Source organism: Procambarus clarkii, chromosome 35 (genome assembly GCF_040958095.1).
Source record: "Procambarus clarkii isolate CNS0578487 chromosome 35, FALCON_Pclarkii_2.0, whole genome shotgun sequence".
Lineage (NCBI taxonomy): Eukaryota > Metazoa > Arthropoda > Malacostraca > Decapoda > Cambaridae > Procambarus > Procambarus clarkii.
The window spans coordinates 20,208,871-20,353,049 of record NC_091184.1 but is presented as its reverse complement, the minus strand read 5'-3'; the positions used below and the strand labels follow the sequence as shown (position 1 = coordinate 20,353,049).

At 45.3% G+C, this 144,179-nt stretch overlaps 1 protein-coding gene and 1 non-coding gene across 2 annotated transcripts; both read right to left on the bottom strand.

The window, feature by feature from the left end:
* Window positions 1-21,380: 21,380 nt before the first annotated feature.
* Window positions 21,381-21,454, bottom strand: TRNAY-GUA (transfer RNA tyrosine (anticodon GUA)). The gene has a single exon. It is a non-coding gene; the product is annotated as a tRNA-Tyr (tRNA).
* Window positions 21,455-45,276: 23,822 nt separating this feature from the next.
* Window positions 45,277-117,508, bottom strand: LOC138371381 (tripartite motif-containing protein 59-like). The gene is made up of 6 exons (XM_069336162.1): window positions 117,239-117,508; window positions 103,718-103,788; window positions 60,758-61,429; window positions 60,169-60,315; window positions 46,913-47,092; window positions 45,277-46,796 (listed from the first exon to the last, which is right to left on the bottom strand). The coding sequence occupies exons 2-6, from the start codon at window positions 103,721-103,723 to the stop codon at window positions 46,284-46,286; spliced, it is 1,518 nt and encodes a 505-aa protein (XP_069192263.1). The 5' UTR covers window positions 103,724-103,788; window positions 117,239-117,508; the 3' UTR covers window positions 45,277-46,283.
* Between the last annotated feature and the right edge of the window lie 26,671 nt (window positions 117,509-144,179).

The following is a 144,179-nucleotide window of genomic DNA, read 5'->3' as shown; positions in this document are numbered from 1 at the left end:
CTCTCCTTGTGGTCATGTTGTTTGCTCGCGCTCTTCTTCTACTTTCGAGATGCTGGAGTCTGTTGCCCAGTACATTGCTGCTGGGAAACCAGTCTCTTTGAGTCAGAAGCGGAAACCTGGCTCCTCTCCTTCCTCCTTCCCGGTAGGTAAGAAGGCTTCACTTTCTTCTCAACCCCCTATCTCTGATTCTTTCGTTCCTTCCCCTCCCGCTTCGGTGGTGGAGCTCCCTGTTCCTACTGTGGGGGTTTGTTTAGCCCCCGGTTCTGTCTCGGATACTGCCCTTGCTGAGGTGCGTTCCCCTCTTTCTGCCCCTCCTCCTCCTCCTCCTCTTCCTTTTCCTCCTCCAGACCCTGTTCGTCCACCTCTGGTCTGTCCTCCCACTTCTTTCCCTCCTTCTTTACTCAGTTTACCCATGCCTCCTAACCCTGACTTCGCTGATCCTGACCCTGTGCTTCTTTCACGTGCTGTATTCTCTTTTCACCTTTGTTTCTTCTTTGATCTCTGTTGCAATCCTTTCTCTTTTTGCCAATGCCTATTCTTCCGTGGAACATCCGTGGATAATACACCAATTTCCTTGACCTCCAACTTCTAATTTCACAGTTTTCGCCCCTTTGTGTCTGTCTCCAGGAGCCGATGTTTGGTGCTCGTCCTGGTCGCTTCCGTGGCTATTCTCTTCTCTCACCCCCCCCCCCACCAGCTGTTGCTGGGGCCCATAACTCTTCTGCTCTCTTGATTCACTCAGATGTTCCCTTCGTCCCCTTACTTTTTTCCTCGCCTCTCCTTTGTTCTGCTGCGTGTGTCTTTGTGCGTAAATGGTACGTGGTTTGTTCCATTTATCTCCTCCCCACTGTCCCACTTTCTCTTCCCGATCTTAAACACCTCCTAGACACCTTGCCAGAACCTGTGCTCCTGCTGGGTGATTTCAATTGTCGTCATGCCCTTTGGGGTGATGTGCTGACAAACACCCAGGGTCGCCTCCTTTCCTCTCTTCTTCCCTGTCCCCTCTTAATTCTGGTGAGCCCACTCATTTGGACTCTCGGACTTGCTCCCTTTCCTGTCTCGATCTTTCTCTGTGCTCGTCATCCCTTTCTTTAGATTTTGGGTGGAGGGTCGTTGATGGCTTCCATGGCAGTGACCATTTTCCTGTCCTTGTTAGTTTTTTGTCTTTTCACCCTCCTCTCTCCTTCCCTAGTAGCGGTTTGCAGAGGGTGACTGGTGCCTCTTTACTCTCCATGTTACTATTTCCGACCTCTCCATTCTGCCTCTCCCTCATGCCCTCCTTCTTTTTCATGACACTGTCTTTGATGCTGCCCTCCACTCTATTCCTTGCTCTTCCTCTTGGGGAATGCGGAAGTGCGTTTCCTGGTGGAATGTGGACTGTACTCGGGCTGTCTGCTGTAAGCGTGCAGCCTGGAAGAGACATCGCCGCCGGCAGAAAGTTGAGTCTTTTCTTTTGTTTCGAAAGGCGAGTGTGGTGGCCCGTAGGACCATCTGTTCATCTAAACGTGCTTGCTGGATGTCTTATGTCTCCACCGTTATGTCCAAAACTCCTCTACCACTGGTCTGGAAGCGTATTCGCAAGATTACGAACTTACCCGCGTAAGTTCCCGATGTCTCGCTGGTCCTTTGCCTCCGTGGTGTTTTTGTGGCGGACCCATTGCAGGTCGTTACCGAACTGGGTTCCCACTTTTCATGTTAGTTCTGGTTCTCATCTTCCCCAATCCTTCCTTCTTCGTAAGCCTATTCTTGAATCTCGTCCTTTAAATTTCTGTACTCATCTTCGCCTTCCCTATAATGATCCCTTCTCTCTCTCTGAGCTTCAGTCTGCCCTAGTCCTCTGTGGTTCTACAGCAGTGGGCTCCGATGGCATTCATTATGAAATGCTTTGCCATCTCTCTCTGTGCACGTCTCAGTATTTACTGAGTCTGTAAAATCGGAAGAAGAACCAAGAACTGGCATGCTTAAAAGTAATTAGAACTAGAGACTGCTGTGGGGAGTATATCTTCGCCAGTTTCAGTCAAGGGTGCTGAGTCTGTCCTGACTGTTGGAGCAGTCTATAGAATTCCTAACACTGATGTGTCCGAATTCAACTCTAACCTTAGAAATCTAATACAAGGTAACAGACTGAACCAAAGCTATCTAATTATCGCAGGGGGACTTTAATATTGACCTCTGCGAGCCTGAAAACCCTACTGCTGCCAGCTTCCTCAACTGTATGAATTCCTGCTTCCTCATACCCTTAATCACTAGACCTACTAGAATCACTGATAGTACTGCCACGGCTCTTGATCACATCTGCACCAACATAACCTCTCCGCTTACTTCAGGGATAATCACCGATAACACTACAGACCATTACCCCACATTTCTCTTAACTAACATTAACAAACCACCTCTAGAGACAAGGGAGATAAGCTTTAGGCTGTACAATGAAACTGCAATAGGCAATTTTATAGCTGCTGCTGCTAATGTCAACTAAGAGACCGAATTAGGTAACATATGGGACATCAACCTAGCAGTGCAATCTTTTCTTCAAAAAACTCTCAGCCTTTATAACACCCACTGTCCTATGCTAACGAAACAAGTCACAACTAAAAGGCTAAACAATCCCTGGCTTACAAAGGGAATACCTAAATTCATTAATAAAAAACATGACCTTGAGAAGAAGTATAGGTTAGGAATCGTCTCCAAAGAATTTTCAAAGAATTACTCATCATTGCTATCTAAAATAATTAGAAGAGCCAAAATTAAATACTACGAAGATAAATTTACCCACACAAAGGGCAATATTAAGAAAACATGGAGCACAATTTCACAAATAATGGGATCAAAGAAGATTTTAAATAACAAACCAATACTCCTGTCCAATAATGATGGTCTGCTTTCAGCCTCTGACACTGCTCTTTAGTTCAATAGGTTCTTCTCTTCCATTGGGTCATCCCTTGCAAATGATATTCCATCTTCCAGTACTAATGTTATACTCAAATTGTATGACGGTTGAAACATAACCAATCACAGGCGAGTAGGCCTCTGACGTCATCCCAGACAGAGAGTCACCAGCCGTGCTCCCAGCAGGCCGCAGTATTCTCACAGACCCAGAGTAGGTAGGACCTCGGCTGGCCAGTTATACACCTTGTTGCCTCACTCAATAAAACTACTGAAGTGTCTGCTGTGTATAACTACAACCAACATTCAACCAAAGACGGCAACGAATACTGGTAGCAGCAGTGGGATCCAGAATTATTTTTCTGGAAACGAAATTCCAAGTACCCACACCGCCTTGTGTTCCAGCTGTCGCCATAAGCCGCTATCCTGCCACCCACGCATCAATTATTGTGCCAGTCCGGGGTCCTGCTATCAGCCACTACTCTAGGTCGACGATTTCAAAAGTAAGGCGCAGCATTTACAAGTGAGAACGAAATTTCATCAGCGAGGGAAGAGTAATTCGCCGCCAGCGATTTTTTAATTTCCCGCGCCATCTTGGGACCTGCATCACCCACCACCACCTTCACCAACGCCGACAGCATCAAGTCTTGTGAGTGTTTCAAGCTACTGCAATCGTCGTCAGTCATCGTCGCAAGTATCAACTGATCATTGTGTGTGTTGTACTGTTATTTAAGAGGAATTGGTGTAAAAAAAGACTTCAACCGTCAAACAATTTGAGTATAACACTAATATTCAGGACTATCTTACAGGTAACTATCCACAGTCTCTGTACCTAATGCCTACTAATTCCATTGATGTTACTGACATAATCCTTTCCCTTAAAACCAAGTCTAGTGCCCTTGAGGAGATACCAACTCTTATTTACAAAAAAGCCTCCAGATTTTTAGCTCCTGCCATTGCATTGCTCTTCAACAAGTCATTGAACTCCAAACCTTTCCAGATATTCTAAAAAATGCGAGAGTAACCCCTGTCCACAAATGTGGGGATCCCACTGATGTTAACAACTTCAGACCTATATCAATTCTGCCAAACTTGTCAAAAATATTTGAAAAACTAATCTATAAGCAGCTTTACTCTTATCTAGCCAAACACAATATACTTAGCTCTTGTCAATATGGCTTCAGACCCCAAAAAAGCACTAACGCTGCACTTATTAGTATGATTAACTTGATACATACAGCTCTTGATAAAAATGAGTTCCCTGTTGGGTTATTTGTGGACCTGCATAAGGCTTTTGACACTGTTAACGACCAAAACCTTCTTCTTAAATTACAACATTATGGAGTCAGAGGTCACTCCCTGCAGTACATTAAGTCTTACCTTACTGACAGGCTCCAGTATGTTTCTGTGAATAATTCAATTTCTCCCACCCTACCCATCAACATTGGTGTTCCCCAGGGCAGCATACTTGGCCCTCTCCTCTTTCTCATCTACATTAATGACCTTCCAAATGCCTCCCAACATCTCAAACCAATTCTTTTTGCTGACGACACGACCTTCATTTACTCCAGTCCTGACCCCCTTGCTCTAAATGTCACAGTGAATACTGAGCTAAATAAAGTCCATCACTGGCTAACTGCCAACAAATTCACCCTCAATATTGACAAAACTTTCTATATTTTGTTTGGCAATAAATCCTCAAATCAAATAAATCTCAGGATTAACAATACCCAAATTTGTAACAAAGTAGATGACAAATTCCTTGGCGTTCTCATTGACCGCAAGCTGAATTTCCAGGGACACATTCTACATATATCAAAAAAAGTTTCAAAAACTGTTGGCATTCTTTCTAAGATCAGATATTATGTACCCCGCCCTGCCCTGGAGACGCTCTATTACTCCCTCATCTATCCTTATCTCAACTATGGTATTTGTGCTTGGGGTTCTACTACCCAAAATCATTTACGTCCTCTAATTACTCAACACAAAGCTGCTATTAAGACAATATCCAACTCTGGCCCCAGACATCACTCGGTACCCCTACTCAAATCTCCCATTATGTTAGATATTAAGTTCCTGCACATCCTCTCATGTGTATTTTATATATATAAAACGCTGAACTAATGTCAATCCTGTCCTTAAAAGCTACCTAGAAGGTTGTAACAGATCCCATGAGCACCACACCAGAAACAAATACCTATTTGATATTCCAAGAGGAAGCAATACACAGGAAGCATTACTTTGGTTTTGGAAAAGTTGTTCAATGTCAACCAATACCAACAAACTCACCAACAAACTGCCAACAAACTGCCAACAAACTCACCCTTAACATTGACATAACTTTCTATATTATGTTTGGCAATAAATCCTCTAATCAAATAAATCTCAAAATAAACAATACCCAAATTTGTAACAAATTAGATGGCAAATTCCTTGGCATTCTCATTGACCACAAGCTGAATTTCCAGGGACACATTCTAAACATATCAAAAAAAGTTTCAAAAACTGTGGGCATTCTTTCTAAGATCAGATATTATGTACCACGCCCTGCCCTGGTGACTCTCTATTACTCCCTTATCTATCCATATCTCAACTATGGTATTTGTGCTTGGGGCTCTACTACCCAAAATCACTTACGTCCTCTAATTACTCAACACAAAGCTGCTATAAGGACAATATCCAATTCTGGCCCCAGACATCACTCGGTACCCCTACTCAAATCTCTGAATATGTTAGACATTAAGTCACTGCACATTCTCTCATGTGTATTATACATATATAAAACGCTAAACTATAATGCCAATCCTGATCTCAAAAGCTTCATAGAAGGTTGTAACAGAACCCATGAGCACCACACTAGAAATAAATACAGTTTTGATATTCCTAGAGTACGACTTAATCAAACCAGAAATGCTCTACAAATCAAGGGGCCCAGAATGTGGAATGACCTTCCCAACCATGTTAAAGACTGTACCTCTCTCAACCAGTTTAAGTTAAAAACGAAACTATACCTAATAAATTCCCTGTAACCTACCTTACCCCTCTGTTGTCAACCCATTTATGTTTTTTTTTTTTTTTTTTGTCTTTCAATTCAAAGCTGTTTGAATGTAATTTTCTTTAATAATTTGTAATTGTATTTGTGCTGCTTTTTCAACAATGTTCCCCCCTCTTTTACTTCTATTTTTATTTGTACTCAACACATTTTATTCTTTTTACCCATTAGTTTTAAGCTTGAGTCATTAGTGTTTTTTCCTGCCCGAAACGCTTTGCGTAATAGTGGCTTTGCGCATTGTATGTACTAGCTCTATCTATAAAGCCAACAAACTTTGTAAAATCTCTTTATGTATGTACCTTTACCTAAATAAAAATTATTATTATTATTATTATTATTATTATTATTATTATTATTATTATTATTATTATTATTAATATTTTTTCACTAGTTGTGTATGAAGAGCGCGGCAATTGTTCCAAGTTTCAGTACTGCAGCGTAAATAGCAAGGGAGAATTTTTTTTTTTTCAACGAATTTTACACATTTTTAAGTTTGAATAAAACAACACACCTTTCAGATATAATCATTCTATGGCACTTTTCTGATACATTAGCATATAATAAAGGTTCGTAACTTATGGAGTTTCCAAAACATCTTTAGTTTTCTTAATACAAATATTCAAAGTTCCCCCAAAAAATTATGCAAATATGTCATGTTTATTGCTATTATAAAATCAATAAATGAACTTAGGAACAAACCATAAGTTGGGAGTTTAGATACATACACTTTACATATAAGGTGTAAGTTTCATGTAATTTGAATAAAAATGTAGAAGGTATTCAAACGCTTATGTCAGTTGAAAATACATAAGAAAATAATAAAGTCTTTGACTCTTTGCTATCACAATAGCATACATTAAAAAAATATTATAATTAGTTTTATTAGAAAAACATTTAAGTTATTTTTTTTTCAATTTTTTTTTTAATTTTTTTTTATCGGACGATTTGCATGAAACTTATACACCTGACTGCACATAAGCCTATCTGTAAGGGTGCCAATTTTGGAGAAAACTTATTAATGTCAACCTAAGACACAGATGGCAGCACCTTAAACAATGCTGTTTGTTGACCAAATTGTATTTTTGTTTTTTTTTCTGCCATGTTTTACCCCCCCCCCACCCTCCTTTTTTCCATTTTTTCTTATTTTTCTCAACACAATTTATACTTTAATCTCAATTAGTATTAAGTTTGGTTTAGTGTTTTTCCTGCCCGAAACGCTTTGCGTAATAGTGGCTTTAGGCATTGTATGTACAAGCTCTATCTATAAATCCATCAACGTTGTATCTCACCTTGTATGTATGTACTGTACCTGAATAAATATTTGTATTTGTATTTTGTATTTGTATACGCAACCTATGGTCCACTTTAAGGATAAGACACATTACGCAACCAATTGTCCAGTGTCGTGGACAGTACACAATACGCCAGCAATTGTCCAGTGTCGTGGACAGTACACAATACGCCACCTATTGTCCAGTGTCGTGGACAGTACACAATACGCCAGCAATTGTCCAGTGTCGTGGACAGTACACAATACGCCACCTATTGTCCAGTGTCGTGGACAGTACACAATACGCCACCTATTGTCCAGTGTCGTGGACAGTACACAATACGCCAGCAATTGTCCAGTGTCGTGGACAGTACACAATACGCCACCAATTGTCCAGTGTCGTGGACAGTACACAATACGCCACCTATTGTCCAGTGTCGTGGACAGTACACAATACGCCACCTATTGTCCAGTGTCGTGGACAGTACACAATACGCCACCTATTGTCCACCTTCAGGATAAGACACAATACGCCACCAATTGTCCAGTGTCGTGGACAGTACACAATACGCCACCTATTGTCCACCTTAAGGATAAGACACAATACGCCACCAATTGTCCAGTGTCGTGGACAGTACACAATACGCCACCTATTGTCCACCTTAAGGATAAGACACAATACGCCACCAATTGTCCAGTGTCGTGGACAGTACACAATACGCCACCTATTGTCTACCTTAAGGATAAGACACAATACGCCACCAATTGTCCAGTGTCGTGGACAGTACACAATACGCCACCTATTGTCCAGTGTCGTGGACAGTACACAATACGCCAGCAATTGACCAGTGTCGTGGACAGTACACAATACGCCACCTATTCTCCAGTGTCGTGCACAGTACAAAATACGCCACCAATTGTCCAGTGTCGTGGACAGTACACAATACGCCAGCAATTGTCCAGTGTCGTGGACAGTACACAATACGCCACCTATTGTCCAGTGTCGTGGACAGTACACAATACACCACCTATTGTCCAGTGTCGTGGACAGTACACAATACGCCAGCAATTGTCCAGTGTCGTGGACAGTACACAATACGCCACCTATTGTCCAGTGTCGTGGACAGTACACAATACACCACCTATTGTCCAGTGTCGTGGACAGTACACAATACGCCACCTATTGTCCAGTGTCGTGGACAGTACACAATACGCCACCAATTGTCCAGTGTCGTGGACAGTACACAATACGCCACCTATTGTCCAGTGTCGTGGACAGTACACAATACGCCACCTATTGTCCAGTGTCGTGGACAGTACACAATACGCCACCTATTGTCCACCTTCAGGATAAGACACAATACGCCACCAATTGTCCAGTGTCGTGGACAGTACACAATACGCCACCTATTGTCCACCTTAAGGATAAGACACAATACGCCACCAATTGTCCAGTGTCGTGGACAGTACACAATACGCCACCTATTGTCCACCTTAAGGATAAGACACAATACGCCACCAATTGTCCAGTGTCGTGGACAGTACACAATACGCCACCTATTGTCTACCTTAAGGATAAGACACAATACGCCACCAATTGTCCAGTGTCGTGGACAGTACACAATACGCCACCTATTCTCCAGTGTCGTGGACAGTACACAATACGCCACCTATTGTCCAGTGTCGTGGACAGTACACAATACGCCAGCAATTGACCAGTGTCGTGGACAGTACACAATACGCCACCTATTCTCCAGTGTCGTGCACAGTACAAAATACGCCACCAATTGTCCAGTGTCGTGGACAGTACAAAATACGCCAGCAATTGTCCAGTGTCGTGGACAGTACACAATACGCCACCTATTGTCCAGTGTCGTGGACAGTACACAATACACCACCTATTGTCCAGTGTCGTGGACAGTACACAATACGCCAGCAATTGTCCAGTGTCGTGGACAGTACACAATACGCCACCTATTGTCCAGTGTCGTGGACAGTACACAATACACCACCTATTGTCCAGTGTCGTGGACAGTACACAATACGCCACCTATTGTCCAGTGTCGTGGACAGTACACAATACGCCACCAATTGTCCAGTGTCGTGGACAGTACACAATACGCCACCAATTGTCCAGTGTCGTGGACAGTACACAATACGCCACCTATTGTCCAGTGTCGTGGACAGTACACAATACGCCAGCAATTGTCCAGTGTCGTGGACAGTACACAATACGCCACCTATTGTCCAGTGTCGTGGACAGTACACAATACGCCACCTATTGTCCAGTGTCGTGGACAGTACACAATACGCCACCTATTGTCCACCTTAAGAATAAGACACAATACGCCACCAATTGTCCAGTGTCGTGGACAGTACACAATACGCCACCTATTGTCCACCTTAAGGATAAGACACAATACGCCACCTATTGTCCAGTGTCGTGGACAGTACACAATACGCCACCTATTGTCCACCTTAAGGATAAGACACAATACGCTACCAATTGTCCAGTGTCGTGGACAGTACACAATACGCCACCTATTATCCACCTTAAGGATAAGACACAATACGCCACCTATTATCCTGGGTCGTGGGGCTCAGCATCCCTGCGGCCCGGTCCTCGACCAGGCCTCCTTTTTTGTTACACATCCCCAGGAAGCAGCAGTGTACCTCCTTTGTAATCAAACTTTAATCTTCAGTAATCCTCCTTGGTAAATTTGTAATCACCTTTGTAAATCTTCTTCACAATCACTTGTTAAATGTTTGTAATTCAAAAACTATGTATGGAACACAACCAAAACCTTCCCCTGTTATAGTGTAAATACTCTAATATATCTATCTAGAAAAGAATCTTTTTCCATAATATCGTGTCGTTGTCTACTAGGAAATTTTGTCAGATAAAAAGAAAGTCGAAAATTTCAGTTAGGCAGCAGGATGTTGCTGCTGGAAACTTTCCTTATTAAGACTTCTTAATAGCCCAGTTGGTAGAGGTTGTCCTCACACATGTGGGGTCCATGGTTCGAGTCTCCTAGAGCCCAGGTGAATGGACTGCTGTCAAAAATCACACTGACCTCTTTATCAATAGTACTGAGCACACACACCTTATCTACTGTGACAGATCAGTAGATGATCGTGGGAGAGTTGGAACAGCCTTAAGGGAAGGGAACTACCACTTAGAAGGGGTCAGGACAAGATATTTGCGATGGAACGGAGGTGGGTGGGGATTAGATTAGTGCCCAACCGTTTTGACGATCGGGGATTGAACGCAGGCATGCATGAAGAGACCGTCGCTCTTCCGTCCAGCCCAAGTGGTTGGGCGGAGTAGCCTTTAAGACAACGAAGTTACAATTGTTCTTATAAGTGGTGCAATTAGTCTGGGTTAGAGTCGTGAAGAGTGATGATTGGAGGGTAGAGCGACAGTCTGGCTTCATACAGGTCCACGTTCAATCCCCGACCGTCCAAGTGATTAGGCACCATTCCTTCCCTCCGTTCCATCACTAATCCTTATCCTGACCCCCTTCCCAGCAGTTGGGCACCATTCCTTCCCCCCGTCCCATCCCTAATCCTGACCCCTTCCTAGTGCTATATAGTCGTAATGGCTTGGTGCTTTCCCGATGATAGCTCCCATGGAACTGTTCACTTTTGTTCTTCGAGAAGTAATTGGGTACCAGGATTGGGAGATAGTGTTCTAAGGAGAACAAGAAGACAAGACTTATCATGAACAATGGGAAGGAAGAGCTGTCAGCCTTGCTAACAGGAGTCACAAGTCCTCTTCACCTGTACCACCAAGTATAAATAAGATCAGTTGGAGGTGGAAGACAATTAATTAGAGATCATTACAGCAAGTTACAACCTCTTGTTTACAAAGGATCAGAACCATACCACCGACATTGATCAGTAATGTTGGCGAGTAACACTTCACTAAACCATCCCACCGACATTGATCAGTAATGTTGGCGAGTAACACTTCACTAAACCATCCCACCGACATTGATCAGTAATGTTGGTGAGTAACACTTCACAAAACCATACCACCGACATTGATCAGTAATGTTGGCGAGTAACACTTCACTAAACCATACCACCGACATTGATCAGTAATGTTGGTGAGTAACACTTCACTAAACCATACCACCGACATTGATCAGTAATGTTGGCGAGTAACACTTCACTAAACCATACCACCGACATTGATCAGTAATGTTGGTGAGTAACACTTCACTAAACCATACCACCGACATTGATCAGTAATGTTGGTGAGTAACACTTCACTAAACCATCCCACCGACATTGATCAGTAATGTTGGTGAGTAACACTTCACTAAACCATACCACCGACATTGATCAGTAATGTTGGCGAGTAACACTTCACTAAACCATACCACCGACATTGATCAGTAATGTTGGTGAGTAACACTTCACTAAACCATACCACCGACATTGATCAGTAATGTTGGTGAGTAACACTTCACTAAACCATCCCACCGACATTGATCAGTAATGTTGGTGAGTAACACTTCACTAAACCATACCACCGACATTGATCAGTAATGTTGGCGAGTAACACTTCACTAAACCATACCACCGACATTGATCAGTAATGTTGGTGAGTAACACTTCACTAAACCATACCACCGACATTGATCAGTAATGTTGGTGAGTAACACTTCACTAAACCATACCACCGGCATTGATCAGTAATGTTGGTGAGTAACACTTCACTAAACCATACCACCGACATTGATCAGTAATGTTGGCGAGTAACACTTCACTAAACCATACCACCGACATTGATCAGTAATGTTGGCGAGTAACACTTCACTAAACCACACCACCGACATTGATCAGTAATGTTGGCTAGTAACACTTCACTAAACCATACCACCGACATTGATCAGTAATGTTGGCGAGTAACACTTCACTAAACCATACCACCGACATTGATCAGTAATGTTGGTGAGTAACACTTCACTAAACCATACCACCGACATTGATCAGTAATGTTGGTGAGTAACACTTCACTAAACCATCCCACCGACATTGATCAGTAATGTTGGTGAGTAACACTTCACTAAACCATACCACCGACATTGATCAGTAATGTTGGCGAGTAACACTTCACTAAACCATACCACCGACATTGATCAGTAATGTTGGCGAGTAACACTTCACTAAACCACACCACCGACATTGATCAGTAATGTTGGTGAGTAACACTTCACTAAACCACACCACCGACATTGATCAGTAATGTTGGTGAGTAACACTTCACTAAACATGGAAGACAATATTAACTTCTTAGGAATATTTTCCCACTCAGACATAGAGACCTTTTAGACACACACACTGGCTATGGTGGTTATCTTGAGATGACGTTATCTTGAGGTTATCATAAGGTTATCTTATGTCATCCCCAGGAAGCAACCCGTAGCAGCTGTCTAACTACCAGGTACCTATTTACTGCTAGGTGAACAGGTGCATCAGGGCGAAAGACACTCTGCCCATTTGTTTTCGCCTCCCTCGGGGATCGAACCCTGAACCTTATGTCTACGAATCCCGAGCCCTGTCCACTCAGCTATTCGGGCCCGTAATAGTGAATTACTTTGCTAAATTTCATTCATATATTAACAATAATACATTTTACAACTATTTGATCCCTTACGAAGGACCCAAAAATGTTATAATGGAATATAAATACTAAATTAAGAATATCATGATCTTATTTAGACCGACTGCTTTTTTTCCGTTAACTTTGTTATATAAGACAATAACATAAATATCACTAATATAAAATATATTTAAAGACGTAAACTTTATTTCTTTTTTGTAATCATCTTAAGAGTTATTATTATATTTAACATTATTATTATACATTTTGGTTTGGAAAATGACTTGTTACTTAGATTGATGTCAATACTTACGAGATGATTGGAAGGCTCCAGCGACTGTTTTAGTTGCCAACTTGTTACAATAACTATTATATAATTTGTCGTATGTTAGACAAAACGAGCATTAAGAGTTGTTGGTGTGTGTAAAGAGAACATGTGTCTGGTAGAGAAGCTTAGTGTGAGGCAAGTGGTTTGTGGGACAATATAAGAGCATAAGAATTGTATTTTTGACAGTTCCTTTATCATTAACAGCAGAGGTTCCGAACCTGGGGTCCACAAGCTAGGTTCCCAACCTGGGGTCCACAAGCTAGGTTCCCAACCTGGGGTCCACAAGCTAGGTTCCCAACCTGGGGTCCACAAGCTAGGTTCCCAACCTGGGGTCCACAAGCTAGGTTCCCAACCTGGGGTCCACAAGCTAGGTTCCCAACCTGGGGTCTACAAGCTAGGTTCCCAACCTGGGGTCCACAAGCCAGGTTCCCAACCTGGGGTCCACAAGCTAGGTTCCCAACCTGGGGTCCACAAGCTAGGTTCCCAACCTGGGGTCCACAAGCCAGGTTCCGAACCTGGGGTCCACAAGCCAGGTTCCGAACCTGGGGTCCACAAGCTAGGTTCCGAACCTGGGGTCCACAAGCTAGGTTCTGAACCTGGGGTCCACAAGCTAGGTTCCCAACCTGGGGTCCACAAGCTAGGTTCCCAACCTGGGGTCCACAAGCTAGGTTCCCAACCTGGGGTCCACAAGCTAGGTTCCCAACCTGGGGTCCACAAGCTAGGTTCCCAACCTGGGGTCCACAAGCTAGGTTCCCAATTGTGGGGAAAACTCACATTTATTTATTTATTTATTTATTTATGCATATACAAGAATGTACATAAGGAATGTGAGGATACAAATATGGTAATTACAGTCTTGTAAAGCCACTAGCACGCGCAGCGTTTCGAGCAGGTCCTTAATCTAAGAAAATTTTAAGGAGGTAAATACTTGCAAAATTTATAGACAAAAAAATGATAACAGATTACATGAAATGAAAAAAAAAAGATGAGAGAAAATTGTAGGTACAGTATATTAAAGCACATAGGTAGCTAAGAATGATTGCAATGACAGCTTGAATGGTAGTTGACAAAAAATTGGTAGGCACAATACAGCAGAAACAATATAAGATTGATTGCAATGACAGCTTGAATCGTAGTTGACAAAAATTGGTAGTCACAATACAGCATATGGCTAGCACATAAAAGAAGACAGCAATGAACACAATGATAAGGTTGTTTGATATTACATAAAAATTAGGAGATTGGGTAACACTAGGTACAGAGCAAATTTAAAGCTCAGTGTAGGAAACTAAGAAGATGAAGTTAGGTACTTTTTGGTTTTGCTTTTAAATAAGGCAAAAGTTTTACAGTTTTCAATTCACTAGGGAGTGAGTTCCATAGACTAGGTCCCTTAATTTGCATAGAGTGTTTACACAGATTAAGTTTGACCCTGGGGATATCAAAGAGATATTTATTTCTGGTGTGGTGATAATGGGTCCTATTACATCTCTCCAGGGAGAGTTTCAGAGCATGGTTTGCATTTAAGAACAGGGTTTTGTAAATGTAGTTGACACAAGAGAATGTGTGGAGGGAGTTAATATTTAGCAAGTTTAGGGATTTAAACAAGGGAGCTGAGTGTTGTCTGAAAGCAGAGTTAGTTATTATTCTGATAGCAGATTTTTGCTGTGTGATGATGGGCTTAAGGTGGTTTGCAGTGGTAGACCCCCATGCACAGATACCATAATTAAGATAGGGGTAGATTAGTGCATAATATAGTGAGAGGAGAGCAGAGTTAGGAACATAATATCTGATTTTGGAGAGTATACCAACTGTCTTAGAGACTTTCTTAGTTATGTGTTGAATGTGGGTGCTGAAGTTGAGTCTCTTGTCTAGGAATAGGCCAAGAAACTTGCCATCATTTTTATTACTGATGTTAATGTTGTCTATCTGTAGCTGAATTGCATTTGATGATTTACTTCCAAATAAGATGTAGTAAGTCTTTTCGATGTTTAATGTTAGTTTGTTCGTTGACATCCATAAGTGGACTTTTTTTAATTCATTATTCACAACATTATTTAGTGTATGTGGGTTGAGGTTTGAATAGATAATGGTAGTATCATCAGCAAACAATATAGGTTTGAGAATATTAGAGACATTAGGCAGATCGTTTATATATATATAAGAAATAGAAGAGGTCCTAAGATGCTGCCCTGTGGCACTCCAACGGTAATTGGTAGAGTGGAAGAAGTTGTATCATTGATGGTTACATATTGGTATCTGTCACTAAGATAGGATCGGATGTAGTCAAGGGCAAGGGATGTAGCCTCGGATTCCATAATGCTGGAGTTTAAGTAAGAGGTAGTTGTGATTAACAGTATCAAAGGCTTTTCTTAGGTCAATGAAGAGTCCAATCGGAAACTCATTTTTGTCAAGGGCTGAGTAGTTAACGTCAAGGAGACTAATGATTGCATCGTTGGTGCTCTTTTGGGACCGGAAGCCAAACTGGCAGGGGCTGAGTATGTCGAATTTTACGAGGTAGGAATAGAGCTGTTTGTAAATAATTTTTTCAAATATTTTTGATAGAATGGGTAGATTTGATATTGGTCTATAATTGTTTATGTCCGCCGGATTGCCTTCTTTATGGACTGGCGTTACTCCTGCTTTTTTGAGGATATCACGGAAGGTGTGACACTCTATAGATTTGTTGAACAGTAGTGCTATGGGTGGGGCAAGAGCATGGGAGGCGCTCTTGTACACAATGGACGGAATTTCACTGGTGTTGCCTGCCTTGGTTTTTAGAGAGTGTATGATGGACACAACATCTTCCGGGCTGATTGGTGAAAGGAGAAGAGAGTTTGGATAGCTGCCTCAGAGATATGTGTTAATATGTGTCTGAGTCTGTGGGATTTTACTGGCAAGATTAGCACCAACCGATGAAAAGAAACTATTAAATTCATTTGCCATTTCTAAATCAGTTGACGGTATATCCCCATCCTTGTAGAGTTTTATTTGGTTATGTGAGTGTTGTTTAGTTCCTAGGATACTAGAGATTGTTTTCCAAGTGCTTTTCATGTTGCCTTTTGCTTCATTGAATCTATTCACATAATATGCAAGTTTTGCCTTTCTTATGATACTGGTAAGCATTGATGAGTACCTTTTAGCTACTTCCTTTGAAACTAGGCCAATCCTAAGTTTCTTTTCATATTCATGTTTCTTGTTGACTGAGTTGAGAATGCCACTTGTGAGCCATGGATTGTTTAATCTTTTGTCAGTTACTTGCTTGGTAAGAAGGGGACAATGAAGGTTGTAGAGGCTTAGAGTTTTGGAGAGGAAGAGATTAGCTAATGAATTTATATCATGGGTATTATTGAATTCAGAATATCCATATCTCAACTATGGTATTTGTGCTTGGGGTTCTACTACCCAAAATCATTTACGTCCTCTAATTACTCAACACAAAGCTGCTATTAGGACAATATCCAACTCTGGCCCCAGACATCACTCGGTACCCCTACTCAAATCTCTGAATATGTTAGACATTAAGTCACTGCACATTCTTTCATGTGTATTATACATATATAAAATGCTAAACTGTAATGCCAATCCTGACCTCAAAAGCTTCATAGAAGGTTGTAACAGAACCCATGAGCACCACACCAGAAATAAATACAGTTTTGATATTCCTAGAGTACGACTTAATCAAACTAGAAATGCTCTACAAATCAAGGGACCCAGATTGTGGAATGACCTTCCCAACCATGTTAAAGACTGTACCTCTCTCAATCAGTTTAAGATTAAAACGAAGCTATACCTAATAAAATCCCTATAACCTTCCTTACCCCTCTAATGTCATCCAATGTCTGTTTTTTTTTTTTTTTTTAAAGAGCGCTGTTTGTCGACAGAATTGTATTTGTGCTGCTTTTTCAGCTATGTTTTCTTTCCATGTTTTCATTTTACTCTTTATGCTCTATTAGTATTAAGCTTTAGTCATTTAAGTTTTTTATGCCCGAAACGCTTTGCGTAATAGTGGCTTTAGGCATTGTATGTACTAGCCCTAACTATAAATCCACCACTCTTTGTAAAATCTCTTTTATGTATGTACCTTACCTAAATAAACATTTTGATTTTGATTTTGATTTGAATCCCAGTTAATATTGTGAAATGCATCTGTAAGATTGCCTAAAGCTGATTCACTGTGTAGCCTAAATGAAAGTTTCTTGTTTTTTGGTGGTGTTATGTCCATGTTCGCTATGAGAAAGGTAGGATAGTGGTCAGTTGTTCTGTCGTAGATTATACCAGATACAAGGGGAGCTGTTATGTTTGTCCATATGTGATCCAAGGTAGTGGCTGATGTTTGAGTGACTCGGGTAGGTTTGGTGATTGTGGGGATTAGCATACAGGAGTTCATGCTGTTAAGGAAATAGTCAACTTGATGGTCAAGTCAAGTCAAGTCAACTTTAACATGGTTGGGAAGGTCATTCCACAATCTGGGTCCCTTGATTTATTGAGCATTTCTAGTTTGATTAAGTCGCACTCTAGGAATATCAAAACTGTATTTATTTCTGGTGTGGTGCTCATGGGTTCTGTTACAACCTTCTATGAAGCTTTTGAGGTCAGGATTGGCATTACAGTTTAGTGTTTTATATATGTATAATACACATGAGAGAATGTGCAGTGACTTAATGTCTAACATATTCAGAGATTTGAGTAGGGGTACCGAGTGATGTCTGGGGCCAGAGTTGGATATTGTCCTAATAGCAGCTTTGTGTTGAGTAATTAGAGGACGTAAATGATTTTGGGTAGTAGAGCCCCAAGCACAAATACCATAGTTGAGATAAGGATAGATGAGGGAGTAATAGAGAGTCACCAGGGCATGGCGGGGTACATAATATCTGATCTTAGAAAGAATGCCAACAGTTTTCTAAACTTTTTTTGATATATTTAGAATGTATCCCTGGAAATTCAGCTTGTGGTCAATGAGAATGCCAAGGAATTTGCCATCTAATTTGTTACAAATTTGGGTATTGTTTATTTTGAGATTTATTTGATTTGAGGATTTATTGCCAAACAGAATATAGAAAGTTTTGTCAATGTTAAGGGTGAGTTTGTTGGCAGTTAACCAAAGATGGACTTTATTTAGCTCAGTATTTACTGTGGCATTTAGAGCAAGGGGGTCAGGACTGGAGTAAATGAAGGTTGCGTCGTCAGCAAATAGAATTGGTTTGAGGTGTTGGGAGGCATTTGGAAGGTCATTAATGTAGATGAGAAAGAGGAGAGGGTCAAGTATGCTGCCCTGAGGAACACCAATGTTGATGGGTAGGGTGTGAGAAATTGAATTATTCACAGAAACATACTGGAGCCTGTCAGTAAGGTAGGATTTGAGGTATTGTAGGGAGTGTCCTCTGACTCCATAATGATGTAATTTAAGAAGAAGGTTTTGGTGGTTGACAGTGTCAAAAGCCTTACGCAGGTCCACAAATAACCCAACAGGGAACTCATTTTTATCAAGAGCTGTATGAATCGAGTTAAGCATACTAATAAGTGCATTGTTAGTGCTTTTTTTTGGGTCTGAAGCCATATTGGCAAGGGCTAAGTATATTGTGTTTGGCTAGATAAGAGTAAAGCTGCTTATAGATTAGTTTTTCAAATTTTTTTGACAAGTTTGGCAGTGTTACGGACCCGAGTCCAGCGTCCGAGCACGGAGCGGTGATGACAATGCCATCTGTGGGTCTGCTCCCGAAACCCTCTCCATATGGACGATGCCATCTTGTGAGGACGGGATATACCGGCCACAGGGGCTGGATTCCCATCTTAATCAGCTCGTAACATAGCCGCTGCTGACCTCTGGTGAGGTGGCGCTTAGACAGCAACGCCATCTATGGAGTGGATAGGTGGACGTTTGTGTCTAAGCCTGTAAGTGAGGTGCCCTAGAGTGTCCCCAACACTAATGACGTGTCTGATTACAGAGTCGACCTGGGACTGCTGTATTGGACGATGGATCAGTCTACCCAAGGCAGCCATAGTCTCTCCATGTGTTTCCTGAAGAAGCTGTGAGTTGCCCCCGGACGAACACTGCTGAGAGTGTTAGTCTGCCTGTGACGTGGAAGGGTTGAGGAATCGTCGTACCCGGGGGTTGGCTGGTGGAAGAGACTAGCCACTGTGGTGCTTAGTGAGGAGAGTGATCTTAATAACTTATTTATGATAAGGAATCTTATCATACATAACATCTGAACAAAAATCACATCATTCTAGGTGATTTCAAACAACACTGTTTGTCGACCTAATTGTATTTGTGCTGCTTTTTCAGCCAAGTTTCCCCCTTTTTTATTTTTAATTGTTCTCAACACATTTTATACTTTAATCTCAATTAGTATTAAGTTTTAGTCTTTAATGTTTTTCCAGCCCAAAACGTTTGCGTAATAGTGGCTTTAGGCATTGTATGTACTAGCTCTATCTATAAATCTATCGATTTTTGTATGACCTCTTGTATGTATGTACCTTACCTGAATAAACATTTATTTATTTATTTATAACCTAGGGTTATCCCAAGGAATTGTCTAACCGGCGAAGTCGCTAAATACCAAGACATTACTTCAGTTCAAAATCCAAACAGAAAAAATCCTCATTTACCATGGGGGGAGGAGGGGGGGATCTTTGACAAGCCGATGGCTTCTACTATCCGACGAGGACACTAGGGACAGGTAAATTCAGGTACAAATCTCCCACATTCGTTATTGTGCCTTTATTTTTAACATATAGCTAGCTCAACCTATACTTTGTAATTACTTATATTGAAGGGGGTAGCAAGACACTGCTATACCTACATTTGTAATGGAAAAACATTATTAAAACATTAAAACAACTTCGTAGCAGAGCGTAGTTACGATCTACGGACCTCTGGGTTATGGGCCCAGCACGCTTCCACTGCGCCACTCTGCTGCTGGTGTTATTTGGATGATACATTTTATACATCTTTTATAATATTATAATTGGTATTATTTTCTTCATAAATAAAAGTATCATTGTTTCTGCGCAGTAACGCACCAGTACGTACTGATCTTGCGCATGGGATGCGCACATCATGGCTACTGTGCACAGCCAGCTGCGTATGACATACATCATAGCATGGGTATGTGATCAGTGCTGCACACGATGGGTATGGGTTCACTACCACTCATGAACAGGACATGTATTGGAGGCACTAACGCTCACAGGATAGGTATACATGGGGTCTACAGGATAAGTATGGGATCCACTCAGCCCTGGAGGCTGATCTGTCGTGTTTGTTGAGGTCTATAGCAACTCTTCTTGCATGTAAACATTCCAAGCATAAGAATTATATTTAGTGTCTGGACCGAGATTCATCAGTCAGTTACGCAAGTACTTACGAACATGTTATCTCAGTCTTTGGCGACTTTATACATATTAAACAGTTTATGAGCTCCAAAGGACTGGGAGGCTGTTTATAATTATATATTATTTTCTAAATTGTTGTGTTATGCCGCCAAAACTCGGTATGTAGATGTTCAACCCGTCCTCCTAATAGAACGGCGCCTTTTGACGAATACTCTTCCCAAGACCAACAATTGTCGTACTAGAAAATGGTAGCGGCTCGTGAAACTGCAGCCCCATCCTCTTGTGTTGGTAGTACTTATAGTAACGATGAGGACCACAGTAAATATATCAACGTACAACGCAATTAGAAAGAAGAAATCTTAACTATTGAATTTAGACAAACCGGAAAAGGTTTTGAATTTATATTACAAAGACAACCTTAACCAACTGAACCTTCCTAGGCCTAATACGCGCAATCTGAGGCCTAATATCGTACATATATGTGTGCTATACTAGACCTAGGAATATATGTTTTTTTTAGCTTTATTTTTTCAGACTATAAAGTGATTAGTGCTATATACTTCACTTCCGACTATAAAGAGTCTATAATTAAGACTATAATTAAGAATTCAGACTATAAAGTGATCAGTAAGTTCTATTATGTAATGACTTAGTACGTCAACGTTTGTACTATGGAGCATATACAACAACTACTGTGTAAACAGGAGGATGGGTCGCGACGTTGACATACTGTGCCGTTCTCTGTTGTGTTAGGATAAGGTCACTTACGCGCGAGAGTTTGTTGACGTTGGGAGACTTGAGGAGGACGGGCTGGATCACGGGGCCAAGTGTGACATCGCTGTCAAGTGTGTTATGTCGGTCTTGTCTGAGGTCAACCCCTAGAGTTGGCCTAAATAATCGCCCCCGGGTGGGCTCGAACCACCAACCTTTCGGTTTACAGCCGAACGCGCTAACCAATTGTGCCACGGAGGCTCGAGGAACGTACTAAACAAATTTGTAATAAGGCGGAACTACTTAGATATCGAAGTGTAATAATTATCTGAGTTTGAGAGCTACTAATAGTGGCCTCGATGAGGACAGGAGGCCGGCGGCTTGTCGACGGTCCCCCATTTGCTTTGATGATATTTTCCTGATGATGATAATTCCTATAGTGTCCTAATGCCTAAGTAACCTTATGTCTAGTGGTCACGACGGAGACGGGAAGCCGGCAGCTTGTCAATGGCTCCCCCATTTTTCCTAAGTTTCCTCCTTTTCTTTCTTCCCTAATTTTCCTCCTTTCCCCCCACAAAAAAGAGTAACAACAACAAAAAAGACTCTGGGGTTGGAGTCCCTGTGCCTTCTTGTACCAACTTCGAGGTTAACTCCGGAGCTGGAGCCCCCTGGAGGCAGTTCCTTGTTGCCTTCAACCTCGTTCTAACAGTTCCTGCGACGGCGCTGGAACCAATCTTATTGGCGTTTGCCTTTCCAATGGAGACGTTCTGTGCTGTGGAGAGGGGAACCTGCTGCATGGGTGACAGCTTCTCCCCCGTATCAACCTACCCTGGCTCTGCGCCCTGAAGAGGCCACTCCAGACCGACAACCAGAGCGCAACTCCATAGTCTCCTGAGACAGATGGACGCCTACTACTTGGATGGTCCACCAGTTTTTACATTCTTGTAAAGCCACTAGCAAGTATTGCGTCTCGGGCAGGTCCTGTATCCTAATACGGCTAAGTCCTAAGATTAATATTAATTTTAATTATTAACTCCGGAATACGACCCGTCAAATAATTTCACTGCTGGGTGAAGAGAGGAGTAAAGTTAAGGATTGGAACCCAGTCAATCCTCCCCGGCCAGGATACGAACTCAGACTAAATTGTTCGCGAAGTGCGGGGACTATTGTTTCACCACTGCTCCACGGGGACTGCATGCACGGGGACCAGTCATTGAAAGTTGCACAACAATTGGGAACTCTAATAAGAAAGTCAACTTTATTTTCAAGGAAAATAAAGTTATTGAACTGTAAACATCTCTGGTGCGGCCACATTTGGACTGCTGTATCAAGCATAGAGGCCTCAGCTTCAGAACATATCTGCTGTGGAGAAAGTACAACACAGAGCGACAAAAAGCATCTCAGAACTAAATCGGCTCCCATACCAGGAACGGTTGAGGGCCCCAGGACTAACACAACAAGCCAGACGTGGCATGGTGGCTCCCATACCAGGAACGGTTGAGGGCCCCAGGACTAACACAGCAAGCCAGACGGGGCATGGTGGCTCCCATACCAGGAACGGTTGAGGGCCCCAGGACTAACACAGCAAGCCAGACGTGGCATGGTGGCTCCCATACCAGGAACGGTTGAGGGCCCCAGGACTAACACAGCAAGCCAGACGGGGCATGGTGGCTCCCATACCAGGAACGGTTGAGGGCCCCAGGACTAACACAGCAAGCCAGACGGGGCATGGTGGCTCCCATACCAGGAACGGTTGAGGGCCCCAGGACTAACACAACAAGCCAGACGGGGCATGGTGGCTCCCATACCAGGAACGGTTGAGGGCCCCAGGACTAACACAGCAAGCCAGACGGGGCATGGTGGCTCCCATACCAGGAACGGTTGAGGGCCCCAGGACTAACACAGCAAGCCAGACGTGGCATGGTGGCTCCCATACCAGGAACGGTTGAGGGCCCCAGGACTAACACAGCAAGCCAGACGTGGCATGGTGGCTCCCATACCAGGAACGGTTGGGGGCCCCAGGACTAACACAGCAAGCCAGACGGGGCATGGTGGCTCCCATACCAGGAACGGTTGAGGGCCCCAGGACTAACACAGCAAGCCAGACGGGGCATGGTGGCTCCCATACCAGGAACGGTTGAGGGCCCCAGGACTAACACAGCAAGCCAGACGTGGCATGGTGGCTCCCATACCAGGAACGGTTGAGGGCCCCAGGACTAACACAGCAAGCCAGACGTGGCATGGTGGCTCCCATACCAGGAACGGTTGGGGGCCCCAGGACTAACACAGCAAGCCAAACGGGGCATGGTGGCTCCCATACCAGGAACGGTTGAGGGCCCCAGGACTAACACAACAAGCCAGACGTGGCATGGTGGCTCCCATACCAGGAACGGTTGAGGGCCCCAGGACTAACACAGCAAGCCAGACGGGGCATGGTGGCTCCCATACCAGGAACGGTTGAGGGCCCCAGGACTAACACAGCAAGCTAGACGGGGCATGGCGGCTCCCATACCAGGAACGGTTAAGGGCCCCAGGACTAACACAGCAAGCCAGACGTGGCATGGTGGCTCCCATACCAGGAACGGTTGAGGGCCCCAGGACTAACACAGCAAGCCAGACGGGGCATGGCGGCTCCCATACCAGGAACGGTTGAGGGCCCCAGGACTAACACAGCAAGCCAGACGGGGCATGGTGGCTCCCATACCAGGAACGGTTGAGGGCCACAGGACTAACACAGCAAGCCAGACGGGGCATGGTGGCTCCCATACCAGGAACGGTTGAGGGCCCCAGGACTAACACAGCAAGCCAGACGTGGCATGGTGGCTCCCATACCAGGAACGGTTGAGGGCCCCAGGACTAACACTGCAAGCCAGACGTGGCATGGTGGCTCCCATACCAGGAACGGTTGAGGGTCCCAGGACTAACACAGCAAGCCAGACGTGGCATGGTGGCTCCCATACCAGGAACGGTTGAGGGCCCCAGGACTAACACAGCAAGCCAGACGTGGCATGGTGGCTCCCATACCAGGAACGGTTGAGGGCCACAGGACTAACACAGCAAACCACAGTATACAGAACAGCGTACAATATACAGAACAGCATACAGTATACAGAACCCCGTACAGTATACAGAAGAGTGTACTGTATACAGAAGAGTATACAGTACCTGGGCTCCACAATCTCTGACTCCCTCTCTCTTGATACGGAGCTAAACAAACGCATCGGTAAGGCATCTACTACCATGTCCAAACTGACAAAGAGAGTGTGGGCCAACAATAGGCTAACTGAGTATACTAAGATTCAGGTTTACAGATCCTGTGTCCTGAGCACTCTCCTTTATGGCAGTGAGTCTTGGACACTCCGCGCCCGTCAGGAAAGACGGCTGAGTGCCTACCACATGCGCTGCCTTAGACACATCTTGGACATCACCTGGCAGGACAAGGTGACAAACAACAACGTCTTGGGGAGAGCAAGAATCACCAGCATGTACACAATGCTGAAACAGAGACGAATGCGCTGGCTCGGGCACGTTGTGCGAATGGGCGACGGCAGGATCCCCAAGGATCTCCTGTATGGAGAGCTGAGGCAGGGAAAGCGTCCAGTAGGCAAGCCCCAGCTACGGTACAAAGACGTATGCAAAAGGGACCTGAAAGCCATGGACGTCGATCTCGCTATATGGGAGACACTGGCTGCAGACCGTTCAGCCTGGAGGCAGTCTGTTCAACGAGGTCTCTCCAAGTTCGAGGAGTCACTTGCCAAGGAATCGGAGGCAAAGAGACAGAGAAGGAAAGCCGGTAGCCAGGAAGACAGACCAGAATCGGACTTCGTTTGTGCTCGGTGTGGGATGGACTGCCACTCTCGGATTGGCCTCATCAGTCACACCAGACGCTGCACCAGGATTGACAACTAGGGCGCAACTCCATAGTCTCCCGAGACTGAAGGATGCCTACTACTACTATACAGAAGAGTGTACAGTATACAGAACAGTGTACAGTATGCAGAACACGTGTACAGTATACAGAACACCGTACAGTATACAGAACAGCATACAGTATACAGAAGAGTGTTCAGTATACAGAAGAGTCTACAGTATACAGAAGTGTACAGTATACAGTATGCAGAACCCTGTACAGTATACAGAAACCCGTACGTTATACAGAACAGTGGATAGTATACAAAACAGTGTACAGTATACAGAACAGCATACAGTATGCTGAACGGCGTACAGTATACAGAACAGCATACAGTATACAGAGAAGTGTACAGTATACAGAACCCTGTACAGTATACAGAACCCTGTGGAGTATACAGAGCAGTGTACAGTATACAGAACCTTGTACAGTATACAGAACCTCGTACAGTATACAGAACACTGTACCAATAATCCTGTCCATTAACGATGGTCTGCTTTCAGCCACTGATACTGCTATTGAATTCAATAGGTTCTTCTCATCCATTGGGTCATCCCTTGCTAATGATATTCCATCTTCCAGTACTAATGTTTAGGACTATCTTACAGGTAACTACCCATAGTCTATATACCTAACGCCCGCTAATTCCACTGATGTAAATGAGGTAATCCTTTCCCTTAAGACCAAGTCTAGTGCCCTTTCGGAGATACCAATTCTAATCCTTCCTAACTTGTCTAAAATATTTGAAAAACTAATCTACAAGCATGCTTTACTCCTATCTAGCCAAACACAATATACTTAGCTCATGTTAATATGGCTTTAGACCCCCAAAAAAGCATTAACGATGCACTTATTAGTACGATTAACTTGATACATGCAGCTCTTGATAAAAATGAGTTCCCTGTTGGGTTATTTGTGGACCTGCGTAAGGCTTTTGACACTGTCAACCACCAAAACCTTCTTTTTAAATTACATCATTATGGAGTCAGAGGTCACTCCTTGCAGTACCTTCAATCTTACCTTACTTACAAGCTCTAGTATGTTTCTGTGAATAATTCAATTTCTTCCACCCTACCTATCAACATTGATGTTCCTTAGGGCAGCATACTTGGCCCTCTCCTCTTTCTCATCTACATTAATGACCTTCCAAATGCCTCTCAACACCTCAAACCAATTCTATTTGCTGACGACACAACCTTCATCTTCTCCAGTCCTGACCCTCTTGCTTTAATTGTCACAGTGAATACTGAACTAAATAAAGTCCGTCTCTGGCTAACTGCCAACAAACTCACCCTCAACATTGACAAAACTTTCTATATTTTGTTTGGCAATAAATCCTCAAATCAAATTAATCTAAGGATAAACAATATTCAAATTTGTAACAAAGTAGATGGCAAATTCTCATGGTGTTCTCATAGACACCAAGCTGAATTTCCAGGGACACATTCTAAATATATCAAAAAAAGTTTCAAAAACTGTTGGCATTCTTTCTAAGATCAGATATTATGTACCTCGCCCTGCCCTGGTGATGCTCTATTACTCTCTCATCTATCCTTATCTCAATTATGGTATTTGTGCTTGGGGTTCTATTACACAAAATCATTTATGCCCTCTAATTATTAAACACAAAGCTGCTATTAGAACAATATCTAACTCTGGCCCCAGACAGCACTCGGTACCTCTTACTCAAATCATTAAATATGTTAGATATTAAGTCACTGCACATCCTCTCATGTGTACTCAATATATTTAAAACTCTGAACTGCAATGTCAATCCTGAACTTAGAAGCTTCCTAGAAGGTTGTAACAGAACTCATGGGCATCGCACCAGAAAGAAATACCTATATGATATTCCAAGAGTGCGACTTAACCAAACTAGAAATCCTCTACAAATCAAGGGTCCCGGAATGTGGAATGACCTCCCCTATCATGTCAAAGACTGTACCTCCCTCAACCAGTTTAAGAGTAAAACCAAGTACTACTTAATTAACTCCATGTAGCCTACCTTACCCCCTAAATGTCAACCCATGTCTTGCTAATTTTTTTTTAACAATACTGTTTGTTCACCAACTTGTACAATTGTTGATTTCTGCCATGTTACCCCACCCCCACCTATTTTTATTTTTTTCCTTTTCTCAACATAATTTATAACTAATCCCAATTACAATTAAGTTTTAGTCTTATTCCCTGCCCCTCCCCCCCCCAAACCTTGCCCGAAATGCTATGCGTACTAGTGGCTTTATGTATTGTATGTACTAGCTCCATTTATAAATTCAACATTATGTTTGTAAATCAACTATGTATGTACTTTCCTGAATAAAATTTACTTTTCTTTACTTTACTAACTTTACCAGTAACAGAAGACAAACGACCCTGCCAATGGGCAAGGATTGAGGAATGAATAACTGGGTAGAAGTTGCAATAGAGGATACCTTTACGGGAGATGGCACAAGTGTGGAGAGCCTCCTTAGCGGCAGCGTCACCATGCTCATTTAAGGACACATCAATATGGCTGGGAACCCAGCAAAACTACACTGTCTTCACTCTACTAGAGATAAGAAACAGCCAATGTTGAGTTTCGACTACTACAGGATGGACTGGATTAAAGCACTCCAGAGCCATGAGGGCACTGTGAGTGTCAACTACAACAACAAAGGAGAGTTGACAGCGAGAAAGCAGTGACGAAGGACATACAAAACAGCATAAAGTTCCACCATGAAGATGCTAGTCTCCGGAGGCAGGCGACACATATAGGTGTTGTCAGGAAAAACAACAGAGTAGCCTACACCGTCGGCAGACTTAGACCCTTCTGTACTTAGATTTAGACCCAGACTTTACTCCTCTTACTTCCCCCCCCCCCCTGTAGGAGGGGTAAAGCTTTAGTCACGTGAGTCAAAGTTTTACAAAACTGAGGAAAAGGGACCCTTCAAAGGGGCAAGGACGGAACGACATGAAGAGAAATATTGGAAACACGAACCGAAAGAGAATCTTGTATGCGAGACAATCGTACAGAAAGAGGTAAGTGGTGAAAGGGAACAGGGGACCACAGGAGGAGTATAGGTCAAAGTACGACATTAACGAGAGTAAGAGACCGTGCAAGGTAGAGAAGACAGTAGCGATCATGTTGGTCCTGTAGAGACAGGACGCCAGTTTCGGCGTTAGCGATCACAGGCTTAAGGTAGGAGTCGAAAGAAAGGCACCAGATCTGAGAAGCAACCCAGCATGGTGCAGAGCATCCAAACGGTGAAGAGTAGAAAGAGAAGTAGACGAATAAACAGAGCAACCATAATCCAGTTTAGACAGTAAGAGAGATGAATATAGAAAGAGGAGCATGCGCCTATCTGCTCCCCAAGAAGTATGAGACAAGACCTTATATCAGTCAGGGGCCTTAGAGCGTTCAACTCGGAGGTAAGAGATATAGGTTGACCAAGACAAACAAGTGTCAAAGATTATCAGAATCTTTGTCCACAAGGGGATGACAATAAAGCGACAACGAGGGATGAAGAACGACCTGCTTCTAAATAAAAGTCATAGCACAAGTTTTAGTTGTAAAGAACTTGAAGCCATGATTGGTGGCCCAAGACGACACGGCATCAATCATAAATTAAAACCGTCGTTGATGGAAAGGCGAGTCATCACCTCGACAGCCAGGTGATGTCGAGGTAAATAGGTACTCCCATAGGTACCTATTTACTGCTAGGTGAACAGACGCATCAGGGTAAAAGAAACTCTGCCCATTTGTGTCCGCCTCCACTTGGGATCGAACCCGAAATCTCAGGACTTCGAATGCTGAGCGCTGTCCTCTCAGCTGTCAGGCCCCAAAAGTTCAAAGTTTAAATAAACATGTCCAACGTTCCAGTACTTTGTCCAGTTCAAAGTGAACGTATCAACCTGGAGGACAGAATGGCCTTAGGCTGCAAGGATATGTTTAATATCCTCGTGGCAGTCTTTCAGGTCCCTAACACCAACCGCAACATAGTGCGGGTGGTTAACAGTGCCAATACTGACATTTATCCAGGCATTTTTGGAGATCCTAACAGGGGTCTCCCCAATGCTGGACAATATGGCTAAGTGGGCAGCTGCTTCCTGAGAAGGAGCAGCAATGACACATGAACCAGTACGGGTGAGGTTAAAAGAAACAGAGGTATCCACTGAATCAGCGGGGTGTTTATGGAGGAAGAAATCATCAGGCCGTGTAGAATCCAGATGGTTAAGATTTAAGTATTTAGTCAACGTAGCAGGTCCAAACAAGGTGTGTAACATATTAGCACTGGTAGGAATCATGCGAGTGCAGCTGTGGGGGGTTGGGGGGGTTGGAATGAAGCACCCCCCCCCCCAGTAAGTGTTGGGGGGGGGGGGTAAAAGGTGATGAGGTGCCCAACCCTGGGGTCGTGGAGCTCAACCCTACCACAGAGGTGGGAGGGGACCGGAGGGGGTTAGTCGATGGAGTCAAAGGAGTAGCTTGGTCTGGGCCCAATGTAGCGGGGGCTAAAGAGCCCAATCTTCCAACACAGTCCGCCTCGGGGGCTTGGTCGCCCACGCCACGAGCCTGGGTAAGTTATAAGAGGATCATTCAGTGGCATTGGAATGAGCAGGTAATAATTTAATTTACGAATAAACCCCCATACCCACCATGGAACCACAATTAGAAGATAGAACACCTGGCAAGATGCCCCCCCCCCCCCACCCCAGGGGATGAGTATCATGAGTATACTCCCCGCAATCATCACCTTAAGAACCGTCAGTCCGTCGAAATCAGGTTCAGCAATGAAGGCGAGGATCGACAATAAAAGCGTCCCCTCCCTCGCAACGTCGGGTACCACAGTTCTACGGGTGAAAGTGTGCCTCCCCAAACATCCGGGCTTCAAAACAGAAGATGTTCGAAAGAATAATGAAGCCATGCAAAAGATCGGCGGGAAATGACAATTAGAAAGAAAAAGATGGGGAAGGGAAAACAAAACATAAGGAAGAGGAAATAGCAACCAGCATGATTCGTAGAGACGGCAGAGGACTGTTCCATGGATCATCACACCCCGGCTGCTGCCCACTAAGCCTCTCTCACGAAAGGACAATGGAGTATGTCTTTTAGAAGCATAAGGCTACTAAAGGACAGAGGAAATGCTGTCCCATGGAGCATCACACTCTGACAGCAGCCCACCAAGCCTCCTCACGTCAACAACGGGCAGGAATGTGAAGGGGTGACGGTAGGAGACCAACTCCATCGTCACCCGGCGTTAAACCCTAAACTACTGCAGCAGACAACGACTGTCAAGTGGAAGGCAGTACAGGGGCTATGCTGACCCAAACCAACACTGCTGCAACCCTGCCAACAGCCATGTTAACTCTGCCTCAGGGGAAAAGGTAACTACTAGTCAGGGGCTGTTTTATGAGGGTTCCCAGAAAAACTTTGTCACACAGAGGGCGGCAGAACAAATGGAATTCAAACCTCAACCCACATACACTAAATAATGTTGTGAATAATGAATTAAAAAAAGTCCACTTATGGATGTCAACGAACAAACTAACATTAAACATCGAAAAGACTTACTACATCTTATTTGGAAGCAAATCATCAAATGCAATTCAGCTACAGATAGACAACATTAACATCAGTAATAAAAATGATGGCAAGTTTCTTGGCCTATTCCTAGACAAGAGACTCAACTTCAGCACCCACATTCAACACATAACTAAGAAAGTCTCTAAGACAGTTGGTATACTCTCCAAAATCAGATATTATGTTCCTAACTCTGCTCTCCTCTCACTATATTATGCACTAATCTACCCCTATCTTAATTATGGTATCTGTGCATGGGGGTCTACCACTGCAAACCACCTTAAGCCCATCATCACACAGCAAAAATCTGCTATCAGAATTATAACTAACTCTGCTTTCAGACAACACTCAGCTCCCTTGTTTAAATCCCTAAACTTGCTAAATATTAACTCCCTCCACACATTCTCTTGTGTCAACTACATTTACAAAACCCTGTTCTTAAATGCAAACCATGCTCTGAAACTCTCCCTGGACAAATGTAATAGGACCCATTATCACCACACCAGAAATAAATATCTCTTTGATATCCCCAGGGTCAAACTTAATCTGTGTAAACACTCTATGCAAATTAAGGGACCTAGTTTATGGAACTCACTCCCTAGTGAATTGAAAAACTGTAAAACTTTTGCCTTATTTAAAAGCAAAACCAAAAAGTACCTAACTTCATCTTCTTAGTTTCCTACACTGAGCTTTAAATTTGCTCTGGACCTAGTGTTACCCAATCTCCTAATTTTTATGTAATATCAAACAACCTTATCATTGTGTTCATTGCTGTCTTCTTTTATGTGCTAGCCATATGCTGTATTGTGACTACCAATTTTTGTCAACTACCATTCAAGCTGTCATTGCAATCAATCTTATATTGTTTCTGCTGTATTGTGCCTACCAATTTGTTGTCAACTACCATTTTAAGCTGTCATTGCAATCAATCTTAGCTACCTATGTGCTTTAATATACTGTACCTACAATTTTCTCTCATCTTTTTTTTTTTTTTTTTTTTTTTTTTTTTTTTTTTTTTTTTTTTTTTTTTATCATTTCATGTAATCTGTTATCATTTTTTTGTCTATAAATTTTGCAAGTATTTACCTCCTTAAAATTTTCTTAAATTAAGGACCTGCCCGAAACGCTGCGCGTGCTAGTGGCTTTACAAGACTGTAATTACCATATTTGTATCCTCACATTCCTTATGTACATTCTTGTATATGCATAAATAAATAAATAAATAAATAACCAGTGATGCAGGTCACCCTGAATATACTTGGGTTTTTATCCAACAGTGGACCTAAACGTAGTCAAACCCTACATTCCCTTGGGTGGTTACCTCAGACCTGTATTCTCTATAGTCGTGGACACAATCCCATCTGACCTACATGTACCAGGTCTAGGGATCACAATTAAACATTTAAAACAGCAGCGAGTCAAATTAGCTTACTCATAAATCAAATCTAAACGTATCAAAGATATAGGAGTGTTAATTGGGTCAGATTATTGTAAATTCATCTCTGGTAAACACCATTTACACGGGATGATCGTACTGAACTCTGCAGGTGGAAAGTCCCATTGTGTGAAGAGAACTAGTATGGTGGAGATGTGATTATAAACTAGTGAAGATATTGACTCTTATACGTTTCACCTTTTTTAAGCCGGGTCTTTCCCTCTACCCCCGTCCACTCCCACAGCAGTACACAGGTGCACATAGTTACACAGCAGTACACAGGTGCACATAGTTACACAGCAGTACACAGGTGCACATAGTTACACAGCAGTACACAGGTGCACATAGTTACACAGCAGTACACAGGTGCACATAGTTACACAGCAGTACACAGGTGCACATAGTTACACAGCAGTACACAGGTGCACATAGTTACACAGCAGTACACAGGTGCACATAGTTACACAGCAGTACACAGGTGCACATAGTTACACAGCAGTACACAGGTGCACATAGTTACACATCAGTACACAGGTGCACATAGTTACACAGCAGTACACAGGTGCACATAGTTACACAGCAGTACACAGGTGCACATAGTTACACAGCAGTACACAGGTGCACATAGTTACACAGCAGTACACAGGTGCACATAGTTACACATCAGTACACAGGTGCACATAGTTACACAGCAGTACACAGGTGCACATAGTTACACAGCAGTACACAGGTGCACATAGTTACACAGCAGTACACAGGTGCACACAGTTACAAAAGCAGTGTGTAAACAAGAGGCTGGGTTGATATATTTGGAGGAGAGTGTGAAGCCCAGACTGTTACTGGGTCTCAGCCAGCAAGGGAGGCGCCACGCTGCCAGATGCATCAGTGTAAACATTGTCCCAACATCCCAGTGGAGTGTTTAAGGCACTCAACAACGGGTCGTTAGCAGTGTCTCTGTTACGACCCTGGGTTCTTCAGTGGAAACCAGAGGTCAAAATTTAGTTATTAAACTTTCTTATAGTACAGTTGAGTGCATCACGAGTGGCAATTGTTTGTATCTTCCCTGCCAGACGTAAGACTATTCTTGTTTCTCAAAGAGCATTTAAAGACTGAGCTGGGGGTTGATTATTAAATAATAACATAGGCACCAACTATGCTTACTAATACTTTCTAATCATTTGTAAAGTAAACCTGAGTAAACTTGGTATAGGGCTGCAGTACGATTATTTGAGCAGTCTGCCGGCAGCAGCCAGCTGGGGGGATGGAGAGAGAGACTCCATCTTTTTCTGAGCTGGCGTGGTGTGGACAGGAACCTCCTACCCTTCCTCTTCGTTTCCTTATTTCTGTGTCTTGTTTAAGATAAGTACATTATTCCATGTCTGGCATACTCATGTTCTATGTGTAGAGTAGTATATTTTGTGTGTAGTAGGTGTGTTTAGAGTTTATATTACTAGTTATTCTAAAGGGGGTACCATTGGAACCACGTGGTCCCCTACCCTAAGCTGACTCTAACTTCAAGTTATTCAGTAGTAGAGCTTTACCCTAGCTTGTGTTCAGTGTAAAACCTTGTATCCTGCTTATGTGGACCAAGGCTTTTAACGTAAGGTAGTGTGGTAAAGTTATTATTATTATTGTTATTGGTGTGAATGTATTTGGGGGGGCTGTTAAGGGGTTAATAAATAAGTAAATTAGAACAGAGTATCCCTTCTTCCTGTGTGGGAGTGCATTGATCAACCCTTAGACTGACATATATGGTCTAGTAGCAAGTTATTATTACGGTGGATAGTTTATTTTGGGGGCCGGGCCTTTTAGCTCTCCCATATTTGATAACTCTGTCTTCTAACTACCCTCACCCCTTAATAGAACCAGTTCCCCCATAGCAAGACCACCATTTTTTTTTATAATAGTCTCCTATGACCAACTGCTCATACCTTTCCATGCATGTAATGTTCTTTTGTCTTGGTGTCGAGAATGACTGATCTTAATTACCTCAGGGAATGTTATTGATGAACAATCGTCAAGGGACTTACCAATATTAGACATATATGTGCAAGTTAGTGTACCCATTTATTGTTGTCCATTATGTGGAGTGTTTGACCATATGTTGATTTATTGGTAACTACTTTTGGCCAGGAAGTGAAGGTTATGTGGTGAAGATATTGAACACATGAGCACATTAGATATATGTACAGTTTTGACCAAAGGTTCACCTCAGTTACAGAGGAGACAGTCACGTGTGATATAAGACAATTAACAACATGTTTGTAACATGGTGTAACGGGAGTGTTGAGGAGAGTTCAAGAAGAGTACACTGAGGGGTTGTGGGTCCAGCCTCAGTTAATATCAATATTTGCCATGGTCATTTATTTGTATTGAATGTTCTATTTTTTGACTTAGGAGTTTATTTCCTACCTCTGCAGGTGTGGAAGTGAACCAAGAGTAATTAAAGCCCATCACTATTTCTCGAATACATATTGTTACTAATCAGGATGGGAATAATTAAATTAGTGAGAAAATCCTTAGGAGCCGTGATGAGGATTCGAACCATTGTGGTGGGTATTTTCATGCTCATGCCCCAGACAATCAGGCCATGACATATCAAAGAACTGCAATCTGGAGTTCTGCAGAACACACGAGGGTTTTCTGAGGCTTCCACTGAAGCCGGACCAGGATTTTCACACAATCCCCCCCCCATGCACTCTGACAAAGTGCATGAGGGTAATCACATGTTAGTGTCATTACTCTGTGTATTAAAAGAGGAGCATCAGAGGTAGAACATTCCTAAATGACAGCGAGAGTGCATGGGGAAATTTGTTTGAAAATCCTGGTCAGGCTTCAGTGGAGATCAATGAAAAACATAGACTTGCCAAATATCAATAAGTGTCTAGGGGAGTGAAAGGCTAACAAAAAATATACCAGTTTACTGGGCATTAACATAAATGAACATAACTTGAAAAAGAATACAATCTATAAACTCACACTCAATGATTTATCCAGCTTCTCAAAGCTGGGCATGATCATCAACAGGTCTCAAAACTGCATACAATCAGCACTAACTGACGCCAGGCTCTATCGTGGCGCAGTGGGACACTAGCGCCTATTATGCTGCTAATACCAATACAGGGTGGTGGTGGTGGTGTCACAACCATTAACAAATGAGGTATGAGGAATCAATATCATATACAGCACAATGGCATCACTTAAGATCCTCAGGTACCCACCTCACTAAGATATATAACAGCACCTATCACCTGGTATAAAGGATGCACAATGGTAGAACTGATCCATGGTATACATTACTGCAACGTGACAAATATCCTAGCAGTCAAATGACACAAATAAGGTCACAAAACCCGGACCGTAGCGGCAACACATGCGCTCGACTGAGAAAATCAAAGAGTGACCGCCCAGAGCCATGCTGGCCGGGAGCGACATTGTATCCACCTCTGAGTCAGCTGACTCCTCTCTTTCAAATATCTCAAGCTCATATACAGACATATCTCGATCAAGAACTTCTAATTCATATATCAACAAAAAAAAAGACTATAATACACAACCTTACATAATAATACATATCAATAATTCAGGACATTAAAGATTATATCATGATATAAAAATATGTGAACAAAGAATTCATATTGGCAAGACATGGTAACACTGGCGGGAGAGGGGAGGAGGGGTTAAGGGAGGATTTCAAGACGTCTGCCAGCCAGCCATTATGCATAAGTATACATGATTACAATATTAAGTATATATATGCAACATGTGAATCAAAACCATATCTATGTGGTATACATCTCACAGTGCCAAAATCTAATTTAATTTTAGAGGACAATGCAATGAATAATAATGAAAGGGAAATTATACAGTATACATGACAGTAATACATCTGAGACCTAAATTTATACATTCTCCATCATAGTTCACATAATATTTCCTATACAGCATTATGTAGCATTCCATAATATAAGCATATACAGATGTTTTTCAAGCTACATTACATTAGGCTACTGCTATTCACTAGACTTCTAATATATATCCACAAATACATGGCAAGGATTTATGGTACAGATATATAATATACATAGATATATATGTGGAATACATTGGCAATACACATTTAATACTAGTGTGTTGTCGAAAAAAGAATAACTACATAAATTCATATTCGCGATATTAGGCTAATCAGCCAAGACATCACTATACAGTTTGAGCACATCATACACCAGCTACAGTATGATCATACTGGTGCATGTGTGGTCATAACACCACCTCACACCCATATGGTAATATCACAACACACCATGGTCCAATATGATAATATCACAACCGACCATGGTCCAGTATGGTAATATCACAACACACCATGGACCAGTATGGTAATATCACAACACACCATGGTCCAGTATGGTAATATCACAACACACCATGGTCCAGTATGGTAATATCACAACACACCATGGACCAGTATGGTAATATCACAACACACAATGGACCAGTATGGTAATATCACAACACACCATGGACCAGTATGGTAATATCACAACACACCATGGTCCAGTATGGTAATATCACAACATACCATGGTCCAGTATGGTAATATCACAACCGACCATGGTCCAGTATGGTAATATCACAACACAACATGGACCAGTATGGTAATATCACAACACACCATGGTCCAGTATGGTAATATCACAACACACTATGGTCCAGTATGGTAATATCACAACACACCATGGTCCAGTATGGTAATATCACAACACACCATGGACCAGTATGGTAATATCTGAATACACCATGGACCAGTATGGTAATATCACAACACACCATGGTCCAGTATGGTAATATCTGAACACACCATGGACCAGTATGGCAATATCACAACCGACCATGGTCCAGTATGGTAATATCACAACACACCATGGACCAGTATGGTAATGTCACAACACACCATGGTCCAGTATGGTAATATCACAACACATTATGGTCTAGTATGGTAATATCACAACAAACCATGGTCCAGTATGGTAATATCACAACACACCATGGACCAGTATGGTAATATCACAACACACCATGGACCAGTATGGTAATATCACAACACACCATGGACCAGTATGGTAATATCACAACACACTATGGTCCAGTATGGTAATATCACAACACACCATGGACCAGTATGGTAATATCACAACACACCATGGACCAGTATGGTAATATCACAACACGCCATGGACCAGTATGGTAATATCACAACACACCATGGTCCAGTAAGGTAATATCACAACACACTATGGTCCAGTATGGTAATATCTGAACACACCATGGTCCAGTATGGTAAGTAAGTAAGTAAGTAATTATCAAAAGAAGGCACCAAACCGGGAAGGCTATGTAGCACCATCAAATACGCAAAATAATCAGAGGGCGCTAAATATCACCAAGGATGCCAATACGAGAACAAAAACGCATAAGGCGAACGATATCAAAAGTATCCGAGTCACCAAGAATTCTATCGAGGGACAGGTGACCGCGAGGGGCGGTCGGAAAGCAAGACACACGCTCGTCCTGGAAGTCAGGACATTCAAGAAGGACATGCACGACCGTAAGAGGGACAATGCAACTAGGACAATAAGGAGCAGGGCGGCGCTCCATCAAGTGACCATGGGTTAAGCGAGTATGGCCAATACGCAACCTCGCTAGAGCTGTTTCCCACCGCCGGTTACGGTGGAAGGAGGACGGCCACGAGGAAACACAACATTTAAGAGTACGTAGCTTGTTACCAGTAACAGACAACCAAGAAGCCTGCCAACGGGTAAGGACTGAGGAATGGATAACCGGGTAAAAGTCGGAATACGGAATGCCTTTACGAGAGATGGGACAAGAGCGGACAGCTTCCTTAGCGGCAGCATCCGCACGCTCATTTAAAGACACGCCAATATGGCTGGGAACCCAACAAAACTCAACCGACTTAAATTTACTGTGAACGAGAAACAGCCAATGCTGGATCTCGACAACTACCGGATGAACTGGATTAAAGCACCCGAGAGCCATGAGGGCACTACGAGAGTCAACAACAACCACAAAGGAAGACTGACAACGAGAAAGCAGGAGACGAAGAGCATAGAGAATAGCATAAAGTTCCGCTGTAAAGATGCTAGTCTCCGGAGGCAAGCGACACATAAGGTGCGATCAGGAAAAACAACAGAGTAGCCAACACCGTCCGCTGACTTAGACCCATCGGTGAAGACAGAAACGGAGCGGGAGTGAGAAGAAAAGTGCTCGAGGAAAAGGCGTTTTAGAACTGTAGGAGGGGTAAAAGCTTTAGTGATACGAGTCAAGGATGTACAAAACCGTGGAAGAGGGACCCTCCACGGGGGCAAAGAAGGAACAACACGAGGAGAAACATCAGAAATACGAACGGAAAGAGAATCCCGCAGGCGAGATAACCGGACAGAAAGAGGGAGGTGGTGAAGAGGAACAGGAACCGCAGGAGGGGTAAAAGTTAAAGCACGACAGAGACGAGAGGAAGGATGTTGCAAGGACCGCGCAAGATAGCGAAGACAGTAGCGATCACGGCGGTCCTGGAGAGACAGGAAGCCAGTGTCAACATACAAGCTAAGGACGGGAGTCGAACGAAAGGCACCAGAACTGAGGCGCAACCCAGTATGGTGCAAAGCATCAAGACGGCGAAGAGTAGAAGGAGAAGCAGACGAGTAAGCAGGGCAACCATAATCGAGCTTAGACAGGACGAGAGAGGAATGTAAAGCAAGGAGAGTGCGCCTATCTGCCCCCCAAGAAGTATGGGACAAGACCCGAAGGAGGGTAAGGGACTTAGAGCACTCAACACGGAGGTAAGAGATATGGGGAGACCAAGACAAACGAGTGTCAAGGAATAACCCCAAAAGCTTCGCGGAATCTTTGTATTCAAGGGGATGACCATAAAGTGACAAAGAGGGACGAAGAACAACCCGTTTCCGCGTAAAAGTCATGGCACAAGTCTTAGAAGTAGAGAACTTGAAGCCATGACCTGTGGCCCAAGACGACACGGCATCAATCGCAAGTTGAAGCCGGCATTGAAGGAGAGGCGAATCATCACCCTGACAACAAAGGGTAAGATCATCGACATAGAGAGCGGAGAAGACACCAGAAGGAAGAGAGGAAAGAAGACCATTGAGGGCAACCAGAAAAAGAGTAGTGCTCAGAACACTACCCTGGGGCACACCTTCGTATTGCTGAAAAGAGGGAGAGAGAGCGGTACCAAGGCGCACCCGAAAGGAACGACGAGAGAGGAAGCTGCGGAGAAAGAGAGGGAGATGACCACGAAGGCCAAAAGAATGAAGTTGAGATAGGATATGATAACGCCAAGTGGTGTCGTAAGCCTTTTCTAGGTCAAAAAGGACGGCAACAACGGAGGTCTTCGCAGCAAAAGCAGTACGTATATAGACCTCCAAGTTCACCAGGACATCTGTCGTGCTGCGGCACTTGCGGAAACCAAATTGAGAAGGGGAGAGGAGGTGATGGTGTTCCAGGAACCACATCAGACGAACGTTAACCATACGTTCAAAGAGTTTGCAGACACAACTTGTGAGAGCAATAGGGCGAAAGTCCTTAGGGGAAGTACCCAGAGACCCCGGTTTGCGAACAGGGAGGACAACGGCATCGAGCCAGTCCTCAGGGACTGACGACGACTCCCAGATCCGATTATACAGACTCAGTAAATACTGAGACGTGCTCGGAGGGAGATGGCGAAGCATCTCATAATGAATACCATCGGAGCCCGCCGCCGTAGAACCGCAGAGGGCCAGGGCAGAACGAAGTTCAGAGAGAGAGAAGGGATCATTATAGGGAAGCTGAAGATGAGTGCAGAAATCTAAAGGACGAGACTCAAGGACAGGTTTACGAAGAAGGAAAGATTGGGGAAGATGAAGACCAGAGCTAACAGAAGAAAAGTGGGAACCCAGTTCGGAAGCGACCTGCAACGGGTCCGCCACAAGAGTATCATGGAGGTGAAGGACCGGTGAAACATCGGGAACGAACTTACCCGCTATCTTGCGGATACGCTTCCAGATCTGGGCCAGAGGGGTTTCGGACGTAATTGTCGAGACATAAGATGCCCAACATTCACGTTTAGCCATACGGATGGCCCTACGGGCCACCGCACTCGCTTTCCGAAAGAAAAGAAAAGAATCGGTCGTCTGCCTACGGCGGTGCTTCTTCCAGGCTGCACGCTTACAGCGGACAGCCCGAGCACAGTCCGCATTCCACCAGGGAACGCACTTCCGTGGACCCCGAGAGGAAGAGCGAGGAATAGAGCGGAGGGCAGCGTCGAAGACAGTGTCATGAAAAAGGAGGAGAGCGCGAGAGAGGGGCAGAAGGGAGAGGTCAGAGAGAGTAGCACTGAGGGAAAATAGGGTCCAGTCCGCCTTAGCAAACTGCCACCTAGGGAAAGAGAGGGAAGGGCGAAAAGAGAAAAAGGAAACAAGGATGGGGAAATGATCACTTCCATGGAGGTCATCAAGAACCTGCCATGTGAAATCTAAGTAAAGAGAAGAAGAGCAGAGAGAAAGATCAAGACAAGAAAGGGTGCGAGTTCGAGAGTCCAAATGAGTGGGCTCACCAGAATTCAGAAGAGACAGGGAAGAAGAGAGGAGAAACGGCTCAAGGAGGCGACCCCGGGTATTTGTCAGAACGTCACCCCAAAGAGAATGACGACAATTGAAGTCACCCAGCAGGAGCACAGGCTCCGGCAAGGAGTCTAGGAGGTGTTTCAAATCAGGTAGAGATAGCGGGACACTCGGGGGGAGATAAATGGAACAAACTGTGTACCATTTCCCCACAAAGATACGAGCAGCAGAACAATGGAGAGGCGAAGGAAAAAGTAAAGGAACAAAGGGAACATCAGCCCGAATCAAGAGAGCAGAAGAATTAGAAGCCCCAGCAATGGCTGGGGGGGGGGGAGAGAAAGGAATAGCCACGAAAACGACCAGGACGAGCACCAAGCATCGGCTCCTGGAGACAGACACAAAGGGGCGAAAACCGCGAAACCAGAAGTTGGAGTTCGAGGAAATTGGCGTAATAACCTCGAACGTTCCATTGAAGAATGGACCACGACGAGAAGAGAAAGGACAAAAACAGAGAACAAGGAAGAAACAAAGGCGAAAGACCAACAGAGCACGTTAAAGAATATCAGGGTCGGGATCAGGGTCAGCAAAGTCAGGGTTAGGGGGCATGGGTAAACTGAGCAAAGACGGAGGGAAGGAAACGGGAGAACAGATCAGAGGTGGGCGGGCAGGGTCCGGAGGAGGAGGAGGAGGAGGAGGAGGAGGAGGAGGAGACAACGGAGAGGAGCAGTCAAGGACAGCAGCAGGAAGAGGGGGAGTAGAAAGAGAGGAGCGCACCCCAGCAAGAGCAGCAACCGAAAGGGAAGCAGGGGCCAAAGAAACCTCCATAGCAGGAACAGGGGGCGCAAGCACTGAAACGGGAGTGGAAGGAGCAACAGAGCCAGAAGGAGGAGCTGAGGAAGAAAGCGAAGCCTTCTTACCCGCCGGGGAAGAGGAAAGAGAGGAGCCAGGCTTACGCTTCTGACTTAAAGAGACCGGTGTCCCAGCAACTACGTACCGGGCAACGGATTCCAGTGTCTCAACAGGAGAAGCCGAACGAGAGCACACACGACGGCCGTTAGGAGAGCGATGGACATCCGCCCGCACCGACAGGCGGCGGGGAGAGCCGATAGATGGAGGAAGAGGATGGGAAGGAGGATCGGAGGGGGACGAGGAAGGAGACACAGAAGACACGACAGACCGGGTAGAAGGAAGGGGAACCCCAGACAGAGGACCAGGAGGAGGATCCTTCGGGAGAGAACCCAAAGGGACAGAGGAGGGGGCAGTGGGCGCATCAGGGTCCAAGGCCTGGAAACGGTTGTGAGTCTGAGGAAGGCGGGAAGGACGAGGAGAGGAAGAGCGCAACACGCGAGCATAAGAGATATTAGCATAAGGCGGGAGCCGGCGAACCTGGCGCCTCGCCTCAGGAAAAGATAAACGCTCCCGGTGCTTCAAGTTGATGACGGCTGCCTCAAGCTTGTAATGGACACACGCACGGGAGAAGGTAGGATGGGCCTCACCGCAGTTGAGGCAACGAGCCTGGGGAGAAGCGCACTCCGACTTAGAGTGACCTTCGCCACCACACAAAAGACAGAGAGAGACAGTCCCGGAGCAGCGGAGGGCACCATGCCCAAACCTCCAGCACTTGTTGCAGAGCCGAGGAGAAGGAATGTACTCCTGGACAGAGCACCTGGCACCAGCAAGAATGACAGAGGGTGGAAGGGTCCTACCATCAAAGGTAATCTTCACAACCCGGAGGGGTTGACGGCGACTACCACGAGGGGGACGAGTAAACGTGTCCACCTGGAGAATAGAATGGCCCTGGGCAGCGAGGATATGTCGAATATCGTCGTGGCAGTCGCGTAGGTCCCGAACACCGGTCGCAACATGGGGCGGGAGCAAAATAGTGCCAACACTGGCATTCAACTGAACGTTCTTCGAGACCCGAACGGGGGTCTCGCCAAGGCAGGATAAGGCAGCCAAGCGGGAAGCAGCATCCTGAGAAGGAGCAGCAACGACACGCGTACCGAGACGAGTGGGGTTAAAAGTAATGGAGGCATCCACGGAATCAATGAGATGTCGATGAAGGGAGAAATCGTCAGGAGGCGCAGAATCAAGAGGGAGGAGATCAAAATATTTGGCCCACGAAGCGGGACCAAACAAGGCTTGATAGGTAGCAGAACTGGAAGGAATCGAGCGAGGGCGGCCGTGACGAGAACGGCGGTGAGAACCCCCAGAGAGAGAGGGGTTAAAAGGCGCAGTAGTTACAACTAGAGAAGGAGCCGCACCAGGGGACGAGGTAGTCACCACTGGGGGCTTGGGGCTCGACCCAACCACAGAGGAGGGAGGGGAGCCAGGGGAAGGAGTCAGAGAGGCCAAAGGAGGAGCAAGGTCGGGGCCCAATGCAGCGGAGGCTACAGAGCCCGGTCTTCCAATACGGACCGACTCGGGGGCTTGGTCGCCCACCCCACGAGCCTGAAAAGGTAAGCCAGAAGCAGCCGAAACAGGGGTTATCATCTTGACGAAATTACGAATTCACTCACGAATGTGCCCCCACACCCACCATGGAGCCACAATTAGAGGCAGGACACCCAACAAGAAGCTATCGCCGATCTTGTCGGGGCCTCCTAGGGGTGCGTCGTGAGTATACGCCCCACAAACGCCACCTTAAGAAACCGACAGTCCGTCGAGATCGGGTTCAGTGACGAAGTGGGGATTGACAATAAAAGGTTCCCCTCGCTCTCGACGTCGGGTACTGCAGTTCTACGGGTGCAAGAGTTTGCCTCCTCAAGCACCCGGGCGTCAAAGTAGAAGAAGTCCAAGGGAAGAACCAGAACGAGCGAAAGGTCGGCAGGAAACGGCAAGCAGATAGGAGAAGAGGGGGGAGAAAAACGAAACAGAAGGAAAAGGAAAAGATGCCCAGCAGAATTGGAGAGGACGGCAGCAGGAGCACAAGGCTAGAAAAGGACAGAGGACTGTCCCAAGGAGCATCACACTCCGGCAGCCGCCCACTAAGCCCCCAGACGGCGACAACGAGCTGAGCGGGGAGGGGGGTCCAGTATGGTAATATCACAACACACCATGGACCAGTATGGTAATGTCACAACACACCATGGTCCAGTATGGTAATATCACAACACACTATGGTCCAGTATGGTAATATCTGAACACACCATGGACCAGTATGGTAATATCACAACACACCATGGTCCAGCATGGTAATATCACAACACACCATGGACCAGTATGGTAATATCACAACACACCATGGTCCAGTATGGTAATATCAACACACTATGGTCCAGTATGGTAATATCACAACACACCATGGACCAGTATGGTAATATTACAACACACTATGGTCCAGTATGGTAATATCACAACACACCATGGTCCAGTATGGTAATATCACAACACACCATGGACCAGTATGGTAATATCACAACCGACCATGGTCCAGTATGGTAATATCACAACACACCATGGACCAGTATGGTAATATCACAACACACTATGGTCCAGTATGGTAATATCACAACACACTATGGACCAGTATGGTAATATCACAACACACCATGGTTCAGTATGGTAATATCACAACACACCATGGTCCAGTATGTTAATATCACAACACACCATGGTCCAGTATGGTAATATCACAACACACCATGGTCCAGTATGGTAATATCACAACACACCATGGACCAGTATGGTAATATCACAACACACCATGGACCAGTATGGTAATATCACAACACACTATGGACCAGTATGGTAATATCACAACACACCATGGTCCAGTATTGTAATATCACAACACACCATGGACCAGTATGGTAATATCACAACACACCATGGACCAGTATGGTAATATCACAACACACTATGGACCAGTATGGTAATATCACAACACACCATGGTCCAGTATGGTAATATCACAACACACTATGGACCAGTATGGTAATATCACAACACACCATGGTCCAGTATGGTAATATCACAACACACTATGGCCCAGTATGGTAATATCACAACACACCATGGTCTAGTATCGTAATATCACAACACACCATGGACCAGTATGGTAATATCACAACACACTATGGACCAGTATGGTAATATCACAACACACCATGGTCCAGTATGGTAATATCACAACACACCATGGACCAGTATGGTAATATCACAACACACTATGGTCCAGTATGGTAATATCACAACACACCATGGACCAGTATGGTAATATCACAACACACTATGGTCCAGTATGGTAATATCACAACACACCTGAGTGATTGTGAGGTGATGGTGATATAGCAGTGATAGTAATATAATAGTGATACTGAGGTGGTCATATGACAGTGATAGTGAGGTGATGGTAATATAGCTGTGATAGTATAGCGGTGATATAGCAGTGATAGTATAGCGGTGATATAGCAGTGATGGTATAGTGGTGATATAGCAGTGATAGTGAGGTGATGGTGATATAGCAGTGATAGTATAGTGGTGATATAGCAGTGATAGTATAGTGGTGATATAGCAGTGATAGTATAGTGGTGATATAGCAGTGATAGTATAGTGGTGATATAGCAGTGATAGTATAGTGGTGATATAGCAGTGATAGTATAGTGGTGATATAGCAGTGATAGTGAGGTGATGGTGATATAGCAGTGATGGTGCAGTAGTGATGCTGTAGCAGTGATAGTGATATATCAGTAAATGTAAGGAGGAAATATCAGTGTGAGGTGATAATGCAGAGAAAGTGAAATGATGTTGGTGTAGCAGTGACAGTGTTATGTGATAGTGAGCTATTGGTGATATAACAGTGACAACAGCTGTCATATAGTGACACCAACAATTTGTTACTCAACATGGTCAGTATATCACCCTAAGTGTGGGCCCTGAGGTGATGGTGATATATAGAGGTGATAGTGAAGCTATAGTGATACAACATTGATAGGATACAGTACTGAGAAGATATAGCATTGATGGTGATACAGTCGTGATTGTCAGGCATATGATACCAAAGTATATATACCAAAGATAGTGAAGTTATGATGATATAGTGATAAAAGTCTGTCCTTAAATTACATTGGCATCAAAACAGGCAGTCCATGGTGATGCAAGAGTGATGGTGGTGGTACAGTGAACTAGAGTGGTAGCACAACACCACAGTAGTGATGGCGGTGGTACTGTGAACTAGAGTGGCAGCACAACACCACAGTAGTGATGGTGGTGGTACAGTGAACTAGAGTGGCAGCACAACACCACAGTAGTGATGGTGGTGGTACTGTGAACTAGAGTGGCAGCACAACACCACAGTAGTGATGGTGGTGGTACAGTGAACTAGAGTGGCAGCACAACACCACAGTAGTGATGGTACAGTGAACTAGAGTGGCAGCACAACACCACAGTAGTGATGGTGGTGGTACAGTGAACTAGAGTGGCAGCACAACACCACAGTAGTGATGGTGGTGGTACAGTGAACTAGAGTGGCAGCACAACACCACAGTAGTGATGGTAGTGGTACAGTGAACTAGAGTGGCAGCACAACACCACAGTAGTGATGGTGATGGTACAGTGAACTAGAGTGGCAGCACAACACCACAGTCCACCACAGTCACCTCCCTAATGTCACTGTGGTTGACTGCTGCCCTCACCACATCCAGGCCGCTCACCACGTCACCGAAGACATTTCGCAACTGGCGACCATCCTGGTGGTCCCAGGTGGTGATGGCGAACTGGGCACTCCAGGGACCCCCCAGCTCACCCCAGGCCAACACAGCTCCTGCCTGGGCTGACTCCCGGTACTGCCCCTGGAGGTCAGGCAGCAGTGGGGCTCCTCCGCAACCATCATTACTCTCGTAGTCTCCGCCCACCACACACTCCCACGGCTGACCCTTGTTCCACACACGCAACAGTTTAGTGTTGCGGTAGGTGTGGCCCCGCTGGCCCGTACACAACAACACAAACTGTCTGGCCAGCGGAGTGTCAGGGGTCAGCCGGATGGTGACCCGCCCTCTTGTTGACCCCGCCCACCCGAGGTCAAGGAACGCCAGGGTGCAGGAAGGGTCCAGCACGCCCACAACCTCACTCTCCTGCAGAAAATGAAATAAATCATGCTTATAACTGTATAACAAAATGTTATCATATTAGTTATCATAACTCAGTAAGTCAGTAATGTCAGTAAGACTAGTGGGTGTAATAAAGTAACCTGGAGGGTGTGGGCGTGGGCGGGCGTGGGCTGACGCGGGAGTGGGTGGAGGTACAGCTGTCCGTCTTGTAGAGTTAACCTGGCGGAGCGGTGGCAATCTTGGTCTTCCTGGACGGCCAACACCCGGCCAGCCTCCACCAGCCTCTTGACGGGCTCCCTCATCCTGCGGAGGTCCTCAACCTGTGGACAGTGTCAGCCCCATTATCACCTGTGGTCAGTGTCAGCCCCTATATCACCTGTGGTCAGTGACAGCCCCATTATCACCAGTGGGCAGAGTCAGCCCCATTATCACCTGTGGTCAGTGTCAGCCCCATTATCACCTGTGGTCAGTGTCAGCCCCATTATCACCAGTGGGCAGTGTCAGCCGCATTATCACCTGTGGTCAGTGTCAGCCCCATTATCACCTGTGGGCAGAGTTAGCCCCATTATCACTTGTGGTCAGTGTCAGCCCCATCATCACCAGTGGGCAGTGTCAGCCCCATTATCACCTGTGGTCAGTGTCAGCCCCATTATCACCTGTGGTCAGTGTCAGCCCCATTATCACCAGTGGGCAGAGTTAGCCCCATTATCACTTGTGGTCAGTGTCAGCCCCATTATCACCTGTGGTCAGTGTCAGCCCCATTATCACCTGTGGTCAGTGTCAGCCCCATTATCACCAGTGGGCAGAGTTAGCCCCATTATCACCTGTGGTCAGTGTCAGCCCCATTATCACCTGTGGTCAGTGTCAGCCCCATTATCACCAGTGGGCAGTGTCAGCCGCATTATCACCTGTGGTCAGTGTCAGCCCCATTATCACCTGTGGTCAGTGTCAGCCCCATTATCACCTGTGGACAGTGTCAGCCCCATTATCACCAGTAGGCAGAGTCAGCCCCATTATCACCTGTGGTCAGTGTCAGCCCCATTATCACCTGTGGTCAGTGTCAGCCCCATTATCACCAGTGGGCAGAGTTAGCCACATTATCACTTGTGGTCAGTGTCAGCCCCATTATCACCTGTGGTCAGTGTCAGCCCCATTATCACCTGTGGTCAATGACAGCCCCATTATGCTGGACATGTAGCTCCAGCTCGCCCCCCCCCCCCCACTCTACTGACAGGGGGTTGGTGCTGGACCTGTAGCACCAGCCCCCCCTTTACTGGCAGGGGGTTGGTGCTGGACCTGTAGCTCCAGCCCCCCTCTACTGGCAGGGGGATGGTGCTGGACCTGTAGCTCCAGCCCCCTCTACTGTCAAGGGGATGGTGCTGCACCAAGAGTTCCAGCCCCCTCTACTCTCAGGGCATTTATGCTAGACCTGTAGCTCCAGCCCCCTCCCTACTGGCTGGGGGTTGGTGCCTGTAGCTCCAGCACCCCCTCTACTGGCAGGGAGTTGGTGCTGGATTTGTAGCTCCAGCCCCCTCTACTGACAGGAGGTTGATGCTGGACCTGCAGCTCCAGCCCCCCTCTACTGACAGGAGGTTGATGCTGGACCTGCAGCTCCAGCCCCCCTCTACTGTCAGGGGGTTGGTGTTGGATCTGTAGCTCCAGCCCCCCTCTACTGGCAGCGGGTGGGTGCTGGACCAGTAGCTCCAGCTCCCCCCTCTACTGGCAGAGGTTGGTGCTGGACCTGTAGCTCCAGCTCCCCCCTCTACTGGCAGAGGTTGGTGCTGGACCTGTAGCTCCAATACCCCTCGATTGGCAAGGGGTTGGTGCTGGACCAATAGCTCCAGCCCGCTCTACTGTCAGGGGGTTGCCCCTCTACTGTCAGGGCGTTGGTGCTGGACTTATAGCTCCAGCCCCCTCTACTGGAACGGGGGTTGGAGCTGGACCTGTAGCTCCAGCCTCCCTCTACTGGCAGGGGTTGGTGCTGGACCAGTAGCTCCAGCCCCCCCTCTACTGGCAGGGGGTTGGTGCTGGACCTGTGGCTCCAGCCTCCCTCTACTGGCAGGGGTTGGTGCTGGACCTGTAGCTCCAGCCTCCCTCTACTGGCAGGGGGTTGGTGTTGGATCTGTAGCTCCAACCCCCCTCTACTAGCAGGGGGTTGGTGCTGGACCTGTAGCTGCAACATCTCTTACTGGCATGGGGCTGGTGCTGGACCAATAGCTCCAGCCTCCCTCTACTGGCAGGGGTTGGTGTTGGACCTGTAGCGCCAGCCCCCCTCTACTGGCAGGGGGTTGGTGCTAGACCTGTAGCTCCAGCCCCCATCTACTGGCAGGGGGTTGGTCCTGGACCTGTAGCTCCGCCCCCCATCTACTGGCAGGGGGTTGGTGTTGGACCTGTAGCTCCAGCCCCCCTCTACTGGCAGGGGGTTGGTGCTGATTCTGTAGCTCCAGCCCCCCTCTACTGGCAGGGGGTTGGTGCTGGACTTGTAGCTCCAGCCCCCCCTCTACTGGCAGGGGGTTGGTGCTGGATTTGTAGCTCCAATCCCCCCTGTACTGACAGGAGGTTGATGCTGGACCTGTAGCTCCAGCCCCCCCGCTTACTGGCAGGGAATTAGTGCTGAACCTGTAGCTCCAGACCCCCTCTACTGGCAGGGGGGTGGTGCTGGACCTGTAGCTCCAGCCCCCCTCTACTGGCAGAAGGTTGGTGCTGGACCTGTAGCTCCAGCCCCCTCTCTACTGGCAGGGGGTTGGTCCTGGACCTGTAGCTCCAGCCCCCCCTCTCCTGGCAGAGGGTTGATGCTGGACCTGTAGCTCTGGCCCCCCTGCACTCGCAGGGGATTGATGATAGACCTGTAGCTCCAGCCCCTTCTACTGGCATGGGGTTGGTCCTGGACCTGTAGCTCCAGCCCCCCCCCCCTCTACTGGCAGGGGGGTTGGTGTTGGACCTGTAGCTCCAGCCCCCCTCTACTAGCAGGTGGTTGCTGCTGGACCTGTAGCTTCAGCCCCCCTCTACTGGCAAGGGGGGTTGTTGCTAGACCTATAGCTCAAACCCCCCCTTTACTGGCTGGGGGTTGGTGCTTGACCTGTAGCTCTAGCCCCCCCTCTACTGGCAGGAGGTTGGTGCTGGACCTGTAGCTCCAGCCTTCCTCTACTGGCAGGGGGTTGGTGCTGGACTTGTAGCTCCAGCCCCCATCTACTGGCAGGAGGTTGGTGCTGTAGCTTTAGCTCCAGCCCTCCTCTACTGGCAGGGGGGGGTGGTCCTGCACCTGTAACTCAAGCACTCCTCTACTGGCAGGGGGTTGGCCCTGAATCTGTAGCTCTAGCCCCCTCTAGTGGCAGGGGGTTGTTGCTGAACCTATAGCTCAAGCCCCTTCTCTGCTGGCAGGGGGTTGTTGCTGGACCAGTAGCTCCAACCCCCTTCTACTGGCAGGGGGTTGGTGCTGAACCTGCAGTTCCTTCCCCCCCTCTACTGGCAGGGAGTCGGCGCTTGACCTGTAGCTCCAGCCCCCCTCTACTGGCAGGGGGTTGGTGCTGGACCTGTAGCTACAGGCTACCTCTAATGGCAGGGGGTTGATGCTGGACCTGTAGCTCCAGCCCCCCTCTACTGGCAGGGGGTTGGTGCTGGATTTGTAGCTCCAACCCCCCCTCTACTGACAGGAGGATGATGCTGGACCTGTAGCTCCAGCCCCCCCGCTTACTGGCAGGGAATTAGTGATGAACCTGTAGCTCCAGACCCCCTCTACTGGCAGGGGGTTGGTGCTGGACCTGTAGCTCCAGCCCACCTCTACTGGCAGAAGGTTGGTGCTGGACCTGTAGCTCCAGCCCCCTCTCTACTGGCAGGGGGTTGGTCCTGGACCTGTAGCTCCAGTCCCCCCTCTCCTGGCAGAGGGTTGATGCTGGACCTGTAGCTCTGGCCCCCCTGCACTAGCTTTGGATTGATGATAGACCTGTAGCTCCAGCCCCTTCTACTGGCATGGGGTTGGTCCTGGACCTGTAGCTCCAGCCCCCCCCCCCCTCTACTGGCAGGGGGATGGTGCTGGACCTGTAGCTCCAGCCTCCCCCTCCCCCTCTACTGGCAGGGGGTTGGTGCTGGACCTGTAGCTCTAGCCCCACCCCCCTCTACTGGCAGGGGGTTGGTGCTGAACCTGTAGCTCCAGCCTCCCCCCTCTACTGGCAGGGGGTTGGTGCTTAACCTGTAGCTCCAGCCCACCTCTACTGGCAGGGGGGAGGGGTTGGAGCTGGACCTGTAGCTCCAGGCCCCCTCTACTGGCAGGGGATTGGTGCTGGACCTGTAGCTCTAGCCCAGCTCTACTGGCAGGGGGTTGGAGCTGGACCTGTAGCTCCAGCCCCCCTCTACTGGCAGGGGGTTGGTGCTGGACCTGTAGCTCCAGCCCCCCTCTACTGGCAGGGGGTTGGAGCTGGACCTGTAGCTCCAGCCCCCTCTACTGGCAGGGGGTTGATGCTGAACCTGTAGCTCCAGCCCCCCTCTGCTGGCAGGGGGGTTGGTGTTGGACCTGTAGCTCCAGCCCCCCTCTACTAGCAGGGGGTTGCTGCTGGACCTGTAGCTTCAGCCCCCCTCTACTGGCAAGGGGGGTTGTTGCTAGACCTATAGCTCAAGCCCCCCCTTTACTGGCTGGGGGTTGGTGCTTGACCTGTAGCTCTAGCCCCCCCTCTACTGGCAGGAGGTTGGTGCTGGACCTGTAGCTCCAGCCTTCCTCTACTGGCAGGGGGTTGGTGCTGGACTTGTAGCTCCAGCCCCCATCTACTGGCAGGAGGTTGGTGCTGTAGCTTTAGCTCCAGCCCTCCTCTACTGGCAGGGGGGTGGTCCTGCACCTGTAACTCTAGCACTCCTCTACTGGCAGGGGGTTGGCCCTGAATCTGTAGCTCCAGCCCCCTCTAGTGGCAGGGGGTGTGTTGCTGAACCTATAGCTCAAGCCCCTTCTCTGCTGGCAGGGGGTTGTTGCTGGACCTGTAGCTCCAACCCCCTTCTACTGTCAGGGGGTTGGTGCTGAACCTGCAGTTCCTTCGCCCCCTCTACTGGCATGGAGTCGGCGCTTGACCTGTAGCTCCAGCCCCCCTCTACTGGCAGGGGGTTGGTGCTGGACCTGTAGCTACAGGCTACCTCTAATGGCAGGGGGTTGATGCTGGACCTGTAGCTCCAGCCCCCCTCTACTGGCAAGGGGTTGGTGCTGGACCTGTAGATCCAGCCCCCCTCTACTAGCAGGGGGTTGGTGCTGGACCTGTAGCTCCAGCCCCCCTCTACTGGCAAGGGGATGGTGCTGGACCTGTAGCTCTAGCTCCCCTCTACTGGCAGGGGGTTGGCCCTGAATCTGTAGCTCCAGCCCCCTCTCATGGCAGGGGGATTCCTGCTGGACCTGTAGCTCTAGTCCCCCACACCGCTAATGGCAGGGGGTTGAAGCTGGACCTGTAGCTCCAGCCCTCCTCTCCTGGCACCGGGTTGATGCTCGACCTGTAGATCCAGCCCCCTGTACTGGCAGGGGGGGGTGGTCCTGCACCTGTAGCTCAAGCATTCCTCTACTGGCAGGGGGTTGGTGCTGGACCTGTAGCTACAGGCTACCTCTAATGGCAGGGGGTTGATGCTGGACCTGTAGCTCCAGCCCCCCTCTACTGGCAGGGGGTTGCTGCTGGATTTGTAGCTCCAACCCCCCCTCTACTGACAGGAGGATGATGCTGGACCTGTAGCTCCAGCCCCCCCGCTTACTGGCAGGGAATTAGTGATGAACCTGTAGCTCCAGACCCCCTCTACTGGCAGGGGGTTGGTGCTGGACCTGTAGCTCCAGCCCACCTCTACTGGCAGAAGGTTGGTGCTGGACCTGTAGCTCCAGCCCCCTCTCTACTGGCAGGGGGTTGGTCCTGGACCTGTAGCTCCAGTCCCCCCTCTCCTGGCAGAGGGTTGATGCTGGACCTGTAGCTCTGGCCCCCCTGCACTAGCATTGGATTGATGATAGACCTGTAGCTCCAGCCCCTTCTACTGGCATGGGGTTGGTCCTGGACCTGTAGCTCCAGCCCCCCCCCTCTACTGGCAGGGGGTTGGTGCTGGACCTGTAGCTCCAGCCTCCCCCCCCCCCTCTACTGGCAGGGGGTTGGTGCTGGACCTGTAGCTCTAGCCCCACCCCCCTCTACTGGCAGGGGGTTGGTGCTGAACCTGTAGCTCCAGCCTCCCCCCTCTACTGGCAGGGGGTTGGTGCTTAACCTGTAGCTCCAGCCCACCTCTACTGGCAGGGGGAGGGGTTGGAGCTGGACCTGTAGCTCCAGGCCCCCTCTACTGGCAGGGGATTGGTGCTGGACCTGTAGCTCTAGCCCCCCTCTACTGGCAGGGGGTTGGAGCTGGACCTGTAGCTCAAGCCCCTTCTCTACTGGCAGGGGGTTGGTGCTTGACCTGTAGCTCCAGCCCCATCTACTGGCAGGGGGGGGGGGTGGTCATGGACCTGTAGCTCCAGCCCCCCTGTACTAGCAGGGGATTGATGATGGACCTGCAGCTCCAGCCCCCCCCCTCTTCTGGCAGGGGGTTGGTGCTGAACCTGCAGTTCCTTCACACTCTACTGGCAGGGATTTGGTGCTTCACCTGTAGCTCCAGCCCCCTCTACTGGCAGGGAGTTGGTGCTGGACCTGTAGCTCCACCCCCCTCTACTGGCAGGGGGTTAGTGCTGGACCTGTAGCTCTAGCTCCCCTCTACTGGCAGGGGATTGGCCCTGAATTTGTAGCTCCAGCCCCCCTCTACTGACAGGGGGTTGGTCCTGGACCTGTAGCTCCAGCCTCCCCCCTTTACTGGCAGGGGATTCCTGCTGGACCTGTAGCTCCAGCCCCCTCTACTGGCAGGGGGTTGGTGCTAAACCTGCAGCTCCAGCTCCCTTCTACTGGCAGGGGATTGACCCTGGATCTGTAGCGCCAGCCCCCCCTCTACTGGCAGGGGGTTGGTCCTGGAAATGAAGACTCCAGCCCCCCTCTACCGGCAGAGGGTTGACGCTGGACCTGTAGCTCCAGCCCCCTCTACTGGCAGGGGGATTGGTGCTGGACCTGTAGCTCCAGCCCCCCTCTACTGGCAGGGGGTTGGAGCTGGACCTGTAGCTCCAGCCCCCCTCTACTGGCAGGGGGTTGGTGCTGGGCCTGTAGCTCCAGCCCCCCTCTACTGGCAGGGGGTTGGAGCTGGACCTGTAGCTCCAGCCCCCTCTACTGGCAGGGGGTTGATGCTGAACCTGTAGCTCCAGCCTCCCTCTACTGGCAGGGGGGTTGGTGTTGGACTTGTAGCTCCAGCCCCCCTCTACTGGCAGGGGGTTGATGCTGAACCTGTAGCTCCAGCCCCGCTCTACTGGCAGGGGGGTTGGTGTTGGACCTGTAGCTTCAGCCCCCCTCTACTGGCAAGGGGGGTTGTTGCTAGACCTATAGCTCAAGCCCCCCCTTTACTGACTGGGGGTTGGTGCTTGACCTGTAGCTCTAGCCCCCCCCTCTACTGGCAGGAGGTTGGTGCTGGACCTGTACCTCCAGCCTTCCTCTACTGGCAGGGGGTTGGTGCTGGACTTGTAGCTCCAGCCCCCATCTACTGGCAGGAGGTTGGTGCTGTAGCTTTAGCTCCAGCCCTTCTCTACTGGCAGGGGGGGGGGGGTGGTCCTGCACCTGTAACTCAAGCACTCCTCTACTGGCAGGGGGTTGGCCCTGAATCTGTAGCTCCAGCCCCCTCTAGTGGCAGGGGGTTGTTGCTGAACCTATAGCTCAAGCCCCTTCTCTACTGGCAGGGGGTTGTTGCTGGACCTGTAGCTCCAACCCCCTTCTACTGGCAGGGGGTTGGTGCTGAACCTGCAGTTCCTTCCCCCCCTCTACTGGCAGGGAGTCGGCGCTTGACCTATAGCTCCAGCCCCCCTCTACTGGCAGGGGGTTGGTGCTGGACCTGTAGCTACAGGCTACCACTAATGGCAGGGGGTTGATGCTGGACCTGTAGCTCCAGCCCCCCTCTACTGGCAGGGGGTTGGTGCTGGACCTGTAGATCCAGCCCCTCTCTACTAGCAGGGGGTTGGTGCTGGACCTGTTGCTCTAGCTCCCCTCTACTGGCAGGGGGTTGACCCTGAATCTGTAGCTCCAACCCCCTCTCCTGGCAGGGGATTCCTGCTGGACCTGTAGCTCTAGTCCCCCTCACCTCTAATGGCAGGGGGTTGAAGCTGGACCTGTAGCTCCAGCCCTCCTCTCCTGGCACCGGGTTGATTCTCGACCTGTAGATCCAGCCCCCTCTACTGGCAGGGGGGTGGTCATGGACCTCCAGCAACCCTGTACTAGCAGGGGATTGATGATGGACCAGTAGCTCCAGCCCCCTCTACTGGCAGGGGGCGGTTGGTCCTGGACCTGTAGCTCCGCCCCCCCCCCCTCTTCTGGCAAGGGGTTGGTGCTGGACCTGTAGCTCCAGCCTCCCCCCTCTACTGGCAGGGGGTTGGTGCTGAACCTGTAGCTCCAGCCCCTTCTACTGGCAGGGGGTTGGTGCTGGACCTGTAGCTCCAGCCCCCCTCTACTGGCAGGGGGATGGTGCTGGACCTGCAGCTCCAGCCTCCTCTACTGGCAGGGGGATGGTGCTGGACCTGTAGCTCCAGCCCCCCTCTACTGGCAGGGGGTTGGTGCTGGACCTGTAGCTCCAGCCCCCCTCTACTGGCAGGGGGTTGGTGCTAGACCTGTAGCTCCAGCCCCCTCTACTGGCAGGGGGTTGGTGCTAGACCTGTAGCTCCAGCCCCCCTCTACTGGCAGGGGGTTGGTCCTGGACCTGTAGCTCCGGCCCCCATCTACTGGCAGAAGGTTGGTGCTGGACCTGTAGCTCCAGCCCCCTCTCTACTGGCAGGGGGTTGGTGTTGGACCTGTAGCTCCAGCCTCCCCCCTCTACTGGCAGGGGGTTGGTGCTGGACCTGTAGCTCCAGCCTCCCCCCTCTACTGGCAGGGGATTGGTGCTGGACCTGTAGCTCCTGCCCCCCTCTACTGGCAGGGGGTTGGTGCTGGACCTTTAGCTCCAGCCCCCCTCTACTGGCAGGGGGTTGGAGCTGGACCTGTAGCTCCAGCCCCCCTCTACTGGCAGGAGGTTGGTGCTGGACCTTTAGCTCCAGCCCCCCTCTACTGGCAGGGGGTTGGAGCTGGACCTGTAGCTCCAGCCCCCCTCTACTGGCAGGAGGTTGGTGCTGAACCTGTAGCTCCAGCCTCCCCCCTCTACTGGCAGGGGGTTGGTGCTGGACCTGTAGCTCCAGCCCCGCCCCCTCTACTGGCAGGGCGTTGGTGCTGAACCTGTAGCTCCAGCCTCCCCCCTCTACTGGCAGGGGGTTGGTGCTGAACCTGTAGCTCCAGGCCCCCTCTACTGGCAGGGGATTGGTGCTGGACCTGTAGATCTAGCCCTCCTCTACTGGCAAGGGGGGTTGTTGCTAGACCTATAGCTCAAGCCCCCCCTCTACTGGCTGGGGGTTGGTGCTTGACCTGTAGCTCTAGCCCCCCCTCTACTGGCAGGAGGTTGGTGCTGGACCTGTAGCTCCAGCCCCCCTCTACTGGCAGGAGGTTGGTGCTGGACCTGTAGCTCTAGCTCCCCTCTACTGGCAGGGGATTGGCCCTGAATTTGTAGCTCCAGCCCCCCTCTACTGACAGGGGGTTGGTCCTGGACCTGTAGCTCCAGCCTCCCCCCTCTACTGGCAGGGGATTGGTGCTGGACCTGTAGCTCCAGCCCCCTCTACTGGCCGGGGGTTGGTGCTAAACCTGCAGCTCCAGCTTCCTTCTACTGGCAGGGGATTGACCCTGGATCTGTAGCGCCAGCCCGTCTACTGGCAGGGGGTTGGTCCTGGAAATGAAGACTCCAGCCCCCCTCTACCGGCAGAGGGTTGACGCTGGACCTGTAGCTCCAGCCCCCTCTACTGGCAGGGGGTTGGTACTGGACCTGTAGCTCCAACCCCTTCTACTGGCAGGGGGTTGGTGGTGAACCTGCAGTTCCTTCCCCCCCTCTACTGGCAGGGGGTTGGCGCTTGACCTGTAGCTCCAGCCCCCCTCTACTGGCAGGAGGTTGGTGCTGGACCTGTAGATCCAGCCCCCCTCTACTAGCAGGGGGGTTGGTGCTGGACCTGTAGCTCTAGCTCTCCTCTACTGGCAGGGGGTTGGCCCTGAATCTGTAGCTCCAGCTCCCTCTCCTGGCAGGGGATTCCTGCTGGACCTGTAGCTCTAGTCCCCCTCACCCCTAATGGCAGGGGGTTGAAGCTGGACCTGTAGCTCAAGCCCTCCTCTCCTGGCACCGGGTTGATGCTCGACCTGTAGATCCAGCCCCCTCTACTGGCAGGGGGGTGGTCATGGACCTCCAGCAACCCTGTACTAGCTGGGGATTGATGATGGACCTGTAGCTCCAGCCCCCTATACTGGCAGGGGGCGGTTGGTCCTGGACCTGTAGCTCCAGCCCCCCTCTACTAGCAGGGGGGTTGGTGCTGGACCTGTAGCTCCAGCCCCCCTCTACTGGCAGGAGGTTGGTGCTGGACCTGTAGATCTAGCCCTCTTCTACTGGCAGGGGGTTAGTGCTGCACCTGTAGCTCCAGCCCCCCTCTACTGGCAGGGGGTTGGTCCTGGACCTGTAGCTCCGGCCCCCCTCTACTGGCAGGGGGTTGGTCCTGGACCTGTAGCTCCGGCCCCCCTCTACTGGCAGGGGATTGGTGCTGGACCTGTAGCTCCAGCCCCCTCTACTGGCAAGGGGTTGGTGCTGAACCTGTAGCTTCAGCTCCTTTCTACTGGCAGGGGGTTGACCCTGGATCTATAGCGCCTGCCCCCCCCCTCTACTGGCAGGGGGTTGGTCCTAAAAATGAACACTCCAGCCCCCCTCTACTGGCAGAGGGTTGATGCTGGACCTGTAGCTCCAGCCCCCTCTACTGGCAGGGGGTTGGTGCTGGACCTGTAGCTCCAGCCCCCCCTCTACTGGCAGGAGAATGGTGCTGGACTTGTAGCTCCAGCCCCCTTCTACTGGCAGGGGGTTGGTGCTGGACCTGTAACTCCAGCCCCCATCCTACTGGCAGCGGGTTGGTGCTGAACCTGCAGTTCCTTCCCCCCCTCTACTGGCAGGGGGTAGGCGCTTGACTTGTAGCTCCAGCCCCCCTCTACTGGCAGGAGGTTGGTGCTGGACCTGTAGATCCAGCCCCCCCTCTACTAGCAGGGGGTTGGTGCTGGACCTGTAGCTCTAGCTCCCCTCTACTGGCAAGGGGTTGGCCCTGAATCTGTAGCTCCAGCCCCATCTACTGGCAGGGGGTTGGAGCTGGACCTGTAGCTCCAGCTCCCTCTACTGGCAGGGGGCGGTTGGTCCTGGACCTGTAGCTCAGCCCCCCCCCCCCCTCTTCTGGCAAGGGGTTGGTGCTGGACCTGTAACTCCAGCCTCCCCCCTCTACTGGCAGGGGGTTGGTGCTGGACCTGTAGCTCCAGCCCCCCCCTCTACTGGCAAGGGGTTGGTGCTAAACCTGTAGCTCCAGCCCCCTCTACTGGCAGGGGGTTGGTGCTTGACCTGCAGCTCCAGCCTCCTCTACTGGCAGGGGGATGGTGCTGGACCTGTAGCTTAAGCCCTCCTCTACTGGCAGGGGGTTGGTGCTAGACCTGTAGCTCCAGCCCCCCTCTACTGGCAGGGGGTTGGTGCTAGACCTGTAGCTCCAGCCCCCCTCTACTGGCAGGGGGTTGGTCCTGGACCTGTAGCTCCAGCCCCCATCTGCTGGCAGAAGGTTGGTGCTGGACCTGTAGCTCCAGTCCCTTCTCTACTGGCAGGGGGTTGGTCCTGGACCTGTAGCTCCAGCCCCCTTCTCCTGGCAGAGGGTTGATGCAGGACCTGTAGCTCTGGCCCCCCTGTACTAGCAGGCGATTGATGATGGACCTGTAGCTTCAGCCCCTTCTACTGGCATGTGGTTGGTCCTGGACCTGTAGCTCCAGCCCCCCCCTCTACTGGCAGGGGGTTGGTGCTGGACCTGTAGCTCCAGCCTCCCCCCTCTACTGGCAGGGGGGTGGTGCTGGACCTGTAGCTCCAGCCCTGCCCCCCTCTACTGGCAGGGGATTGGTGCTGAACCTGTAGCTCGAGCCTTCCCCCTCTACTGGCAGGGGGTTAGTGCTGAACCTGTAGCTCCAGGCCCCCTCTACTGGCAGGGGATTGGTGCTGGACCTGTAGCTCCAGCCCCCCTCTACTGGCAGGGGGTTGGTGCTAGACCTGTAGCTCCAGCCCCCCTCTACTGGCAGGGGGTTGGAGCTGGACCTGTAGCTCCAGCCCCCCTCTACTGGCAGGAGGTTGGTGCTGTAGCTTTAGCTGCAGCCCTCCTCTACTGGCAGGGGGGGGGGGGGTGGTCCTGCACCTGTAGCTCAAGCACTCCTCTACTGGCAGGGGGGTTGGCCCTGGATCTGTAGTTCCAGCCCCCTCTAGTGGCAGGGGGTTGTTGCTGAACCTATAGCTCAAGCCCCTTCTCTACTGGCAGGGGGTTAGTGCTGGACCTGTAGCTCTAGCCCCCTCTACTGGCAGGGGGTTGGTGTTGGACTTGTAGCTCCAGCCCTGCTCTGTTGGCAGGGGGTTGGTGCTGGACCTGTAGCTCCAGCCCCCCCCCCCCCCTATACTGGGAGGGGGTTGGTGCTTGACGTGTAGCTGCACCCCACCTCTACTGGCAGGGGGTTGGTGCTGGACCTGTAGCTCCAGCCCCCCCCCCCCTCTACTGGCAGGGGGTTGGTGCTGGACCTGTAGCTCCAGCCCCCCCTCTACTGGCATGGGGTTGGTGCTGGCATTGTTGTGGAGTTCGTTGGCAATTTTAAGGCTTCAGTTTCTTCGTACCCAGCAGTGGTCTGATTTGGTTCGCTGTCTTACTGGATTCAACGTCCTCCCAGCGAGCATAAGAAATATTGCCGGAACAACCGTACACATCTTCAAGTGGAAACTAGATTGTTTCCCCTAAGGAGTGCTAGATCAACCGGGCTGTGGTGGATATGTGGGCCTGCGGGCCGCTCCAAGCAACAGCCTAGTGGTCCAAACTCTCTCAAGTCAAGCCTGGCTTCGGGCCGGGCTTGGGGAGTAGAACAACTCCCAGAACCCCATCAACCAGGTATACTTTTTTGGAAAGGTTGGTGGAGTGTCTCCCGCTCTCTGCGCCTCTGTGAGGGGGGCCAGGATCCCGGGTTCAATAGAGGATCACGGGTTCAATCACCATGCAGGCCAGAAATGGTTAACATGTTTCCTGTTGCCTTTCACCTGTTGCCTCTGTTCACCAACCAGTAAATATTTATCCAGGAGTTAGGCAACTATTGTGGATTGTATGTTAAGGAAAGTCAGTAGTTGACCTTGGGGAACCCCGATAAACCTAACAACAGGCTTCCTCTCCTCAAAACTCAACTCAATATCTTGTGGTATGACCTATGAGAGAAAATAAAAAACTTACTGTTAATTGCTTCTGGGGGATCTCTAAAGTGATTTCCTGAACTTTATCCATGATGCTGGAGGCTGAGTCTCCCAGGTGTACGGGGTCAGCTGTGGCACCTGTCTCCGTGGTCGTCATCTCCAGGGCCTCCCTGGTGGTCTCCTGCACCTGTCATTACCAACACAAACATTAGTGGTGGAACCTGGACCATAATGAAGCATCAGGCTCTGAGTAAAGTAACTGGACTATAATGAAGCATCAGGCTCTCAGTAAAGTAACTGGACTATAATGAAGCATCAGGCTCTGAGTAAAGTAACTGGTCTATAATGAAGCATCACGCTCTGAATAAAGTAACTGCACTAAATTGAAGCATCAGACTGAGTAAAGTAATTTGACAATATAAGTAATGTTTCTCTACACTGACCACAGTGTAGAGAAACACCAAGATGACAGTTGACTTTATAAATAAAAATGTTTCAGGTGTTAGAGCAAAAAGTTTCCTATCTATAAAGTCAACTCTCATCTTGATGTGTCTCCATGTCAAAAGTGTTTATATAGAGGCAATACTACACTCAGTTGGGTGAGAACAATGTGAACTTCAGCAGCGTACCTTCACTGAGGTGTGGACAGTCTTGACATCTGGGAAGAGTTCCTGGCACTTCTCCAGCCAATCTTTTATTTTCGTGCTGCACTCATCAGCTGTGTCTATGGTTGTGTCAACCTCCTGTAGGGTGTTGACTGTGTCGAGGTTCCCCAACATGGCCTGCAGCTGAGTCTTCCCTTCCTCTCCTTGTGTTGTCATATCCACCACACTGGTATCCTCCAGTTCCAAGAGCTTCATTGCTGACTTGTTCTGCTCTACCAGAGCATAGAGTCTGTCCTGGAGCTGGAGGTGATGAGTCTTCCAGTCCCCCAGCTGCCCCCGGTACTCCCCCAGCTGGGACAGTACCTTTTCACAGCTTTTAATGAGGCTGCTAATGCTGCTCTTCTGCTCTTGCAACATGGAACGAAACTTCTTTTTTGCGGGTACAGTTTTCTCTTGTGTTTCCTGGATATTTTTGAGTTTCCTAACTAAAGCCTCCATGCCATAGCTAATTGGGAACTGAGTAGCAGCTGTGGCAGCGTGCTGGCCACGGCAGCTGGGGCAAGTCAGCTGACCATTCTTGATAGCATTGTCAATACACTGGGAGCAGAATGTGTGGCCGCACGGCAATGTGCGAGGCCGTAGCTGATTGTCGTCATAATCGTTATAACACACTGAACATTCCTCTGGCTTGTTATCCTGTGGAAAGAATATTTGGTTAAGCTAGATGTATTTACAACAAAAAGTAATATTACAGTACTTTATTTACTAATACAAATTACGTAATATTTACATACATTCTTTGTATTAGCTATTCTAGAGTTAATATTAGAGTTAGTTAATATTACTGACAGATTAACATATCCACAGCAAGGTCAATATTTTTTATAAACATATCCCAGAGTATGGGATATGTTTATATTATAATATTTTTTGTTATATAATTTTTTTTGGTAATAATATTTGATAATATTTTTTGGTAACATTTGCAGCAGCAGGGTTGCTTGTAAGTCATACCCAAGAGTATGACTAACAAAACCCGTCCTTACTTTCTTACTAATAATAGAAGGAAACAAACGTGTATATATCGTATGTGATAATTGAGGAAGAGTCAAGTATTCTTAGTCTAAGTTGGACAATAAGTGCACAGTGGGTTAAATCTTTACACATGGGTTTTATTGACCAACTCCGGATTATTCTACACTTATTAACTATGGGAACACATGATTATGTTAATGGATTGTTGAGATTGAGGGATACTCTTCACCAAACATAAACATGATATATGAACTGACTATTGGTCCCACACAAATCTGGGCTTAGTCATTATTTTACTGTAGACTCTCTTGGTAATATACAAATGTAGCATGGATTTTTACAATATAAGGTCTCTACACTTAATCACTTTACTAACGAGGACCAAGGTTGATGGAGTTTAAACCACGTATTACAGTACTCCTTAACCCCTTAACTGCGTTGCCTCCAAATGTGACACCCCCGCAGTGCGCTGGAAATAAATTCTCTGGAAAAAATTCTTTTTTCTTTTTAAAGTGTCAAAAACCCTTCCCTGAGTATGGGTATGTAAAAAAAAATTTGAAATTGTACTTTGGCTGCTATGGGGTCCGGAAGTTGGGGCGTGACGTCATCATTCCCCGTGCGCCCGTGGCGTAAGCTCTCGGAGGCGGTGGGGCGCGCGAGTTGCAGCGAATATATTTTCGTTCATTTATTGCGCACATTTCCAGATACATTTTCATTGTTTTTATGTGCCAATCCAATGTATAATGAACACGTACACTATAATATCGCAGTACAACATCCGTACTGTCCGTAGACACTGTGTTACGTGCATCGCAAACAAGTTCACTTATCCTGCACAATTTCCAATATATCATGCCAAATAAATTTATATTTACACTTTATATACACACTGTACAGTATCACACACTATATACACACACCATAAACACACTCAGTACTCCGCGAGTGTGTGATATGCTGCGAAACAGCCAACGGGGCAGAGTGGCACCTTGCACTCCACGCACCAGGTGCTGATACATCTTCGTTTCCGTTCTCTGCGGGTAGTGTTCCTGCATACTATACACGCACGTTTACCCTTCTCCCGTGATGCTGTGCCTGGCATATACTCGAGCATGTGTACTCCGAAGTTCTCATTACCCCTCAATCTGTCTGGAGCTGCATGTGGCATTGTTGCTTGCACTCCGCGCGGTACAACAGAACCCTCCTTGCCATACTTTACTAGCAGCTGTGACACAACACCAGCACTGAATGTACGTATAGACGGTCTCCTGCCAGATTTTACTAAGTACATATTGAAGCAGTTGAGCACTGCAACATCCATGAGGTGGAAGAACTTTTTAGTCCACTTCACAGACTTGCGCACGCACTCCACTCCACCAAGCATCATGTCACACTTATCGACGAGGCGCATGTTCACGTTATAGTCTATGACACAGTCTGGCTTATACACGGTGTTGCGTGTCTGAAAGTGGACCTTCCCACTGTCCAACATGGCACCGGTGTGAATCGTAGTCAGCATATTCACCTCGCGTCTGTCCTTCCACCACACTGACAGCGTATTGTCACACTTGCTCTGCTGGCACTCACCCACGGCTATAGCTATACCGAACACTGGCATTTCCTTCCTGTGGCTCTTCACAGTGCCACATACGCCGGTGTTGTGGGCAAGGAGGTATCTGGTCAATAAGGGGCTGGTGTAATAGTTGTCAGTGTACAGTACATGCCCCTTGTTCAGCAACGGTTCCATCAGGGTTTTTACAACACTGCCAGAGAACCCGTGTTCATCTTGAGCCGGTATGTCGACGTCTGTACCAGAATATAATATCATGTCCAAGACAATACCAGTCTCACAGTCGCATTGCACAAAAAACTTCAGTCCAAATCGGTGCCGCTTTGATGGAATGTACTGCTTGAATGCCAGTCGCCCCTTGAATAGTACAAGCGACTCATCAATAACCACATTCTGTCCAGGTACAAAATAATCCCTGAACTTCCCTCTCATGTCACTGAACATCTTCCGTACTTTCCACAGTCTTTCGTGTCTGTCCTCATTTGCATTATTCTCGAAATGCAGGCACCTGAGAATCAAGAGAAATCTATCACGCGACATGTACCGGTTGAACACAGGCGATGGAACAAGGCTGTCTTTGCTCCAATAATCCTGGATGACAGCTTTCTCAGTGTGCTTCATCATCATACAGAGTGCCAGAAACACGTACATTTCGTCGATTGTCGTGTCCTTCCATCGTGTGAGCCGTGAGGCAGGTAAAATGCCTTCGTCTATGAGGCTGTGAGCGAACCTGTTTGTCTCAGTCACAAGATGCGTCATGAATACATTGTCAAAATATGCCTGAAAATATTCCATGTCTGCCATATCATCACCAGTATATGGGAATAATGGTGTAACACCAAAATCGCTATCATCAAATGTTGGTATTTGAGGGACAAATGTGGTGCAATCCTCCCACATAAGTACACCAGGGGGTTTGGTGTTGGCGCCAACACCACGGCCAACACCACCACGAGCACCAAAACTACGGCTACGTCGTCCGCTGCTTCTGCTGGAGCTGCGTGAGGGTATGCTAGGCGCTGAGGCAGATTTACGTACTGTAGACCTACCACGAATAAATGATGTTGAGGGGCCACTGTCGTTGACCACATGCTGTGAGGCACGCTGCCGCCTGCCGCGGCGTGTTGCTGAGGTAGCACAACCCTGCCTGGTAACACCACCACTGCTCGTACTCGGGTCGTCCACACTACTCGTATCGGAGCCAATGTCACTGAAGCCCGAGAAAGATTAGTCACATGTACTATCACTGAATAAACTACTAGCGTCTGGGGACATACATGGTGGTGATGATAAAGGTGTTGGCCCAGGGCGGTGAGGCAGGCCGGGCGAGGTACGAGTACCACACACACTCGCCACATCTTCCAATTCTGTCTTCCTCACTCGTATCAGATCTCTGAGTTAGGTCTTTCTCTGGATCATAGTCCAGGTCATCATCCATAGCATCGTCGTTGTACAAAATATCGCGCATTTCCTCCTCAGAGAGTCGTTTTCCATGACCGCGGGTCACTGTGGAGCGGGAGCTCGTAGAGGATGCGTCAGACATGGTTGCTGCCGTGAAACTGAGGCTCCCCACGGCCGCAGGGCATGCTGGGATTTTTTTTTAAGATGGCGGACGATCACTGGGGCCCCCACCCACACATACCATACCCGCGTCACCGCGCGCCAGTTTTGAATGAAACGTGAAAAATCAAAATACCTGGAGGCGCGTTGCGCAGTTTATGGGTTAAAGTGGGAGAATGAGCCCAAAATAACACAAGACACACAGGGTTCTACAAACACACATTCCTAAAATTCCTATCCCTAAACTAACAAAGAAAAAAAGCACTAGTACAGTTAATGCACTTATCATTACTGTAGAAGACCGCCCAAGCGTCGCATTGACGTCTACTGGACACTGGAGTAGTCGCCGCCTGAGTGGACAACTTGCTGCCGCTCTCCACTCTGTGTGCACTCCCTTGGTTCCAATATTGTTTCACACAAAACTCATATCTCAAAATTGGTCATTTGTATGTCTTATAGAGTTCCAGACTGTTTTCAACATTTAACACTGCTGTTTCTATATATATTTTCAACCAGTGAATGTCTTAAATAAGTGTTTCCTATACTATTCCATTGCTTTGGGGAGGATATATAATTATTAATAATAATAATTTTCCTTTCTAAGTCACTGTGCTTTACATGTGCAGAACAGACTATTGTACTGGCAGAAATCATAAATTCATGTTTGTCCAGCCCTTCAAGAAGACCTGAACAAAATAAGTGTATGAGCACCACTTGGCAAATGGAATTTAATGTGAACAAATGCCATGTTATGGAATGTGGAATAGGAGAACATAGCCCCCACACAACCTATAAACTATATAATTACCTAAGTGTAGTTACAGGATGAGAGCTATGCTCATGATGTCCCGTCTTCCAAGCACTCTGTCATATAACAATTTGAAATTACTGACGCTTTTGTCCTCCATCACCTTTTCACCTAACTTGTTCCAACCATCTACCCCACTTGTTTGCGAAAGTGAATTTTCTTATTCACTTCTAAAAAATTAAATTTTCTTTGGCACCTTTGTTTAGTTTAAATCTATGACCTCTTGTTCTTGAAGTTCCAGGTCTCAGGAATTTTTGCCTATAAATTTTATCAATTCCCGTTAATATTTTGTACGTAGTGATCATATTGCCTCTTTTTCTTCTATCTTTTAGTTTTGGAATATTTAACCCTTTAACTGTGCAACGCACCTGCTGGCCCACGCTTGGGGTGCACTACGCGCCTCCGGGTATTTGTATTTTTCACGTTCGATTTAAAAGTGACGTGCGACGCAGGTATGGAATGGTTGGCTGGGGGCCCCAGTGATAGTCCGCCATCTTGAAAAAAAAATCCCAGCATGCCCCGTAGCCATGGAGAGCCCCAGTTCCCAAGCAACAACCATGTCTGATGCATCGTCAACGAGCTCCCGCTCCACAGTGACCCGCGGTCATGGAAAACGACTCTCTGAGGAGGAGATTCGCGATATTTTGTACAACGACGATGCTATGGATGATGACCTGGACTATGATCCAGAGAAAGATCTGACACAGAGGTCTGATACGAGTGAGGGAAAGACGCAAGTGGATGATGTGGCGAGTGCATATGGTATACGCTCCTCACCCGGCCTGTCTCACCGCCCTGGGTCAACACCGTTATCACCACCACCATCATGTATGTCCCCAGATGCTAGTTTATTCAGTGACAATACATGTGACAAATCTTTCTCGGGCTTCAGTGACATTGGCTCCGATACGAGTAGTGTGGACGACCCGAGTACTAGCAGCGAGGGTGGTACCAGGCGGGGCTTTGCTGCCTCAGCAACACGTCGAGGCAGGTGACAGCATGACGACAGTGGGCCCTCAACATCAGGTGATTGTGGTAGGCCTACGGTACGAAAATCTGCCTCGGCGCCAAGCATACCCTCACGCAGCTCCAGTAGCAGCAGCAGACGACGTAGCCGTGGTTTTGGTGCTCGTGGTGGTGTTGGCGCCGACATCAAACTCCCTGGTGTACTTGTGTGGGAGGATTGCACCACATCTGTCCCTCAAATACCAATGTTTGATGATACCGATGTTGTTGTTACAGCTTTATTCCCGTATAACGGTGATGATATGGCGGACATGGAATATTTCCAGGCATATTTTGGCAATGTCTTCATGAGGCATCTTGTGACCGAGACAAACATGTACGCCCACACCCTCATAGACAGCGGCATATTACCTGCCTTACGCCTCACGCGATGGAAGGCAACGACAATCGACGAGATGCACGTGTTTCTGGCTCTATGCATGATGATGAAACACTCCGAGAAAGCTGTCGTCCAGGACTATTGGAACAAAGACAGCCTTGTTCCATCACCCGTCTTCAACCGGTATGTGTCGCGGGATAAGTTCCACTTGATTCTCGGGCACCTGCATTTCGAGAACAATGCAAATGAGGACAGACGCGACAGACTGTGGAAGGTACGGAAGATGTTCAGTGACATGAGAGGGAAGTTCAGGGATTATTTTGTACCTGGACAGAATGTCGTTATCGACGAGTTGCTTGTACTGTTCAAGGGCAGACTGGCATTCAAGCAGTACATCCCTTCCAAGCGGCACTGTTTTGGACTAAAGTTTTTCATGCTGTGCGACTGTGAGACTGGTATCGTCCTGGACATGATCTTGTAGTCTGGTACAGACGTCGACATACCAGCTCAAGATGAACATGGGTTCTCTGGCAGTGTCGTAAAAACCCTGATGGAACCAGTGCTGAACAGGGGGCATATACTGTTCACTGACAACTATTACACCAGCCCCCTGTTGACCAGATACCTCCTTGCCCACAACACCAGCATATGTAGCACTGTGAAGGTCCTCGGGAAGGAAATGCCAGTGTTCGGTATAGGTATATCCTTGTGCGAGTACCAGCTGCGCAAGTGTGACAATATGCTGTCATTGCGGTGGGAGGACAGACACGAGGTGAATATGCTGACGACGATTCACACCGGTGCCATGTTGAACAATGGGAAGGTCCATTTTTATATGCGCAACCCCATGTATAAGCCGGACTGTGTCATAGACTATAACGTGAACATGTGCCTCGTCGATAAATGTGACATGATGCTTGGTGGTGTGGAGTGCGTGCACAGGTCTGTGAAGTGGACGAAAAAGTTCTTCCACCTCAAGGATGTTGCAGTGCTCAACTGCTTCAATATGTACTTAGTGAAGTCCGGCAGGAAACCGTCTGCTTGATACCTGCTTGATGGGGTTCTAGGAGTTCTTTTACTCCCCGAGCCCGGCCCGAGGCCAGGCTTGACTTGTGAAAGTTTGGTCCACTAGGCTGTTCCTTGGAGTGGGCCGCAGGCCCACATACCCACCACAGCCCGGCTGATCCGGAACTTCTCTTAGAAAACAGTCCAGTTTTCTCTTGAAGATGTCCACGGTTGTTCCGGCAATATTTATTATAGTCGCTGGGAGGACGTTGAACAACTGCGGACCTCTGATGTTTATACAGTGTTCTCTGATTGTGCCTATGGCACCTCTGCTCTTTACTGTCTACACGTACCTTCAGTGCCAGTGTTGTGTCACAGCTGCTAGTAAAGTATGGCAGGCAGGAGTCCGTAGTACCGCGCGAGGTGCAAGCAACAATGCCATACGCAGCTCCAGACAGATTGCGGGGTAATGAGAACTTCGAGGTACACATGCTGAAGTATATGCCAGGCACAGCATCACAGGAGAAGGGTAAACGTGTGTGCACAGTATGCAGGAACACTACACACAGATCACAAAAGCGAAGATGCATCAGCATCTGGTGCACGGTGCCACTCTGCCCCGTTGGTTGTTTCGCAGCATATTACACACTCGCGGAGTACTGTGTGTGTATAGTGTGTGTATATAGTGTGTGATACTGTACAGTGTGTGTATATATAATGTAAATATAAATATATAAGTGATAAATTGGAAATAAGTGTACTTGTTTGTGATGCACGTAACACAGTGTCTACAGATGGTACGGATGTTCTACTGCCATAATATAGTGTACGTGTTCACCATACATTGGATCAGCACGTAAAATCTAATCAATTGCATTTGGAACTGTGCGCAAAAAATGAGCAAAAATATATTCGCGGCAGCGCGCGCATCCCGCCCCGGGAGCTTACGGCATGGGCGCACGGGAAATGATGACGTCACGTGCCACCTTACGGACCCCATAACAGCCAAAGTAAGTACAATTTTGACATTCCATTGCTATACCCAAATACAGGGAGGGGTTTTTGACACTTTTAGAACAAAAAAAAAAAAGAATTTTTTCCTGAGAATTTATTTCTTGTGCATTGGGGTGGTCATATTTGGAGGCCGCGCAGTTAAGGGGTTAATGTCTCTAACCACTCCTCGTAGCTCTTGTCCTTCAGTTCTGGGAGCCATTTAGTTGCATGTCTTTGCACCTTTTCCAGTTTGTTGCTGTGCTTCTTAAGATATGGGCACCATACAACCACTGCATATTCCATTTGTGGGAGTATGTCTCCCAAGATTCTCCCACAGCTGACTGGAATGGCTCATTGCAGTGCACAGTGCACAGACTTTGTGCACAAGGGCCTATTTCTGTTAACCCTGCATAGTGACCTGGCATGCTGGGTATCTCCAGAATGCCCACTTAACCAGGAACACTTTCATAATACGGAGGCCGCCGTATGTCCAGGCAGGAAGTAGATACAGGGAGTTAAGCATACTTGCCACAGGGTCAGTGAGTACATTGGCTGGGGCCAGCGTGAGAGTAGAGGGGAGACGCCAACGACCGTCTGACCTCTGGGGTCAACTGGCACGATGAAGAATAACAGCTCCTGCTACTGATCATCGAACGGTCAATATGATTGGTTCCCGCTCATTTGCTGCAATGCTATTGGTCAAATTGTAACTCTTTTTGTGTTGTGCCCATGGGACGCCCTGAGCTTCAGGAAAAAGCATTCTCGTGAGGGATCTCTTGCAAAGTGGACGTGTAGCTGTTCTGTCTATCAGCCAATAGACTGAACACCGTCTATTCCTCACCGTCAAGTTAACTCAGCGCCTCTGCGATATACCACACACTCGCCCAGAATCACGAGTGTGAATATATTGTTCAGAAGCCTAAAGTGACAAATCTCCAGAGTGAAACAGACTGGTATCAGGTAACCCCTGGTGACAAAGATCGTTGTGAGTGACTTGGAGTGAACTAAGGCAGTGCTGCCGCCTAAGTAATCTGTGTGTGACTACCACAGTGTACCTGTACCACAGTGTAGTGCATGGTGCCATATAACCTGCAGCCGCCAGCCGCCGCCGCCCTCACTGTACCACGTGACGTCACCATCCTTACTCACCGCCATTGCCAAGAGTGTATGCGTGTTTCTGTACGCCCTATTGCGAGAACCCTCCGTGTCTACAAGAGAAACCAGCTGTCAGGCCACCTACGAGTTCTTGCATAAATGTGCCTGAGTGAGTGAGTGAGTAAAGAGAGGTACCTTATCTGTAAGTACAAGATCTTGTCATTGTTTATTGTGTCTGTGTTAATCTGAGGTATCAACCACAGTTTTCACCTTCTCATACCTTTCACAGTGAATCGACGGTGTATGCGTGGTTATCTGTGTGGTATCACGGCATTTCACTCGTCTTTGAATGTGACCTTCACATACACCACACATTTAGTTATCGTGTGTGATTATTATTGTGCATGTTATTGCCTGTCCCATTGACAGTGCCATTGTGATTTATTGCATATCATCATTACCGAGTATCCGGTTGGAACTCTTTGTGATTCCTTTGCATACCGGCAGTTAGGTTGCTGTATTAATGATTGGCTGTCAACTGTGTTAAGTTAGATGTTTCTCCACGAGTGGATACAGGTCGTTAGCCAGACGTCAAGAGTCTCGCTAACATAACCATAGCTTTGCTGACGCCAATCTAAAGTAAATCAAACACCCTGTGTATTAGTGGTTAAGTTAGTAAACTACTGTTAAGCTTTAAGTGGTTTTTGCGTTGAACCACTTCTGAATACTGCCAATATTACTCAAGCCTTCAGCTCTAGGTGTCTTCAACACCGAATTGCCTAATTCACTAAACTATAAATGTGATGAGGACCCTAGGAGTCCCTTAAAGTGTTACATCATTGAGGAGGTTCCAACGTTCAACGTGGAGCAGGACCAGGTGAGGCTAGTCTGAGAAGAGACCCTCAAGGACTCTAACTCGACCTTGCTCCCAGGCCCTGTACGGTTGCTCTCGTATTTTCTATTCTGCTAATTCCGACAGTTTCGTGGAACGTCTGCCACATGTACATTGGCGACGTACGCATTGCAGTCGTGAAAGCAAAAAAGAAAACCCCCACACCATTCCAGCTTTGGTCTAACAAAAGTTGTGAACAATATCTTTAGTATCTTGCCATCCAAGTGTTTAAAAAAAAAATTTAAGTTAGAAAGTATAGCATAGGCTCCTCACACAATATTCTTATGTGGTCCTCAGGTGATAGTTTTCTATTTAGAACCACTCCTAGCTCTCTTTCTTTATCCAAATTCTTTATCGATTTCTCACATTTCATAGAGGTGTCTAGATATGAAATGAAAAAATGCTAAAGGAGCTAAGTAAGAACAAAGCATTTGGCCCAGGTGGAGTTTTACCATGGGTCCTGAGAGAATGTGCACCTGAGCTCAGCATTCCACTTCAACAGACCATCATATATAGACCTGTCCCACTATGCTACCTATTTCAGACTCCCAGTTGATATTAGAGGCAGCAGCACTCTACAACAGTGGCAGCAGGGAAGATCCCATTAAATATAAACGTATATCATTGACAAGTGTAATAGTCACAATATTGGAAAAAATAATTAAAACTAAATGGGTAGAATCCCTGGAGAAAAACTATATAATAACAGACAGACAGTATGGTTTTGGATCTGGAAAATTTTGTGTAACAAATTTACTCTGTTTCTAGGATCTAGCCACAGAAATTTTATAGGAAAGATATGGTTGGGTATTTTTATTTTGGCTCTCCTAATATTTTGGACAGCATTGATGAGTATCTCCTTGAAACTGCTTTGGAGATGACCCCTAACCAATACTGGTACAGAGCACCACTTGGTTTCCGAACTTTAGTTATCTGAAACTTACAGTTTCCCGATTGGGGTTGGGGAGTCATGCTACCCGAACAAAGTTCGGGTAGGAAGGGGTCCGCCAAGCGTCACGCCGGCTTGTTGTGGTGGGTGGAAGATGGTCCAGTTTGCCCACAGTGACTTCACAGATTCACGGCCTATTATTCCAATTATTTTGAATTGCCATAAGGCTGGAATGTTCATTCTGTGCTTTTGTTTTACATATCTGCACAATCAAGAAACATCTGTGCACCATGTCGGCTCCAAATGCACGCATTGTGTCAGTGATGGCTGACCAGTGGGTGGATGGATGAGGGAGCTTAGGTGGGAGGCAGTATGAGAGAGGGGGGGAGAATTAGTCAGAAAGGGAGGGAGGGAGAGAGAGATGCTAGGAGGGAGTGGGAGGGAGAGAGAGATGCTAGGAGGGAGGGAGAGATGCTAAGAGGGAGGGGGAGGTAGGGAGAGATGCTAGGAGGTAGGCAGGAAGGGACGGAAGTAGTGAGAATTAGGGAGGGAAAGGCAGGCAGGCAGGCACAGGCAGGCACAGACAGGCAGGCAGGCAGGCTGGCAGGCAGGGAGTGAGTGGTAGTCACGCGGTTGAACCGCGTGTTCAACCGCGTGACCTTTAAAAGAGAGTATGGGATGTAGGGGGGCGGGTGGTGGGGGCGAGACCGGCTCATTCCCGAAGATAAGCCTAACACACACTACCCGTTAGCATGATGGCAGGCAGGCTGGGAAGGAGGCAGGCTTGCAGGCTGGGAAGGAGGCAGGCAGGCAGGCTTGCAGGCTGGGAAGGAGGCAGGCAGGCAGGCTTGCAGGCTGGGAAGGAGGCAGGCAGGCTTGCAGGCTGGGAAGGAGGCAGGCAGGCTTGCAGGCTGGGAAGGAGGCAGGCAGGCAGGCAGGCTTGCAGGCTGGGAAGGAGGCAGGCAGGCTTGCAGGCTGGGAAGGAGGCAGGCAGGCTTGCAGGCTGGGAAGGAGGCAGGCAGGCAGGCAGTCTTGCAGGCTGGGAAGGAGGCAGGCTTGCAGGCTGGGAAGGAGGCAGGCTTGCAGGCTGGGAAGGAGGCAGGCAGGCTTGCAGGCTGGGAAGGAGGCAGGCAGGCAGGCACGCTTGCAGGCTGGGAAGGAGGCAGGCAGGCTTGCAGGCTGGGAAGGAGGCAGGCAGGCAGGCTTGCAGGCTGGGAAGGAGGCAGGCAGGCTTGCAGGCTGGGAAGGAGGCAGGCAGGCAGGCAGTCTTGCAGGCTGGGAAGGAGGCAGGCTTGCAGGCTGGGAAGGAGGCAGGCTTGCAGGCTGGGAAGGAGGCAGGCAGGCAGGCAGGCAGGCAGGCAGGCAGGCAGGCTTGCAGGCTGGGAAGGAGGCAGGCAGGCAGGCAGGCTTGCAGGCTGGGAAGGAGGCAGGCAGGCAGGCAGGCTTGCAGGCTGGGAAGGAGGCAGGCAGGCAGGCAGGCTTGCAGGCTGGGAAGGAGGCAGGCAGGCAGGCTTGCAGGCTGGGAAGGAGGCAGGCAGGCAGGCTTGCAGGCTGGGAAGGAGGCAGGCAGGAAAACTTGCAGGCTGGGAAGGAGGCAGGCAGGCAGGAAGCGATATATGGGTGTTGAAGTGAATTATGAACCACGTGACCTTTGAGAGTGTGTGTGTATGGGTTTGGGGTGGGGGGAGAGGGGGAGGTTTGTCGGTGGTGGGGGAGGGACCGGCTGACTCCGTAAGCCTAACCACACACCACAGACCTGTGACCCAGATTTGTTTCTTAAATGTACAGTACATCATCGTATATTTTAGTCAGGATGTGCCTGCAGGCTTGCAGGCTGGGAAGGAGGCAGGCAGGCAGGAAGCGATATATGGGTGTTGAAGTGAACCATGAACCACGTGACCTCTGAGAGTGTGTGTGTGTGTGCATGGGTTTGGGGTGGGGGGAGAGGGGGAGGTGTATCGGTGGTGGGGGAGGGACCGGCTGACTCCGTAAGCCTAACCACACTCCACAGACCTGTGACCCAGATTTGTTTCTTAAATGTACAGTACATCATCGTATATTTTAGGCAGGATGTGCCTGCAGGCTGGCAGGATGTGCCTGCAGGCTGGCTGGCAGGATGTTCCTGCAGGATGGCAGGCAGGATGTTCCTGCAGGCTGGCAGGATGTGCCTGCAGGCTGGCAGGCAAGCTGGCAGGCAGGCTGACAGGATGTTCCTACAGGCTGGCAGGATGTGCCTGCAGGCTGGCAGGATGTGCCTGCAGGCTGGCAGGATGTTCCTGCAGGCTGGCAGGATGTGCCTGCAGGCTGGCAGGATGTGCCTGCAGGCTGGCAGGATGTGCCTGCAGGCTGGCAGGCAAGCTGGCAGGCAGGCTGGCAGGATGTGCCTGCAGGCTGGCAGGATGTGCCTACAGGCTGGCAGGATGTGCCTGCAAGCTGGCAGGATGTGCCTGCAGGCTGGCAGGATGTGCCTGCAGGCTGGCAGGATGTGCCTGCAGGCTGGCAGGATGTGCCTGCAGGCTGGCAGGATGTGCCTGCAGGCTGGCAGGATGTGCCTGCAGGCTGGCAGGATGTGCCTGCAGGCTGGCAGGATGTGCCTGCAGGCTGGCAGGCAAGCTGGCAGGATGTTCCTGCAGGCTGGCAGGCAGGATGTTCCTGCAGGCTGGCAGGCAGGATGTTCCTGCAGGCTGGCAGGATGTTCCTGCAGGCTGGCAGGATGTGCCTGCAGGCTGGCAGGATGTGCCTGCAGGCTGGCAGGCAAGCTGGCAGGCAGGCTGGCAGGATGTTCCTGCAGGCTGGCAGGAAATATCTAGAGGATGTTTGCCAGTCGTCTTAATAATCAGTTAGGAACAATTAAGGACTTTTATAAAGCGGATCAGGACTTCACTTATTGGTGAGTACAAACAAAACACGGTCGCATTTACGCTATGAACCTGTCAATTTTTTCCCCTAGAGTTTTTTCGTAAATTTTTCAGAACAATTTCTTTTTACATTTCTAGTTTATTTTTTCCCCTCTATTTCTCGTATACGAACTTACATGTTAACCGACGGGTCTCGTCCCCAAGGGGTTCGGAAACCAAGTGGTGCTCTGTACTTCTTCTCATGGTCATGCTTTTTATTTAACCCTTAAATTGCACATCGCATCATATGATGCTTTGACCGACTTGCAGTAAATTGCGCATCGCATCATATGATGTTTTGGAGTACTACGCAAGATTTAAATGGCCTGCTGATACAAAGGGTTCACCACACCTTCATCAGGGCTCTTGTAAACAGACGCCATTTTTTTTAAAAATCGTGGGTCAAATTCCCGGGTGTTAGGGGCCTCAGTATTGAGTGAGCCACCAAGCCTGACACACGCAGCATGAGCTCACAGCACTGCTGTTCAGCTTGTGACCACAGTATCGCCTAAAAATGCCATAATATACTTGTTCATGCAATTATGTAGCGGTGATATTATTACAGAAGACCCCTGACTGATAAAACTGACCAGGGTTCTGATAATAACAGGATTGTGGTGATATTTAGCGCTGTGCTCCATGTTGGGAGGAGTAATGCTGGGGGAGGGGAGGGTAGTGGCGTTGTCTTCTGACTGTGTGTGGCCACCTTTTATTGACTGCACTCACCATACCAGCTTAGTGGTTCGCTATGGTGAACACAAATGTAGATACTTATATATAACGTGTGTATAGAGGGTATAAACAGCAAGAGGAGTAGGTTGGAAGCCGCCATTTTAGTGAGGGCGGTGGCGTCGTCTCCACGATTTATCATGTTTCCTGATGGCCACTATGGTCTTTGGGCACCATACCAGTTTACTTGTACAGGTATGGTGAATAAAACAGGTAGATATTTATATATAATGTGTGTATATAGCATAATAACACCACAAACAGTATTGTTGGAGGAGAAATATTAGTGCGTCTGGCCTTGAGGTCGGTAGCCATCAGCTGACTATGTGAGTAGCTACGTCTTTGTGCCTTTACTCACCATACAAGCTTAGATGTACAGTTATGGTGAACATGTAAATACTTATATATAACGTCTGTATATAAAAGCAAAAACAGTATGGTGGGTGGAGAATGATGCCAAGTCAGGTGAGGTGAGGGAGGGAGTGGCAACCAGGGGCGGGCTGCCACTGGCTGCCACAGCCACTCAGCATTCCAGCTTAGTGGTTCGTTATGGTGAACACGAATGTAGATACTTATATATAGCGTCTGTATATAGTGAATAACAGCAAAAACAGTATTGTGCGAGGAGAATGTGGGTGAGTCAGGTGACATGAGGGAGGGAGGAAGTAGCAGCCAGTGGCGGGCTGCAACTGGCACTGCCACTCAGCATGCCAACTTAGTGGTTCGTTATGGTGAACACGAATGTAGATACTTATATATAACGTCTGTATATAGTGAATAAAAGCAAAAACAGTATGGTGGGAGGAGAATGTGGGCAAATGAGGTGTTGAGGGAGTGAGTTGCTGGCTGGTGTGTGGCGGTCACTCCTCGTTACTTTTTGACTCATAATAGCAACTTAGTGGTTCGTTATGGTGAACAAAACATGCAGATACTTATATATAACCTGTGTATATAGTGTAATAACTGACAAAGTATCTGTTCACTGTTTGATGAACATAATTGAATCAACAATATGCACACCATATTTTTGAGTACAGCGATGATGCACTCATTTTATTATATAAATATATCACACTACACACTATTGAATAATATTACAGCAAAAAAAAAACTATGAAAAATCAATCAGAGACATTGAAATAATTAGGTAATTATCTCTTTGTGGCAACTCCGGCCTAACAGCTGGCAAGCAACAGACCGCCTGGGATGCACACTGAGTCAGCGCCTATTTTTTGCCAGACTTTCCCACCCTATAGCGGGCAATATATGCCACTTACGATTTTTTTATTATTTTTCCCATGATCAGTGAACACAAGTTAACAGGTTAGGAAGAAAAAAGAATTTTTTTATATTTTTTTTGGTATGCGCCTGTGGGTGTCAAATGGTATATAGCCATGTGCCATTTAAGGGTTAACAGATTTAGGTATACCCTTAGTAAGCCATGGATTGTTTAACCTTTTAGTTGTGACTTGTTTACTTAGCATTGGACAGTGGGTATTATAGATGCCAACACAAACAATATGGTGGAAGTGCTGATAATCAAAACAGGGATCCTAAATGTAGTTATTGTCCTTGTATATAAGTCACCAGAGGCAGCAGTTTAAACACAAACTAATGAAAATAGAACACTGCTTAGAAAATCTCACAAATCCAGCCCCAAACATCATCCTGCTTGGGGACTTCAACCTACGGCATCTGAAATGGAAGACCCTAGCTAATACAGTTCTATCAGGGAGAATTCCTAGAAGTAGCCTAAATGAACAGTCACATGCAAATGACCTGCTACAGATGTGCAACAGGTTTGCCTTAAATCAGCAGAGTTGAACCAACTAGGAAGGAGAACACGCTGGACATCATTTTCACTAATAATGATGAATTGATCAGGAACATAATGATTACAAATACCTGTTACTCAGATCACAACTTAATTGAAGTTCTGATAAGCATGGGGAATAGACCTTCAAAACCAGTCTTGATTCCCCGTGGAGGAGATTTCAGCAAATTCAACTTCAATAATAAACAGATAAACTAGGGGCAAATGAACCAAGACTTCACAGAAATAAGATGGGAAGAACAGCTAAAAAATGCAAACCTGAACCAGTGCCTGAAAAAAATAAGCTCAGTAGCACTAGAAATATGCTCAAACCGCATATCCCTAAGAAATATTACAGGAAGAGATGCAGATTGGAATGAGAACGTCGTTCCCTCTATAGGCGAAGAAAACAAATCACGGAACAACTTGAGAGTCGCACCCTCTCTCATGAACGGCGAAGAAGGTTAGGTAGAGAAATAGAAACAATTGAACTAAAGCTACAAGAATCATACAAAACCCAGGAGAGGCAAAGAGAGCAAAAGGCCATCAGTGAAATAGAGAGAAATACTAAATATTTTTTCTCCTATGCAAAATCAAGATCAAAAACAACATCTAGCATCAGGCCCCTGCGAAAGAGATATGGAACTTTCACAGATGACAACAAAGAAATGAGCGAAATACTGAGGAAGCAGTATGCGAGCCACTAAACACACTAAAGATTGATAACTGTTATGATCTCAGCCTGCAGGAGAAAAGAGTCTCCTCTTGAGAGTCATTCTACCAGACTTGACCTAAGAGGTTAAAGAGATATAGACCTGGATATTTATATAGTAGACATTTGATTGAATTTGACTAACGGTTTGCAAGTGTAGCGAGTAGATTATCCCAATAATATACTCACTCCAAATGCATTGTTAATATTACTGTCAACCTTTGGAGATGAATGAGGTGAGGCGTTGCCCGGGCAACACGGTGAGGTGTTGCCCGAGCATATAAGCAGCGGAGTAGCGAACATTGGCTAGTCTACTTTCAAGTGTGGTCTAGAGCAGACACTTGCGAGATACTGTACCGACGCTCAGTGTGCTCAACTCACACCAAAGTATCACCTGTGTACTTCTGTATATTCGACCAAATATATATATAGTATCTTAGTGTCTGTGTTTATTTGTCACCATACTTTACGTAACAATAGAACCGTTACACAAGTATGGCAGTGAATTAGGATATAAATAAATGGCTGGTCATGAGATGTGGAGAATTTGCTGGGGGTGTGAGGCTCGCTTATAAGGACGTTGACCTCACTTGAGCACCAGAAATTGTGATGGGGATGTTGAGCTCCGTTGGGCTCCGGTTAGAAAAGAACCCCCTAGTTGATGTACCTTCAAGAGGAGGAAGGAAGTGTGCAAACGTTTCCGCTGTGGAATTAATCTGGAAACGTGTGGTCACGAGTCCTGGATGGCAGGAAGAGTTTTGAAGCTGTCCAGAAACATTTTCGTGGGCAGCTGCGTGTACGCTCTGGTCAGGCGTCATCAAGTGAGAGTCCTCACAAGAGACATTTTTGTGGTAAGCTCAGTTTTAATCACAACAGTGATTGCCAGAAGTTGGTCGTGTGCCCAGCAGCCATAGCCAGTATTTATTGATATGTTAGGCAAATTTTAGTGAAGCAAAAAGTTCAAATAAGAGAGTAAAGATGGAGGAACATCCTGGAGGGCGGAGCGACGTCCGTCCCCTCCGAGCACTCGTGGGTGACTGAGAGAGCTTAGCTCCTGGCAGAGTAGCTGCCTCGCAGCGGCAGGCGGAGAAACCGCTCACCGGGCGAGGCGGAGGATGGATTCACACGAACGGGGGAGTCCATGCTAACGGTGCTCGTGAAACAGGGAGATGTCGGGTGAAACATTTATTGTGTGTAGTTCATTAAAGTTATATGTTTGTAGAGGAACATATTTATTGGCGTATCGATGGGTTGCAGGTTTGTTCTGAGGAAGGAGTTGATGGGAGTACTCTGAGGCCAGAGAAGAAGTTAATAAGTGGAACTCCAAGACTGTAGGAGTATATGATGTACTCTGTGGAAGAGCAAGCCCCATAGTGAGGAATTGGACCTCAAATTGTGTGAAGAGGACCAGTCAAGTGAAGTCTCACATGCTTCTGTGGAATCAGTGGTGGAGTACCACTGCAATCCAAGGAAAACTTCATGGTGCAGCAGCCTGGAAGAGCTGTAGAGGATCCTATCTTGAGGTTATCTTGAGATGATTTCGGGGCTTTTTAGTGTCCCCGCGGCCCGGTCCTCGACCAGGCCTCCACCCCCAGGAAGCAGTCCGTGACAGCTGACTTAACTCCCAGGTACCTATTTACTGCTAGGTAACAGGGGCATTCAGGGTGAAAAACTTTGCCCATTTGTTTCTGCCTCGTGCGGGAATCGAACCCGCGCCACAGAATTACGAGTCCTGCACGCTATCCACCAGGCTATGAGGCCCCCTTTAAATAAATTACTGGGCTCGACCTGACGGCCATCCGGCCACCGGCGGCAGACCACACTCTGAGGCCGTGACTTTTCCTAGTAGATGAACCTGGAAGAACCTGTTGATGTCAGGGTAGTGAACTTCAGATGTGGGAAGGAAGTTCTTATTGACTACTTGTAGGGAGTTGGTAGAGTGCTTGAGTGCCATTAGCATGCAAGACGCAGTGAAAGGTGGGTGATTGATTATCATTTTTATGCCAAGGAATACTTATACTGAAGTTTATAGAGTTACAACTGTAGGCTGGAGTAACTGCAGAGATAAATATGTTCTAGGCCTGATAGTGCCATATTTGTTTTACAAGGTTAAACTCACTAAGTGAGGTTGGTAGCATAAGTGCAGTCTCCGTGGTGTAGTGGTAAGACACTCGCCTGGCGTTCCGCGAGCGCTATGTCATGGGTTCGTATCCTGGCCGGGGAGGAATTACTGGGCGCAATTCCTTAAATGTAGCCTCTGTTTAACGCAACAGTAAAATGTGTACTTGGATGAAAAAACGATTCTTCGCGGCAGGGGATCGTATTCCAGGGACCATAGGATTAAGGACTTGCCCGAAACGCTACGTGTACTAGTGGCTGTCCAAGAATGTAACAACTCTTGTATATATCTCAAAAAAAAAAAAAAAAAAAAAAAAAAGTGGCAAGCCAGTAGTTAGGCTACCACTTGGTATAAGCAACTGATAGTCCTGATAGTAATGGTTTGCAACCAGGTTATAATATCATAAGGTGTTGAAGTTTATATACTTATATACTGTATGTGAGTTTTATATATGTTCTGTGTTGTTATTAAATGTTCATAATCATTAGGTGTTTGCCCTTGTCCTAGTGAGGCTTCCCAGGAAAAAGAAAGAAAGAAAGAAAGAGAGAGAGAGAGAGAGAGAGAGAGAGAGAGAGAGAGAGAGAGAGAGAGAGAGAGAGAGAGAGAGAGAGAGAGAGAGAGAGAGAGAGAGAGAGAGAGAGCACTACAGCTGTTGACAGAGTAGTACAGAATAATAATTCAGGAAAGGGGATTGGGGGCATCATACCATCCGAGGAGATAGTGGGGAGTCACGGCGGCTCAAGTGGGTGTGTGCACATGACAACGAGGCTGGTGTTGGAGCCGCATCCCCTTCAGATGTGATGCTGAGCCCTCTCCAAAAGTAAGAAGCGTGCAGGGTGATCTGATATAAGTGTAAGCACTCTACAGAGGTTTTGGGTTTGGTGGGTTGTCCGGGAGAGACAATCTATCAACTCACAACATAATAATATTATTACGAATACCACAACGTAAAATAACCCAAATGAATTTTTCATGGATATGATACCAACATCAAATCATATATCAGATGTCACCCTATCTCCACTGGATTTTGAAGAAGCCATAGACAGTATGCCTATGCACTCTGCACCAGGCCCAGATTCTTGGAACCCTATATTCATCAAAACTGTAAAAAAAACACTATTGCAGGCGTTTCACATTCTTTTGAGACAAAGCCTAAATACTGGCGTTATTCCTGACATACTAAAAACAGCAGAGATAGCACCACTCCATAAAGGAGGAAATAAGGCAGAGGTAAAAAATTACAGACCGATAGCACTAACATCGTACATCATAAAAATCTTTGAGTGCTAAGATGTATGATTACAAAACACATGGAATCCCAGCATCTCCATAACCCCGGACAACATGGTTTCACAACAGGGCGCTCTTGCATATCACAGTTGCTGGACCACTATGACATTGCATTAGATGCCATGAAGACAGACAAATCGCTGATGTAATTTATACAGATTTCACAAAAGGCTTCAACAAATGTGACCATGGTGTTATTGCACATAAAATGCGTTCATAAGGAATTACCGGAAAAATAGGCAGATGGATCTACAATTTCGTGACTAACAGAACCCAATGTGCAAGTCAACAAAATAAAATCCGGTCCATCGACCGTGAAGAGCTCAGTCCCTCAGGGTAATGTGCTTGCTCCAGTACTCTTTTCTCATCTTCATATCGGACATCGAGAAGGACACAATCTATAGTACCATACCATATTTTGCAGATGACACTAGGATCTTTATGAGAGTAGACAACATAGAGGACACAGCAAACCTGCAGATATAAATCAAGTCTTTCTAGGGGCTACAGAATATAATATGGTGTTGAACGAAGATAAGGTCCAGCTTATGCGCCACGGAAAAAATTAAAATCTAAAAATGGAAACAATGTACAAAACACAGTCAAATCATAACATAGAACAAAAAAGGATTTGATTTAAGGATTTGGATTTTTTAATCCTTTAATCCTTAATCCTTAATCCTGAAGGATTTTTAAGGATTTTAAAGGATTTGGATTTACTCATGTCGGAAGACCTTACCTTTAAAGAACACAATAAAGAAGCCGTCACAACTGCAATAAATATGACAAGTTGGATAAAAAGAACCGTTCACACTAGAGATGCTATACCAATGATGATACTCTTCAACACGCTAGTGCTCTCTAGAGCGGAATACTTCTGCACAATGACAGCCCCTTTCAAAGCTTGTGAAATTGCTTACTTGGAGAGCATGCAGAGATCCTTTACTGCTAGACTCCACTCAGTAAAACATCTAAACTATTGGGATCGACTAAAATGCCAAAATCTGTATTCTGTTGAGCGTAGGCGGGAAAGATACATAATAATTTACACGTGGAAAATAGTAAAAGGGCTGGTCCCAAACCTGCATACAGAAATAATATCATATGAGACCGGAAGGTATGGCAGGATGTCCAGAATACCCCTGTTGAAGAGCAGAGGTGCAATAGGTACTCTAAGAGAGAAATCTATTAATATCAGAGGCCCGAGACTGTTCAACAGACTTTCACTACACATAAGGGGCATAACTGGCCGACCCCTCACAATGTTCAGGAGAGAACTCGATAAGCACCGCCAAAGGATACCTGAACATCCAGGCTGTGACTCATAAGTCAGGCTGTGAACAGCCGCATCCAACAGCCTGGTTGACCAGTCCAGCAACGAGGAGGCCTGGTCGACGACCGGGCCGCGGGGACGCTAAGCCCCGAAAACACCTAAAGGTAACCTCAAGGCAAGGCTCAAAGTTTTGTAAAGACGTGTTTGCACTGCAAAGCTGATATTCACTATGTTACCTATTTCAGACTCCCAGTTGATATTAGAGGCAGCAGCAATACAGCTGCTTTTAGAAGTTTCATTGTGCAGCTTAAAGCTTATCTTCATTGTATCTAGAGGTGGTTTATTAATGTTTGTTAGAAGAAATATAGGGTAATTGTCTGTGGTCCTATCAGTGATTATTCCTGAGGTAAGTGGAGAGGTTATGTTAGTCCAGATGTGGTCAAGAGTAAAGGCAGTCGTTTCAGTAATTCTAAAAGGTTTAGTAATTAAGGGTATGAACAAGCAGGAATTCATACACACATGAGGAAACTAGCAACTTGAAGGTTATCAGAATCACAGAGGTCAATATTAACTCTTTTGCTGGCCCGGCAGGCGACCTAGCGCACACACCGCAAGGAAGGCTGAGCATTGGCCATGAGTGTACAAACCACACTCAAATGTTTATACTGTACTCTTTTCAGCTTTCTAACCTCACTTTTCATGCTACGTCATTCATTTTGCTATTAATTATTCACAATATGAAGGGGCAAATTTAAAACCAGTCCCATAATATTTGGACAATAAATGGAATTTTTAAAAATGCATTAATTGATGATGGCATTACCTTCATCAGGGACTGTGCATGTTTCGGTTTTATGATGTCGATCCCCTCATCACGCCGCAAAACCCCTGATATTATTAGTTGGTTTTTGTTAACCCCTGGGCTGCTCTTGCGATTTTAGCCTGCAACACGTCTTATAAAAGTGTTCATTTGTGCTCCCTGATCATGGGAAAAATAGAAAATAAATTGTGACATATTTTGGCCACAATAGGGCGAGGAAGTCTGGCAAAAGTGAGGCGTTGACAGAGTAATCGTCGGAGGCGGTCAGCTCCACCCGAGCTGTCAGGTGGGAGTTGCCACAAAGATATTATTACTGAATTATTTCAATGTCTCTGATTTTTTGTTTTTTTTCGAGTACTATTATTCAATAGTATGTAGTGTGATATATTTATATAATAAAATGTGTTACTCATCGCTATACTCAAAAGTATTATGAGCATATTAGTCCTGCCCTGGTGACGCTCTATTACTCTCTCATCTATCCTTATCTCATCTATGGTATTTGTGCTTGGGATTCTACTACCCAAAATCATTTACGTCCTCGAATTACCCAACACAAAGCTGCTATCAGAACAATATCTAACTCTGGCCCCAGACAGAACTCGGTACGCTTACTCAAATCTTTGAATATGTTAGATATTAATAATTAAGTCACCGCACATCCTCTCTTGTGTACTCTATATATTTAAAACTCTGAACTGTAATGTCAATCCTGACCTTCAACGCTTCCTAGAAGGTTGTAACAGAACCCATGAGCACCACACCAAAATCAAATACCTATTTGATATTCCAAGAGTTAGACTTAATCAAACTAGGAATGCTCTACAAATCAAGGGACCCAGAATGTGGAATGACCTTCCCAATTATGTCAAAGATAGTACCTCTCTCTTTCAACCAGTTTACGATGAACACTAAGTACTACCTAATTAACTCCATGTAACCTACCTTACTTCTAAATGTCAGCCCATGTAATACTATTAAAAATAAAAAAAATGCTGTTTGTTAACCAACTTGTATATTGGCTATTTTGTACCATGTTTCCTCCCTTTTTTTTTATCTTTTATTATTTTTTTTTCATTCAACACAATTTATACTTTAAGCTCAATTACTATTAAGTTTTAGTCTAAGTTTTTTTCCCACCTCTTCTTGCCCGAAACACTATGCGTACTAGTGGCTTTAGGTATTGTATGTACTACCTCTATCTTTAAATCTAACAGAATGTTTGTACTGTAACGCTGCAACTATGTATGTACTGTTCCTAAATAAATTATTATTATTATTAATATTATTATTATTATTATATTATTCAATTATTATGTTCATCTATATAAATAAAAATGTAAATGTTCGTTTGTTCAAAATCGCTAATCTCCAAAAGTTCTTCACTGATTGCTTTGAAATTTTGACAACGTTCCATTCACAACAGAGCGTGTTTTTATATTCATAATACAGTGGTACCTCGCATAACGATTGCCCCAAAAGACGAATATTTTGGGTAACGAACGGCCCGATCGGCGTCAAATCGTCCCTTATGACGAACGCTGGTTTGAGTAACGTCAACACCACATGGTGGGGTCGCGCTGCTTCTTGCACATTCTTAGACGCCTCCGACGATGCACATAAATTATGTTGTTCTTGTTTAAAGATGCTAATGATGCTGGGATATAAAAGGGTGACAACTGAGATGTTGCAAAGCATTGACGTTTTTGTAGGAAAAAAGAAATGAAATGTCTGATATACAACAAATGTCAAAAAGGTTCGTTCTGTGTTCGGCAGGTAGGCTGCTCCATTATAACAATCTTTGTTTCAAATGTGTTCCATTTGTTTTTTATTTGTCATTTGCGTCTCAATAATGGAGAAGCCTACCTTACATACACTGAATAAACCATTATGACATTTTCCTTTCTTCAAATGTGTTCAATATTTATTTTTCATTTGCCTTATAGCAAAAGGTTCGTTCGGTGGTCGGCAGGTAGGCTGCTCCATGTTTCTTACATACAAAAAAACGTAAATAATAAAAAAAATGAAGAATTTTGAAAACCAGTACAAATGTCAAAAAGGTTCGTTCGGTGGTCTACAGGTCGGCTGCTCCATGTTTCTTAAAAAAAAAAAAAAAAAAAAAAAAAAAAAAATAAAAGAACTGTTGAAACAATTTGAAAAATGGACAAATGTCATAAAGGTTCGTTCAGTGTTTGTCGGGTAGGCTGCTCCATTATTGAGACGTAAGTGACAAATACAAAACAAATGGAACACATTTGAAACAAAGAAAGATTGTCATAATGGAGCAGCCTACCCAACAAAAACTGAACGAACCTTTTGCCATAACGAATATGAAAGACAAGGGCTGCTGGCTGGGTTAGTACTGCGTGAGCAACCATTTGTGGCACACGTGCCTCTGGCTCTCAAACACCTGTCCCACACGGTGTTGAAAGACTGTGCTCAGTCGGTGCAATTCAGACCCTTTTGTTTGAAGAACATAAGGGTCATAACATTGGTGAAGCTAGGCGCAATAAGGGCTTAACACAACGGTCGGATGCCAGTGATACAGCACCTATGAGGATGATACAGCAAGCGTATCCAGGTGTAGCTCTGAGCCCCACCCTTGCCATCTCTAATGTATATAGATGATACATAGATGAATCGTTTTCTGCGTTCAGTGATGATGCATCTGATACAAGTAGCATAGATTAACAGTGTTAGCGGCTTCCATGGTGGTGGTGTTCATTGATATTTTCAAGAATACCTGAATCTTTTCCTGACTGATGGACACTCTTTGAGGCTAGCTGAATCTCTTCCTGACTGATGGACACTCTTTGAGGCTAGCTGAATCTCTTCCTGTGTGGGACCTTACAAAGCGATCTTTTCAAGACTACCTTACAAATTGAGCTTTTCCTATAATCGTTTCAATACTACTTTATGCTTTACAAGCTTGGCTACATACCACCTACAAGTACTAAAGCCAAGGGTGCACGCAAGTGCGTTATTTGCAAGCACACATAACGATGAAACAGGAAGCAAAAATCTATCTGTAGCTGGTGCAAGGAGAGCAAAGTCGCGCTGTGTACCATGGACTACTTCGTTGACTATTATGCACCTCCAAAGTACTGAGTGTGTAATACAGTGTGTTACTGTGTAAATAGTATGTGAAACTGTACATATTGTAATATTAGTGAATTTTTACCACGTAATATTGTGACAATAAACATTTATTGTGGACACATTACTGACACATGTATCACAGTTTCATGGAAAATTATGAACATTCTACTGTATACATATTGTAAAGGTCACAAATATGCATCATATACGATAAATGAAACAAATAAAACCGCATTGGAAATGCATAGAAAAAATATTTGAAAATATATTTGTGGCAACACGCGGTGCTTGAATGGCCTGCGCGACCGTGTCTGGGAGCTTCACACACGGGCGACCAGCCCCTGATGACGTCACAGCGCACCTTGTCCACGCCCTCACAGCCAAAGTAAGTGGAATTTGGTAATTATTTTTACATAGACATGTTCAGGGACGGTAATTTATCATTTTACAAAGAAAATTTTTATTTTGGGGAACATTTGATGTCATGCACTCTGGGGAAATTTCACAATAAACACAGTGCACCACACTGGTTACATGGGGGGACACTCGTTTTGTACGACGTCCGTTTCACATGACGAACATGGAACGGATTAAATTCGTTATGCGAGGTACCACTGTATATAGATGTCACGCTTGTAACGGGAGAAAACATGCTTTTCTTGAAAAACTTTTTTTCCTATGTTCTTTATGTGAGGGGAAATCTTCGAAACCTCTTTACTGATTGCTTTTAAATTTTGACATAACGTTGCATTTGAATTGGCGCGTGTTTTTATATACCTACTACATACATGCCTCATCTGTGACAGGTAAAAACAATAATTTTTTTAAAAACAGCGCCATGTGTTGCACGTAATAGCAACACACGCTATACCAAATATGTTACGATTCCATTTCAATGTTTCCGATTGCATTGATAAATTTAATTTTCATAGATTTTGATTTATTTCCATTTTGATTTAATTATTTTGTGTGACATTGCATTGGAATTGAGCTGTGTTGTTTACCATACTGTTCATTTTGTGGGTATAGTTTATTTTTTTATTGTTTTAATTGTTTTCATTTTGTTTTTTAACTGTTCTACTTATTTTTCAGTGATGGGAACATCAGATCATTTGATGTTCCCATTTTTCTGATTGGAACATCAGATCATTTGGGAACGCATCGGACGAGGGAGTGGGGAATGGTAGGGAGGACGAGGGGACAGGTCACAACAGAGTATGTTTTTATATTCATACTATATATAGATGTCAGGTCTGTAACGGGAGAAAACATGCTTTTCTTGAAAAAGTGTGTTTTTCCCATGTTTTTTATGTGAGGGGAAATCTTCGAAACCTCTTTACCGATGGCTTTTAAATTTTGACACGACGTTGCATTTGAATAGGCGCGCGTTTTTATATACCTACTATATACATGCCTCATCTGTGACAGATAAAAACATACATTTTTTAAAAAACAGTGCCATCTGTTGCACGTAATAGCAACACACGCTATACCAAATATGTTACGATTCCATTTCAATGTTTCCGATTGCATTGATAAATTTAATTTTCATAGATTTTTATTTATTTTCATTTTGATTTAATTATTTTGTGTGATATTGCATTGGAATTGAGCTGTGTTGTTTACCATACTGTTCATTTTGTGGGTATAGTTTATTTTTTTATTTTTTTCATTGTTTTCATTTTGTTTTTTAAACTGTTATACTTATTTTTCAGTGATGGGAACATCAGATCATTTGGGAACGCATCGGACGAGGGAGTGGGGAATGTGGGGAGGACAAGGGGACAAGAGTGGGGAATGGTGGGGCAGGACGAGGGTGAGGATAATGGTGGGGAGGTCGAGGGGTACGGGGGTTGTGTGGCATGGTGAGGAGAATGAGGGGATGGGGGCATGGAGAATGGTGGGGAGGACAAGGGGACGGGGGAGTTGGGTATGGTGGGGAGGACGAGGGGACAGGGAAAGTGGGGAAGACGAGGGGACGGAGAGTGTGGAGGATGGTGGGGAGGACGAGAGGATGGGGGAGGGAGGGAGGAATGGTGGGGAGGATGAGGGGACGGGGGAGTGGGGAATGGTTGGGAGGACGAGGGGACAGGGGAAGGGGGGGGGGGGGGAATAGTGGGAAGGACAGGGTGACAGGGGAGGGTTGCTGTGGCTCAGCAACGTGCATGCATTTTGAGACATCTACCTTCCTGGGTGTCAGACCTGGTCGATGGCAGACATAGAATGCTCCCAGCCACATGGGGGTTTTAATAGGCCATTGCTCCTCGTGCCTCTCTGAGGGGGCCCAGGTTCTGGCTCATGATCCCCAGTAGTCAAGACCTCTATGCACATTGACTGATGCCAGAAAGTTATACATATACATTCAGCCTGGATAGCTCCAGGGAGCTGATGGGGCTCCCCCTAGAAAATACTGTGTTACAGTTTTTATTTACCTTATTGTTGGAATTATGTCCATCTTGAATTCTCATGATGTTGTGAATACTGTACAGTAAATATCTACTGTGCTGTATGTTGAGTACTATAAAACAGGTTATGAAACTTATGTACACTAAAATTACTGCAACCTTAATCATAACACATTAACACTATGTACTTAAATTTAACCCTTGTTCTAACTGTACACTCCACACAGGATGTTCTTAGATGTTTGCATCAGGTTTGCTGGTGCTCGCTGCTGCTGTGTTTGCTTCAGCTGCTTCTGAGCTGGTGCTGGCTGCTGTTGTACAGGTGCTAGCTACTGTTGTAATCGTGCTGGGTATAGCTTTGCTCGTGCTGGGTACAGCTGTGCTCGTGCTGGATACAGCTGTGCTCGTGCTGGGTACGGCTGTGCTCATGCTGGGTACAGCTGTGCTCGTGCTGGGTACAGCTGTGCTTGTACTGGGTACAGCTGTGCTTGTACTAGGTATGGCTGTGATTGTGCTGGGTACAGCTATGCTCGTGATGGGTACAGCTGTGCTTGTACTAGGTATGGCTGTGCTGTGCTGGGTACAGCTATGCTCGTGATGGGTACAGCTGTGCTTGTACTAGGTATGGCTGTGCTCATGCTGGGTACAGCTGTGCTCGTAATAGGTATGGCTGTGCTCATGCTGGGTATGGCTGTGCTGGTTGATTTTCTGCCTCTAGTTCTTGCAAAATATTGATTCATTTTCAGCACTAATAAGGCACTATTAGCAAGCCACTGAGACATCTTGTTGTATAACAATACAGCTGTAGTAAAAAAATGGTAAATTCCACAATTATTCTTCCACCGGGGGACAAACACTTCCCTCGCAGACCAAGCTAATGGCACTGGGTGCCTACTGAATGAACGCAGACTAGGTCTATACACCCTACAGTAGGCTGGTGTTCAAGCCAGATCCAGTAACATAAATTTCTCTCAAATATTGTATTTACATCAAATTATATGCTTTTGGGTTACATATTTAGTTTAGTGATTATTACAATAATAAGCGCTAAAAAAAATACTTATTTCAGAACTGATTTTTTTATTTTATTATTTCGAAGCCATGAGTCACTGAAATGTGGCGACGAAATCGAACAAAATACGCATGGTGGTGTGCACACGGATTAGACCCGTCCACTCGCGCTAGAGTTGTTATGCCAATAACATGAATAATTTCTCAAATAGCAGATATCTATTACAGCACAGATATCACTGTAATAGCAGATATCAGATACAGTACATTTTTTTGTTTTATTTAGTTTAGTTTAATTAGGATAATAAAGAGCTATTAGAGCACCAGTTTTAGAAATGATTTATTAATCTGAAACTTTCAAAGTCATGGGGCACTGAACTATGACGACACAGATGAAAGCGAGTGAAACTTCACTGTAAAGTGAGGTTTACAGTACAGTATTCCCTTATCTGTCCACCCTCACTCATATTGTTTCATCACAGAAAATGTATATATGAAGATTTCAACATATTAGCTAGCTATTCACGCTTCAGCCTTTAAAGTATGTACTGTAATCTACAAAGATACGTGCGCCACAAATCAGTGAATGAAAATCATGGAAACACAGACGTTCACTTGTGTGGACCACTCTGGCTGGTGTTTGGTTAATATGCTTCACTTGTTGTGTGGACCATTCTGGCTGGTGTTTGGTTCATATGGTTCCCTTGTTGTGTGGTCCACTTGTGTGATCCAACTTGTAATATGAAGGAATTATTAACTATAACCTGTGATAGAATGGGAAAGTTTTTCACCAGTCTGTAAACTCTGTCCCAACATCGTAAGCTTGTGGACCACTTGTCCACGTGTGTGATCAACTTGTCATATGAAGGAATTATTAATTGTAATCTGAGAAATAATGGCAAAGTTTTCCACCAATCAGTGAACTCTGACCCAACATCTTAAGCAAATCCACACATCCTGCCGCTTCGGTGAACCAGAGTAAACCGAACAGGGTGAATAAATCCAGCCTGAGAAGTGTGCGACTTACCTAGAAATACGGCAAATTCGGGTACATTGAATTGAGGTTGTACTGTACTTGTCTTCTTTGTGCATCGGACAGGTGTTTGCATCTTTATTCCTGATTGCCAGTAAATAGGAGGTGTTATCATTATTATCAGTATCAGTTGCCGCCCATCAAGAACGCATTTACTTTTTAAAAATTCGTCAAAAAACTATTTCTTGACATATTCGGATGAAATTTTCACGACGCTGATGCCAAATAACGGGAGATTTGTTTAAAAAATTTCACTATACAGTATTTCATATACGGAGAAATCTCTACCGTCACCGGGCCCCTTAAGTTTGTTGGCTAGTATTACATTTCTAAGATTAGAGTTGAATTCAGCAACATCAGTGTTAGGCATTCTGTAACTGCTCCCATAGTCAAGTCAGCCTCAGTACCCTTGACTCTGAAATGGGCAAAGATATACTCGCCACAGGTGTCTCTAGTTTGAATTACTTTTAAGGAAGTAAATTTTTGGTGGTAGTACTGTAGTACCACCTCTCTGGATTGGCCAACAGTTATGAATTGCCAAGTAGTTTGGTATGTTAAAGAGTATGTTGTATCCTCTTTCAACTACGTTTCATTAACCCTTAAACAGCTAAGGGCTATTGGCCTGCAACACCACCAGGCACCACAAAAAAAAATCCAAATTGTTTTTCGTTTTATAAAGGTGTTCAATTATGTTCCCTGATCACTGCAAAAATAATAATAAAATTATAGGTGACATACAGTGCATCCTCACTCTAAAGAACCCCGCTCTAGCAAATTCCCGGAAGATCCAAACAAATTGAATTCGTTACTAAATGTTCAGTAGAACATATAAAATGTTTGATTAAGTGAGGAATATTAGTCCAAGTGGTTACCGAGACCGAGCGTCGGAGGAGGTCTTCATCAACTATGATTCAAAGTGTAAACAGTTATACAGTGTTTTATTATGCTTACCCATTGTTTCCAGGGAGAAATGGTTGAAAGATGATAAAATTGTCAGGAGTCATTGGTAAGAGTTGTTGTCAGGGGGCAAGTGGTATGAGTAGTTAGGGTTTATTGTTAGGGGGCAGGTGGTGTAAGTTATTCTCATGGAAGGGAGGTTGTCAGTGGGGGAAGTTGTCAGGGAAGGAGGAGTAATAGTGGTGTCAGGGGAGGCTGGTTGTGTCAGTGGTGGAAGTTGTCAGGGAAGACGGAGTAATAGTGGTATCAGGGGAGGCAGGTTGTGTCAGTGGAGAGCTCTGGCCAGAGTTATCATGTAAATGGCAACACGTGGCTGGCGCCTTCATGCTCCACCTAGATAGTTCACTCACTGTCTGCTTTTCATCAAATTAGCTGAGAAAATGTTACCATTTCAGTTGTTTGTAACACACAGTTCTATCATATTCCAGAGTCAAAATGAAGAATTCATAATAGCTAGCCTCTACGCAGTCAACATTATTTGAGACGGGTCAAGGTCTGGGTCTGAGGCCTGGTCTGAGGTCTGGCCTGAGGCCTGGTCTGAGGTCTATCCTGAGGCCTGGTCTGAGGTCTATCCTGAGGCCTTGTCTGAGGTAAGATAAGTTCCAGCTCATGCGCTACGGAAAAAATGAAAATATAAAAACGGAAACCACGCACAAAACTCAGGCAAATCATAACATAGAACGAAAAGGCAATGTAAAGGATCTGGGTGTACTCATGTCAGAAGACCTTACCTTTAAAGAACACAATAAAGTAGCCGTCACAACTGCAAGAAAAAACCAGCGTTGAATGTAATGAAACGCCATTTTCTGGATGAGACCTGGAGGCTCCCCGGAGCTTTACCAGGCTCATATGCTAATGTCAGACTTTGGCATCAGTCATGTGTATGGAGTTCTAAGGCCTACCGGGGACCACGGCCAGAACCTAGCCCCCTCAGAGAGGCAAGGGGAGCAATGGCCTATAGAAACCCCCGTGTGGTTGGAAGCATTCTATATCTGCCATCGACCGGGTCAAGCATCCAGAAAGGTAAGCATTCCAAAACAAACTCCTATTCTGGTGAAAATTGCTACCTAAAGCCGAACTAGTGGATAGAACTCCTCAACAGAAAACAAGCAAACTAGTATGACGTCACACATCACCGCGCCGCTGTCTGCGCAGCTCCCCCCTCCCCGGAAGGGGGAAGGGGGAGCCCCAGACCTCCCACGCCGGCTATCCACCCATCAGTTCTGAGGTTGGATGTCAAAACACACGAAAAAACGCCGACCTGAGGGAGGGAGGGTTGCCGGGGAGCCTCCGGGTCTCACCCAGAAAATGGCGTTTCATTACATTCAACGCTGGTTTTCTGGGGGGAGCCCTGTCGGCTCCCTGGAGCTAACTACCCACAGAGGAAGGTCAAAGGGACGGAACCGGGAGGCGGATACCACGCACCCCCCACGGAAGCGAGACAACCGGCAGCAAATGCCAACCCAAGGCGCCACAGTCCCGAAAAGTCCCGGGAACAACACGAGAACAACGAGCGGCAAGGACCTCGTATGAGCACCAAAGATCCATGCCCGAAAGACCTCAAGGACACGTCGCCCAGACAGCAGCGAGAGCGTTGAAGCCATAAACGCCACGGGCATGAGGGAAGAACACAGGCAGCTTAGCTGCAAGAACACGGCTGACAACCCGGGACACCGTCACCCGCGAACCGGGAAGAACAGAACCGGATCAACACAAAACGCGCTCCGGACACAGACACCGTGGCACTCAAACAACAGCGGAGGGCCGCCACTGAACACAAAACACGACACACCCCCGGCCCGGCTAACGAAGCACCAACAAACCCTGGACCCCTCCAGAACGCAGCAGCCCCACCCCGCACCAGAAAAGATGGAGACTGCTGCCACCGAACAACCAAAACGCTAAAACCGAAGGAGCAAGAAAACTCAGCGACCCGACCCCCAAAGGCAAATGCCATAAGGAAAAAGAGCTGACGAAAAAACAAACCGGAACCGAAGGGGCACTACCAACTGAGGAGAAGACAGAGCACGCTGACCAGAGACCAGGGTGGTGCAAGCGGCGCACGAACAGGCCGGAGGTGAAACGACGCACGAGACAGCTTACTAACGGTGCAGAAGCAACACCAAGACCGAAAGCAAGCCGAAGCGGCTCCGCTAGCGCTGCATGAAAAGAGGCGACAGTATGTGGCAAGATGATGGCCCCAACCCCCCACCAGAAAACCAAGCCGACGCTAACAAGAGTAACCACCTAAGAAGGGACAGGAAAAGGAAGGACCACCAAAATACCCCATACTGCCCCCAAGAGAAGTACGCAGGTGGGACACCTACCACGAAGCCACCCGACCACCAACCGGAGGCTAGACCGTGAGGCAGAATGTAAGCAGCCCCGACAAGGCCCCTCCGAGCCCAGGAAAAGGCGGAGTCACGGGAAGATCTCGGGCGCGACCACCGAAACCCAGGCGGCACAAGGAGATGGAACGTCTGCCGAACAGAAAACTCCCCAAAGCAAGCAAGCCCGCCAGGAGTTCAGAAACGATGGGTCCGACGCGAGACATCGCAAGACCCCGAAAAACCAACCGACAGGGCAAGCTAGGAAACCAAAGAAGGCGGAAGGGTTGCCGCCAGAAACAGTACCCGAACCAAAGGGTACGAGCAACTGCAACAGACCGAGACAAAAAAGCACACCACAGGACACAGGCTGAAAAACGCCCAAGAAGCCAAGGAACACACGCAGAACACCCCTGCGGCAGAGGAGGAAACAAGGGAACGCACAAGGAAATGAAGCGGTGGAAACCGACCACGCCCCCTAACATAGCAGCAAGTGCAGGCAAAACCGACCAAAGGAGATGCCAGGAAAACGACTGGGGAGAGGCAGGATGAAAGAGCAGAAGCACCAAAACCCCAGGAAAACAACCAGGGGTGGACAAACAGGCAGGGACAAAAAAACCCCACGCACATGAGAGGGCCAAACCAGGGACCCAAAGACCACGAAAAACCACAAGCAAACCCCCATGCGCAAACCCTAGGCACAAAACAACAGCAAAGTGCCACACCACAACCGGACACAGGAACAAGGACACACCACCACGAAACACGGTACCAATGCACACGTGCAATAGTAGCAACAGGAACCACCGCAACACGCAACCTGAAAATAACAGCTCGCTTCTGCAAAGGCAGAGAACGGAGCAGGCAGACCCCAGACAGGGCCAACGGAGACACGACAGAACCCAGCAGGCTCAGAAACCCGCACACCAGGCGACCGACGATGGAGAAACCCCACTCGATACCTGCTGGATGGGGAACTGGGAGCTCATTTACACCCCAAGCCCGGCCCGAGGCCAGGCCAGACCAGCCAGAGGGTGGCCCACCAGGTAGCTGCTTGGAGCGACCCGCACGCCCACATACCCCCAACAACCAGGATGGGCCGGAACTTCTATTTGAAAACAGGCTAGTGTGCCCCGGAAGTCCACGGACATACCAGCAATAAGGCGTATGCTCGCAAGTAGGTCGTGTAACAACCGCAGACCTCTGATGGTTATACAGTGTTCCACAATTGTGCCTATAGCACCACTGCACTCCACTGGTACTATCCCGCAAGTTCTACCAGATAGGCGGGACCCAAGAGCCAGAGCTCAAACCCTGCAAGCACAGCCAGGAGCCTTACCAGGTGAGTACAGAACCAACACCACAACCCCCACACCTCATAACACGAAAAAAGGTGGGTCCTCTGAATGACTCTAGCATGGGTTGGACATGCACATGAGTGGGACAGGAAGGGTTGAAAAAGGGACAGTCACTGGTGTGCGAACGGTCTCAGTAGTACAAAAATATACCTAAATAAAGACAGGTATATAAACAACACCGCATCCAGCGCCCGGCCAAAAGACACCAGACTGCAGAAACTCACCTGGCGAACGGTGGCACCAACTTGACACGACTCAACCGTGCCCAGAAGAACCTGGGAGCCGCGCCAGGTGAAGACGCCAGAGCCAGACCCAGCCGGACCCGCAGGAGAGCAGGGTAGAGGCGAAGGAGGCGGCCCACACCCATAACAGGGAAAACCTCGGCGTCCTCCCCACAACTAGAAACCAGGACACCCCCGGAGCGAAGGGGCACATACCACAGCAAGGGAGAAGAGCGAGAGGCGAAGCACTTTAGCAAAAAAGGTGCAAAACACCAGCACTGAAACACACCGCCCAGACCAAAACAAACTCCACGGCGCATGCGCATGACATGCTGGCCAAACCGCACAACCCTCTCTGCGGGAAGGTGCCAACCAGGACTACTGCCCTAGAAAAGTAGCCAAAAAGAGGAAGCAGGAACAATAAAACCGGCCAACGAAGCGAAGACAGAGCCCAAAAAGGTACCCAACCGGGCCACAAGCAGCCCAACAAGGCTACAAGTAGCCCAACAGGGCTACAAGTAGTCCAACCGGCCCAAAAGTAGCCCAACCAGGCCAAAAGTAGCGCAAACTGGGCCACTGGCCACAAGCAGCCCAACTGGGCTAAAGTAGCCCAAGACAGGCGACAAGGAGGAGGAGTCGACAGACGTTCCAATAACGTGGGAAGTAGCGAAAACCGTCCCGAACCCTCGAGAACACAGAAGCCAACACTAGTCCCGAAGGCACACAAAGGTGCAGGCGCACCCGAGACCAGAAGTCATGTAGAACCCCAAGAACGGGGAAACATGACGAAAACACCGTCCCAAACAAGGGTGGGAGGAAACATCCACCCACAGGACGGAACCAACCGACTCAAAGGCCTAAGGAACCGAGCCCGGGGAGAGGGCCGACGCCCAACAGCACGTACGGCGAGTGGGGAGGAAAAACCCCACTCCGCGTAACCACAAGCCCCGCCTAGAGGGGGATAAAAACCCCCACAGGGTCCAACGGGGACAATGCCCCCCAAGTCAGCCCCTCCCCAGCCCCGGGATCCTACACGACAGGCCCCGGAACCGAACCGTCTCCCCAAAGCCCCGGCCGTACCAGAAAACACTAAGGAAGGGAGCCCACTGGCAGACTCATACAACACGGATGGAGGAACAGGCTCAAATGCCCCCTTACTACCCCGGAAGGGGAATTCCCCGAGACTGCCCGAGTCTCAACACCATCAAACCCCGCCCCGAACCTACAGACGGTAAGGAACCGGATGCAGGCAGGATGGGGGATCCAGCGGGAAAGACAAGGGGGCTTGGAAGGAACTGAAGCAACCAACTCCCCCCCAAGTCCCAACACGAACTAAAACGGGGCAGCCCCGGGGCTCCCGGGGAGGAAACCACGAGAGCGTTGCCACCACCAAGGCTCAAAGTGCAACGTCCCTGCTGCCCGCACCCGCTTAAGTCAGCACAACTGGGTAACCAAGCCACAACGAGCAACCAAACTCGCAGGACTCTGGGTCGAAGGTGTCACCGACCCCACAGGCAGCAGACGGAGGCAAAACAGAGTCACCCAGAGACAAAGGGTGAGAGCAACCCTCAAACTCGCTGGAAGTTAGGGGGGACTCTAGGGTCACATCCATCGGACCCACGCGCCCCCAGGGGTTTTCCAGGGTCCCGAGTGTTTACTATAAGAGGACTCGCGCCCAGGTAATCCCAGGCAGGGTACTGCTAACCGGCACCCAAAGCTACCAAACAACTTTCTAAGAGCTGAACCCCCCGGGATGTGTACACTCTCGGGGACCTAGCAGGGGGTACCACCAGAAAATACTCAGAACACAAGGGACACAAGGGGCAAGAACGAAGGCAGACCCCCCCCCCACCAGGTAGATAAACAAAAAGAAAAAGAAAACCCCGCAAGAGGACACCGTACCCAAGCGGAACAGAGCCGGCCGCCATGATTGGTAAAGACAAGCTGCACAGTACCCTGCACCCCACCAGTGCAAACACTGCCCCTTACTCTAAGGCAAACAAGGAAGACAGAACACCCAAGCACACAAAGAGCGGCCAAAAACCAAGCAGTAAACGGCCTAGCAAAGGCAGGACCTAAGGAACTTGTGGAAGGTGGCCCCAAGCCCCAAGGGCAGGACTTACAGGGCACCTAGGGAAGGGAACCCTAGGCGCATGCAGCCCGAGTACTGGAGAATCACCCCCGGCTCATGCACCACCTAGAAAACGGACACCACACTCTAGGTACCGTGCTGAAACAATTACTGGAGCCGGAGCACATAACCGGTGCCTATAGCATCAGCCGAAGAACTGATGGGTGGATAGTCGGCGTGGGAGGTTTGGGGCTCCCCCTTCCCACTCCCGGGGAGGGGGGAGCTGCGCAGACAGCGGCGCGGCGACGTGTGACGTCACACTAGTTTGCTTGTTTTTCTGTTGGGAAGTTCTATCCACTAGTTCGGCTTTTGGTAGCAATTTTAACCAGAATAGGGGTTTGTTTTGAGGCGCTTACCTTTCTGGGTGCCTGTTCCGGTCGATGGCAGACATAGAATGCTTCCAACCACATGGGGGTTTCTATAGGCCATTGCTCCCCTTGCCTCTCTGAGGGGGCCAGGTTCTGACTGTGGTCCCCGGTAGGCCTTAGAACTCCATACACATGACTGATGCCAAAGTCTGACATTAGCATATCAGCCTGGTAAAGCTCCGGGGAGCCGACGGGGCTCCCCCCAGAAATGACAGGTTGGATAACAAGAACTTTTTACACTAGAGATGCTATACCGATGATGATACATTTCAAAACGTTTGTGCTCTCTAGAGTGGAGTACTGCTGCACAATGACAGCCCCTTTCAAAGCTGGAAAAATTGCTGACCTGGAGAGCATGCAGAGATCCTTTACTGCTAGAATCCACTCAGTAAAACATCTAAATTACTAGGAACGACTAAAGAGCCTAAATCTGTACTCCCATGAGCGCAGGCGGGAGAGATACATAATAATCTACACGTGGAAAATAATTGAGGGGCTGGTCCCAAACCTTCACACAGAAATAACATCACATGAGACCAGAAGACATGGCAGGATGTGCAGATGTGCCTGTTGAAAAGCAGAGGTGCAACAGGTACTCTGAGAGAGAACTCTATCAACATCAGAGGCCCGAGACTGTTCAACACGCTTCCACTACACATAAGGGGCATAACTGGCAGACCTCCTCACAGTGTTCAAGAGAGAACTGGATAAGCACCTCCAAAGGATACCTGATCAACCAGGCTGTGACTCATATGTCAGGCTGCGAGCAGCCGCGTCTAAATGCCTGGTTGATCAGTCCAGCAACCAGGAGGCCTGGTCGACGACCGGGCCGCGGGGACGCTAAGCCCCGGAAGCACCTCAAGGTAACCTCAAGGAGGTCTGACCTGAGGCCTAATCTGAGGCCTAATCTGAGGTCTGGTCTGAGGTCTGGCTTGAGGTCTGACTTGAGGCCTGATCTTTGGCCTGGGCTGAGATCTGGCCTGAGATCTGGCCTGAGAACTGGCCTGAGGCCTGGCCTGAGGCCTGGCCTGAGGTCTGGCCTGAGGCCTGGTCTGAGGTCTGGCCCGAAGCCTCGTCTGAGGTTTGGCCTGGTCTGGTCTGCCCCGAGGCCTGGCCTGGGGCATGGCCAGAGGTCTGGTCTGAGGTCTGGCCTGAGGCCTGGTCTGAGGTCTGGCCTGAGGCCTGGCCTGAGGCCTGGTCTGAGGTCTGGCCTGCTTGATGGGGTTCTGGGAGTTCTTCTACTCCCCATGGGGACTACTATGGGGAGCCGGTCGGCCGAGTGGACAGCACACTGGACTTGTGATCCTGTCATCCTGGGTTCGATCCCAGGCGCCGGCGAGAAACAATGGGCAGAGTTTCTTTCACCCTATGCCCCTGTTACCTAGCAGTAAAACAGGTAGGTCAGCTGTCACGGGCTGCTTCCTGGAGGTGGAGGCCTGGTCGAGGACTGGGCCGTAGGAACACTAAAAAAAAAAAAGCCCCGAAATCATCTCAAAATAACCTCAAGATAATACGACATGGTTGCTACCTTGAATATGAGCCTGGCCATGACTGTGGGGAATGCTGGGAATTTTTTTCAATCTGGCAAACACCTCAGGAATCCATCTTGTACCTAAGTCAACACCGCGTTGGACAGGTGTTTGGGAGCCAGAGGCGCGTGTGCCACCCATTGTTGCTCACTTAGTACTAACCCAGCCAGCAGCCCTACGACATTCTGGGAATTTTTTTCCAAGATGGCTGCCTCTCACAGTAGGTCCTAAGAGTCCATTTTGTACCCAACCTACCGCGAGCGTGCTTCGACCGTATACGAAGAAATAAAAAATACTTTTGTCAGTTGGCGCAGTAAATGGCGAATGGCATTTGTCGTTTGGCACAGTGCAGTGGTTAAGGTGTTATGCACACCCCTGATTGAGCAAAATTATGCGCTATTTGCATTTCAGAGGGTTAATACACTCAACATAACTGGGTAATAACACCGTGATTAACCCTTAAACTGCACAACACGTCATATGATGTGTTGAGTAACTTGCTATATATTGGGCAAATGATGTGATGGAATACCGCACAAGATTTGAATGGCCATCGGGGTAGGGGGGGCCCCCATATGCTGCTGAGGGGCTATAGTAAACCAGCTGCCATTTTGTAAAAAAAAAAACCAGCTCACACTACCAATGCATGGGAGGCCCCAATTACCCAGCGGTCACCATGGCGAACGCATGGCCAAATGCCTCCTGAGCACGCACCACGCAATCACTTACTCAAGAGCAAATAACTAGTGAATTATTTTCTGATGGTGAGGAAAGTGATTTTTGATGACTGACATTGATAAGGACTACAGACAATTGACCGATGATAGTAGCACAGACAGTGAATATGAGATACAGTACAGTCTCCTCCCATGGCGAGGCCTACATGCTCACCCGTGCCTCCTCGCCCAGTGTCTACTCCAATTCACCCACGACCACACAGTTCTTGTGCTTATTTAGAGTACGAGGATATTTTGGGTGATGAGTCAGAGAAAGGTGACTCATTTTCTGGTTTTAGTGAAGTGGATTCAGAGCATAGTGTTACCGTGCCTGTTGCTAGTACCAGTGGTGATACCGGGCGAGAATTTGTCGCGTCAGCAGCGTCTCGCCCAGCCAAACGCCGCCGCATGGCACCACATGAGGAACCAAGACCCTCATGTTCACGTGATTTCACCTCACGTTCACATAGCGCCCATACTTTGCGTAGACGGACTTTAGCTCCTGGTCCACGGTGTGCAATGCTTCCTCGCTGTCATGCCGCTGTTGCGTCTCGCAGGACAGCAGGTGTACTTGTGTGGAGTGATGGTGATGATTTTATTCCTCTAATTCCTGCCTTTGACAATAAAGACGTTGGGATTACAGACCTTTTCCCTGATAATGGTGAGAACATGTGTGAAATGGAATCCTTTACAGCATTTTATAATGAGACGCTCATGGAATATATTGTACACCAAATGAACCTTCATGCGACTCATCTCATTGGAAAAGAGATAACAGAATATTCACGATTGCAGCGTTGGAAAAACACTACTATAGGTGAAATGTATGTATTTTTGGCAATATGTATGTTGATGAAACATTGTGTCAAACACGCTATCACAGATTATTGGAGCAAAGACCTGACTATTCCAACACCTTTCTTCGGGAAATATATGTCCCGAGACAGGTTTCAGATGCTCCTCAGGTGTCTTCATTTTGCAAGTAATGAGGACCGGACAGAGGATGATAGACTTTGGAGAGTCAGGCACTATATGAATGAAGTAATTGGAAAGTTCAGAGATTTCTACGTACCAGCACAGACGTTGGTGATTGACGATTCCCTTGTGCTTTTCAGAGGACGTGTTGCATTCAAGCAGTATATTCCCTCCAAACGCAACAGATTTGGATTGAAATTCTTTGTTCTTTGTGACTGTGAAACAGGATACATGTTACACACGATTCTGTATTCTGCTAGTGATGTAGACATTCCCGGTAACGACCAACATGGTTTCTCAGGTAATGTGGTAAAGTCACTGATGGTACCATGGATGAACAAGGGCCACATTTTATACACGGATAACTGCTATACAAGTCCCTTGCAATCTAGGTTCTTGATTTAAAATAGAACTGGATTGTTTGGTACAGTAAAGCCAAGAAGAAGGGAAATGCCAGTGTTTGACAATAAACTTGAAGTTTATGACTGCCAGCTAAGAAAAAGTGATCAAATACGCTCAGTTACGTGGAAAGACAAAAGAGAAGTGAACTTGCTGACAACCGTTCGTGATGGTACAATGATGAACAGTGGCAAGGTGAACTGAGTAATGCAAGAACCAGTATATAAGCCAGATTGTGTTCTTGACTATAATATCAACATGCGTTTGGTTGATAAATCTGACATGATGGTGGGCACTGTCGAGTGTGCAGAAAACATTGAAGTGGACGAAAAAAGTGTTTTTCCGTCTTGTTGACATAAGCATGCTGAATAGCTATAATATGCATCTGGTGAAAACTGGACATAAACCAAGTTTCCGTTCGTTTGCTTTTACACTTGGGACACAGTTATTAGCAAAGTTTGGCAAAGATGTTCCTGGCATACAAAGACCCATCATGAACCCAGTGTTGCAGCATGCTGCTACACCCAGGCTCACTCACACGGAGGGCATTCAAGCACACAGACTAAAACATTTGCCACCAGCTGGAAAGCGTGCAATAGGCCAACGTGATTGCTTAGTTTGTAGAACAATAAAAGAGATCAGAAACGTAAACTTGTGCAAACATGGTGTGATGCGTGTGCAGTCCCATTGTGTGCTGTCAACTGCATCTACAACTACCACTCTCTCCAAGAATTCTAAATGTGCAATAATAGTGCAAAAACCTGTAAATAGTGCGTGCATGTGTGTAAATATAATAATGAACAATGTGAATACATATTATATTGGCATAATGGGAAAATATTTTTGTGCACATGTGTATACTCAATGTATGCAACATTTATTACCACTGAACATGAAGTAACATTATATGCAACACAATTAGTGAATAATATTTGTGATAAAATATGTCTAGACACTGTAAATAATGCAGCGAAAATAAATTTGTGGCAATTCTGACTGCTTGAAGACTGCGCACAATGCCTCTGGGACGCACCTTGCATGAGCAAGCATGCAGGGTGTGACGTCATCGCTCATATTGTCGGCTCATTTATGTCATTTGTATGTACGATTAATTTTTTCTCTCTCTCTTGTGGTCAGGGAACACAAATTTACAGTTTAGGAAGATTTGTTTTCTTTTTTGTTATGCGGCTGTGGGTGACAAGGAGCAAACAGCCCTTAGCAACACAAGGGTTAATACACTCAACATCATTGGGTAATGCCAATATGATTAATACACTCACCATCACTGGGTAATGACAATATGATTAATACACTCACCATCACTGGGTAATGACAATATGATTCATACACTCACCATCACAGGGTAATGACAATATAATTAATACACTCACCATCACTGGGTAATGACAATATGATTAATACACTCACCATCACAGGGTAATGACAATATAATTAATACACTCGCCATCACTGGTAAATGACAACACCAACATTAATACACTAGTTAATGAAAATATCTTGATTAATACACGCACAATCACTGGATATTGACATCAACATGATAAACACACACACTGGCAGTACAGTAAGAATAAAATTGTCCTTACCATCATTAATGGGCAGAAGTTGTGTTTGCTATCGTTCTGGGTAGCCGAGCAGAGACTGGAAGCAGTGTTACCTATTAGGGCAAAATAAAACAAATTTAAGGTTTCTATGACTAAATTTTTCCCACCAAAACATAGTAAATGTTTAGAAAAATTAAATAATTTTGTTAGGTATTGTGCTTTGAGCAAAAGTAAGGAGGGTAGGCAGGAGTAAGGAGGGTGGGCAGGAGTAAGGAGGGTGGGCAGGAGTAAGGAGGGTGGGCAGGAATAAAAAGGGTGGGCAGGAGTATGGAGGGTGGGCAGGAGTAAGGAGGGTGGGCAGGTGTAAGGAGGGTGGGCAGGAGTAAGGAGGGTGGGCAGGAGTAAGGAGGGTGGGCAGGAATAAGGAGGGTGGGCAGGAATAAAAAGGGTGGGCAGGAGTAAGGAGGGTGGGCAGGAATAAGGAGGGTGGGCAGGAGTAAGGAGGGTGGGCAGGAGTAAGGAGGGTAGACAGGAGTAAGGAGGGTGGGCAGGAATAAGGATGGGCAGGAGTAAGGAGGGTAGACAGGAGTAAGGAGGGTGGGCAGGAGTATGGAGGGGTGGGCAGGAGTAAGGAGGGGTGGGCAGGAGTAAGGAGGGTGGGCAGGAGTAAGGAGGATGGGCAGGAGTATGAAGGGGTGGGCAGGAGTAAGGAGGGTGGGCAGGAGTAAGGAGGGTGGGCAGGAGTAAGGAGGGGTGGGCAGGAGTAAGGAGGGGTGGGCAGGAGTAAGGAGGGGTGGGCAGGAGTAAGGACGGGTGGGGCAGGAAAGGGGAAGGCGGTATGGGCGGGTTCTCGGCTGCCTCCCCTCCCTCTCTAACAGCCTACTGTACCCAAGATTAACCATGTAATGTATCAATTATACAATGTATGTGATGTAACTATATAACCTGAGCTTGTAAAAGCACCTTTATCACCTTCAGTGATTAAGTGCTTAATTAATTGCACACTAGTTTCTCTATCAGCTATCTCACCCTGTCAGAGTAAAAGAGACAAATGTATGTGAATGCATGTGTGTGTGTATATATGTATGTATATATATATGTATATGTACGTATATGTGTGTGTGTGTGTATGTATATGTATGTGTATAAAGTATATATGCAAGCTGATCAGAATTACATTTCACCTTTGTAAATGCACATTAATGACATGTTACGAATCTCACTAGGATTCTGCCATTACTCTTGATTCTCATATTACTTTATTGTCTTGTTCTTTAATATAGCATCCAGTTGTATGATATAAGATTTTGTATGTTATATATATATTATAGCATGCTGTAATGTGCCTGAGTTACATTATATTGTGTGAGGCTTTTGGTGTTAATTTCTCATGTAGTTTCTCCGTTTGGGCAGTTGACCATATTTGGCCAGTGTGGGAACATTGTTGTCAATCGAGTGTTTATAGTTTTACCTTGATTTATTCCCATATTTGGTTTCCGTATTATTGTATGGAATGTTGTACCAGTGTTTACTACTCTTTAGTTTAACAATGTTTTGAATATTAGTACTGCGTTTTATTATTAGACTTTCCACAATGTTTGTGTGGACGGTTAGTTGATTTTTTGGTAGACGCTTGGCCTGCGGACCAAGGCGTGGGCAGAAGCGTGGCAGCTGTATTCGAGAGGAGTCATGTTTTAAGTTAAGTCATTGGTCACTGTTATTTTAGCCCATATAAATGTTAATTATCTGGTTAGATGATATGAGTATTACTATTGATTAATCCATGTTCTGGTGATATTGCTCATGCCTCAATAATTAATTTCATTCTATGATATTGCATGCTGAAGAATATTTCTGGCTATTATACATTTAAATATTGTTATGATTGTCCCCCTTAGCATAAATATATTGTTCTCCATTTTATGCAGTGATGTATATTTACCCCTAGACAGTTGTTGGCAAGGCCGATTTATTATCTTTTTTATTGCACTGCGGGGAGAAGAACCTTATTTAGTCTCAAGGGTGGTAACATGACACTATGTACAAGACACATCAAACACTTTATGTAGGGCATACGTATATCTATATATCTATGTATTTACATATGTAGGTTAGCTTAGCATTTTAAAAGCACCAAATCACCTTCTGTGGTTGAGTGTTCAATAAACCCTTGAACTATATGTTTAACACATCTCTAACCCTGCCCATGGGGGACAGAAGAAAATGTATATATGCTGCTTAGCATTGTAAATGTGTGGCCACATCTGTGGTAGAAAAAAATAATAATAAAAAAAAAGCCTACGTAATACAAACCACGTGCATTAACCCTGAAGCTGCTACAGCCTGGGCTGTAAAAGCTGGGGCTGGGCAAAAAACATTTGAATTATGTGAAAATTAATATTAAATGTTAAACAAATCTACAACTTATTGGCATAAGCATCATGAAAGTTTCATTCCAATATTTTCAGAAATGTATTTAAGACAAATTTTTTTTAAAGGAGAACATTTTGTTGATAAGGAGAACAGCTCCTATTAACTGGAACTGAGGGATAATGCAGTAATAAAGAGATGCAAGCACTTGTCCAATGTACAAACAAGAAGAATAGTAGCAAGAAGTGTCCACAAAGTGGATATGCAACTGGTGCCTGTATAGCATTGCTGAGTAATACATAATAATACCAATAATAATGAGTATGTTATCATGCTCTATTTTGTTATATATCATAAAAATGTATTGCCTAATGTTAATATCTGTTACTTTCACCAATGTTCATTTTTTTATGTCTCCTTTGTTTATTATCTCATTTTGTTGTAACCTCTACATCCTGGAGAGTACATACCCACCCCTAACTATGTCAAGATAGAATGAAATTGATCACCAAATGAATCAGTCACAACTGGCAGAACTTAGGACTTTGAATTTTTATATTTTGTTTTTTTGAGGGTTATTTTTTCTTGACATCAATCCAACACACATTGACCTACAACTTTCACATACTCGAGTACGAATGTCGAACAACGTTTATTAAAACATACAAGTAAATTAATGAATTAGAACTACCTTATTCATTGTCGATAACTTCAATTATCTAAATAACTAGAGTTTCAACTTTGAATCAGCTTAACCCTTTAACTGCGCAACGCGCCTGCAGGCCTAGGCTTCGGGTGCGCAACGCGCCTCCGGGTGTTTTTATTTTTCACTTTCCATTCAAAACTCTCGCGGCTACGTGGGGTTCACATCAGCTTCCTCAGGGCTCTTGTAAATAGATGCCATCTTTAAAAAAAGTCATGGTCAACATTGCCTGGTATCAGAGCCTCAGTAGTGAGTGAGCAACCAAGGCTGGCGCTCGCAGCATGAGCGCACAGCACTGCTGTTCAGCGTGTGACAACAGCATCGCCTAATATTGTCAAAATATATATATAATCTGTTTTATTTAGCCATGATAGTATTATAGAAGAGCCCGAGTGTGATAATGACTGGGTACAATGTTCAAATATCAGTGATTCAATGCTGTTCACGATGTTCACAGTGCTAACCACAGCATTATTTCGTCCATCTAGGAATCTTCAAACAACTTTTTAGGTTCCTTTTCAAAATAAACTTGTAGTCAATTATTAATTTACAGGTATTAGTGACCAGGATTGTGGTTATAATTAGCGTTGTGAGTAGGAAGGAGGAATTTTGGTGAAGGAGGGAGGAAGGGAGAGAATTGAGGTAGCCTCACTGTGTGGCAATAACTCTTATTTTGCTCACCATACTAGCTTAGTGGTTCGCTATGGGCAACACATATGTACATGTGTATATACAGTGTGTGTATATATACTGTAGTGTAATAACAGCACCAGGAGTATGTTGTGAGGAGCTATTTTGGTGAGGGAGGTGACGTCGTAATCGTGGCGTCGTCTGCTGTGTGATTTGTCATGCAGTGTATGGTGGCCAGTGTACTGTTTGGACACAATACCGGCTTACTTGCATAGTTCTGGTAAATAAAACATGTAGATAGGTATATATAACGTGTAATTAGTGTAATAAGAACAATAACAGAATGGTGGGAGGAGCAATGATGGCGCGTAAGATGTTGGAGTGAGGGAGGGCTGGCTGGGTGTGGCTGCTCACACTCGCGGTGTTCTGAGTGTGTTTATGGTGAATGTATATAGTGTGTGACAGTGTATAGTCTGTAAATAGATTGTATATATACATAAATTAGCATGATACATGGTAAGTATGTGCAACATATGTGTACACAAGTGTCATGCACATAACACAGTGTCTTCAGACAGTACGGATGTTTTACTGCCATAATGTAGTGTACGTGTTCATTATACATAGGATTAGCACGTAAAAGCAAATAAAATGTATTTGGAACTGTGCGCAAAAAATTAACAAAATTATGTTCACGGCAACTCGCGCGCCCCGCCCCGGGCGCGCTTACCGGCCCCGGGAGCATACTGCTCTGGCGCACGGGGAATGATGACGTCACGCCCCACCTTTCGGACCCCATAGCAGTCAAAGTAAGTACAATTTCGAACTTCCATTGCTATACCCATATACAGATAGGGGTTTTTGATACTTTCAGAAGAAAAAAGAATTTTTTCCCGAGGTTCATTTCTTGCGCACTGGGGGGGTGTCATATTTATAGGCCGCGCAGTTAAAGGGTTAAAAAATATCCAGTTTCTGACCAATTCTCACCATTTTTACAAATAATGTGCACAGCTGTCTGTTCTACAATCCTATTACAATGGACTTTTCACAAACCCTAAACGATTAAAGTTATCCTTTTTTTCTAAATTTGGCGCATAATTCAAATGCCACATTGACAATTTTTTTTACAGTAAACTAAACTGAAAACATATATTCTAAATCTATGAAAATGAAGATCCTATACTATTCTGAGAGCATAATAACACCAAATGAACAATTGGTGATAGCTTATATTTTTGCAGCTGATTTCAAAATCTGAAGTTTTCAATATTCACTTTTATAATTATTATTTATTTTCTTAATTTTCAAGTTACGTTTGTGATCATTTAGACAAAGTTGCAGGATTTGCTAGTATGCACAAAAAATTGGAAAGCATTAGAGCAAATTTGAGAAATTGAACTTTGCCATCAGGTCCTGTTGTATATGTATGCCATGCACAGCTTAAGCGTCATGAAAGTTTCATCCCAATATTTTCAGAAATGTATTTAAATTTTTTTTTTTTTTTAAATAACATTTTGTTGGCAAGGAGACACGCTCCATTTAACTGGAACTGAGGGATAATGCAGTAATAAAGAGCTGCAAGCATTTGTCCAATGCACAAAGATGAATACCAGTAGTAGCAAGAAGTGTCCACAAAGTGGATATGCAACTGGTGCCTGTATAGCATTGCTGATTAATACATAATAATACCAATAATAATGAGTATGTTGTCATGCTCTATTTTGTTATATATCATAAAAATGCATTGCCTAATGATAATATCTGTTACTTTCACAAATGTCCAATTTTTTTTTTTGGGGGGGGAGGAGATTTGTTTTTTCTCCTTTGTTTATTATCAGATTTTGTTGTAACCTCTACATCCTGGAGAGTGCATACCCATCCCTAACTATGTCAAGATAGAATGAAATTGGTCATCAAATAAATCAGTCACAACTCGCAGAACTTGGGACTGAATTTTTTGACAGTTTTTCAGGTTTCAAATTCTATTTTCTTTGTATCTTTAGGTGGTTTTGATGATTAGGGACCAGATTAGGGCTTTATAACTTTTATACAGAATACATTTTTATCCCCTTAATCCCTATATTTTATTTCTCTGGGGGGGGGGTATTTTTTCTTGACCTCATTACAACACACATTGACCTAAAAGTTTCACATATTCGAGTACGAATGCCAAACAACCTTTAATAAAACATATAAGTAAATTAATGAATAAGAACTAAATTATTCATTGTCGATAACTTCAACTTCAATTATCTCTAAAACTAGAGTTTCAACTTTGAGTCAGTTTTAAAAAATCCAGTTTCTGACTGATTCTCACCATTTTTACAAATAATGTGCACAGCTGTCTCTTTTACAATCCTATTAGAATGGATTTTTCCCAAACCCTAAATGTTTGGAGTTATCAATTTTTTTTCTAAGTTTGGCGCATAATTCAAATGCCACATTGACAATTTTTTTTACAGTAAACTAAACTGAAAACATACATTCTAAATCTATGAAAATGAAGATCATATACTATTCTGAGAGCATAATAACACCAAAGGAATAATTGGTGATAGTTTATATTTTTGCAGCGGATTTCAAAATCTGTTATTCTCAATAATCAATTTTATAATTATTTTTTTATTTTCTTATTTTTTAAGTTACATTTGTGATCATTTAGACAAAGTTGCAGGATTTGCTAGTATGCACAAAAAATTGGAAAGCATTAGAGCAAATTTGAGAAACTGAACTTTGCCATCAGGTCCTGTCATATATGCTCCCGAAATATGATGTATATGGTCCCGAAACACTATGCGTGCTAGTGGCTTTACAAGAATGGTAACTTAACTTAATTTCTAAATTCTCTGTTAACCCCCCAATATATCTTCTTGTAAATAAATAAATAAATAAATATGTATGCCATGCACAGCTTAAGGGTTAATACAGAACTGTACTGAATAAAATGTATAAAATGTCAAACTAACAATAATAATATTTTTAATAAAACAATTTGTAAGTTGATTCTATTAGAAATGCAGCTGAAAGACTTGCTGTAAAGTTAAACATAGACAATTTCAAGGCTAGCACTGAATAGGTATGTCGATTTAAAGAGAGCTAATACATCATTAACATGAAAATTTGTGGTGAGGCATTAAGTGCAGATGTTGGAAGTGCTAATGCATATAAGCATAAACTTTCTCAGCACATGATATCTAATAATCAAAGCTGGTTTTAAGTGTACAAAGCAGATAAAAATGGCTTTATCTGAAAGATATGTATATGATAAGATATTTAACTGAAACTATATATTATGAAAGATACTGTAATGAAGCTCACAAGAAAGAAACAAACTAAGATTCAAAAGTTTTGGTATGGTTTCACAGTAGGCCTACAGGACCAGCAACCAGCACTAGCAAGGACTCACCTTCCGAGGATAAACAGGCAACTGGACCAGCACCCAGCACTAGCAAGGACTCACCTTCCAAGAATGCCCAGGCAACTGGACAAGCACCCAGCACTAGCAAGGACTCACCTTCCAAGGATGCCCAGGCAACTGGACCAGCACCCAGCACTAGCAAGGACTCACCTTCCAAGAATGCCCAGGCAACTGGACAAGCACCCAGCACTAGCAAGGACTCACCTTCCAAGGATGTCCAGGCAACTGGACCAGCACCCAGCACTAGCAAGGACTCACCTTCCAAGGATGCCCAGGCCTCTATACCAGCACCCAGCACTAGCCATAACTTACCTGGGAGTACCAATTGAGCTGTACAGTACAGTTCTAATGACATTAAATGTACAAAGTGTTGTTTATGATATAAGTGTACTGCAGTAGTGTGATTCTAGTGGTCTGTACTTTATGTACAGATGTAGTGTATAATGTACATTTGTTAGAAAAGTTACTGTTCTTTAAACAATTTATATTCATGTGTGTGGCTCTCTCAGGATATTAAGGCTAACAAAGTTTGCACTACAAAACTCAACTGGTAGAGTAAGTACAGTACTGTAACGTGCAATATCATTTTATTTCATTACAATTCAAATTCTTTGTTACTTAAATTTTTCAAAAGGCAAATGTGTACTGGCATATGTATTATTATTTTTTTTTTTTTGGAGGGGGGGAAGGGGGATGCTGGGGCCGGATTGATGGAATGAATTCCACACATGAATGAATCGGCTACGCCCCCATATAGTTCGTTCAAACGAGGGCACACTGTATTACTCATATAATTTCTACATTTACTATCTACATTTAATTTCATGCATTTCTTTGATAAAGTGTTTACTCGTGTCCTTTATGATCTTGGTAATTTGTAAGTTTTTTATTTATTTATTTTTATTTATTTATATACAAGAAGGTACATTGGGTTTGTGAGAATACATAGCATAGTACAGTATTTACAATCTTGTAAAGCCACTAGTACGCGAAGTGTTTCAGTCAGGTCCTTAATCTAACAGATAATTTTAAGTAGGTAAATTCTATCTGAATTAATAAAATGATAACAAATACATTGCAAGAAAAAAAATGAGATGAGAGAGATTAGTAAGTATATTAAAGCACATTGGTATATTAAAGCTCTGATTAATTACATTGACAGCTTGATTGGTAATTTAAACAAGATTAATAGACACCATACAGCAGATTGACAGCACAATCACCCCATTGACCCTATTAAACTTAAATTATAGTATGTTTATGTTACTCTATGTTCTGATATGTTCCAAGAAAATGTCATGAGGAGTAGTTCTAAATTACACCTTGTATTTCCATTCAGTAATTAATGTAAATAAACTACTATACTGTTGCTAGAACTACTGACTCCGTAATGTAATAATCTATGCCAGTACTCTGACTATACTCTGTACCTGTAAAGTAAGGCTGTAAAGTACCTGTACACATTTTTTGTCAATTTTACTGTAAATTATCTACTTAAAATTATCTGTTAGTTTAAGGACTTCCCCGAAACTCTATGCATGCTAATGGCTTTACAAGAATGTAAAATCAACTTCATTTCTATGTTCTCTCTTAACCCCCAATGTACCTTCTTGTATATAAATAAATAAATGCTTGCCATCCTTATGTATCACCTTTGTATTAATTTTTTATTTTCCTTGAACATTCTCATTTTGTTAACTTACTTCTCTTATAATATTAAGTGTTTTACCCCATCACAATATTAATTAAAAAATTTCTATATTACTATTAATTTTGCCTGAAACACTTTTCGTAATAGTGGCTTCATTAGTACAGTATGTGTAACTGCTGTCCCTTCAATTGAACAATACTCTTATTACACATAGAAATCACAATAGTGTGATGCATCAAATTTATTTACTTATTTATTATTTATTTATTTATTTATATACAAGAAGGTACATTGGGTTTGTGAGAATACATAGCATGGTATTTACAACCTTGTAAAGCCACTAGTACGCACAACATTTCGGGCAGGTCCTTAATCTATCAGATAATTTTAAGTAGGTAAATTCTAGCAGAATTAATAAAATGATAACAGATACATTGCAAGAAAGAAAAAAAATGAGATGAGAGAGATTAGTAGGAATATTAAAGCACATTGGTATATTAAAGTTCAGACTGATTGCATTGACAGCTTGATTGGTAATTTAAACGAAGATTAATAGGCACCATACAGCAAATTGAAAGCACATATAAGAAGACAGCAATGATCACAATGGTAAAGTTGTTTGGATTGGGTACATGAAGATTGGGTAGCACTACATACAGTGCAATTTTAAAGCAACAAGGTAGAAAACTATGAAGATGAAATTAAGTACTTTTTAAGTTTTGTTTTTGAATGATGCAAAAGCTGGACATCTTTTCAATTCATTAGGAGTGAGTTCCATACACTAGGTCCCTTTATTTGCAAAGATTGTTTGCACAGATTAAGTTTGACTCTGGGGATATCAAAGATTTACTTATTTCTGCTGTGGTGATAATGGGTCCTATTATATCTGTCCAGGGAGAGTTTCAGAACATGATTTGCATTTAAGAACAGGGTTTTGTAAATGTAGTTGACACAAGAGAATGTGTGGAGTGAGATTATGTTTAGCATGTTTAGGGAGTTAAACAAGGGGGCTGAGTGTTGTCTGAAAACAGAATTTATTATTCTGATAGCAGATTTTGCTGGGGGATGATGGACCAGAGGTGGTTTGCAGTGGTTGAACCCCATGCACAGATACCATAATTAAGATAGGGATAGATTAGTGTATAATATAGTGAGATGAGAGCAGAGTTAGATACATAGTATCTGATTTTGGAGAGTATACCAACTGTTTTGGAGACTTTCTTAGTTTTGTGTTGTATGTAGGTGCTGAAGTCGAGTCTCTGATCTAGGAATAGGCCAAGAAAATTTCCATCATTTTTATTACCAATGATAACATTGTCTATCTGAAGCTGAATTGCATTTGTTGATTTGCTTCCAAATAAGATGTAGTAGGTCTTTTCTATGTTAAGTGTTAGTTTGTTGGTTGACATCCATAAGTGGACTATTTTTTAGTTCATTATTAACAGCATTATTTAGTGTATGTGTTTTGGGGTTAGAGTAGATGAGGGTAGTATCATCAGCAAACAATGTAGGTTTCAGAATGTTGGTGACATCAGGCAGACCATTGATGTACTGTATATAAGAAATAGGAGAGGTCCCAAGATGCTGCCGAGTGGCACACCAATGGTTATTGGTAGAGTGGAAGTTATATCGTTGATGGCTACACATTGGTGTCTATCACTAAGATAGGATTGTATATAGTGCAGGACATGGCCTCGGATTCCATAATGATGCAGTTTACATAAGAGGTAGTTGTGATTACCAGTATCAAAGGCCTTTCTCAGGTCAATGAAGAGTCCAATCGGAAACTCATTTATGTCAAGGGCTGAGTAAATTATATCAAGGAGACTAATAATTGTGTCGTTAGTACTCTTTTGGGAACGGAAGCCAAACTGACAGGAGCCAAGTATGTCGAATTTTACGAGGTAGCAGTACAGCTGTTTGTAGATATTTTTTTCAAATATTTTTGATAGTACGGGTAGGTTTGATATGAACAAATTTGAAATGAGTTTGTTTGTTTGTTTGTTTCATTTCAAGTTTGAAATGAACAAATCCACAAGAGCTGTGACGAGGGTTCAAATCTACGTCCGAGTGTAATGAAGGAAGGGCGAAGAGGTAGAACAGCTTATTGACAGAGCTCAGGTGCATGGGGGAATTGTGTAAAAACCTACAGTAGTTTGTGTCTCAGAGAGACTGCAGGATCCGTGGTAGGTCAAGTTGATTTCTCGGTTGCAATTCTTATCCATGTCGTAGCTCAGTCAATTAACCACCATGCTGCGCCGAGTTTATTGTGAAATTCCCCCTGTGCGCATGAAATAAAGCGTTCCCAAAAAATTCATTTTTCTTCATTAAATGATAAATTCCCTTCCCTGAACATGTCTATGTAAAAATAAATACTGTACCAAATTCCACTTACTTTGGCTCTGGGAACGTGGGCAAGGTGTGTTGTTATGTCATCAGGGGCTGGTCACCTGTGCGTGACACGCCCAGACATCATCGCGCGGGCCATTCAAGCACCAGATGTTGGCACAAATATATTTTAAATTATTTGTTTTATGTATTTCCAATGCAGTTTTATTTGTTTTGTTTTTTTATCGTATATGATGCATATTTGTATTCTTTACAATATGTATACAGTAGAACGTTCATAATGTTCCATGAAACTGTGATACATGTGTCCACAATAAATGTTTATTGTCGCAATATTACTTGTTAAAAATTCACTAAAATTACAATATGTACAGTTTCACACACTACACAGTAACACACTGTATTACACACTCAGTACTTCGGAAGTGAGTAATAATCAACGAAGTAGTCCAGGGTACACAGTGCGACTTCGCTCTCGTTGCACCAGGTACAGATAGAATTTCGCTTCCTGTTTCTTTGTTCTGTGTGCTTGCAAATAACGCACTCATGTACACCCTTGGCATTAGTACCTGTAGGTGGTATGTAGCCAAGCTTGTAAAACATAAGGTAGTCTTGTAAAGATTACAGGGAAAGATCAATTTGTAAGGTAGTCGTGAAAAGATCGCCTTGTAAGGTCCCACACAGGAAGAAATTCAGTCAGCCTCAAAGAGTGTCCGTCAGTCTGGAAGAGATTCAGCCAGCCTCAAAGAGTGTCCGTCAGTTAAGAAGAGATTCAGCTATTCTTGAAAATATCTATGGAAAACACCACCATGGAAGCTGCTAACACTGTTTATCTATGCTACTTGTATCAGATGCATCATCACTAAATGCAGAAAAGGATTCATCTATGTATCATCTAAATAAATTGGAGATAGCATAGGTGGGCAAGGGTGGCGCTCAGAGCTACAACTGGATACGCTCGCTGTATTGTCCTCATAGGTGCTGTATCACTTGCATCTGACCTTTGTGTTAGGTCCTTATTGCACCTAGCTTCACCAATATTATGACCCTTATATTCTTCAAACATTAAGGTTTGAATTTCACCGACAAAGCGCGATCTTTCAACTCCGCGTCGGACAGGTGTTTGGGAGCCAGAGGTGCGTGTGCCACTCATGGTTGCTCACTCAGTACTAACCCAGCCAGATGCCCTAGGGCATAAGGGGAATTTTTTCCAAGATGGCTACCTCTCACTGGAGGTCCTAAGATTCCATTTCGTACACAACCAACCTCGCGCACATTTAGAATGGGTACGAAAAAATCAAACCGAGTATTCTCGGTTGGCGCAGTTAAGTGGTTAAGGAGCGTCTGGGATCTTCTCGGATGTAGGTTCGAACCCTCGTCATGGCCCTTGTGGATTTATTCATTTATTACTCTTATGTTCTTTGTACACACACTCTTTTGAATAAATAATAATAATATTATTACTGTATTCATATTATTATTATTATTTACTCACAGAAAATCACACTAACGTGATATACATCAATGAGAAAATTCACTCGGGCTGTGAGGCGATGCGAACCTGCAATGTTTGCGTCACCTCACAGCCACAGTGGATCGTTCATTGATGTATATCTCCTTAGTGCGATTTTCAGTGTAGTATCTGAAGATGGGCGTACAGTGTTCAACTACAACACTTTACCACTTCACCTGAGTGCTTGGGGGGTCTTACGTAAAATTTGGACTGGCTTCAAGTCTTCCTGTGACATAAGGATATCACAGACTTCCTGTGACATCAGTAGAAACGGTCCGTCTAATTACCACAAGCTTCACAAAGCTTCCTGGCAATATGTTAGTAATGAATAAATATGATATATTTACTCATTATAATGTTGGTGCTGAATGTACAACACGAGAAAACGTAATTTTAATCTGAAAAAGTATATTTTTATTAAGAAATTAGACGAAAATAAAGAGCTGGTGACACCAAATAAAGTCGACGATTCAAGCGTCGGTTAGGTTAGGTTTGGTTAAGTTAGGTTAGTTTAGGTTAGGTCAGCCTAACCTATCATATTTATTCATTACTAACGTATTGCCAGGAAGCTTTCTGAAGCTTTGTGAAGCTTGTGGTAATTAAACGGACCCAGTAGAAATCTGATTGTCAGACTTTTAGGAAGTCGGTGGTGGTACAGTGGTAGAGTATGCGGCTGGCAATGCCTTGGTCGTGGGTTTGCGACACCACACAGTCCCAGTGGATTTTCTCATTATTATTATTATTATTATTATTATTATTCGATAAGCCAATGTCCACACCCCAACAATGCCATAGGCTTATAATTTACCTCAACAATTCCATAGGCCTACGTCTACATCCCAACAATGCCATAGGCCTATTTCCACACCCCAACAATTGCATGTTGGGGTGTAAGACAATAGTGGAGCAGAAAGTACTCCAGTACTTACGGTGGATGATGAGAGTGCGAGGAACAAGGTGGTCAGGCGGAGCCAGTGACTCCTTCCTTTAACAGTTTTGTCTCTCCCTCGTGGTATATCCTCAATGTCTTCAGTGGTGTGGCCTCACCACACACTTACACTGCCATAAGTGTCCTGAGAGTACTGTGAGAGGGACAATTTGGCGGGTATTGTGGACACAGGTCTTTAAGACAGGCGAACTTCACGAGTCGTGGAGACGTCTATAGCAACCTTTGTTGTGATGACGTCACTCGCTCGCTCGCTTACCCGCCACGTTGCTCTTCCCATTTTTTTGGTTACTGATCATTGCTGACGTTTAACCTGAGAGCCACTAATACTGGTGGCCTCAACGAGGACAGGAAGTTGGCGGCTTGTCAAAGGTCCTACCCATTTGCCTGGATGATCTTTTCTATCTGTATTTTAAAACCCAGTAGAGTTTTGGTGTTTACCTTACCTACTCCTTGGCGGGTAGGCTGTTCCACGGGTTTACAACCATACGGGTGAAGAAGCCTCTCCTGTTTTCTGTCCTACATTGTGGCTTGTTGAGCTTGAACCCTTTGCTCCTCGTTCGTATTACATCTGACCTTTTGAAGAAAGTGTCCCGATTGACATCGTCCAAATTGTTGACTTGTGATGGACTCTACTACCGGGACCCTGGACTGTACTATTAGGACCCTGGACTGTACTACCGGGACCCTGGACTGTACTACCGGGACCCTGGACTGTTCTACTGGTGTAAGGGGGGCTAGCTCTAACCCTCACTTTCCTGGTTAAATGCTGGTCGTTACTAAGTAAAACTATATACAGGAACCAGAGTATGTGCTGTGTAGCCTATAATAGTTCACCTTTTTTTTTTTTTTTTTTTTTTTTTTTTGAGATATATACAAGAGTTGTTACATTCTTGTACAGCCACTAGTACGCGTAGCGTTTCGGGCAAGTGTAACATGCTCGTGTCCGAAGCTAGACACAAATACAACAAAATTATTAAGGATGGTAACAGAGTCCATTTCATGTGGTCTCCATCTCATGTTGGCCTCCGAATGCATGATAGAGCTGATAAGTTAGCCAAAGAATCTGCCTTTAAAGGAGCCGTTGAGTGTAACCTTGGATTGTCAATGAGCAATCTGAGAGCAGCTGTACACCGAGAACTTCAACAAGATCTTGTAGATCTGAGGCAAAGTGAAATTGACACCAGTAATTCCATCTATCATCATACTATCATGCAAGAGGAGCCACACATCTATGGATCATCCAATAAAATCAGCAGACTTCTAGATGTTACTACTGCTCGGCTTAGACTCGGTTACAAGTATCTCTGGGAATTCTCATTATCTGCTGATGTAGACCTGACCAAATGTAAACTGTGTCAACAAAATTATTCGCACACTCTCCGTCACTATGTGATGGAGTGCGAAAAGATACGTGAATTTAGAGACAATTCTATAACCAATGTTCCAGCGATGTGTCAATATTTCATTCAAAATGATCTGCTACCAGAAATTTTAGCCAAATATCCCCAGTTTGCTAACTGTAGGTAGTAACTAAGTGATTGTAACCTATCCACCGCTGCCCACTGGATGGGGGGCGGTGTGCAGGACAAACATATAAATTTTGACACTAGCTCTCCACATATGTCAGTTGCTTAATTTAGAACCTGTACTTGAGATCGATCTCGAACCCATTGTTGATGTGATGACTTATATTGAATTTTGTAGCTGGCTCATCGGGATTGTGGCTTGCTTGGCTAAATGAATTGTGGGGTTCAGTCCCTGAGCCCATTATGTGCCTCTGTAACCCGTTCCACTACCGCCCACAAGATGGGTATGGGGTGCATAATAAATGAACTAAACTAACTCATCCAAGTACACATTTTACTGTTGCGTTAAACAGAGGCTACAGTTAAGGAATTGCGCCCAGTAAATCCTCCCCGGCCAGGATACGAACCCATGACATAGCGCTCGCGGAACGCCAGGCGAGTGTCTTACCACTACACCACGGAGACTGACAAGTCTCCTGGTGACAAGCCACCACGTCAAGATCTAAACATTTGACAGTTTAGATGTCACGGCTGGAGGATACTGTACCCTTCTATGTTATACTGCAACTCTGAAGTTCTCCGCCACCACCTGCTACCCACTGATTAGTTTCCTCAATTGACGGTGGAGCAGGATACCCTCAACTAGGCATAAACCCCGAAAATGGATCCCCAGTTATCGGAAAAGGATGGGATAAGATTTCGACGTTAGTGTGGGAATTAAATCTAAGTATAAAGGGACTATCTTTGGTATTAAATAAATGCTTGCTGGCTTACAGGGCAGTTATAGCCCCGCTCCTGTGCCAGGTAAGTCCACTACGGGCTCACCATAGCCCGTGCTACTTTGGAACTTTTGTTGTAAGTAGCTGAATCTAAAGCAGCAGCAGGCTGACAGGGGGAACCTAAGTTTCAAACATGGGGACTTAAGATCAACAACAATGAAAAATTATCGTTGGGGAAATTCCACTAAACACCACAAATTCTATAACAGATTTATTACAGCAAAGATTAACACTGAAAATAATGGTAAGTTTCAAACGTTCTATCTGAACACTTCCTAAACTGAATACTGAATACAAAAATGATGTGGACTCTACACTGTACTAAAACTTCAGAGACAGATACCTTAAACACCACAGACAGGCCAGTTGTTCAGCCTTACTCTCTGAGAGATGTTGACCCCCAGGAAGCCTCCAACACACACTAACTAACCTCTCACAGGCTGACCCAGGCTAGTTGTTCAGCCTTACTCTCTGAGAGATGTTGACCCCCAGGAAGCCTCCAACACACACTAACTAACCTCTCCACACTGACCTCTCACAGGCTGACCCAGGCTCGTTGTTCAGCCTTACTCTCTGAGAGATGTTGACCCCCAGGAAGATGATTGATTGATGAAGATTAAGCCACCCAAAAGGTGGCACGGGCATGAATAGCCCGTAAGTGGTGGCCCTTTTGAGCCATTACCAGTATCAAGAGCTGATACTGGAGATCTGTGGAGGTGCGAATGCACCCTGCGTGACGGGAGATGTCTCCCTTGTGAATGTGTTAAGATGAAGATGAAGCCACCCAAAAGGTGGCACGGGCATGAATAGCCCGTAAGTGGTGACCCTTTTGAGCCATCACCAGTATCAATAGATGATACTGGAGATCTGTGGAGGTGCGACTGCACCCTGCGTGACGGAAGATGTCTTCCGTGATTTAAACAGATTGAATTGATTGATGAAGATGAAGCCACCCAAAAGGTGGCACGGGCATGAATAGCCCGTAAGTGGTGGCCCTTTTTGAGCCATTACCAGTATCAAGAGCTGATACTGGAGATCTGTGGAGGTGCGAATGCACCCTGCGTGACGGGAGATGTCTCCCTTGTGAATGTGTTAAGATGAAGATGAAGCCACCCAAAAGGCACGGGCATGAATAGCTCGTAAGTGGTGGCCCTTTTGAGCCATTACCAATATCAAGAGCTGATACTGGAGATCTGTGGAGGCGCGACTGCACCCTGCGTGACGGGAGATGTCTCCCGGACCAAGTGGTGACCAGATGGTGATATCTTCTTGATTGATTGATTGATAAAGATTAAGCCACCCAAGAGGTGGCACGGGCATGAATAGCCCGTAAGTGGTACAATTTTTTTTTCCCAGTGTTCTGAGGTTGCATTTAACCATCAAGCTGTTATCGTGGGGGAGAGTGGCTGTGTTGATGGCTTCAGGGTGGCCACTGCATGATTCAGGAACTCTTAAAGCTCTTCTAAGGTCATTGGTTGCTTCACATTCCAGAAGATAGTGAAGTAATGGCTTTTCTGTGACAGTTTGGCAGAAGATGCACTCTCTCTGTCGGGGTTCACCAATCTCCCAGTTGCATCTGTAACCTAGACGTAGTCTATATAACCTAACTGCTATTTCCCTGTGGATTCCTTTTGGGATATTTAACCTTTCTAATTTGGTTGCCTGAAGATACCATATTGCAGAGGGCGAACCTTCAGCTACTCTCTGGTGTAGGTCGGCTTTGTTGAGTTATGAGAGTTTTTTGGTGATGATGTTTTTTTTATGTCCTCTGGGCTGGGTTGAATTGTTTTATGTATCACTGGATGACGAGTTGCCAATTTAGCAATTTCATCAGCTTTTTCATTTAATGGGATTCCAATATGGGATGGGATCCAGTTTAAAGTTATGTTGAGGCCTTTGCCTTTAGCGACTGCTCCTTGATACAAAATGGTGGTAATTATTTCCACATTATCTTTCCACTGTTTTTGTCCTAGTATTTGAAGTGCAGCTTTTGAGTCTGTGTGTATGATTGCATTTTGAGTGTTTTGTGCAATCACATATGCGAATGCCTGTTGTATGGCGAACAGCTCAGTTTGGGTTGATGATACTAGTCCTCCCAGTCTCCAATATGCCTGAACGCTGGTCGTGCAAAGAGCAGCGCCAGCACTCTCATTTTCTGTGTCCACCGATCCGTCTGTGAAGATGTGGGTGGCTCGTGCTGCTGCTATGCTATACATTTGCTCTTCTATTATGCGCCTTGGGATTGTCGGATCATAGGCAGCCTTTTTCATTGGGAGACTTTCTATTACTGTAACGGTTCTATTGTTACGTAAAGTATGGTGACAAATAAACACAGACACTAAGATACTATATATATATTTGGTCGAATATACAGAAGTACACCGGTGATACTTTGGTGTGAGTTGAGCGCACTGAGCGTCGGTACAGTATCTCGCAAGTGTCTGCTCTAGACCACACTTGAAAGTAGACTAGCCAATGTTCGCTACACCGCTGCTTATATGCTCGGGCAACACCTCACCGTGTTGCCCAGGCAACGCCTCACCTCATTCATCTCCAAAGGTTGACAGGAATATTAACAATGCATTTGGAGCGAGTATATTATTGGGATAATCTACTCGCTACAGAACTCCCCCTCCCAGGGGATGAAAGGAAAAATACTTGATCAAGGAACTTAGCTGGTCGGCGAATTGTACGCCCTGCTCGCGTTACATAACCATCAAAGTTAACTTCCTCCTCTTCGCTGATGTCATCTAACTGGGGTCGTAGGGTGGGAGGTCGCACAGGATCGTCCGTCGTCGCAGGATCAGGTTGTGGTGCGGCTGGTAACTGGGGTTGTAGGGTGAGAGGTCGTACAGGATCGTCCGTTGTCGTAGGTGGCGGTGCTGCTGGTAACTGTGGTCGAAAAGTTAACTGCGTAGTCGGCGGATGTGTCTCTGGAGGGATGTCTGGGGCAGCGTCACAGTGTGCTGGTTTAAGGCGATCGATGGAGATGTTTACCCGCTGTCCTCGGCGTTCAATGGTGAAGAACTTCGGTGTTCGAGAAACCACTTTAAATGGTCCTTCGTAAGGTGACTGTAGAGGGCGTCGACTCTTACAAACACGTGTTCAGTTGTGTGGAGCTCATGAGGCACATATGTAGCACGAGTTGTCGGTTGGCGTGGTGGTGTAGGCCGAATGTTTGTCATGGCCGCCCGTAATTTCTGGACAAAAGTGGGGTCTGGGGGTGTGATAAGTGGCGTTGGGGTTAAGAATTCGCCCGGAAGTCGCAGGCTAGATACGAAGTCTGCTGCCGAGAATCCACTGCCCTCCTTCGTGGCCGAACGGATGCTAAGCAAGACTAATGGAAGGTTGTCGATCCAATCATCAGGGCGTGCTTGAGCTCTTTGGGCAGCTTTTAGTTGTCTATGAAAGCGTTCTACCATTCCGTTCGACTCAGGGTGGTATGCTGTGGTTCGGTTATGTGTGGTGCCGAGGAATTCCATAAGTTCCTTCCATAGATATGATTCGAACTGTCGTCCTTGGTCGGTGATGATGACAGAGGGGCTGCCAAAACGGGCGACCCATCCAGAGAGGAAAGCCTGGACCACTGACTCAGCTGAGATGTTGATTAATGGGATTGCTTCCGGCCATCTGGAGAATCGATCGATGCAGGTGAGTAGATAAGAATATCCTCTTGCCGACGGTAATGGTCCAACGATGTCTACATGCACCACCTCGAAACGGTCAGAAGGTAACGGAAACTGTTGAAGAGGGCTCTTTGTGTGACGATGTGTTTTCGCTCGCTGGCACTGGAGACATGAGCGAGTCCATCGTCGAACATCGGCATTGATTCCTGGCCATACAACACGCTTTGTTAGTAGTTTCTGGGAAGCACGTACTCCTGGGTGTGCTAGGGAGTGAAATACTGAGAACGTTTTCCAGCGAAACTGGGCAGGAATGTAGGGCCTAAGTGCTCCCGTCCGTGAGGTGTCACAGATTATCCTTCCGCCACCTTCCATGGGAATCTCGATGAACCGGAGAGCTGTGTCAGATGTTCGTAATCGCTGCAGATCAGGGTCTTCCCGTTGGGCCTTACTGATTACACAATAGTCCACCTAAGCTGGGTTTGTCACGACGTGGTTTATGGTGGGTCGAGACAGTGCATCGGCTATGACATTATTAGTTCCTTTGACATGACGGATATCCGAGGTAAATTGGGAAATAAATCCCAGGTGGTTGGCTACTCGAGGAGAGTGAGCATCACCCTTGGCCGCCAGCGCATAAGTGAGAGGTTTGTGGTCTGTGAGGATGTGGAAGTTCCGCCCCTCGAGAAAGTGCCAGAAATGTTGTATGGCTGAGTAGATGGCGAGCAGTTCCCTATCAAAAGTGCTGTACTTCTCTTCAGTGGGTGACAGGCGCCCTGAAAAGAATGCAATTGGGCGCCATTCTCCTTCAACGAGCTGTTGTAGTACAGCACCAATTGCTGTGTTTGAAGCGTCGGTAGATAGATTGGTGGGAGCGTCAGACACTGGGTGTGCGAGCAAGGTGAATTCCACCAGCTTAATTGTGTTTTATGTCGGTGAATGCTGTCTCTGCCTGGGGAGTCCACTCCAACGGAAGACGGGACGTGAGTTTCCGACCTCGTAAGAGGTCGTATAAGTGTCGCAAGATGTCCGAACAATGTGGGATGAATCGATGATAAAAATTCACTATACCAAGAAATTCTTGCAACTTCTTTGGAGTAGATGGGCGCGGGAATTCCTTGATTGCCTCGATTTTCTTCTCCAGTGGTTGGACCCCTGCTGCTGACACACGGTGTCCCAAGAAATCCAGCTCTGGAACATGGAAAATACACTTCTCGGAGTTGAGCTGCAAGCCGAAGTTGCGCAGACGGGTGAGAAGGAGTCGGAGGTGTAGCAGATGTTCTGTTGGTGATGTACTGGCCACCAGCAGATCGTCAATGTAGGCGTAGCAAAAAGGAAGGTCCTTAACTACTTGGTCGATGAAGCGTTGGAATGTCTGGGCTGCATTCCGTAGACCAAAAGGCATCCGGACGAATTCAAACAGTCCAAATGGTGTTGTGATCGCTGTTTTCGGAATGTCTGCCGGTTCCACAGGGATCTGGTGAAATGCCCGCACAAGGTCAATTTTCGAAAAACGGTTGCGTTGCTCAATCCCTGTGAGAAATCCTGGATGTGTGGTATTGGGTAGCGATCCGGCAGAGTGCGAACGTTGAGAGCCCTGTAGTCTCCGCAAGGGCGCCATTCCCCTGGGGCTGTTTTCGGGACCATATGGAGAGGTGAAGCCCATGAACTGTTCGAAGGGCGGATTATTCCCGCCTCCTGTAGCTTATTGAATTCAGCACGTGCTACCGCCAGTCGTTCCGGTGCCAGGCGGCGTGGTCTGGCGAAGGTAGGTGCTCCCGTTGTAGTAATGTGATGCGTAATCGTATGTTGCACCTCTGGTCGAGGGCTGGCGGGTTGGGTCACATCTTTGAATTCATCCAGGAGTGCTTGAAGTTCCGTAGATGCGACTGGGGTGACGATGTTAACTTGTGTAGAGGTACTAGGAGAGGCTCGAAGTACTGCACCTGCGGGATCCACCATAAGTCGATGGTGTTGCAGGAAAGATCAGATCAGAAGGCTGGGTGTTCGGGTCACTCCGGGGTCACCAATGTAATGGTTCTATTGTTACGTAAAGTATGGTGACAAATAAACACAGACACTAAGATACTATATATATATTTGGTCGAATATACAGAAGTACACCGGTGATACTTTGGTGTTAGTTGAGCGCACTGAGCGTTGGTACAGTATCTCGCAAGTGTCTGCTCTAGACCACACTTGAAAGTAGACTAGCCAATGTTCGCTACACCGCTGCTTATATGCTTCGGGCAACACCTCACCGTGTTGCCCAGGCAACGCCTCACCTCATTCATCTCCAAAGGTTGACAGGAATATTAACAATGCATTTGGAGCGAGTATATTATTGGGATAATCTACTCGCTACACGTGCTATTGGCTGTACAGGAATGTAAGAACCCTTGTATACAAAAAAAATAAAATACAGTAATATATCATAATATATTACTGTATTATATCATAATTATGTAAAATATCATAATTCCTATTGTTTAGCTTTCTATGTTTTCTCAACCAATACATGGGTTAAAGTGTGCAGGTGTTTAACATTAGGGCCATTACAGGGGTTACTGTGTGCAGGTGTTTAACATTAGGGCCATATTACAGGGGTTACAGTGTGCAGGTGTTTAACATTAGGGCCATTACAGGGGTTACTGTGTGCAGGTGTTTAACATTAGAGCCATTACAGGGGTTACAGTGTGCAGGTGTTTAACATTAGAGTCATTACAGGGGTTACAGTGTGCAGGTGTTTAACATTAGAGCCATTACAGGGGTTACAGTGTGCAGGTGTTTAACATTAGGGCCATTACAGGGGTTACTGTGTGCAGGTGTTTAACATTATAGCCATTACAGGGGTTACAGTGTGCAGGTGTTTAACATTAGGGCCATTACAGGGGTTACTGTGTGCAGGTGTTTAACATTAGGGCCATTACAGGGGTTACTGTGTGCAGGTGTTTAACATTAGGGGGGGGGGGGGGGCAGGGTGCATACAGGTTTCCCATACAGCTGTAATTAGGTCAGTTTCAGTCTCATCTGTCCTGCACCTCGCAGTGTTCTACAATGTTAACGATTTTTCTTTTAAACCATTTCATATATTAATGTGCCCCAGAGACATCATCTATAGCTTTTGTTACTCCTCTGCATGAACCTTTTGTTTCTAATTTCACCCAAAAATTCATAAAACTTTTTCCTTGAAAGATTATCGGCAACTTTTGATCTCACAATATTATCTTTCTCTTTCTTAATCCTCTTTCTTGATGATATTGAGCCCTGGTGCCACACCTGAGCTGGGGCCACCAACCATCTCTGGGGCCCCCTGCATCTTTATGTAGGTTATGCCAGAAGGTCTGCCCCCCCCCCCTTCTTCTTTCCGTAGGTCATGCCAAAAGGTCTCATATCTATCCATTCTGTCATATCTATATATCTATCATTCATATCTATCATTATATCATATCATTCATATCTATCATTCTGTCTCATGATATCATCATTCATGATATCATATCTGTCTCATGATATCTGTCTCATGATATCTCATTCATATCATTCATATCTATCATTCTGTCTCATATCTATACCAACCAGCACATTGATCATCATTATTGTAAGTATTTCACAGCACACCAGGCTAAAAACAAACTCCAAAATAGCACCTATCTATCAGTTTATAACCAAAATGTTAGATCACTTGGTAAACATTTTGACGATTTAAATGCACTACTCACAGCACTAGGTACTAACCTATCGTTCATTATTTTAACAGAAACTTGGCTAAATAAAGACTATACCCAACTCTACAACTTAGCTGGTTATAAAGCCATTCATAACTGTAGGCCTAATAAAAAAGGTGGTGGCACAGCTATATATTACCGAGATACATTTATCTGCAACAGTGTTATTAGTGACAGAGATGACTACTGCGAATATACTTTTGCTCAGTTTACAATTAAATCCCTTAAATCCTCTTTGACTATTGGAGCCATCTATAGATTTCCTAATACTAACATAGCTTCTTTCTCAGACAACCTAAGGAATCTTATTATAAACAACAATCTCAACAAAAACCACATCATTCTGGGAGGAGACTTTAATATTGACCTGGGTCAACAAAACTGCTCTCAAGTTGACTATTTCCTTAACAGCATGAACTCCTGTATGCTAATCCCCACTATCACCAAACCTACCCGAGTCACTCAAACATCAGCCACTACCTTGGACCACATATGGACAAACATAACAGCTCCCCTTGTATCTGGTATAATCTACGACAGAACAACTGACCACTATCCTACCTTTCTCATAGCGAACATGGACATAACACCACCAAAAAGCAAGAAATTTTCATTTAGGCTACACAGTGAATCAGCTTTAGACAATCTTACAGAGGCACTTCACAATATTAACTGGGATTCTGAATTCAATAATACCCATGATATAAATTCATTAGCTAACCTCTTCCTCTCCAAAACTCTAAGCCTCTACAACCTTTATTGTCCCCTTCTTACAAAGCAAATAACTGACAAAAGATTAAACAATCCATGGCTCACAAATGGCATTCTCAACTCAATCAACAAGAAACATGAATATGAAAAGAAAGTTAGGATTGGCCTAGTTTCAAAGGAAGTAGCTAAAAGGTACTCATCAATGCTTACCAGTATCATAAGAAAGGCAAAACTTGCATATTATGTGAATAGATTCAATGAAGCAAAAGGTAACATGAAAAACACTTGGAAAACTATCTCTAGTATCCTAGGAACTAAACAACACTCACATAACCAAATAAAACTCTACAAGGATGGGGATATACCGTCAACTGATTTAGAAATGGCAAATGAATTTAATAGTTTCTTTTCATCGGTTGGTGCTAATCTTGCCAGTAAAATCCCACAGACTCAGACACATATTAACACATATCTCTCAGGCAGCTATCCAAACTCTCTTCTCCTTTCACCAATCAGCCCGGCAGATGTTGTGTCCATCATACACTCTCTAAAAACCAAGGCAGGGAACACCAGTGAAATTCCGTCCATTGTGTACAAGAGAGCCTCCCATGCCCTTGCCCCACCCATAGCACTACTGTTCAACAAATCTATAGAGTATCACACCTTCCCTGATATCCTCAAAAAAGCAAGAGTAACGCCAGTCCATAAAGGAGGCAATCCGGCGGACATAAACAATTATAGACCAATATCAAATCTACCCATTCTATCAAAAATATTTGAAAAAATTATTTACAAACAGCTCTATTCCTACCTCGTAAAATTCGACATACTCAGCCCCTGCCAGTTTGGCTTCCGGTCCCAAAAGAGTACCAATGATGCAATCATTAGTCTCCTTGACATTATCTACTCAGCCCTTGACAAAAATGAGTTTCCGATTGGACTCTTCATTGACCTAAGAAAAGCCTTTGATACTGTTAATCACAACTACCTCTTATTTAAACTCCAGCATTATGGAATCCGAGGCCTTGCCCTTGACTACATCCGATCCTATCTTAGTGACAGACACCAATATGTAACCATCAATGATACAACTTCTTCCACTCTACCAATTACCGTTGGAGTGCCACAGGGCAGCATCTTAGGACCTCTTCTATTTCTTATATATATAAACGATCTGCCTAATGTCTCTAATATTCTCAAACCTATATTGTTTGCTGATGATACTACCCTTATCTACTCAAACCTCAACCCACATACACTAAATAATGTTGTGAATAATGAATTAAAAAAAGTCCACTTATGGATGTCAACGAACAAACTAACATTAAACATCGAAAAGACCTACTACATCTTATTTGGAAGCAAATCATCAAATGCAATTCAGCTACAGATAGACAACATTAACATCAGTAATAAAAATGATGGCAAGTTTCTTGGCCTATTCCTAGACAAGAGACTCAATTTCAGTACCCACATTCAACACATAACTAAGAAAGTCTCTAAGACAGTTGGTATACTCTCCAAAATCAGATATTATGTTCCTAACTCTGCTCTCCTCTCACTATATTATGCACTAATCTACCCCTATCTTAATTATGGTATCTGTGCATGGGGGTCTACCACTGCAAACCACCTTAAGCCCATCATCACACAGCAAAAATCTGCTATCAGAATAATAACTAACTCTGCTTTCAGACAACACTCAGCTCCCTTGTTTAAATCTCTAAACTTGCTAAATATTAACTCCCTCCACACATTCTCTTGTGTCAACTACATTTACAAAACCCTGTTCTTAAATGCAAACCATGCTCTGAAACTCTCCCTGGACAGATGTAATAGGACCCATTATCACCACACCAGAAATAAATATCTCTTTGATATCCCCAGGGTCAAACTTAATCTGTGTAAACACTCTATGCAAATTAAGGGACCTAGTCTATGGAACTCACTCCCTAGTGAATTGAAAAACTGTAAAACTTTTGCCTTATTTAAAAGCAAAACCAAAAAGTACCTAACTTCATCTATTTAGTTTCCTACACTGAGCTTTAAATTTGCTCTGTACCTAGTGGTACCCAATCTCCTAATTTTTATGTAATATCAAACAACCTTATCATTGTGTTCATTGCTGTCTTCTTTTATGTGCTAGCCATATGCTGTATTGTGACTACCAATTTTTGTCAACTACCATTCAAGCTGTCATTGCAATCAATCTTATATTGTTTCTGCTGTATTGTGCCTACCAATTTGTTGTCAACTACCATTTTAAGCTGTCATTGCAATCAATCATAGCTACCTATGTGCTTTAATATACTGTACCTATAATTTTCCCTCATCTTTTTTTTTTTTTTCATTCCATGTAATCTGTTATCATTTTTTGTCTATAAATTTTGCAAGTATTTACCTCCTTAAAATTTTCTTAGATTAAGGACCTGCCCGAAACGCTGCGCGTGCTAGTGGCTTTACAAGACTGTAATTACCATAATTGTATCCTCACATTCCTTATGTACATTCTTGTATATGCATAAATAAATAAATAAATAAATAAGGTCTGCGGTACCCTGCATCTTTTTGTGGGTTAGGCTAAAAGGTCTGGGAAACCCTGCATCTTTCCGTAGGTTATGCCAAAAGGTCTGGGACACCCTACATCTTTCCGTAGGTTATGCCAAAACGTCTAGAGCACTCTACATCTTTCCGTAAGTTATGCCAAAAGCTCTGAGGCACCCTGCATCTTTCCATAAGTTAAGCCAAAAGTCTGGAGCACCTCAGCATCTTTCAGTAGGTTATGCCAAAAGTTAGTAATTAATTATCAAAAGAAGGCACCAAACCGGGAGGACTATGCATCACCATCAAATGTGCAGAATAATCAGAGGGCACTAAATATCACGAAGGATGCCAATACGAGAACAGAAACTCATAAGGCGAACGATATAAAAAATATTCGATTCACCAAGAACTCTATCGAGGGACAAGCGACTGCGAGGGACGGTCAGAAAGGAAGACACACGCTCGTCCTGGAAGTCAGGACATTCAACAAAGAAATGCATGACTGTAAGAGGGACAATTAAATTTGGACATTTAGGAGCAGGGCGGTGCCCCATTAAGTGACTGAGTTAAGCGTATATGATCAATATGCAACCTCGCCAGAGCCGTTTCCCATCGCTGGTTACGGTGGTAGGAGGAAGGCCACGAGGACACACTACTCTTAAGTGTACGCAGTTTGTTACCAGAAACAGAAGACCAACAATCCTGGTAACGGGTAAGGATGTAGGAATGAATAACTGGGTAAAAGTCAGAAGAAGGAATACCTCTACGGGAGATGGGACAAGAGCGGACAGCTTTCCTAACGGCAGTGTCCGCACCCTCATTTAAAAAGATACCAATATGGCTGGGAACCCAGCGAAACTCTACTGACTTAAATTTACTGGAAATAAGAAACAGCCAATATTGAACCTTGAAGACCACTAGATGGACCGGATTAGGGCATCCGAGAGCCATGAGGGCACTATAAGAGTCAACGACAACCACAAAGGAAGCTTGACAACAAGAAAGTAGGAGACAAAAATCATAGAGAATAAGCATTAAGTTCCGCAGAGAAGATGCTAGTCTCCGGAGGTAGGCGACACATATAAGTGTGGTCAGGACAAACAACAGAGTAGCCAACACCAACTGCAGACTTAGACCCATCGGTGAAGATGGAAATGGAGTGGGAGTGTGAAGAAAAGTATTCAAGAAAGGTTATGCCAAAAGGGCTGGGGGCACTCTGCATTTTTCCATAGGATATGCCAAACGTCTGGGGCACCCTACATCTTTCCGTAGGGTGTGCCAAAAGGTCTGGGGCACCCTACATCTTTCTGTAGATTATGCCAAAAGGTCTGGGGCACCCTACATCTTTCTGTAGATTATGCCAAAAGGTCTGGGGCACCCTGCATCTTTCCATAGGTTATGCCAAAAGGTCTGGGGCACCCTACATCTTTCTGTAGATTATGCCAAAAGGTCTGGGGCACCCTGCATCTTTCCATAGGTTATGCCAAAAGGTCTGGAGCACCCTACATCTTTCTGTAGATTATGCCAAAAGGTCTGGGGCACCCTGCATCTTTCCATAGGTTATGCCAAAAGGTCTGGGGCACCCTACATCTTTCTGTAGATTATGCCAAAAGGTCTGGGGCACCCTACATCTTTCTGTAGATTATGCCAAAAGGTCTGGGGCACCCTACATCTTTCTGTAGATTATGCCAAAAGGTCTGGGGCACCCTGCATCTTTCCATAGGTTATGCCAAAAGGTCTGGGGCACCCTGCATCTTTCTGTAGATTATGCCAAAAGGTCTGGGGCACCCTGCATCTTTCCATAAGTTATGCCAAAAGATCTGGGTCTCCCTACATCTTTCCGTAGGTTATGCCAAAAGGTAGATCTCTTTAAATTTCGTAACATGATTATTACAACCAGGCATACTACCACTATTATTGGTTATAAGATAAATACTCTTCCCTTACCCTATCTCTCACTGACATGAGAGATGTGAAAAAGTCCTTGAGATTGTTCTGATGCAAATTGCACTGAATAATATTGCAAGCAATTGCATCACTTGTGATTTGAGTATTGGTTAAGCAGGCATTTAAACTTATCCAGGTCAGCAAGAGTGGCCTTCCTACGTTTAGGTGTGTTCTAGGGAGGTTTATGTTATCTTTGGCAGCAGCAACTTGTGAGTGAGATATATTGGAGGTGGCCATGGCAGGATGATACTAGGACAGGTTGTCATCACTGACAGCCTTATACTTAAAGGTGAGACCAGTTATATCATCAATAAGAAAATGATCAATATGAGACCTTCCATTCCTATCTCATGACATAAAGCTATAGTAATAGTAAATAAATCATTAACAGCAGGATTATGTAAATTTTCAGCATCCATAAATTCATTATAAAAATTTAAGTATATATCTTGGCAGGTAAAATCAGTGTTAAAAATCCCCTACCACCCATGAGTTCAGCATTATGATACAAATTAGTCAATTGATATATTTCTGATCATACATTTCCATACTCATCTGCACAGTTGATATTGCTTGTAGAAACCATGCATATACACACACACACATAATCAAATACTGCTGAGCACCTTTCAGGCCCCTGAGCAAAGGGGCCTGACATCTGAGTGGACAGCACATCGGATTCGTAGACCTGAGGTTCCGGGTTCGATCCTTGGTGGAGACGGAAACAAATGGGCAGAGTTTCTTTCATCCTGATGAGTCTGTTCACCTAGCAGTAAATATATACCTGAGAGATAGACAGCTGCTACAGGCTGCTTCCTTGGGATTGTGTAACAAAAAGGAGGCCTGGTCGAGGACCGGGCCGTGGGGACGATAAGCCCCGAAATCATCTCCAGATAACTATAGGACACAAGTATAGCAGGAGTGAACCCTGATACAATATTGACAACCTCAACTTTACATTGCATATTGTTATGCCCAGGATAGCAGCAGCACCATAGGGTCTTCCAGGACCTGACCAGTCAATAGACATGTCAATACTGGCAGTGGAAAAAGAACTATCAATAAATTTGAAGTGGTTTTGATATTCATAAGATGTAAGCCAGTGTTCTTGCAAAACAAGAATATTTTGCACATACCAAAATGCTTTTAACGTTCATATATTCAGGGTTTGTTATTTCTCTAATTACCTTAATAACCGGGAATTATAACTTTACAAATACTGAAGCATTGTCATGGGGGTAAATAAACCATATTACGTGAAGATCATTTATGTGCTAATTAAAGCAACACTTATAGTAAGAGGACAGTAAATTGGAATGTTGAGACAATTGTCAAGTAATAATAATATAATAATTAACAGGTTTTAAGAGCCATCTATTGCACATTATTCTATCTATAAATAATCTGAACTAATAATAGAGCCTAAATAAATAATAATTAAACATCATTCACATCCATCAAGACAAGAAATTAAATGACCAATCAAAACCATATAGGATACTCCTACACCTCATAATACAGGCCAATAATGATCATAAATATACTTATTAATTAAACAATATTCAAACTAAGGACTTTACATCAAATTTTTTAAATCACTAATTTAAAAGCAGACATCCTTTTATATTAATAAATTGTCAGATTAAGGCATATGTAAACAAATGAAATAAATATTAGTAATTAAGACTTCGATGAAATACTCCGCATTATAATACAAATTCTGGAGTCACTCATATAAATGCAAAGTTTTGGTTTATAAAATACCAGATTTAAGATAATACAAATATCAGAATCAGGCTAATATTATTGCCAGATTCATATACAGTACTGTATATATATATATATATATATATATATATATATATATATATATATATATATATATATATATATATATATATATATATATATATATAATTGCTTGCTACTTATATATATAGAATTCCTTGCTACTTATATATATAGAATTGCCAGATTCATATATACATATATCAAATTGCTAGATCCATATAAATATAAAACTGCCAGATTCAAGATAATGTAAATAACATATTTATGCTATTTATATATATATGTCGTACCTAATAGCCAGAACGCACTTCTCAGCCTACTATTCAAGGCCCGATTTGCCTAATAAGCCAAGTTTTCATGAATTAATGTTTTTTCGTCTACCTAACCTACCTAACCTAACCTAGCTTTTTTTGGCTACCTAACCTAACCTTACCTATAAATATAGGTTAGGTTAGGTTAGGTAGGGTTGGTTAGGTTCGGTCATATATCTACGTTAATTTTAACTCCAATAAAAAAAAATTGACCTCATACATAGAGAAAAGGGTTGCTTTATCATTTCATAAGAAAAAAAATATAGTAAATATATTATTTCAGGAAAACTTGGCTTATTAGGCAAATCGGGCCTTGAATAGTAGGCTGAGAAGTGAGTTCTGGCTACTAGGTACGACATATATATATATATACTGTATATGAGTTTTATAATTGCCAGTCTCAGGATAATATAACTGCCAGATTCAGGTTAATATAATTGACAGTCAGGCTTTGATACTGTAAGCCATACCTACCTTTTACTTAAACTTAATCATTACAGAATCTGAGGCCTTCCTGATAACTATATTCTATCATATCTTAATGATAGACACCAATATGTAGCCATTAATGACATAACCCCCCCCCACATCTCTACTGTAACCGTAGGAGTGCCACAGGGCAGCATCTTAGAACCTCTCCTATTGCTTATATACATCAATGATTTACCAAATGTCTCTAACATCCTTTCCAATACTATTTGCTGGCGATACTACCTTCATCTATTCAAACTCCAATGCAACACACAATAAGTAATATTGTAAACAACAAATTGAAACACTCTGGATGTGGTTGGATGTCAACCAACAAACTAAATATAGAGAAGACCTATTACATTGTATTTGGAAGTAAATTATCAAATGAAATTCACCTTCAAATAGATAATGTCAACTTTACCATTAAAAATGATGAAAAAGTTCCTTGGCCTATACATAAACAAGAGACTAAATTTGAACACTCACATACAGTACACAGGCAAAGTCTCAAACTGTTGGTATATTCTCAAAAATCACATATTATATTCCCCACTCTTCTATCCTTTCACTATACTATTCCCTAAAATATTCCTGTTTAACATAATGATAATGCTAAAGATGATAATGTTTTTTTGAGAAACGTACATAGAAAATGGGTTACAAGCACAATGTTGGATTTCTAGACAAAGCAAGAATATACTATGCCTAAAGCCACTAATATGCACAGTGTTTCAGACATGCTGTGGATAAACACTTAAAACTAATTGTTAAAAACAATTGAGATGAAAAGCAAAAGTTGAACAAAAGTAGAAAAAAATAAAAAGAATGACAATAATTACATGTTGAACGGAACAGCAAAACTGCAACAGAACAGCCGATGGTAATTTTAACTATATAAACAGTATTTTTTTTTACTTGGCATATAGCAGTATTACAAGTTCAGTCATTATTCATTATTGTTTAATAATAGCAAGACATAGGTTGACAATCAGTAGGTAAGGTAGGTTACATGGCATTTATTAGGTAGTACTTAGTTTCTCTCTTAAACTGGTTGAGAGAGGGACAGTCTTTGTCTTTAATGTTATTGGGAAGAACATTTTACATTTTGGGACTCTTGATTTGTGGAATATTTCCACTTTGGCAAAGTCGCACTCTTGGAATATCAAATAAATATTTGTTTCTAGTGTGGATTTCAAAGATTCTGTTACAGCCCCCTACCATGTATTTAAGAACAGGTTTAGCATTGCAATTCAGTGTTTCATATATATATATATATATATATATATATATATATATATATATATATATATGTCGTACCTAGTAGCCAGAACGCACTTCTCAGCCTACTATGCAAGGCCCGATTTGCGTAATAAGCCAAGTTTTCCTGAATTAATATATTTTCTCTATTTTTTTTCTTATGAAATGATAAAGCTACCCATTACATTATGTATGAGGTAAATTTTTTTTATTGGAGTTAAAAATAACGTAGATATAGGACCGAACCTAACCAACCCTACCTAACCTAACCTAACCTATCTTTATAGGTTAGGTTAGGTTAGGTAGCCGAAAAAGTTAGGTTAGGTTAGGTTAGGTAGTCGATAAACAATTAATTCATGAAAACTTGGCTTATTAGGCAAATCGGGCCTTGCACAGTAGGCTGAAAAGTGCGTTCTGGCTACTAGGTACGACATATATATATATATATATATATATATATATATATATATATATGTCGTACCTAATAGCCAGAACGCACTTCTCAGCCTACTATTCAAGGCCCGATTTGCCTAATAAGCCAAGTTTTCATGAATTAATGTTTTTTAGACTACCTAACCTACCTAACCTAACCTAACCTACCTTTTTCGGCAACCTAACCCAACCTAACCTATGAAGATAGGTTAGGTTAGGTTAGGTAGGGTTGGTTAGGTTCGGTCATATATCTACGTTAATTTTAACTACAATAAAAAAAAATTGACCTCATACATAATGAAATGGGTAGCTTTATCATTTCATAAGAAAAAAATTAGAAAAAATATATTAATTCAGGAAAACTTGGCTTATTAGGCAAATGGGGCCTTGAATAGTAGGTCAAAAAGTGAGTTCTGGCTACTAGGTACGACATATATATATATATATATATATATATATATATATATATATATATATATATATATATATATATACTGTAACCCCGCGATTATCCGGGATTCGAACATCCGAAAAACGCCCTTATACGGCCAAAATCGTGAATGGATAAAGTTATCACAATATCCGGCCAAAATAGCCACAGGGACCGGATTAAAGCAGGTTTTCTGCAGAAATTACACTATCCGGTCAGTCCCCCAGATAATCGTGCCTTTGTCCGTATATGAAAACATGAGGCAGGCCATACGGTATTAATCCCGTCTGCCCGAGACTCGAGGCGCATGGTGTAGGTGGGGGTGGGGTGGGTGGGTGGTGTTGGGAGGGTGGGAGGGGTGCGTCAGGAGGGACTACCTGGGTACAGGAATTACCATTAATTTTAGAACAATTAATCATAGCCAAAAACAAATAAAATAACTACTAGTAATTATGTAATAACAAATAAATAAGTTTCCTAAAAGCATTGTGCACAGGCTGAAGTTTCCTTAAAAAATATTGTGAATTTTTTTCCTCCTGGCGGCCTACATAACGCGTTATGGCTGCCCCAAGTGGACCTGTCCAACACTGGTCAACCCATGTGCGTCCGTCCCTCGTGTTATACACAGTGCTGCGCCATTAGTGAAATATTTTTTTAAATAACTTTTTTATTTTCATAGTAACTTTGAACATTTTTGGCCAAGACTATGTCTGGTAGCAGCATCAATCGTTCTGGAGGTGTTAAGAGGAAGAAAGTTGTCCTAACAATTAAAGACAAGTCACAGTTATACGCCTCAACCAGTGCGGCCTCACAGTGTTGCGCCATTAGTGAAATGTTTTTTTAAATAACTTTCTTAATTTTCATAGTAATTTTGAACATTTTTGGTCAAGAATATGTCTGGTAGCAGCATCAATCGTTCTGGAAGTGTTAAGAGGAAGAAGATTGTCCTAGCAATTAAAGACAAGTTACGTGTTGTTCAAACAGTGAGGCGTCACAGGCAGCCAAGCGCCTTCAACAAGTGAGGCGCCACAGGCAAGCCAAGCTCCTTCAACAAGTGAGGCATTATAGGCAAGCCAAGCGCTTTCAACAAGTGAGGCGCCACAGGCAAGCCAAGCGCTTTCAACAAGTGAGGCGCCACAGGCAAGCCAAGCGCTTTCAACAAGTGAGGCGCCACAGGCAAGCCAAGCGCTTTCAACAAGTGAGGCGCAAGCAAGCGCCTTTAACAAGTGAGGCGTCACAGGCAAGCCAAGCGCCTTCAACAAGTGAGGGCATGCAAGCGCTTCAACAAGTGAGGTGCAAGCAAGCACCTTCAACAAGTGAGGCCTCACAGGCAACCCAAATGCCCTCAACCAGTGAGGCTTCAGCAGCTGGCAGTCAAAACTAACTTAGCTTAATGAACTGTACAGTAATTTTAAGTGTTAATTTTAGTGTTGTGTTAGTATAGGTTACGTAAATTGTTAAGAATTTTTAACTTCAAGATGTGTGGCATCAATCAAGAAGACGAACACCAACAAGGTAAGTTGAGGTTTCTAGTTCAATATTTAATAATTGTATGTGGCAAGGCAATTCAAATTATGTTGTTTGTAGTATAAAAATAGTTGGAAATGGTCACTTTTGAACTAGTAGGTGAAAAAGTACCATTATCCGAAAAATGTGATAATCCGGCTGGGGGTCCTTCCCATATAGTCCGGATGATCGAGTGGAGACAGTATATATATATATATATATATATATATATATATATATATATATATATATATATATATATATATATATATATAGATAGTGCACTTGATAGGGTGTGAAGTGACTTAGACTTAATATCTAAAATATTCAATGATTTAGATTTAAGAAAGGGGGGAGGGCAGAATGCTGTCTGTGGCTTCAGTTTGTTATTGTTCTAATTGATGATTTGTCTTGAGTAATTAGAGATCATAGATAATTTAGGGAGAACCCCAGGCAATGATTCCAAAATTGTGATAAGGAAAGACGAGAGGCCAATAAAGCTTAACCAAAGTAGAGGGTGACGTACATAATATCTGATTTAGAAAAGAATGCCAAGTGATTTTAAAATATTTTTTTTTGCTACATTTTGTATGTGGCACTGAAAATTCAGCTTTTAATCAATGAGAACATCATGGAATATACTATATACTTTATTACCAATCTGGATATTGCCAATTCTTAAGATTGGAGAAAATGAGGGTTGTGTAAGCAGCCAATAAAACTGGCTTGAGGTATTGAGAGGCATTCGGAATGTCATTAATGTAGATGAGAAAGAGTACGCAAGTAATTATCAAAAGAGGGCACCAAGCCCGGAAGGCTCAGAAGCACCATCAACTGTGTGGGATATAAAAAAATGGTAAATATCACTAAGGATGCCAATTCGAGAACAAAAGTGCATAAGGCAAACAATATCAAAGTATCTGATTCATCAAGGATTCTATCAAGGAACAAGTGACCACGAGGGACAGTCAGGAAACAAGACACACATACCTCCTGGAAGTCAGGACATTCAACAAGGATATGCACGACAGTAAGAGGGACAATGCAGATTGGAAAATATAGAGCAGGGCGGCGCTCCATTAAGTGCCTATGAATTAAACATTTATGGCTAATACGTAATCTCATTAGAGCCATTTCTCACCACCAATTATGGTGATGGGAGGAGGGCCATGGGGACACACTACCTTTAAGAGTATGCAGTTTGTCACGAGTAACAGAAGACCAACAATCCTGCCAATGGGTAAGGATGGAGGAATGAATAACTGGGTAGAAGTCAGAATAAGGAACACCTTTAAGGGAGATGGGGCAAGTGTAGATAGCCTCCTTAGTGACAGAGTCCACATGCTCATTTAAGGACACACAAATATGGCTGGGAAACTGACAAAATTCCACTGTCCTAAATCTATTGGAGATAAGAAACAGCCAATGTTGAATTTCGACTACAACTGAATGAACTGGATTAAAGGGCTCCAGAGCCATGAGGGCACTGTGAGAGTCAACTACAACAATAAAGGAAAATTGACAACAAGAAAGCTGTTGACAAAGAGCATACAAAATAGCACAAAGTTCTGCTGTGGAGATGCTAGTCTCTGGATGCAGGCGACACATAGGTGTGGTCAGGAAAAACAACAGAGTAGGCTACACCATCTGCAGACTTTGACCCATCTGTGAAGACGGAAATGGAGCGGAAGTGTGAAGAAAAGTGTGCAAGAAAAAGTACGACATAAGCGAGAGTGAGGAGGGTGTTGTAGGGACTGTGCAATGTAGCAAAGACAGTAGCGATCATGGCGATCCTGTAGATACAGTATGCCTGTTTCATCATACCGACTTAGGGTAGGAGTCAAACGCAAGGCACCAGAGCTGAGGCATAACCCATTATGATGCAGAGCATCAAGACAGCATAGAGTAGGAGAGGCAGACGAGTAAGCAAGACAACCATACTTGAGTTTAGACAGCACGAAGGTGGAGCGTGCTCGTATCAGCTCCCAAGGAAGTATAACTTACCTTAAGTAAATTAAGGACCTTAGAGCATCCAACTCAGAGGTTAGAGATATGGAGAGACCAAAACAAACGAGTTTCAAAGATTAACTCCATAAGTTTAGCAAAATCTTTGCACAAAAGGGGATTACCATAAAGCGACAAAGGGGGATGAAGAACGACCTACTTCCGAGTAAAAGTCATCGCAAAAGTTTTAGTTGTAGAGAACTTGATGCCATGATTGGTGTCCCAGGATGACACGGCATCAATCACAAGTTGAAGTCGCCGTTGAAGGAAAGGCAAGTCATCACCTTGACAGCAATGGGTAAGATTGTCAACATAGAGAGCTGATGAGATTCCAGAGGGAAGGGAGTAAAGAAGACCACTGAGGGCAACCAGGAAAATTAGTAAGTGCTCAGAACACTACTGTGGGGTACACCTTCATATTGCCGTAAAGAGGCAGAATGGTACAAACCATCACTAAAGGAACGATTAGAGCGGAAGCTTCGTTGGAAAAGAGGAGATTACCACGAATGAAGTTGGGACAAAATATGGTATCTCCAGGTGGTGTCATATGCCTTTTCCAGGTCAAAAAAAGGACAGCAACAACAGAGGTGTTTGCAGTAAAAGCAGTACATATATAGACCATGTTCACCAAGACATCAGTCATGACACTTGTAACAGCCAAATTGAGAAGGTAAGTGGTGGCGATAGTGTTCTAAGAACAACATCATAAGGACATTGAACATACGTTCAAAGAGTTTGCAGACGCAACTCGTGAGGGCAATGGGGCAGATGTCCTTAGCAGCTATCCCTAGAGACCCTGGTTTCTGAATAGGAAAAACCACCACCTGAAGCCAGTTCTCAGGGACAGATGATGACTGCCAGATAAGGTTAAACAGATTCAGTATACAGTATACTGAAACCATGCATTGAGAGAGGTGACATTCATTAGGAGATGTTTCGCTTTCTGAGCCCGCTGCCATAGAACCGCAGAGAGTCAGGGCAGACTGGTGTTCGGAGAGAGAGATCATTATAGAGAAGCTGGAGATGCATGCGAAAATCTATAGGACAAGATTCATGAAGGTGCTTACGAATAAGGAAAGATGAAGGAAGACTAGAACTGGAGCCACCAGTCGAAAAAGGGGAACACAGTTTGGTGGCGACTGACACAGGATCCGCCACAATAGAATCATGGAAGTGAAGGACTGGTGAGACATCTGGAACAAACTTACCCGCAATCTTACGGATTTTCTTCCAGATCTGGGGCAGAGGAATATCAGACGTAATGGTGGAGACAAAAGATTTCCAACTCTCAAGTTTAACTGTACGGACCGCAGTCACCTTATAAAGCAAAAGAAAACAGCCGTCTGTCTGCATCTGTCTTTCTTCCAGGCTGCACTCTTACAGAGGACAGTCGAAACACCCAGCATTCCACCTGGGAACGCACTTCCGCATGCCCCTGGAGGTAGAGCAAGGAATAGAGTGGAGGGCAGCGTCTAATATGGTGTGATGAAAAAGGAGTAGGGCTCGACGGTGAGGCAGATAGGAGAGGTCAGAAAGAGTAGCATGTAGAGTGAATAGATTCCAGTCAGCCTTGGCAAACTGCCACCTAGGGAAGGAGAGAAAAGGGTGAAAAGAGAAAAAGGTGACAAGGATGGGGAAATGGTCACTGTTATGGAGGTCACGAAGAACCTGCCATGTGAAATCTAAATAAAGACAAGACGAAAAAGAGGGAGGTGGTGATGAAGAAGAGGAACTACAGGAGGGGTAAAAGTCAAAGCATGACAACAGGCGAGAGGAAGGATGTTGCAAGGACCGCGCAAGATATCAAAGACAGTGGCGATCACGGTGATACTGGAAAGATAGGAAGGCAGTATCAACATACAAGCTGAGGGTGGGAGTCGAACGAAAGGCACCAGAGCTGAGGCGCAACCCAGTACGGTGCAAAGCATCACGATGACGAAGAGTAGGAGACGAGTAAGCAGGGCAACCATAATCGAGTTTAGACAGGACGAGAGATGAATGTAAAGAGAGGAGTGTGCGGCTATCAGCTCCCCAAGAAGTATGGGACAAAACCTTAAGGATGGTAAGGGTCTTGGAGCATTCAACTTGGAGGTAAGAGATATGAGGCGACCAAGACAAACGAGTGTCAAAGATTAACCCCAAAAGCTTAGCGGACTACCTGAACACAAGGTGATGACCATAAAGCGAAAGAGGGACAAAGAACGACATGCTTCTGAGTAAAAGTCATAGCACAAGTCTTAGACATAGAGAACTTGAAGCCATGATCAGTGGCCCAAGATGACATGGCATCAATCGCAAGTTGAAGCCACAGTTGAAGGAGAGGCGAATCATCATCCCGACAGGAAAGGGTAAGATCGTCGACATAGAGAGCGAAGAAAACACCAGAAGGGAGGAAATAAGACCATTGAGTGCAACTAGAAAAAGAGTAGTGCTCAGAACACTACCTTGGGGTACACCCTCATATTGCCTAAAAGGGACAGAGAGAGTGGCACTAAGCCTAACTCGAAAGAAACGAGAGATAAAGCTTTGGAAGAAGAGAGGGAGATTACCACGAAGGCAAGATGAATGAAGTTGTGACAGAATATGATATCTCCAGGTGGTGTCGTAAGCCTTTTCCAGGTCAAAGAAGACGGCAACAACAGAGGTCTTCGCAGCAAAAGCAGTACAAATATAGACCCTCCAAGTTTGCCAGGACATCTGTTGTGCTGCGGCACTTGTGAAAACCAAATTAAGAAGGGGAGAGGTGGCGAGTGTTCTAAAACCCACATCAGACAAACGTTAACCATACGTTCAAAAGAGTTTGCAGACAACTCATGAGAGCAATAGGGTGGAAGTCCTTAGGGAATGTCCTGAGAGACCCTGGAAACATAACAGGGAGGACGGGTAGGACAACAGCATCGAGCCAGTCCTCAGGTACTGAAGATGACTCTCAGACCCGATTATACAGACTCAGTAGATACCGAGACATGCACAGAGGGAGATGGTGAAGCATCTCATAATGAATGCCATCGGAACCCACTGCCATAGAACCACAGAGGGACCGGGCAGACTTAAGTTTAGAGAGAGAGAAGGGATCGTTATAGAGAAGGCTGAGATGAGTGCAGAAATCTAAAGGACGAGATTCAAGAACAGACTTACGAAGAAGGAAAGATTGAGGAAGATGAGAACCAGAGCTAACAGACAAAAAGTGGGAACCCAGTTTGGTCGCAACGTGCAACGGGTCCACCACAAGAGTACCACGGAGGTGGAGGACCGGCGAGACATCAGAAGCAAACTTACCCACTATCTTGCGGATACCCCTCCAGATCTGCGGCAGAGTATTTTCGGACGTAATGGAGGAAACATAAGACCTCCAACACTCACGTTTACCTGTACAGATGGTCCTACGGACCACTGAACTCGCCTTCCGAAACAAAAGACAAGAATCAGCCATCTGCCGGCGGCGGTGTCTCTTCCAGGCTGCACATTTATAGCAGACAGCCCAAGCACAGTCCACATTCCACCAGGGAACGCACTTCCATGTTTCCTGAGAGGTAGAGCGAGGAATATAGTGGAGGGCAGCATTGAAGACGGTGTCATGAAAAAGGAGGAGGGCACGAGGGAGAAGCAAAATGGAGAGGTCGGAGAGAGTAGCACAGAGGGTAAATTGATGCCAGTCAGCCTCGGCAAACCGCCACCTAGGGAAGGAGAGGGCAGGGTGAAAAGAAAAAAGGTAACAAGGATGGGGAAATGGTCACTGCCAAGGAAGTCATCAAGAACCTGCCATGTGAAATTCAAGTAAAGAGACAACGAGCAAAGAAAAAATCAAGAAAGGAAAGGGTGCAGTCCAAGAGTCCAAATGAGTGGGCTCATCAGAAT

Excerpts from the sequence above, each read along its gene's own strand:
- LOC138371381 (XM_069336162.1), bottom strand. Across the intron at positions 60,316-60,757 it reads CTGTCCACACCTCAGTGAAG|GTGCAGGAGACCACCAGGGA; the intron begins GTACGCTGCTGA and ends TGGTAATGACAG. Across the intron at positions 46,797-46,912 it reads CCCACGCCCACACCCTCCAG|GAGAGTGAGGTTGTGGGCGT; the intron begins GTTACTTTATTA and ends CATTTTCTGCAG.